This window comes from Chenopodium album, chromosome 2, assembly GCF_948465745.1.
Source record: "Chenopodium album chromosome 2, dcCheAlbu1.1, whole genome shotgun sequence".
NCBI lineage: Eukaryota > Viridiplantae > Streptophyta > Magnoliopsida > Caryophyllales > Amaranthaceae > Chenopodium > Chenopodium album.
In genome coordinates this window covers 64,497,504-64,617,186 of record NC_137835.1, presented here as the reverse complement: position 1 = coordinate 64,617,186, position 119,683 = coordinate 64,497,504, and the positions used below count along the sequence as shown (strand labels likewise).

At 37.5% G+C, this 119,683-nt stretch overlaps 3 protein-coding genes across 5 annotated transcripts; 1 reads left to right on the top strand and 2 right to left on the bottom strand.

The window, feature by feature from the left end:
* Positions 1-39,034: 39,034 nt before the first annotated feature.
* LOC145599386 (uncharacterized) lies at positions 39,035-61,990 on the top strand. Of its 3 annotated transcripts, XM_081655780.1 has the most exons (14): positions 39,035-39,509; positions 42,215-42,289; positions 42,365-42,472; positions 43,489-43,521; positions 43,610-43,699; positions 44,479-44,604; positions 53,461-53,601; positions 54,066-54,476; positions 55,398-55,532; positions 55,973-56,182; positions 56,296-56,550; positions 59,252-59,389; positions 59,738-60,040; positions 61,388-61,990. In XM_081655780.1, exons 1-14 carry the CDS (start codon positions 39,315-39,317, stop codon positions 61,604-61,606), a joined length of 2,439 nt encoding a protein of 812 aa, XP_081511906.1. In that variant the 5' UTR covers positions 39,035-39,314; the 3' UTR covers positions 61,607-61,990. The 3 variants fall into 3 exon arrangements, with proteins under 3 accessions (XP_081511906.1, XP_081511912.1, XP_081511918.1); XM_081655786.1 differs by lacking the exons at positions 39,035-39,509; positions 42,215-42,289 and having other exon boundaries at positions 42,371-42,472; positions 43,598-43,699; XM_081655792.1 differs by lacking the exons at positions 39,035-39,509; positions 42,215-42,289 and having other exon boundaries at positions 42,392-42,472; positions 43,615-43,699.
* A 126-nt stretch (positions 61,991-62,116) lies between these two features.
* LOC145574339 (uncharacterized) lies at positions 62,117-66,188 on the bottom strand. Its single transcript, XM_081632106.1, has 5 exons — positions 65,624-66,188; positions 65,181-65,470; positions 63,524-65,075; positions 62,888-63,459; positions 62,117-62,728 (listed from the first exon to the last, which is right to left on the bottom strand). The coding sequence occupies exons 1-5, from the start codon at positions 66,186-66,188 to the stop codon at positions 62,117-62,119; spliced, it is 3,591 nt and encodes a 1,196-aa protein (XP_081488232.1).
* An 11,717-nt stretch (positions 66,189-77,905) lies between these two features.
* On the bottom strand, positions 77,906-90,236 carry LOC145599376 (CRM-domain containing factor CFM3A, chloroplastic/mitochondrial-like). Its single transcript, XM_081655768.1, has 9 exons — positions 89,257-90,236; positions 87,892-88,327; positions 87,684-87,814; positions 84,158-84,499; positions 81,437-81,593; positions 81,022-81,314; positions 80,864-80,920; positions 78,496-78,573; positions 77,906-78,319 (listed from the first exon to the last, which is right to left on the bottom strand). The coding sequence occupies exons 1-9, from the start codon at positions 90,091-90,093 to the stop codon at positions 78,194-78,196; spliced, it is 2,457 nt and encodes an 818-aa protein (XP_081511894.1). The 5' UTR covers positions 90,094-90,236; the 3' UTR covers positions 77,906-78,193.
* Positions 90,237-119,683: the final 29,447 nt, after the last annotated feature.

Genomic DNA, 119,683 nt, shown 5'->3' with positions numbered 1-119,683 from the left:
TTAGCGCAAAGGATATCACAAAAATAAAGAAGAAACCTTACATTAAATGGATAAGCATAGAGGTAATTGTATCTTTAATTTAATTTTGCAATGCTTAGTACATAATATACGTACTAACATTATATATAACTAGGAGTTTGATTTAACCCTCCCCCTTTTTTTGGTTTGGATTAGTGTCCTCGTCAAGCTACTGGCTCTAGTGATAGTGGATATTACTTTTGTCGCTACATGATTGAGACAATTGAATCTAGGCAAATTATCATCCCTGACAAGGTACGACATTTAGTTTTAATGTATTTTGAGTAGCTGATGCACACATCTTACTATACTCTCTAAAATTAGTAGTTTTTGCACAATTATGCTCTCTAAAATTACTGTTGGGCCCTACAATGGTGGGTCTAGGGTTGTTTTGATATTTTATTTGTTGGGTTTTGATGGGAAATTTGTGAATGTACCTCAGGTTGTTTGTAGTCAAAATGGGGTTAGTTTTGATAGGAAATTGGGTGTGATTGTGGATGTAAGTCATGGGATGAAGGTTATGATTTATGGGTTAATTAATTATTTGTCTTTATACTCAGCTTCAGGGGGGAAAGTATGGGTTTTTGGGGTGAAATTGATTGGGGATGGGAGGAGTTTGAGGTTAGTGAAGTGTGCTGTGATTGATTGTAGGTTCCAAATTTCGTCAATTTGCCTTTCGTTTGGGTTTTTAATCTTGGGGGAGATAAGAGGGGTTCAGGTTTTTCCATTGCGTGTATTGGTGAAAGGGAGGGTTGGGAGTAAAAGGAGGTTGACAGTAGCGAGAGGGAAGGGTGAGAATTCGAATGCTGAGGAGCAGGAGGTTAGTGTGAAAGCCGAGGGGAAGAATTCCACTGTACAGAATGGGGATTTTACAGACCACTCAGCTCCTGCAAGTACTGACCCTTTAGCAGCAGCAGCAGGTTCAGACTTTCTAAAAGGGTATGGTTTCATAGCAGCAGCAATTGGTTGTGTTACATCATTAAGCACTAATCCAATACCGCCTTTGGACTGTGGAAGTGTGTACAAAACCTCTTCAAAATCGTCGTCTTTCCAGTACACTTAAGGCCTATACGAGGTAACGTGTGCATTTGATAGTTGCAGCTTTAATGTATCAGTGGCAGTATATGATGAGATGAGATAGAGGATTCTCATCCTCTGTTTTTTTTTTTTTCAAAGGGATTTTCTCATAAGTGGGAGTGGGACATCCATTTTTTGGCTTCATTTTCGTAGATTTAATGTATCAATGGCAGTAGATGTGCACTTTAAATCAATAAAGATATTGATTGTATCAGTGGCAGTAGGTATATTTAGCTAATTGCTTATTTTTTTAACTTTTAGAGTTTGGTTATATTAAATAGAACTTGTGTCTTAATGCTAAGCTAGTTAACACGAATAGTAGTGCCAATGGAATTCAATTATAACTGTAATGATATTGATGGCACATAAAGAGATCAAATTGTTAATATTATTTGAAATTTTTTACTTCTTTGTATTCCGAATCTTTGCTGTTGCTATACTTCATGAGATATTATGTAAATGCTTGCAGGATCTGTTACTCTTGCTTGTTTGGTTGTGCCTTGTTGGCAACTTTAGATGTATACCTATGCTATTGACTGAGGCTTATTTGTTATCCATGCCCCACAAAGACACTCTATTTTGAACTAATATATTATTAACTAATATGTATGTATTTTACATTGTTTTGTAGTATTTTAAGCAAGTTCCTCATACATATTCTCAACAAATGATTGACGAGCTTAGGGAAAGGTGGATTTCATATGTTACCGTATACCATCAACCAAATGTCAACGACATGATTTATGTGAATTGTAGATCAATATGGTATTGTATATTTTGGGGCATCAATATTTTTTTTTTTAAATCAACATTAACTAGAAAGGTTTTTGATATTTAACTCACGTATTTGTTTGTATAGAACAAATTTTGTATGAATGATTCAATTTAATTGTGGTTGGATGTTTTAAATTATATGTATGAAGTATATTTTGATGGCTTTCGTCGTATCTGGAAATATTTTTGTTAATTTTATTATACAGAAAGTTATATTTCACGTACAGGATCTTGGATTTTTTTTACATAGGAAATGTGAAGATTTTCTTACAGGATATATAAATTTACAAGATATAAAACATGAATACAGGTCTAAAATGAAATACAAAAATAATTCAGATTATTAAAATATATGAATAATACGGTATAAAATACGTAGAGGGGTAATTCGAATAATTAAATACATATGGCCGGATTTAAAAAATAAACATTCGAGAACTGTTACCTAACTTAACCGTTCTCTATTGTAATGCAATATAGAACGGTTAAGTGGCCTAAACCGTTTTGTATTCCTTCCTTAGTGTACGAATTTAAGAAGGTAAAAGAGAACGGTTGTACGTGACTAACAACCGTTCTCTATTTGTTATTATATAAAACGCCTACACGACCCGTTCTCTATACTTTATACATCGCTTAGCAGAAGAACGCCCCTAAGGCGATCTATAAAGCCTTTTATAACAGTTCTCTAAGGCCTTTTTTGTAGTAGTGAATTTTGACCAATTTTTAGCACTGTTTGCTCGATCCTACTTCCTGATTGAGTTTTTTTCACTTTTCTGAAACCCATATGTGTTCTACATATGGACATAACCCTCTGGGAATTCATGCTCCATCTACCTGATTGAACGCTCTGAGCAACAAAGGGTGCATCCGAGAATGTTGAATTCACCAAACCATGGAAGCGAGTTTTTCTAAATTCGCGGTGTCCCATCCACTCGTGCCAACCCTTCACGGTTAGGCTTCCGCGTGGTGCATCCGGACAATTAACCATGGACCCTCTTTGACTAACCCATATCCCGATCTTTAGAGAATCAGAGCCATGGTTAGGTTGCAAACTCATTGCATCATGATGTGTCTACTTGACTAATTGTGCATTATTTGTTGTGCATACTCTATTTGATTTTTCCTAACCGTTTGTTTGACTTGTATTAAGACTAAATAAACTAATTAATAAATAAAGGACTTTTCTTAATTAATTGATTAATTAATTTGAGCTAATAAATATGCCTTAAGTCGAGTTATAGTCCCTTTAAGTCAACCCGGATTTTTATTCCCGTATACTGCACAAACGTCAACTTGTTTTGGTCATAGCTGGAGTTCTAGGAAGAAATACGAGTCGTACAACCTATGGATCTGTAGCCCCGAGTTTTATCTTTAATTTGGCGCTGGTTTCATCCCAATCAGAGTCGCAGAATAAAAGTTATGATTAAAATATTAAACCTGTCCAGTTTAATGCATATACATGAAGTCTTAACTTAGTCTTTGCTTGAGTCTAGTCACATAGTCTAGCCACATGGTCATGACACGAGTCTTAACATGCCACTACACTCACTAATCTTAGTACACACTTTGTATATGTCACCATGACCATGTCTTAGGTTCATGTATGAGTCGGTTTTTTCCGTCATTTGAGTTGGGGGTACATTCTATTCCTAATTTTTTCATATCTCTCCATCTACATCATCTTTCCATTCTCTACATGCTTTCTCCATATCACAACCTTCATTCTTCCTAGCTTCTTCCATCCATGCATGTTGAATCGAGTTTGAGTCATGTGATTGACAAACAAAAAAATGAGGGTAGTGATGAAACAAATGCACAAGGCAAGCTTCTCATCAAGATTTCATGCTTTCTTCTTCTTTTTTTCAAACCCTTTTCCCCAATGAGTCTAGCATAGGCACCCTTAGATTTATTTCATAGGTTTTTCTTTATTTTTTTCCCTTTTAATAAAATGAGTATTTATTTCCTTACATTGCATTAAAATAAAAAAAATAAAAAAAAAATCGTCGAATTAAGCACAAGGTATACTAATGATTTGAGGCACCCCTTGTAGCCACATCATATTACCTTTCACCCTTCAAATATGCAATCCTTTTTTGGTAAACCACTTTGAGCCTCGCCTAACGATAGACCCTTCATTTTTCAACCTACATCTACCTAACCTTGGGATGGGATGGTATGCAACTTATGTAATTTTCAATTTCATAAAAAGCTTGAGTGACTTCAAAAGATTAAAATAGCAAAAAATAAGCAAAAATAAATAAATAAAAGTGTACAAAAGGGCAAGTGTTCCAATGTCTTGACATGAACATGTCTTTGATATGAACACGTCTCAGATTACGTCTCTTATCGAGTGCTCGGTACCGTGCCTGAGAAACATGAATGTCAAGTGAGTGATAGACCGCATGATCGGGATTGCCCACACTTATTAAAATAAAATAAATGCTAAAGAAAAAAAGAGCTAAAAAAGAGTAGAAACTCAAGCGTAAAAAAAATACAAAGATTCAAAAGCGAGGTTGCACACCTTGGGGGCTTATCGAGGGTCTTGAGCCTTTTATCCCCTTCTTCTTCAACCTTTAGCCTAACCACGTTACAAACCTTAAAAAGACCTTTTTGAGGTATACATACACTTGTGCGAGGTTCGGCTAGAGGTACGTTCAGCCTGATTCCTAACGGATACGTAGGCAACCTCACATTGAGGTGCAGTCGTAATAAAAATGCATTCATTTTTTTATAATTGATCATATAAAGGGATCTCCTATGCTCATCCCTTTTCATTTAGAGTTAGACTTGGGGGATTGATCCTTACACCATCATATTAGCTTACCTAGCCTAAGAGTCACCACCATTTGACTCTTTTCAAAATATTTTTTCCACACACTTAGCCCTTGAGGCCTAACTTTAGTATCACTTTCACACACATCACAGATACATGACCAAATATACCTTCCATTAGGAACCCTTTGTCATGGAATCTTAACGCAACGTTGAAGCATGCCTTGTCATATTAACATCACTCATCAATCATAATTGTCATTGCATCACGAAGTATGAAGTGCTTAGCCTCCGTGCCTAAGTTACCCAAATACTTTCATCATTGAGTCAACCATTGAGATAGCCTAGGATGGATTAATCCTTGCACCTTGAGAGATAGTATCAAACAACATTTGACTAAGCTCATTCAACATGCATTCGAAAACTTCGATTCTTTTTTCGCGTCTTTCTTTTTCGGGAGAAAGTCGGTACCCTCCACAAAAATGACGGAAAATTTTTGCTTTTTTGCATTTTCGAGTCGCACGATCACATTACAATGCACACACGAGTCATGTCGTGTCATATCACCTTGATTTGAGTCTAACACATGTGTCAAACACTTTGAGTCGAGTCAACCTCGAGTCAATCACAGCGAGTCAAGTTTATACCTTGAGTCATGTCAAGTCAATGAGTTGAGTCAATACTAAGTCTTAGGTTAACCCTAAAGAAAGATAAGCAAAGTCCTATAGTCAAAGATATAAATGCATGTGCATCCTAGCAAGCGAGGACATTCCCGAATTTTTTTCAAAAAAAAAACCGCAAATATGACACGGGAGATTCCTCCAAGATAAGAGGAGTTACATTGATCGGTAAATTACAGATGAAGAGCTTTAATTAACAAAAGACTTGAGCGGATTTGGTTGAAAGGAAACGACCAAGCTCAAAGTTCGGAGCGAAACCGAGCAACAACGGCAGAAAAAGCAGAATAGGGAAGACCCAACTCAAGCGCCAGACAAACACATCCAGCGTCTGGCAACAGATTTCAACGCCTGGAGCTAGATACCAACGTCTGGCGACAGAGCAAAATTGCGGCGCCAGAGATATTTCAGCAGCGACAGAGCTCAAAGCCCCTCAGTACAACAATTTTGGGTTCCTTGGTACTCCAGTTAGCCCCTATAAGCAATTTGACATGATTGAGTAGTCGATTTGATTACAACCCCAAATAAGTGATCGACCTAACGAAAGATCCTCTCACTTAGCTTAAAGCGCCTGAACATTGGCTCATCGCAAAGGCACCAACATAATGGTTCATACGGTTCAAAACACCGACATACTGGTTCAGAAGCACCGACATACAGGTTCACTATCCAAGACACCGACATACTGGTTTACAAGCAGTAGAAGCGCCGACGCACCAGCTAAACCAAAGTTCAAGCGAGCTTTAAAGATCGACAAGTGTTGGTCTTCGGTGATTTTCTTCGGAATATTATCGCAACAACTGAGGATGACTTCAAGTAAAGTTATTTTCGACAGCGTTCGCTAAGATTGTGGAAGTTGTCACCCAAGATTTGAGAAGATAGCACGAGATAGGCGATCTTCGACGACATTCGCTAAGATTGTGGAAGTTGTCACCAAAGATTTGAGAAGATAGCACGAGATGGGCGGTCTTCGACGGCATTCGCTAAGATTGTGGAGGTTGTCACCAAGATTTGAGAACATAGAACGATATGGGCGGTCTTCGACGACATTCGCTAAGGATGTGGAGGTTGTCACCAAGATTTGAGAAGATAGCACGAGATGGGCGGTCTTCGACGATATTTGCTAAGATTGTGGAGGTTATCACCGAGATTTGAGAAGATAGCACGAGATGGGCGGTCTTCGATGGCATTCGCTAAGATTGTGGAGGTTGTCACCGAGATTTGAGAAGGGTGGTTCGTGATGAGGCGGTCTTCGACGACTTTTGCTATGATTGGAAAGGTTGTCACTATGATTCAAGAAAGAGGCTCGAGATGTAGCAGCATTGATCGACGGCGTTCCCTAGATTGCGGAAGATCGTCAAAACAAACATCAAGATGGCGTTCCCTAGATTGTGGAAAGTTGTTACAACAGCAACAAATCGGTTACCTTCAGAGACGTGTGCTCGACAGTGCAAGATACGCGTTTCTTAACTCTCTTATCTGTTTTAACTAACGCTAGTTTTTCAGGTATCGACGTTACAAGAGTGGTTTAGGATCACAGAACGTTCTGAATCATTCTTCGTCCCTATCGATACTTTGACTTTTGTTTTCGAAACTTGCGTTTCTCCAAACTCAGTCAAAGTGGGGGCACTGTGGACACCCATTTGTGTCTCCCTAAAACCAAACCCAGTGATGAGTACCTTTCACATCGAATCATAATCGAATGAAGTGAAAGTGTGGAAAGTCTAGTGCTGCGGATAGTTTTAATTTCTTTTCTCTTCTCTCTGTTTTTGAAAATCTATTTTAAGAAAACAGCCAATATAGTTTGGTTGGTCCATGATATAGGTCCAATAATAGTGTAGTTGGATAGGGCTTGAAAATAGCTTTCCAACGATATATTATAAACCCAATTTCGATGAATATTGAGGAAGTTATGGCCAAATTACTAAATTGGGCCCGGTTGGAACCTTATATGCAGCCCAATGATCTAGGGGTGGGCCTAATATAGATTTATCATTACTAATGCAATTAGGAATGGTTTTAGTCTTCAAGATTCTTCTAGAAGGTTCTTTTCATTCCTAATTCAATTAGCATTGATAAATTGACTTTTGTTGACTTTTTAGAGTTTTAATCAGAATAAAAGAATGTTTTTGAGGAAAATACGATTTTATCCTCCTGTACGGATAATTTTATCTGATTTTAGAAAACGCGTTAGAAAGTTAACCAGCGCCAAACTCCAGTTATTAGCACCTGGCGCTAAGCCTGGCGCCTGGCGCTAGCGTTAGCGCCTGGCGTTAATGTCAGCGTCTGGCGCTAACTCCGTTTTTTTTCACGTCGAACTCTGGTTCGATTTTTTATCTTTTTGGCTGGTTTTCTCTAAAAATATCCTACTAAAAACTCCGTTTTCATTCATCAATTCTCATCAATCCTTCTCATCTAATTCTCATCAACTCTCATCAAGAATTTCTTGATTCTCTCTCCCTCTTTCTAAGCCAACCCTTTTACAAACAAAATTCCTCATACATTAGCACTAGACACACCTAGCCAAGTTCGAATTTGCCTTCGCCCTATACGTGAAAGGTTTTAATTTCTGAGGGTTTGGTCCCAAATCTCTATTTCAATTATTTAATTTAATTGTTTTGATTTTATATTTTTCTTGAAGTTACTAACGTGTGTATTTTGTTATTAGAAAGAGATACGAGACATCCAAGTAAGTGTGTTAGTTGATTTATTGATTTTATGATGTAGAAATCATGTCTAGGTTGTTATTATGATTCCTAATGTCATGTTAGAGCATTTTGATTTTCCTAGTATCATGTTAGGATGTTTTATTGATTCCTAGTATTATGTTTAGGGAAAAGGTTATAATTTCAAATATGAAAATTATGATTTCTATGATGCTTCCTATTTTCTTTCTAATATTCATGATAGTATCATGTTAGGGCTAAAGCTTTGATTTTTAATACTTAGTGACATGCTAGGGTTTGTTATTATCTTGTTAGTATCATGCCTAGGATCTTGCTATTATTATGCTTTAACATGATTATTTCTATAATTATGATTATAATTTTATGATTATTATTGTTATGATTATTATTATTATGTTGCTTGATATATTATATTTATTGTTATTGCTTGATCACGCCTTTTATGCATGTTTAAAGGGAATTTGTACTTGTAATCACGCTTAATAAGATAATTAATAATCTTGTTTAGGGTAAATATGATTATAATTCAAGTGATCGCCAATAATAGATTTATTTGTGCATTAATATTCAACCAACATAGATAAACAGTTTTAGGGTAAACCTAATGATTGCATGTTAGTCAGAAAGCGCACATGAATACGATCAGAATAAAGTAGAGGCCTATTATTAGGGCAGGTTCAATCTCTTTTAGGTTGGATTTGTACCTTCATCCCCGAACTACCAGCCATGGTTCCAGACCTATTGGAATTAATGATCTCCTGGATCCTTAAGGGATGTAACCTTCACCTCGTGAACGGTTTACAAGTTCCTAAAACTTGTTGGCGACTCTTTTGCTCTATCTTCTTTCCCTTTGGACGCCACCGTACTTAAGTGTATGATCACAGTGGGGTTCAAGCTAGGGGTAATGCTTGAAATATTCCCTACAGTAACCACGAGAGTAGGTTGTATTCATGACTCAAGTAATCCCTCTAGCTTGAGAGAGTAGTTGGGTGCCTTAGATGACTTCCCCTAATTTATCCCCAAATTGCTATGTTTTGTAAGTTAAATTGTAGTTTGTGAATGACTTAATTGGTGGATACCTTCCCAAGATCCTTTTTATTATTGTTTTTAGTTTTTCTTTATAACTCAAAACCCAAAAAGACTTGACTTAGCTTATCACAAATCGATACTTGTTAGTGCTCCCCTTAGTCCTTGTGGGATCGACCCTTACTTGCCATTTCTATCCATTAGAGAAACCAAATTAGGTTTTTATCTCTGATAGGCTCGACGACGGCCTATCAAACTTTGGCGCCGTTGCCGGGGACTTCGGTTGACATTGGCTAAGTATTGATTAGATGAGTCTAGGTCTTTTTACATTTTTTTTATTTCTTCTCTTTTTATTTATTTATTTTTAATTTTATTTTGGGGTTTCTTCCATTGAAATAAATGGCAATTTTTTCCCTTCCCCAACATGAGAATGAAACATTTTGGAGATATTTCCATAGGGTTAATGAGTATATTGGTTATAACTATATTATGGCCATAGACTTTTAAAAGTGGAAAATTGTGAAGTAATTTTTGAAGGTTTAAATGATGAAATGCGAGTTGTTGTTGAATCTATGTGTGAAGGTTAATATATGTCTACAAGTATTAATGAGAGTTGGAGTATGTTTAAGTGGCTAGCAAAAGATACTTATGATTGGGAGATGGCTAGTCACGAGACATATGACCATTTTAATGATGTAAACTCATTTAAAGAATGTGGTGATAATGTTTTGGATTCTAATGTTTCGAGTTTTGGTGATGCAAATTGTCAAAATTCTCCCAATTTTTTCTTGGATTCCAATTTTATGTCATGTACTCCTCATGATGTGGCTAATGTGCATAATGTTGACACCTCTTCCCAATGTGATTTTCGAATTTTCTCCCATCCTCAAGAACCCAAGTCTTCTTTAGAGCTTGCTTTAGAACGTTTTTTGGAGGGTTGTGAAGAGATTAGGAATCTAATGGACATAAACAACACTTGTACATCCATGAATCATTATAGTGAAGCTTCTAGGGTTCATATGAATGAAAATCAAAATTTTGAGAAGCCTCTTCTTGAAAAACCTTTGGTTGATGACCCTATTTTTCCAAATATCATCAATTTGCATAATGAGCCTAATGTACCATTAATTATGAGTGATGACAAAGTTGATGATTATTTATTGAATTCCACTAATGATATAGGTCTACTAAAGTCCAAATGGAATGTTGATGGTATTCTTCAATTTGATTATATTGATGATTATTCAAGAGATGTTGAGGATATCGATCAATTTGGAAAGAGTAGCCTAGATATTCATGATGAATTTTGGAAAAGTAAGGATAAAAGGTATGAAGTGGAGGAAAATCCCTCTTTTGAGGACCATAGAGTTGAGAGTGAGGTATTTGTTGAGTCTTTACCAATTGAACATTCTTTTTTTGAGCCTCATGTCCCTTTCTAAAAAACTATTGATATTATTGTCTCATTTCCAAACCTTTTCCCCCCTCATCTTCCCAAGTTCACTTCACATGAGCCACTGTGTACTTCATTCTATGAATTGCATGACCATTTTCTAACCAGTGATACTCAATTTGGTAAATTTGATGTAGATATGGTTTTTGATTTACCAAATGAATCTCCAAAGTGTTTTGTTGATAGTTATACTTTTATTTTTCCTTCTTCTTTTCAATCTATAACCTTTTTTTAGATCTTTTCATTTTTATTTTAGGAAACTTTGTAAATTAATGTATATCCTTTTCTTCTTCTCTTTAAATTTTCTTTTTATTTTCATAGTTTTAATTTATGAAATGTACTCAAGTGCATATGATAAGCTCGTTAGGAGTTTGTCAAATTACTTACTAGCTAAGGTATAGCCAAAGACCGAAAAGAAAGGCAAATTTTCTCCCCTTTTTTTATTGGAAAATTTGCCCAGAATAATCCCACCTTTGGGCCGTCCGCCCAAAATAATCCCACCTTTTGATTATTTTTAAATAATCCGACCTTTATACCAGATCCGCTCTAAATGGTCCCGAGTGACTAGTCACCGGTTGAAGAGGTAACTTTTTTTTAATTAAATTTAATTTACACATGTCACAACTTGATTTGTTCAAAATAAAAAAAATTAAAAAAAAATTTAAAAAATAAAATCAAAGTTTCATCCACTAGTCACCACCATCCCCGCCACCACCCAAACCGAGAACCACCACTGCCACGAAAACAAACCCAGGAACCACCGCCACGGCGCCACCAAACCAGACCCGAAACCAGATCCTGGAACCACCGTCACCGAACAAGACCCCAGCCAAGCCAACCCCCAAAACCCCCTTCGAAAATTCAAAAACCCGACAAACCAGAACCTGGTAGTTCGACGCGGCTGGACAAATCAAGAACCTGGTAGTTTGACGGGGGTGATCGACGCAACTAGAATCTGGGGATGGGTGAGGTCGGCGCGCCGGAGCTAGGTTTAAGGGAGATCAACGACGCAGCTAGAAATTGTGGTGGCTCGCCTGGGTTTTCGCGAAGGAGTAAGGGAGAGGGTTGGTGGTTCAGGGGAGGGGGAGGGGTCGTGCGCCTGTGTTGGGTTTAAGGGCTGGTCGGAGTCGCGTGGCTGGCCGGAGCCGCGTGAATGGGGTTGGCCAGTTTGGGGGTTGGCTTGGGTGGTGGATGGTTTTTGAATATTGATTTTTATTTTTTATTTTTTATTTTTTTTTTTTTTTTTTTTTTTACCAATTACAAGCTGCCACGTGTATGGTAACTTGTTATAACAAGTTAAATGACCGGTTGGGACCATTTATAGTGGAGTGGGTATAAAGGTGGGATTATTTAAAAATAATCCAAAGGTGGGATTATTTAAAAATAATCCAAAGGTGGGATTATTTTCAGCGGACGGCCCAAAGGTGGGATTATTCTGGGCAATTTTTTCCTTTTTTTACTTGTTTATTTTTAATAATGATGTGCACGGATTTTAATTGTATGATGATTTGAACTAACGAGCTTTATGAAATGATTCTCAATTAGGTACTCTCTATGATCTCTCCACTCCAAATTACATCTCATAGTCTCAAATTCACAAGAATTTTGGATTTTTTGCTACATTGGAAAGACACAACATACTCTACCAAGTTTTAAAGAATTTATGAAGAAATTTTCATCAAATTGTGTAATATCTCTTTCTCTCTTCATATCTTCTCAAGCTATTGATTTTATAATTATTTTTGTCATTCATTGGTTGCTTGTTAAAGAGTTTGGCTTGGGGCTAGATTTTATCATATGTTGTGGTTTTTCGTTGTAGTTATGGATGTTGGATTAGATGTACTTGTTGAGATTGATTGTGTTCCCTTCCCTCCCTCCCCCTTGATTATCTCTTCAAAACATTGAGGACAATGCTTCGTCTAAGCTTGGGGGGGTAGCTTCACGCTTTCATGAAGGGGGGTTGATTGTTAGTTTGATGCTTGAAATTGTTCATAGTTGTACATTTGGATATTCATGCCTTTACTTTTCATTTTCTTATTTCCTTATAACAATTTACAAAATTGAAAAAAATATATAAATTGCCTAAGGATGAGACTCAAATGATGATGCTTATATGTTTTGCTTGCTTGGCTCTTGAGTGATGAGTACTAGTTCTTTAGAAGGGTGTATGCTAGATTTGGGGTCATTTAGAGGCTTATTAATCTTGATTACATTAGTGTATATGGAATGAAAGCCAATGAATGCTCAATTGCACGTCTAGCATAGGATATTGTCAAATTTGCCCAAAGTAAGATATGTTTGAATCAATTTACGGTCCCTTGTGCCCTTGGTGTGCCTCCTTTCCTTCCCGAAATGAAACTGTATTAGGGAATTGATTCTTTTTGTATCTTATGTAATAAGTGGCACAATAAGACACATGTTTCGAATAAAAGAAAGAGTCGCTCACGGTTAAAAGAGGTGAGGGAAATGTATGTTGAAAAAAAATAGAAAAAAAAATAGAAAAAGAAAGGGAGATCAAAAACTCCTCCAAAATTCTCAAAATTTTCACTTTTTCTAATCTATAGGTCAACTTGTGGATGCCTCCCACACATTGTCTATTTTGATGTTTCTTGTGTAAATTTCCGAGTTAGAGTGTATTTAAAGGCGCTTGGGAGTGCATTTTTGGAGGTGGACTTGCATTTTGAGATTTTATTACTGAAAGAGGGTTTGTTGCAACTTTGGAATATCTAGACGTGCTCTAATGAACTAGTAAAAGGTCTAAAGAAGTATCCTAGTGCAACCTTGCTTAGTTTTCCTCTTTACCCCCAACTCATGTGTACATTTGTATGATTGGTAATTCTTGAAAGTTGCTCACTTGTCTTGCTTGTGTCTCATATCCCGATGAGTTGACTTAGGCGGGAAAAAAACATTGAAATTGTATGCATGATTTTTGATGATGTGTTGTGGTTTGTGTGAGTTGTGGGTTAAGCTCAATGGAAACCCTCACGAGATAAAAAATCGTCCTGTTAGGCGACTTAGGGGTTTAAATTGCTTTTCACTTGTGCTAAAAGTGTTTATGGTTGTTACCATGCGGATTTGTGTTTTTGTGTTTCCTCTTTATTAACGCTCCTTGGTTTGATCATTAGCAAGTTATCTTCCTTCTTGATTTGACATGTTTGTTTTTCTCGAGGACTAGCAAAAGTTTAGCTTAGGGGGATTTGATAACTTGTTATTTGGTATGATTTTAGGGTACTTTTAAACCTTGTTTTCGTGATTATTCGACATCAAAGTTCATTATTTATCCTATTTTTATACAAATTTTGTACCATCCATGCTTCACGGGTTGTTTGGGTTTTTAATGTAATGTATCTATTTTTAGCACTATATATGGACGTGATCAAGCATGAGTGAACAAGGAGAAGGGCGAGCTTGGTTGATAGAGCAATGGAGGAAAAAGGATGAGTGCCTGAAAGATTTTTGCACTAAGGTTAACTGAAACTGACCATAACTTTAGTTACACTCAACATTTCGATGTGATTCAAATTGGAGATTAACTTTCATATCAAGATCTTTCCAACAACTGGTCACATGCCTTATTCCGATGAGTAACGAAGAAGTTATGACCTTCCAAAAATAAGTTTTTTCGCTAGAAAAAGGCTGCACGTCCGTGCCAAATGAAGCACGTCCATGCAAGGCCAGGCAGTAGCTACTGCTCTTATTTTAACAGGTCTGCACGTCCGTCCAATTCAACCTTTGGCACGTCCGTGCCAACCTGTAGACGGGTCGTTTCCTTGTGTTCTCCGTCCTTTTACTTGGGGGTTATATAATACCCCTTTGGCTTCATTTGTAAAGGGGGGGATCTTCTTAGTGTAGTTTTAGCTTAGGTTAGGTTTTTAGAGAGAGAAAACTCTCAATTTTATAGAGAGAGAACGTGGGAAAAACTTGTTGAAAGCTTGGAATATGAAGAATTGAAGGAAGGAGACTTGAAGATTTGATTATTTCTTGCATTATCAATGAGAATTTCTTACTCTCTCTCTTATTTTATTTCTTTAATTTCTTATTTTTATAACTTTTCTTGTTTTGTTACTAGTTTATGTTAAATTAGTGTTTGATTTCATGTTCTTAGTTGTTAATTATTCATTTAGTTTTGCAATTTATTATGATTTGTGAGTAGTTCTTTTACTTGGGATGGTTGAAACCATTGATGAATTCACAAATACTTGTTTGCATGTATTGATTTAGCTAATATGGGATGTTAATCAGTTGAGCTTAAGTGGTTTCATTTTTAGTTCTTGTAAGTGCCTATTGCTAGAACTATTTATCTAAGCTTTCTCAACGAAGGATCGAGAGATGAACTTGAGTTAGCTCCCTTATGCTTAATTAACTTGAAATGCCATGAAAATAGGAATTTCCAGTCAAGGGAATGTTTATGTCATCGTGATTATTCTTTAACACTTGTTTTATGCTTTGTAACCATGAGAGTAGGTTGTATTCATGACTCAAGTAATCCCTCTAGCTTGAGAGAGTAGTTAGGTGCCTTAGATGACTTCCCCTAATTTATCCCCAAATTGCTATGTTTTGTATGTTAAATTGTAGTTTGTGAATGACTTAATTGGTGGATACCTTCCCAAGATCCTGTTTATTATTGTTTGTAGTGTTTCTTTATAACTCAAAACCTAAAAATACTTGACTTAGCTTATCACAAATCGATACTTGTTAGTGCTCCCCTTAGTCCTTAAGGGATCGACCCTTACTTGCCCTTTCTACCTATTAGAGAGACCAAGTTAGGTTTTTATCTTTGGTAGGCTCGACGACGGCCTATCAACCCCCAAGTCTAACTCTAGATGGATAGAGATGGGCATCGGGCATCCTTAAAATCGACCGTGTATAGCTATGAATATGGTCGCACCTCGATATGAGGTTGCCTACCCATCTGTTAGGAATCAGGCCGAACATAGCTCTAATCAAACTTTGCACAAGTTTATGTACACCTTAAAGAAGTCTTTCAAGGGTTTTAATGTGGTTAAGCTAAAGGTTGGAGACGAATGGAAAAAGGCTCAAGATCTGGGAGGGCCCCCCAAATATGCAATCGTGTTTTGAAATTTGAATTTTTGCAAGTTTATGTACTTTTGCATTCATTCTTTTGAATTAACTTGGACAATCGGGGATCATGGGGTTCATCACTCACTTAACATTCATGTTTCTCAGGCATGATACCAAGCACTCGATAAGAGACGCATTTTGAGACTTATGTATATCAAATACATTGGAACACTTGTCCTTAGCCATCTTTTTTTTACTTTTTTTTTTTCTTTTTCTTTTCTTTCAAACATGTTTTTTGAAAATTACGCGAGTTACACATCTTCCATCCCAAGTTTAGGTAAATGTGGGTCGAATAAATAAAAGGTCAATCGTTAGACGAAACTCAAAATAGTTAGTGAAGAAATGGAATATGTGTTTGAATGGGTTAAAGGGGGCATGAAAGATTGCAAAGGGTGCCTCAAATCATTGGTATACTTTTAATGAGTGTCATTTATGGCACTCCATTAGCTTCATTTTGGATGATTCTTAGTTGCTTTTGTAGCTTTTTTTATGTCTTTTTCTCTAGTTTTAGCCTTTATTTCTCTAGTTTGTTCATTCTTAGTTGTTTTCCCGTTTTCTTGCATTTTCTTAGTTAATATTGCTTTTTCTCTTTTATTTGTTTTTTTTTCTTTGTTCTTAGGAGAGAGGTGGTGTCCAAGGTTCTCCATGGTTTTTCATCGGGTTTTATGAACGAAGCTCAAGATGCAAGGTCATCATTCTTTTGTAGCTCATAAGTAAAGGTGTGCTAGCTCCAAGTTTTCAAGTCTGCACTCTCATGCTGCACTAGCATAAAGAAGCTATGTTGAACCCACCATCGGCATGATTTGGGACTGCCATACCCAATGTCTAATAAGTAGAGCGCACAAATTGCATTGACAAACGCACGAGGAGGGTGCCATACTCTAGGGGCGCGAGCGCGATGCCCTTGCTTCCTGTTCCGTACCCTTTTCTTCCCGGCCGCGCAATCCAAAGTGAGGGCCCTCCTGTACAGGTCATTTTAGGACGTCCAACTAATTTATCCTTGGTTAGTTTTACTATATACAAATTTTCTTTCTATTTTTTGAAAAGAGGAGATTTTATCTTAGATTTGGAATTAGAAATACATTTTTTTAGAGAGAGAAATTGTTAGAGAGAAGTTTACGCTTGGGAATTCTTGTTCTTAGATTCTAGGAGAGAAACTTGATGATTTAATGATTCCTACATTTGATCTCCGTTTCCTTTGATTTTGATCAAAAGTTTGTAAGAATTTCCTTCTCTTTAATCTAATCTTTGTAATTGATTTTGATAATTTGTTGAATTTCAAGTTAATTAATTGATTTGATTGTTGATGGTTTTATTGAAAAGATGATGATGATTGTGATGACTTGTTTAGTTTTGTACTTTCTCTTCACAATGTGTAGTGAGTAGATTCTTCGCTAGGGATGTGGTGAAGCATGCATTAAATGATAGATCATAGCTAATTGGTGGATTTTGATTGATGTGATGTTGTGATTAAATTGGTTGATGGAAATTGTGCATGTGTTTGATTTGTTAAGGAGTAGCTAACCTTGATTATCAAGCTAGATTGCATTGTAGTTCTCCATTGATACGACACTTTGATTTGGAAATTACATTTATCGATTGAACTTGATTTGTGATGTCCCTAGCTAGTCATTCGTAAAGACCCCTAGTTTGACACCTAGGAAATAGCTTATCGAGTTCTTTTGATTGCAATTGTTATTTTCCCTTGCAATGTATGGTTGATCAATCTCCTATCCAATTAGCATTTCTATTGTGAGTGTATGTGGATCCTAAATCTCTAGCGTTTGTGATATTGACTTTCATTCTTGATTAGTTGTTAAACCTAGACTACACCAAACCTTTTCAATCTCTTTGGAATAGCATAGCGTAATACTATAGCACTTGACCTACCATTCCTCGTGGATCGACCTCAACTTACCTCTATACTATGTCTAGGTATATTTGAGTTTACAAATTTTGTTGATGAGATTTGAGCACTTAACGACATGCTTAGATCGCCCATCAACCTTGTATTCGGTTCGGCGGTTGATTTTTTTATTATTTTTTAATGCAACAATGACATAATCACAATGAAAAAAAATGCTTATTTTATTAAATGGAAGAAAGGGTGAATAAACTAAGAAAAATATACAAACTCATAAAGAGAAATCTATTAAATGGGGGAAACGAGAAATGAATGATAAAAATAGAGAGAGAGAAAAAACCGTATCACAAAATCTTGCACGAAGGGCATCTTGCGCCTTGTCTTATCACTGCTTATTACTTCTTGGCACCTGGAGAGATGGGAATTTTTTTTGGCATCCACTAGATCTCGAATAACATCCTTCATTCCAACATTGCTCGCGCGGTAGTGTGTCCGCTTCCTTAATGGAACTTGCAGTGAGCATTGGGATTCTATTTGGTACTCCTTTCTCAAGTTTTGGCTTTGGTAATAGCTTAATGGCTGTAATCAGGCCCTGGCCTTAGAGACGATCAAAGTCGACGTAATAAGTCATTCCCAAAGGAGTATAAGTTCTCCTTTTATTTTCCAGAGGAGCATTAAGAGTTAGTACTTCATTGAGATTGCACTGGCTAATATTGTTGGTAGTGTTATTATGGTTGGAAGACGAAGAAAAAGGAGTGTCATTCTTCATGTTTTTTCAAGTGTTGTTATCATTATTTCTACCATCAGCAGTTTTTATTTACTTATCCTCAATGTCAATTCCAACATCATATACAGCTTCAAAAGTGGTCAATGGCAGGAATTTGAAATGTTGTCTGTATATGTGAGTCAGATTCTGGATAAAGAGACGAACTATTTCATTCTCTTTTGGTGGCTCAACCATTTACGCATCTGTTTTTCTCCACCTACTCAAATAGGCAGTGAATCAATCCTTCATTTTCTTTTGGCTTGAGAATAGAGAGCTCACATTAGAAGTCTTGGTTTGAATATTGTACTTTTAACGACTCATGAAGTTCTCGATGACATCTTCCCAAGCTGCAGTGTACTTGGCATCTACAGAATAGAACCACTATTGGCAAGCATTCTTCAAAGAGAGAGGAAACACTATAGGGAAGAGTACCACCTCTATTCCTTTGAGAGCCATGGTTGCAAAGAGAGCCTTCAAATGGAAACAAGTCATACCAATCTACCCCTATTTCTTGGCCAAGTGTTGCGATATTAAAACAAGTGCATCTTTAATGACTTGACTCAACCTTAACCTAACCGGAAAATAAGAAGTAATAGGAAAATAAAAATAAAAGGTTTTCAAAAACAAAAGTTTTTTTTAGAGAAAGTATGTATGGGAGGTTACTATCCGAATTACTCCTAAAACAAATTGTCATGCCACGATGGTGCGGTACATGTTGCCATGACATGACATTGATTGCCATGGCACGGCATTTCTACTGTGGCACGGTAATTAGTTCCAGGTTCTTTTTGTGTGTTTTCCAATTTTTGCCTAATTTTAAGGTCCGTACTAATTACTATATGGAATAAAATTCCTCGGTCATACGTTAGTCAAAAGAAAAAGATGAACAAACATACTTAGGGTTAGAAAAACACATCAATAATGCCAAGTAACATATAGTCATGATGATGCAATAAAGTTTGCAACCTAAGGTCAAGTTATATATGTTCCACTATGGTCAAGCTTATTTGGGTGTCAAAATGGTATATTGGTTAAGAGTTGAACGCATTAGCTAGGAAGCCTCCCTTAAGGGTGTATGCCAACGGGCGGCTCCGTGAGTTCATGATGAAATTGAACTCAACTCTATGGTTTGGATGGATTTAAAAACTCGGATGAACCCTTATTGTCATGAACGTGTTTGGATTGATAGAGCTTAAATCTCTTAAGGCTAAAGTGTATGTAGAACATATACGGGTTTCAGAAAAAACAGAGGAAGCTATTTATAAGAAAAGCATAATCGCTAGAATGTTCGTAGCATTACGGTGCCATGGTGCATACACGATATTATGTGTCATACCACACCAATTCTACCGTTGCGCGATGCATTATAATAACACAACAGTACTTTGTTTTTTCGATCGCGATCAAGTTATTTGATTTTTCGTACGAGGGTAACCTAAATACGAAGTTAAAATGTCAATGCATAAACAAAAATTCCAAATTAATCCAAAGAATAAGATTCAATAATCATTCAAGTCTCATTACTTATCTCAATTGAATACCAATCTCTCAAATCGATAAATAACTAACCAAGAATCCTCCCTAGTGGAGTCGCCAATTTGTAGGCGTCATTCAAAGCGCGCCTACTTAAGCATCTTGAAAATATGCCTAGTAATAATAGGAAGCGGAATTTTACATACGATTAGGGACAAACAATAAAGGAGCCGCCAACAAGTTTTGTAAGGAACTTGTAGACCGTTTACGGATCATTATAAGGTAACCACGATAAAGGGACAACGACAGAAAACAACGATTGAACCGTGAAGGTTATACCTCGTTCATGATCCAAGAGATTACTAACTCCATGTGGTTTGGAAGTACGAAAACGGGACCGTGGATGATGGTACAAAGTGAGTTATGGAGTCACATCCGCCCGTATTGGTCTCTACTCAATTCTTATAACAAAAAGTATGTCAAGATATGTGTAGACATCTACTTTTGGCCTGCTGTCCCGATAGGAAGTGCAATGACGATAAATAAAACCATCTTCGTGTTGGATCAAAGTGAAGAATATTTATGGATAACTGGTTAAGCCACAAAACACAAAAGACTAGCCCAAATTAAAGAAAAAGCCAAAACAAAGGTCCAAATAACTAAACCCGATCATAATTAGGCTTAAGCCCGTGCTTAACCCTAATAATGACGGAGTTAGGAGCGCCTAGGTTAAATCTTAGTGATGCCGCTGGAAAAGCCGCGTACATTTCAAAGAGTTGCGCTAGGCTACCGCACGCAACTAATTCAGTTGCGAACGACACCCAGCGCAACCTCCAAAGTTGCACCGCGGAAGATTCAGAATTATTCAGAATTATACAGAAAATATAAAATCGAATCTTACCATAAAGCCGCGCACAAGACAATTAGTTGCGCTGCACATAACAGCGCAACTCAATCACTTGCACTGGGGTACCGCGCACAACTCATTCTGTTGTGCGCAACACCTGCTGCGGTAGAATGCTCGAAACCCTAAACCTAATCATTCCCTATAAATACGAGCTTAAACCGAGGCTTAAATAGACATAAATTAACCAAAAAACTCTGGCGAAATAACTTTTGAACTTGTGCAACCTAGCCCTCTTGTCCTAAACACTCACCCTTTCGATATCTTGTTACTACAGTGGAGGTTCCCCAACAAGAAGGAGTCCATAAGTGTTCTAAACGGAGATCTAGCAAAGAGAAGTGGTAAATTCCAGAGCACTTAGTTAAATCACCTTTATTTTCTTGTTTAAAAGGACTTTAATTAATTAATTAGTGTTGTTTGATCACCTTTAAAATAATTAATTAATCATTTCCACATAGTATCTTGCGTTAAATAAAGATTAGAATTGAATTAAATAATTGTTGGTTGATCACCTAAGCCAAGGCAAATCTTGTTTATTTTCTTGTCCTTTTCACGAATTTAATTAAATAAGAATAACGACATTACGATGTAATTCCTACGTGAATTAATGCTTGTAAATAAAATCAAATAACATAGTTTTAGGTGTCGCATTGCATATATTGTTTGGTGATGAAATTGTAAAAAAGGAAAAGCTAGTAGAGGTCGTACTAGGGCTAGCATAACGATTCTCCTCTAAAAGGAACGTTATTTTAGTACCCTCGCTCCCGAACTCATTTCTGGTTTATAGACCAATTTGGGCATGGGTAAACTTATTATTTATGCTAATTATTCCATGGATTCCACATGGAAGAAAGGCATGAACGAGGTTTATGAGTTTTTCCTAAAACTCATTGGCGACTCCTACTTGTTTCTTACAAAAAAGCATAATGATAGAATCAATTCTAATTCAAGGTCCCCCAAACAGTCAGGAATTCAAATCCTACTACACCCTAACAAGTGTAAAGTCCTAGACTTTTAAGTGGCCAATGGCATTTAAGGAGAGTACCCCTTTACGATGGGATCACCCTCCTTACAGTGGCGACTCCATTGGGGACTTAATGGTTACATGATTAATTCGTAGTTATGGTCCAAGGTATCAAACACTAGGTTTCCTATGGGTTGTAACGAGAATTAACTTGGATAATCTCTAGTTAGAGAGCGAGACTTGGACGCATAATATCTTCCTTTTGCACAAGAGTAAAAACCAAACAAGCAACATTGCATCATGCATAAGCATAGCACACTTAAACCATTGGGGATTGGCTCATTGACTAGGGGTCACCAACACTAGGCGTCTATCCCAAAATCAATAACAATCATCCCACCCATATCACCAACAAAATGTTGGGAGGGCGATGTCATGAGTCAACACGTTGAGTGATTGAATTGTGTGTCGTTTCTTAAGATATGGTACCTTTGGACACCGAGGCCTTTTTGACCTTAGAACGACATTGTGAGAATCTTGACTTATGGCATGCCTATGTGATTATGTGACTATATGCAACGTGTTAGGATAGTCTTTTTTTTCTCCTTTTAGTTTGGTCTAGGTTCCAATTACAAAGTTGTCTCTTCGTGATTTAGCGTCATATTCAAAGGATAGCAAAAAAAAATGAGTTAAAAAAAAGAGAATCGAATAAAAAAACGCTCGAATTAAAAAAAAATTACGAGCAGGTGGCGCATGCAACTTAATGAGTTGCGCGACCCCTCCTAGCGCAAGTGATTTCGTTGCGCGCGACAGCTACGCGCAACTGAGTCACTTGCGCGCGCGAACTGGACGAGTCAGTTTTGATTTCTTAAAAAACAAATTGACTCGTCCGAACAATATCTTCATTGAAGAATTGTTAAGGGCGATGTTATCCGTTTGAATATATTTTGCGTCTTTTTCTTTTTTTCCTTTTTAACAAGCGTATCAATTTACATCCTTTCGTACTCCTTTAGGGCCGGTTTTCAAGCTTGGAAAAGAGGACCCCCAGGCACTCGAAGTCTACGTTTACCACACAAAGATCAACCCCTTTCAAACCACTTTTCTTTGACAACTAATCCTAGTCCAACAACGATGCCAACCACCGAAGAACTTCAACAAGAGATTCTTCGTTTGAGAGAAGAAAAGGCTCAAGAGGCCGAGGAGAGAAGAACTAAGAAAATAGAAAATGTTGAAAAGAAAAAAGCTAAAACTTTAGCCTTATAAGAAAAGATGGAACAATTATCCATCAAAGAAAAGTCATTGGAGAAGCTAGTTCTTCGTTCTACAATGGAGAACAAGTACTTTGACGCAGAAAAGTTTGCTCCTCCTCCAGGACTTGCTTTACCAAAAAAGTTCGTAGCTACGGACTTGCCAATATTTAAGGTGACCAATAATCCACCAAATCATTTAATGTGTTTTACTGGCACTATTGGCACTAAAGGGAGTTGATCCTAAGATTTATGCTTTGACTTTCCCTTTATCCCTAGACCCAACCGCGAGAGAGTGGTATTATGGGCTAGATCCAAAATTCAAAGCAACATGGGAAGATGTAGTTTCGGCTTTCATTACCCAATATGAGTGTAACGTAGAGTTCAAGTCAACTTTACGTGAACTCGAGATGCTTAAGCAAGGCGACGATGAAGGTTTCCTTGCTTTCTATGGTAGATGGTCTATTCATTGTCAACTGTCATGAAAAGGTCTATTCTGTGGCTACTAGGATTGAAGATGATCTTGCTAAAGAAAAATCAAACAAACCTCATTATCATCATCAACCTAAGAATAACTACAAGAAGGGGAATGATAATGCATCATCCTTTATTGACGTATTTGCGACTTCCACGCAATACAATAACACAAATCGATATGATGATCCTAGAAATAGATGGACAAAAGAAAGAAAATTTACTCCATTTCCTGTAAGCTATAAAGTATTATTAGAAAAATTAAATGAAAAAGGCTTACTTACTCTAACAGGGCCAACACCACCCACTCTACCAGAAAGGAGATTTCCTCAATGGAATGGTAGTGCTTATTGTGCTTATCATAGAGGCGTTGGACATGATACTGAACGTTGCTATGTTTTAATGCATAAAATACAAGTTTTAGTAGACGATGGGAGAATTCCCACGCCTAAACCTAACAATAATGCATCCCCCTTAGGGGCGTTTCACATCGATGAGGACCATATGAGAAGTGATACGTTCAATCCTTTGGACTATATCACACCTATAGGAGAACCTTTATCCACAATACTCATAGGGGCCACTAATGAAGTATGTGGACTATGGGACGGCGGCTTTCAAGACTTATATGTCTCTAAGTATACCGTCGTCCCACCTCCATCTTGATTACAAAATGAAACAAATGGAGCACTTGATTGGGATCATTTCTTGGGGAAATCGCAAGATTTATTGAATCTCTCCTTGGATGAACAATGGCATCAAGCATAACTCATGGAACATCTTGAAATGGAGGCGCACCCAAAGCCTATAGAAGAAAGTTAGTTTATGAGTCCTACGACTAACCCAAATGAGATATATCATTTAACTCGTTCTGGGCGATTCTACCAAGCAACACCACCAAATGGATCTTCGACCACACAAAATCAAACTCAAGGTCAAGCACAAAATACGATACCACCTCCACTTGAAGTGGAAGATCCATTAGTCAAAAAACTTCGCCAATCCAAGGCAAATGTTAGCATTTGGGAACTCCTAAGTACTTCTAAAGAACATAGGAATTCTCTCATGAACGCTCTAACGGCTTTGTCTGTAAGCACAGACACAACCCCTCAAGATCTCGTTAGCTTGCTTACTAGTGAGAAATCCGACAAGTCAATCATTTTCACTAATGATGATTTTCCTTCAAAAGACACTACCCAATACAATGCATTATACTTAACTGTGGGATGCAAGGGATACAATATCCCTCTAACTTTGGTAGACAATGGGTTGTAAACGTATGCCCATTACGAATGAAAAAATACTTAGGCCTAAATCCAGAAAAAGATTTTCAATCAACAAAACAAAGCATTAGGGCCTATGACAATTCGAGAAGATCGGTCTGTGGAACCGTTAAGCTACCAATTACCACAGGCCCAATTCAAAAGATGGCTGAATTCCATGTTATAGACATAAAACCTACATTCAACCTTTTACTTGGACGTCCTTGGATACATGAGCTTGGTGCAATACCATCCTCACTTCATCAAATAATTAGGTTGAACTATCAAGGGCTTCCTATGACTATACATGCTTCTCCATTCAAAATAGCAATAAATGAACAATCACTCTTAGAAATAAACCATGATAATGATGAAGAGGACATGTGGGGATTCGCCGTGGAGACAATCTTCACAGTTGAAATAGAAGAAGACTTTGAAGAATCATTCAAGCTTGATCTATATTCCACTCGGATAGTAAACAACATCTTGCTCAAGAGTAGTTACTTTCCTGGGTTGCCTTTGGGAATAGGAATGAAGAAATCTCCCTTACTTCCTATCTCAAAGAAAAGCTTCGCCTTTGGATTGGGATATAAACTAACCAAAGAAGAATTGGAGTCTCACGATGCAAAAAACAAAGCATGTAGAGACAATAATAAGAAAGGGATAATCACCTTACTCTCATCCTATCAACAAACCCTTAATGGACAATTCATTAGGAAGGGAGAAGATTACCCATGCTACGACTTTTCAGAACCCTTAGTTTTGGAAGGAATCAAGAAGCCTGGATTTGAAATATTTCATGATTACTACTTCTTGGATGACGATCTTAGTATCGTTAAATCAAAACACCCAACTCTAGGGTGCTATGATGGGCAAGCATTTAACTTGCTATTTGGACTAGAGCAAAATCATGTCGCAACAATGACCAATCAAAACGCCATTCAAGATGAAGCTTTTGACCCAACCTTGTTGATCACCCTTTCCAACGAAACTTTTGAGCATGGCTGGAGGAAATCTTTCAAATGGACCAATTACAAAGGCGATAAATTGGAAATCGTCACAGGCGAAGGGAAGATGTTTGAAGAATCGGACGATGAATCTATTATAGACTCTAGAGAAGCTGAAAATTTAGGCCTTGTGGCCATTACTGAGTCTTAATTTTCTAGTTCTAAGGACGAAGATCCCAAAAAGGATTCTTCTCTTGATTTACTCTCTTTTGATTTTAATAATATGAGCTCTATTTCCGAGTATATGCCTTTTCTTGAATCTTTCGAATGCTATAACAATCAATCTAATGAAGATGATAACATTAATAAATTGGTTGAACTAATGAACGAACGAGAACAAAAGAACCTTATCGTTGAAGAAACTGAAATAGTTAATATAGGAACTAACGAAAATAAAAGAGAAGTCAAAATTGGCTTAACTCTAAATCTGGAAGAGCGATCGACCCTCATATCGACGCTCAAAGAATTCGAAGACGTGTTTGCTTGGTCATACAAGGACATGCCTGAAATAGATAGGGAAATCGCGGAACATACCATTCCCTTGAACCCTACTTCTAAACCACTAAAACAAAAACTTCGACGAATGAAACCTGATGTCGCATTAAAAATAAAAGAAGAAGTACAAAAACAGTTGGACGCCGGTTTTATTCGCGTATGTAATTACCCCGAATGGGTAGCAAACATCATTCTAGTCCCTAAAAAGGATGGACGAGTTCGCATGTGTGTCGACTTTAAGGATCTTAATAAAGCTAGCCCTAAAGACGATTTTCCTCTACCACATATTGATATATTGGTAGATCATACGGCTGAACATGCGATGTTATCCTTTATGGATGGATACGCAGGTTACAACCAAATTTGAATGACAAAAGAAGGCGAAGAAAAGACATGCTTTATTACCCCTTGGGGTACGTATTGCTACACAGTCATGCCATTCGGTTTAAAAAATGCATGAGCTACGTACCAAAGAATGGCTACGACTCTATTGCATGATATGATGCATAAAGAAATAGAAGTGTATGTGGATGATATGATCGTAAAGTCCAAAGATAGAATGGGACATATAAAAGCTTTACGCAAATTTTTCACTCGGATAAAAGAATATAAAATGTGATTGAATCCACAAAAATGCGCCTTCGGAGTAACTTCTGGTAAGTTACTCGGATACGTAGTAAGCACACGTGGCATCGAGATTGATCCCTCTAAAATAAAGGCAATCGTTGACATGCCTCCCCCTCAAACAGAAAAGGAAATTAGGGGATTCCTTGGCAAACTACAGCACATTAGTCGATTTATCAACAAATTGACTATGACTTGTGAGCCAGTATTTAAAAAATTGAAAAAAGAGGAAAAACATGAATGGGACGATCAATGCCAAAAGGCCTTTGAGAAAATCAAAGATTATCTCAAAAGTCCACCAATTTTAGCACCACCAGTACCCGAACTACCTCTTAGACTATACATTACACTTACAGACACGGCCACAGGTGCCATGTTAGCACAAGAGGTAGAAAAAGTCGAGCGTGCAATATATTAAATAAGTAAGAAATTCATCCAATATGAAACAAAATATAGCACCTTAAAAAAGACAAGCCTAGCATTAGTGTGGGCAACCAAAAAGTTACGACATTATATGTTACCACACACTACTCATGTGATTTCTCAACAAAATCTGATAAAGTATTTGTTTGAACAACCACCCATGCAAGGAAGGATATCTAAGTGGTTGGTGATGTTTGCCGAATTTGAGCTAAAATATATTCCTGAAAAATCAATGAAAGGAAAAGTAATTTCCGACTTTCTGACACAACATCCAATTCAAACAAGTCGTGCAGAAACTCCTCATCTTCCAGATGAAGAGATTCTCATGACACAATATGACAAATGGGTAATGAACTTCGACGGTGCATCTAATCATAAAGGATGTGGCGTAGGAGTGTTACTCATAAGTCCAGAGGGAGCACATACTCCAATCTCTGTTAAATTAGACTTTGAGGTTACTAATAATGTCGCAGAATGTGAAGCGTGTATTATTGGATTGGAAGCAGCGGCTAGCATAGGTGTGCAAAAATTAGAGGTATATGGAGACTCCAGTTTGATTATAAATCATATACTAAAAAAATGGAAAATAAAGAACTCCATAATGATATTATACCAAGCACACCTAGAGCAACTCATCGAGCATTTTGAACATATTGATTTTAAATATCTCCCAAGGGATGACAATCAATTAGCCGATGTGCTATCAAAATTAGCCTCAATGATCAACATTCCAGATCACTTAAATATGATGTCATTATGCGTTGATAGAAGAGTAGAACCAACGTATTGCAACGCAATAGAGGAAATAAATGACATTGAAGGAGATAATCCTTGGTATGATCATATCCTCCAATATATTACTCATGGCATATATCCCGAAAATACTTCATCGAAAGACCAACGAGCCTTACGAACACTTGCAACCCAATATGATCTAATAAATGGTCAATTATGCAAAAAGGATCTAATGGTCAAAGCTTATTATGTATAGGCCAACCGGAAGCCACACGCCTTATTTAAAATACTCACAAAAGTGTTTGTGGACCTCACATGAATGCTAAAATGATTTCAAAAATAATTTCACGACAAGGGTACTATTGGTCCACTATGGAACATGATTGCATACAATATGTTAAAAAATGTCCACAGTGCCAAATGTTCGCTAATTTACAACACCTTCCACCATCCGAACAATACAATCTCACATCCCCTTGTCCTTATTAACTTGGGGAATTGATATAATTGGAAAAGTCTCTCCAACAGGAGCAGGAGGGCACGAGTACGTATTAGTTGCCATTGATTACTTTACCAAGTGGATTGAGGCTGCTTCTTACGTGAATATCACTTCTAAACATGTCGCAAAGTTTCTCGAACGAAACATATTTTGTAGATATGGAGTTCCACATGAACTAATTAGTGATCAGGGATCTCAATTCAAAGCTGAAGTCGAGACCCTCTTAACTCTTTATAAAGTAAAACATCATCACTCATCACCATACAGACCTCAAATGAATGGAGCTGTAGAGTCGACAAATAAAAATATAACATTCATCATTAAGAAAATGACAGAAAATTATAAAGACTGACCGAACAAACTACACTTCGCATTATGGGGTTATAGAATGTCTATACAAACATCAATAGTAGTATCTCCATACTCCTTAGTTTTCGGAATGGATGCAGTTCAACCATTAGAACTGGAAATACCATCCCTACGCATCATACTTGAAAGTAAGCTACTGGAAGCTGAATAGGTAAGAGCGAGGTATGAAGAGCTTTTATTCCTCGATGAACGACGATTAAGAGCTTTGCATCATGTACAAGTCTACCAAAGGCGCATTGCGCGTCATTTTAATAAAAGAGTCAAACCTAGAAATATAAAAGAAGGTGACTTTGTACTAAAGGAGGTTAGGGGTCCACCAATCGATCCAAGAGGGAAATTCAAACCTAATTGGATAGGTCCCTACCGCGTAATTGAAATCTTATCAGGAGCAGCCGTCAGATTAATGGATATTGGAGGAGATGAAATTCGCCAATTAATAAACATTAATCGCCTTAAGAAATATTACATATGAAATCCGGATAAAACTCGTTCACTCATACAACCAATTTTAATTAAAATTCAATTAAAAGATTCTAAGTGTTATGCATTTTACCGAATAACACGGTAAAATACATAACACATGGGAGGGTAATTTAGAAATATTAAGCCGTTCTAAGTGTTCAAATTTTTTCGAACATCACGAAAAAATCTTCACACTTGGGGGAGTAATAATACAGAATTTAAAAAAAAATCGAGACATTCGTAGCACAGGTGTCGCCCGCAACTGGAAGAGTTGCACGCGGATGTCACACGCAACTGATTTCGTTGCGCGCGACAGGCTCGCGCAACTGCAGACGTTGCGCGCACCACCTGATGACGAACTGCGAACCCGAATTTTTGCGTTTGAACGAAGTTGCGATTTCTACTTACGGAAAAAAGAGGGTGTTTCTTTAAAATAACATATACTCGGAAAATAAAATTATACTTTGATTTAATTCTTTAAAACAAGGTTTGATTAATTTTTTCATTTAATTTTTATCTAAGAGATTAAAGAAAATTAAAAAAAATACATAAAAAAAAAAACATTAGAACTACACAAAGACCTGATTTTGTAATGCGAATACGTAGGTAATCTTTATGATTCGGTCATATCAAAATATAAAAATATAAAGCTCATTTTATTTCATTCAAAATTCAAAAGAGAGACATATTTGAACTAGATTGTAAACGAAAAAAAACATAGTAGTGATTACCTTTATTCGAAAAAATAAACTAATGATAAAAATGTGTAACACTCTAAGGTTTTACTATGTCCTTGATTGTCACAGATGATGGAGGAGTAGTTTCCATCGCAGCATTTTTAGAAACCTTGGAGCTTTCCCCTACACTCATCTTCTTCACCCAAACATTGTTTTTCAATTTAGGGATTGGGGCCTTTGCAACCTGTTTTCCTTTCCCTTTGACTATTGGAGCTTTCTTGCGAGTATTTGGTGAAGGTTCTTTGATTTTCACACCTTGTTGCCCGGGTTTGGAGGGAGCTTTCCTTTTCGTTTCCTTCGAACGAGCCTTAGGGGATGAGAAGTCTAATTTTCTTCTCACTCCTTTGTTTTGACCACTAGGAAGAGAAGTAGTGGTTGAATGCATCAAAGGCTAAGGTGGATTGCGAGCGGTGGCGGCTTGAAGTTGAGATCGATCCTTGTTTGATTCACCCTTATCCGCCGCATTCATCCAAGCCTTGTAAAAGGAAGATAATGTAGTACTCGCGGTAGGATTTTGTATCACCCACCTAGGAAGACTTGACCAATATTCCATCCAACGAGCAATTCTTTCGGGTTTAAAAGTCACGTCCTTAGGGCCATCACAATCTTGCGGGGGAATAAATTGTCTCATCCCGTATTGTCTCATTACCCTACAAGGAAAAATATAAGTAGTACTAGATAGGCCTAAAAGCCTTATGTAAGGGAAATTGAGACTATTCCCAATCATACTATTTATGTTCCACCAAGGAATCACAAAACGTATGTTAGGAACCCCATGACAGAAAAACAACGTCTATTCCTCTTCGTTCTTATTCTTATAAAGGATTTGACGTCCAGGGAATGTCTGTACTCCATTAGCCTCAAGATTTTATGGCTGATAAACAATTCGCAAACGCTCCATGAGCCAAATCTGAAAAAAAAAAAAAGAGAAAAAAAAATTTAGTTTGCGATTTGTTACACAAGCAGGTGGCGCACGCAACTAAACCAGTTGCGCGCATCCTCCGTGCGCAGCGAAGAAGATTGCGCTGGTCATGCCAGCCAAACTTCTTGACTTGCGCTGATAAACGCTGAAAAAAAAATGTACGTGTAATAGGAGTGGACTTCCCGTGAAACCGTTTTCGTTAGAATCTCCTCTAAGGCGATTCAAGCACGGAACGGTTTCCGCCAAAACCAAAGGAGCGGGTGAATGACATTCCTCTATTTGCTCTACTATGGACACCATGGAATAATCTCAATATTCTTTGCCTGTCCTAAGTAAACAATTAACAACAAGACAATAACATAAAGCACGAATTTTAAAGCGTTGTTTAGTCATGTTGTCACGAGAGGCGACAAAATGTTCAATAAATTGAATCAAGTTCACGCCTTCTTCAGTTCCTATGTTGGTCATATCATTGTCAGACAAGCCAAAAAATCTTTGGAATATAGGTTAGGGATCCGACAAGGTAGGCGAATAAGTCACAGGGAGAGTGTTTATTTGTAGGGAAACCTAGCAAGGCCTCGAACTCACCAGGAAGGGGAACAATTCTGTCCCCTCTGAACAAGAAAAGATGGTGGTTAGAGTCCCAATGGTTGACTGCGGCATGAAGAAAATCAAAGTTAACCACTAGTTGCATATAATTCAATAGAGGGTCTAAGTGGTAAATTTTGAAAGCTAGTTTGTCCTCGGTTGAAAGGGAAGTGACACATTGCTTCAAACGTTGTTCAAAGGTTTTCACCATTGTTAAAAAAAAGAGAGAATAAGAATTTGGAGGGATTAATTCTTTTTAGTTTCTTATATATTACTAAACGAATGAATGTGAGATGATCAAAAGCCTACACGAAACCACGTTTAAATAGACCCAATAGGGGCAAATTTTCGGCAAATTCAACTTAAAGGAAAGTTCACTAACAGGTGGCGCGCGCAACTCATGAGTTGCGCGCGACATCCATGCGCAACTGATTAACATGCGCGCGGCAGACACAGTTGCGCGCGTCTCCCCTAACGCGACATGTAAATTGGGTTTATTTCCGTATTTTGGCTCATATAATGACGAAATCTTCACGAAATCTTAAGATGAATCATACGCTTGCCTTCTAACACCTTGTGTCTGTTTTCTTGCCTACATTATTATTTTTTTTCTATTTTCTTTTTATTTTATTATTTTCTTTTTTTCTTTTTTTTTCTCTTTTTTCTCTTATTATCTTCCTACTTTCTTTTTCTATTTATTTTCTTTATTATTATTTTCCTACTTCCTTATTTTCTTTTTTTATTTTATTTTATTTTCTTTTTTCTTTTTTTTCCTTCTTTTCGCCTTCTTTTTCGAGTTTGTTTATTTTTTTCGAGGGGGGTAAGTCGGGAACCCTTTCCCTCCCTCGAAATTTTTTCGCATTAATAATAATGTACACATGGAAACAAAAAATAATAATGACATATATATAAATATGTAATATGTACAAAAAATATATATACATCGGTTTCCTAAAAAATAACCAAATGTGTACAAAAGGAATCAGGGTGCTCGGCGACTACTAGACGGTTGCTGCACATCCTGCAAAATCCAAAACGACGATTAATACATGAAATGTAATAACTTCGTTGCAAAGAAAAAAGAAATAAAACTTACCGCGATCATCCGATGATCACGGCATGATAAAGTCACGAGGGCTCTCCGAAAAGCAGCTCAGAAAGCACGTAAAGTCCTCACCATGCCGTTCACGGTTTCTCGCGGAACCTGTTCCAAGAATACAAGGACAGTTAGTAAACAAATGTATAGAAATATTTAAGTACATATACATAAAAGACATATCGACTCAACCGTCTCAGGTACAAACGGTATCCCCTCGTCATCCTAGGCTGCTAGAAGGGTCTCACAAATTACCGATCCGACATCAACGGTATACGACTATACGTGATCTCCACTGTAGGAGGCGCCCAACCACCTAGCTCGACCCGCTAAAATACATGTGACAAAAAACGATAAATGTCTCAAAGTTCCGAAAAATAAATAGAAACACGGAAAAAAGAGAGTTAGAGTACTAACCAGAATAAAAGCCGGAAAAGGAGTAAGCCTGGATGCTATAAAAGCCGGATAAGAAGCCTCTGACAGCACCAGCTACTCCGCTGGATAACCAAGGATCGCATGAGCTCGATCCTCGGTAGACAGCAAGTCCGGACGCAGCATCCAGATCGAGGGATCCGCAGGAACCAAAGGCTCCTCGGATGAAAGCTGCTAGAGAACACACTCGCCTAAAAACCAAGCGTCTGTCCTCTGGAACACCGAGAGTCCCGTATAGAGGGCCCGGAAACGGCAACGAACCATGCCAGACCAAATAGCCTCAAGGACTCAGACGATCAAACTCCAAGGACGGAGATCGATCTATAAAACACAACCACATGAGAAATCGTCAGAAAATGAATAAAAGCAAAAAAGAGCACATACTCATTGACGCACGATTCACCGAAAGGATCCTCTGGCGAAAGTCGCCGGAAGAAGTGGTTCATCTCCTCTTAATCGCGACCTATCGATGGCCGATAGGAAAACGAGCAGCCCTAAGCACCCTGGGGCTAAGAAAGGCAGGTACGAGTATCCCCAAGCCTGAAATTGAGAAAAGATAAGCCTAAAGGAAAAAAGCGAAAGTAATAACCAAAAAAAGCTTAAAACACGTACCTCAAGGATACGAGCATTCCAAGTAAGCGATATTCGAGGCACCTCAGTAGCTGCAGCGGAATCCATGACCCGGGTCGCCTTGCCCATAGCTGTAAGCATACGGGCATACGACACCTCCGCCCAACTCAAGTCATCGACTTGCCCCAAATCACCGAGGCAAATAAGTAACCCAATGGCGAAACGCTCTCCTTGATCACTCAAAATGGTGACGGAAAGAACGTGAGCAATGTATATCCGAGCCAGCTGCTCAAGTGTACACTGCCGGTCAAGCTCGTCAGCCGACAACTAGTCGGAAAGAACCGAGTACGGACAATATTGCGTGTACACGTGAAGGGCCGACGCAAGACGGTCCCCACAAGGTTGCGCAATCTCTCGTCTGACCCCTTAACAAACTCTATGACTACAGGCTCGCCTCTGAAAGGAAAACCTGTAATCATAGAGAAGTCAAAGGGGTAACCGTCATCTCTCCCCATGGAAAGTGGAAAGTGTTGGTGGAATCCCACCAAAACTCCAGCAATCCACGGAGGAAAGCTGACGATGCAGGCTGACTCGATAAATCCCGAAGAGCCGCCAGCTGGGAGTCAATCCTAGAAAGTGCTACAATCTCCTTTACCACCTCAAGCAAACTCTCAAAACGGGCTCACAGGTCACCAGAGCCGTACAAACGCATGCTAGGCTCACTCTAAGGAAAATAAAATAATAGAAATAAAAAAAAACGGTTATGGTTTAAAAAAAGAAACAAAAGAAAAGAGAAAGAAACGAAAGCGCGGAAAACTCACGATGCCGCGCCACCCTCTGATCGAAACGTGGTGGTCTGGGTCCCACTTAAGGACCCTAGGGTCCTAGTGAGGAGGAGCCTCCCAAACCACCTCCTCCTGGCGACGTCGATCGGCCGCGACGCGTCGCTCTCGAACCTCCTCTCGAGGATGGGTCACCCTCTTCTGAGGGCGAACCGCCTCGTCCGGACCACCGAGAACCTCCTCGGCATCGACAAATGGAGGCGAGTCCATGCTATGACGGATAAAGTCTCTTTAATTAGTTTACTTTATTTCCTAAACTAAACTAATATACGTATTCTATACCCATTTCGGCAGCATAACGGCTGCCGATAGGGAAAAACACAAAAATCGAATGCCACCCATACTTGGGGGCTACGATACCTGCAGTTAAACTTAGTAAATGGGGGCTTCTAACACCCACAAAAGCCATCATATACAAGTTTCAACTAAGTACTCAAGGGATTGTATTCTAAAATCTCAAAGAATCAACTAATTCTAGACGAATAACAGTAATATAAACATAATTATCGTCTACCAAACAATTTTAAAGTTCGAATATGACAAAAATAAGCTAAGAGTATGTTTCGCGCCATTTTTCAACAATTCAAAATTCACAAAAATGAATTAAGAAAGTTATATTAATTCCATCACTATAATATACTTCATAATCAGCAATTACAACCAAAATGAGCAAGAACAAGCAATAAAATCAAGCAAAAAATCGAAAAAAAAAAAAGCAAGAACGAACTTGAACAAAGAAATGCTCATACAAGGTTCAATAACTAACCATTTTTCATGAAATTTGTTGCAAAACACTCTTTAAACATAGCATAACAACATAGAGCAAACAATTTCAAGAAAAATAAGCGGAATCGAAAACCCCCAAATTCGAAATTTGGGGTTCAACGATTCGAAAATCGTTCGAATTCAGCCGAAAAAGAACAAATTTTAGCAAAAAACTTACATTGGATTACGAAAAATATGAATTGAGGACGAAATTTGCTTCCTTTAGCTTCGAAAATCGCAAAAAACTGAGCTTCCTAGAGAGAGAAAGAGTCGAAAATGGTGAAGGAAGGAGAAAGGGTGAAGTGAAAAATCGCGTCTGCGATTTTCACTTTATTGACATAAATGTCGCGCGCAACTGAATATGTTGCGCGTGACATACCAGCGCAACTCGAAAATATGCGCGCGCCTGGCCAACGCGACCTTCTGAGTTGCGCGCGGATACTGGTCACTAAAAGACCAGGATTTTGATTTTGACCCGTTTGATCATTTTTGAACGGTTTTTGCTCGTTATTAGACATAATGGCGCGCAATTATCAAAATCTTTTTAAATTGATTTGCATATTGTAGTTTGTTTTCTTTTTTTTTTAGTTTTTTTGCATCATATTGCATGCACACCGTGCTTTGTGCCTTCCCCAAGCATATGTTTTGAACATTTTTCGTAAGAGTGCCTTAAGACGTTCCGTGGTGGTGCTTTACGTAAAAGCACCCATAGACAGGTTTGTCATTTTACTGTACCGACGTAACAAATGTCCGGGTTTTCTTCTTTTTTCACGTTCGAAGCAAAAAGGAAGGCGTTTTCATGCAGCGTAAAAATGCAAATGGCGTATCGTACGACGCAAAATTGTACGGCGTAGGTGTTGCGTAAAATTTCACTCAGCCCAAGCTTTGTGAGATCTACCTCTCGGGACTAAAAGGTAGAGAATTACTGTAGGCGTTAGCTCAACGAGTCGACAGGCACGTCGAACCTTCAGGAACGTCGAACCTTCAGGAACAGGCACTTCTTGAATGGATACGGTAGTTAGTGCGCTTACTAACTTACCGGACAGTTAGGGTGTCGAATTCATCCCCTGTATAAAGAAGCAACGAGACGATGTCGCGCCTATGTAGTCACGTGCCCCCAGTCCTGAGACACGTGTACTCATCTTGTGGACAAAACTGATGAGAGAGTTGCTGAATTTCCTCCCTCTCACTGAATTTGGATATATGCCTCCAGTCCTGAGACATGTATTTCTATCTTGTGGACTTCCGGCTCGAATACCGGACTCGGCTCGAATACCAGACCATTTCGGCTCTAATACCGAAAACCTTTTTTCATCTTTTACTTTGTGAAAGTCAGGCTAAAGTTTCAATGGCATATCGAGGGACTTTAGACCAACGATGACACGATTGAGAGGAAATCTTCCCCTTTTATCCTTTTAAAACCGATCTCTTCTCATGACTTGACATCACCCAGAACACCTTTACTTGTAAAAGCGTTCTACAATTACAAAGGATCAATCTAAATTCTTTAGCGCGTTAAGACTAGGAAGAACGTTTTCTAGTCTTAATAGCTACTTGTTTCAAACACTTAGCGAACTAAGGATTGTTTCGACATCCTTAAACATTACTGAAAGATTCTCTATCCTTAGAGAACTTCGCAAAATAAGTCTCGGATTTATTTCCTTGACTACTTTGATCATCGTCTATTCTAGACTCGATCAAAGTGGGGGCTAACTGTAGACATCTGTTTTTGGCCTCCTGTCCCGACAGGAAGTGCAGTGACAATAAATAAAACCATCTTTGTGTTGGATCAAAGTGAAGAATACTTATGGATAACTGGTTAAGCCACAAAACACAAAAGACTAGCCCAAATTAAAGAAAAAGCCAACACAAAGGTCCAAATAACTAAACCCGATCATAATTAGGCTTAAGCCCGTGCTTAAACCCTAATAATGACGGATTTAGGAGCGCCTAGGTTAAATCTTAGTGCTGTCGCTCGAAAAGCCACACGCATCTCAAAGAGTCGTGCTGGGCTGCCGCGCGCAACTAATTCAGTTGCGCGTGACACCCAGCGCAACCTCCAGAGTTGCGGTGCGGAAGATTCAAAATTATTCAGAATTATACGAAAAGTATAAAATCATCGAATCTTACCATAAAGTCGCGCGCAAGACAATTAATTGCGCTGCACATAGCAGCGCAACTCAATCACTTGTGTTGGGGTGCCGCGCGCAACTCATTCTATTGTGCACGACACCTGCTGCGGCAGAATGTGCGGTACCTAATTCTATTAGTTTAAAAGTAAAAAATGTGTAAAAAGATAAAACTGAGTTAAATGATCTGTTGTGGCACGACATTATGTACCGTGGCATGACAGATGGCCTTACTGAAAACTACTTAATTTTTTTTATCCTATTATAAAATAATGCACATGATAATTAGTTCCCATTTCAGCTATTCCGAATTCATTTAAGGTTTAAGGTTTTATAATGTTTATTAATAGGGCTCAATTAACAAATAAATGAAATGGATTAAAGATGGTTAGGCTGAAATGAGGATTAGACGGAGTTTTACATGGACTGAAAATGTGGATTGATTTGTAAATTGTTTAATTGAAAAATGATTATAAGCACTCCCGAGATTAAATACTTTATCCAACCAATAATGTCGGTAAAAACTTGTTCATCATCGAGTTTGATTTTGGGGAGATATTTTTAGATTCTACAGGTTTAATATGCAACTCGACCAATAACAACGATGAAAGGTTGCTTATCATCGAGTTTGGATTTGGCGAAACATTTTCAGGTTTCTACAAGTATCTGATAGTACCATTAAAACTCCGATGATACTATTTAATTTGTTTTAAATTACACACAAAATATATCATTGAAATTTAAATTTTTTAGAATAAGACCAAAATACCCCATATTGTATGAGCATCATATAGCACGTGTAGGTACCCAAAATCCCTTCTATAAAAAAGTATTGACACAACAATTGAATACTAGACCTGACAATCCCGACCCAAACCCGATGACCCGACCCATGACAAGTTAGTGACCCGAAAACGTTGACCTGAAATTGATCCGTAACCCGAAATCAACCCGACCCGTTCCGAAGTGGAATTGACCCGACTTTGATCCAAAACCCAAAGTTGACCGACCTGACCCGAAGTAACCTGATCCAAATTGAGCTGACCCAAAATTGACTCAATACCTAAAGTAACTTGACTTGAATTTAACTTGAATTATTCAACCAAAATAGACTTGAAACCCAAAGTGACCCTAACTAAAATGATTTTATACTTGAAATGACCCGAGCTATTTCAAGCCAAATACTTGACCCGAGCATACCCAAATTGAAAATAACCGCAAATTGGCATAACAACGTATCAGATATGGCTAGCTATATCCGAATCTAATTTGTTTAACATTCAAATCGTGGCTTCGGGTCGGAATTCGAACCCGAATCCGAATCCAATTGACCCAATTATTAATTTGTAGTAAGAAATAAATCTACTAATAAAGCTTGATCTAAAGTATCGACCCGTAATGACCTAATCTGATCTTGGCCCGACCCTAATTGTCCCACCCGAAAATTGACCCAACACGAATTGTACCAAACCAGACTGATTTGTCTCGAACGTGACCCGACCCGACTCGAAATGTTCACCCCAACTTGACTCGAAACCCAAATGATCCAAGCTGACCAAAACCCAACCCAAACAACCTGACCCATATTCGACCCGGAAGGCTCGTTTGCCAGGTCTTATTGATAGGAGTAAAATACAAACTATCAGTAATTCGTTGGCTCTGCTCAATTATTCCATTTTTGTCCTCCTCTTCTTCTAGTACATGTCTATTCCCTTCCTTGTACACTGCCGCCAAGGAAGAAAATCTCCTAAAGTCAACTTCAATAAAATTCTGTTATTACCAGAAACTTACTAGTATTATTATTATTATTACAATGTATATATTGGTCAGCCTATTGGCTTACCTCGCTGTCTCTTCCTTTCCCCTCAAATTTATGACCCCCAAAAATTTATTATTATCAATTTGAAAAGACAACTTCAAATAAAGGAAAAAAAATGATACCCCCACTATCAATTTCTTGTCGAAATGCTCAAAATCCCCTTTTTTTTGGTACAAATTCTTCATCTCAAGATCACTTCTTTCTATAAAATAACTGTTCCATTTTGCTTACTTCAAAAAGATTTGTAATATAATATTGAAATTATTAAAAAATTTGATATAAAATGAGTAGAAAAAAGAAGTTGAGTTTCAGCTTTAATATTGAGGTAGTCATGGATTTTTTGAAGAAAATCGCCATTGATAAACCACTTTACTTGGTTTTTGTGCCTTTAATTTCTGTTATTTGGGCATTTGAGAAATGGGTTTTCTCTATTTCTACTTGGGTTCCTCTTGCTATTGCTGTTTGGGCTACTTTGCAGGTAATTGTTCCATTTTTTTTTTATTAAACTTTGGCTTAATTTAAACTCTCTACTTTTGTAATTATTTATATGGAAAAGACAGAATATAATACTTTGTTTTGGGTAGATCCTCTCCAAATAATTAGATGAGAAATGCTTTTGTTTTGGATATATTTACTTAATTTTTTTTTGCTGGGATCATATGATTCATTGTATATTATAACTTTTTAGTTATATGCTTTCAATTTTTGTTAGTAATATTCTTTCAAGATCCATCTACTTTACTTTGTTCAATCTTTGTGTGAGTGATGAATTTGTTGAAGTGGTGAAATGGGCATAAATTGTTTATTTAATTTTATTCATATTATTATTTTTCCCCATAAGAAATTAGCTTCATTACCCCTTCAGTTGTTGAGTATATATGCTCTCTCTAGATTAACTAGTATAACTATGTGTAGAAGACCGGTACGAAGTGAGAGGCCAAAGGGTTTGGAAAAAGTTGGGTGAATAAGGCTGGACCATCACTTGTTTGATAGAATGATAGGCATATGTATACTCCCTCCGTCTCTAAATTGTGGCCATAATTTAACTTGTCCACTTGCCAATGCATAAGTTTGACCATAGGTATATGCAATTATGTCGTGGTAGTAGTAATAATTATTTTTTTAAAAAATGGTTTGTTTAATATTTTGGACAATAACATTTGATATTACTCGTATAAATTAATAAAAAAAAATGGTCAAAGTTAACGTATGAATAATGCAAAAGTCAAATTGTTGCAAGTATTCAAACATAGAGGAGTAATACTTCATATAAAATATTTTCAACTTTCAGGATTCGGTAATTACATATTGTATCATCTATGCTTTTGAGGAAACATTTTGTGCTATTGAATAGAGTGGGACTATTTGCCTAACATTTAGGCATCCTGCAGAAATTGACAACAAAGTACCTGTTTCTTTAAGTGGTGTGAAGCATTGAACCTTAGTAAGCAGTCCTTTGCGTTGTTTTCCGATTAGAGTTTTTCAAATTATAAAGTGATCTGGTTAAGAGTTCTGGTCATAATGTATTTTGTGAATTATTTGGGGCTAGTTATTGGAGATTCTAATCCGATTAGTATCTTGCAAAAGTAAAACAAACTTGTCATCTAATTTTGTCACCTAATTTGTTTATAGCTAGTATCTATGTAACATTGAAACTCAAACAGTAATACCAGTTCAATATGAAATGGAAACAGGAAACAATGATTAGTTTATGCACCCGATTGCATTATTCAAACTGTTCACAGTTTTAATATGATAGTCCACAACAACAACAAATTGTCAACAACAACAACAACAACAACATTACCTTAGCCCAAATGATTTAGGGTTGGCTTAAATGCTAGTCTAATAAACTTTAAATGAGTGAGCCTCATCACCCTTAATAAAATCATAAAGGGAAAAATACAAACAACATGGATAAAAGAACACACAATTCAAACTGTCAAACCCAAAGAGCAAGAGTATAAGAACATATAGTTCACACCCAATGAATATTAAGTTAAAGACCATATAGTTCAATCCCCAATAATATGAAATTCAAACCCAAGGAACATGTCTAATCCACATTCCTAATGACCAAAGATCATAATGAAAGAATTAAAGAAAATTTGCTTCAAACCCAAAGAAAATGTAGTTTGAATCAACAAAGGCTGTCTGTTTTGTTCCAGTGCACCATGACTCCATGAGCACTGTGAACCCAGGTGCACCATGAAATTTGTGAAAGGAAAATGACAATTTCCATAACGTAAGAAAGTGAAACATATAAAAGAAGCTGTAAGAAAACTGAAACTCCTTACTGATGTAGTAAAGAACTCAGTGATACAGATAACTGTAGCGTATAAACCTGAGTCTGATTTAACAAGAAATGAGTGGAAAGCGATCATGATGTGTTGACCTGGAGGTAGGAATGAAGAATCCAAAGACTGAAATGGTGCTTCATCTGCTTTAGAGTTTTTTCAATGTTAAACTTTATTCTTATTTATTTTTATATATGAAATAAAATGTTTACTTGAAAGTGGGCAGTGTGACCCTTATGATGTTTCTGTGCCACATTGGGAGATAGGCTATGATTGCTAAGAATTGAGGTATTGATTGCTCTGGTGTTTTTTGAAAATTTGATAATAGAATTTTGTGTCATTGCAAGGTAGACTTGGACTGTATTTTTTAGGGGTGCAATTATTTAATTGTTCTAAAATTGACTTTTGGTGCAATAAAATAAAAAGACAGTTGTTTGTTTCTGTCTATCTGCATTTGAACAAGTTCTTGTCAGCATTAGTGAATGTTCAACTCCTGAGGGATTGAACCCTTAGACTGGTTGCATGCATCAACACCTGTACTTAGGAGATGTGTATTTTACATCAGCTTGTCATCTGAGCAATAACTCCTATAAAGTCAGAGTTTCTGGATTCTTTTTGAAATGAGAACATGCGAGTTTGGTTTACAATCCTGGTCATTGATGAACCAATGCTAACTATTCTTCACACACTTGCATGTTTGCAATAACGTGTGGATGTGTTTTTTTGTTTTTATATGTGTATGGTACCCTTGTAAATTTACACATAGACATGAATGCAAATACTTTTCTTATATTATGTGGGATCACATAATAAAGCTATAAAAGTACAAAATACATCAATATGAATAAATTTCCGAGTCTAACACGAGGCATCACTCTGATATTAGTATGGAAGCTATCAGCGCAAAATTCTTGCCGAAGACTTGAACAGGAAATGGAATCGAGCAATGCTAGATGCATCGGTACTTTTATATATCAATTTTCAGCTTTACGCTTTCCTTACAGAATATGAGTCTGACATGTAAGAAACTACGCAGCCAACGACAGCACTGGAGCACTGTGAGTGGCTGAACAGGTTATTGTTAGAAGTTTGGCCTAGCTACATTCACCCTAGGATTTCATCAAGGTTTTCTTACATAGTTGAGGTTAATCCCTTTGTTCTTTCTTCTCTTTTGTTGCTTTCTTGATTGATAAATCTGTCTTGGTTTATAGCTTTAAATTTTCTACTATCCCCCCCCCCCCCCCCTTTTTTATTTTTATTTTTTTTATTTATTATTTTTGTTGTTGGAATAAAAGGATAAATTATGCCATGCCATAATGTAGTGTAGATTGTAGCACACTTGGAGGATTATTTTTAGTTGTAAAGTTATCATATAATTCCCGAAGACATGATTTCACAAAAGAAGAGCTTAATTACTTAAAGCAATATTGTAGTAGTTCAAATTCTTTTCCTTAGCTTGGGAACACTGATTTTCTTTTACTCAATGTAACAATTTGGAGATCAGCATAGGAAATAGGCTCTATTTCCAGCATTCTTTTTATGTTGAAACTCATCATAAAATTTGAGTTAGGTTTGCCTTCTGAATTTGGCGATATATATCATTATTATTTAACTTGCATGACTATTTGTTCTGTCATATGTCTTAACACATTTATGGTGCTAGACACCAAAACTATGTTCAAATGTGTCTTTGAGGTAAGGCTCAACCCCTCTATCCCACTTGAAGGGGGGCGGGGGGAGTCCCTTTTGTGGCTTTATATTTTATATACACCTCGGTGCAAGTTGCAACCAACGGTATTTTCTGCTCATATAATGTTTTTGCTTGTTTTAAAATCATAAAATGAGCAAAAAATTATCAAAAAGCGAAAAACTACCCTTGGGTGTATGTACCACTATGTGCACCCGGGTGTATACTAAAAGTTTTGGTAAGCTAGCAAAAATTAATCACCATAAGAACCTAAATGTTTGGAAGCAGCTGCATGGAGGCGCAATTTACTGAGTGCCTATGGTAGGACGTAGCCTTCAAGAGTGACTTTAGGATGTTTGTAAAGCTCTGGATACTGTTAGTTGATTTAAATGTTACTTATATTAAGCAATGTGTACTAACTTGTTCTTACCACAGTAAAATTTTGTTATCTTACTGTTATTTTATGCCTGCAGAGACGCTTGAAGTATAAGAAACCAAAGCTTGTGGTGAGTTGGGAGAAATTTTTTTTCTGTATTACTTTTTATATTGTGTAATATAGTTGTATGATTAATTTACTGGTAGTCTTCCATCTAGGAAAGGTTTGAACTCGAAGAATTTTCACTTGGTTCTTCTCCTCCTAAAGTAGGTCTTCAGGGGATGCGCTGGTCAACTGTTAGAGATCAGGTACAGTTTCAGTTCTTTCTGGGGTTTTCTACTTTTGTCTACCCATAGACTATCCATTTTTTTATTCTTCCTAAGATTCAGTTCATGTTTTTTTAGTGGACTTTTCTTCTTTGGTATATACAAGTGAAGTGACTCTAAGGATACTTTTCTAGTTCTGCTGTGTAAACTAGTAAAATTCTCATGCAATTTCCGAATTAGTTTATCAGTGCTTATTATGAGTAAGATGCCTTGGGAGCTCACAACTTACAAGCAGTTACAACTATTAATATTAAATAACTTATTAATAAACTATGTGGTTTCCAAATTCTTGCCACAATCAATTTTCATTGTTGCTGTCACATTGCATTGCGATTGGCAAACCTTTACTAAAGACGTAACAAATATCCATAATATTGCATTTCACGATTTCAGAATGTCTTGGCTGAAACTTTTTCCTTTTGTCATATGCGCGTTAAAGAGATTCTAGCTTTTTCATATGGTAACAAGTGGAATCCTAGAAGGTATTTTAAGTGTAACTTCCTAAGAGAATAGAATTACTTTAATTATAACATTGAGTTTTAAATTCTTGAACTTGTCAACTACATATACAGTCATAATTGTTGAGGTAAGCACAGAAGATGCCAGTTATGAAAGTTAGGAATTGCTACCTGCCTACCATCATAACAGTTGCACCATCATATTAATTGCTGCAATATGAGGGATCTATTTTTTATATATTTATTTATTTACTTACAATGGGCGCCCTATCAATTACCAGTTTACCTTTTCATTTGTGGCAGAGGATTATGCATACAAGTTTTGACTGGGACACCAAAGACATGAATATTATGCTGCTTGCTAAACTAGCCAAACCATTATATGGAACTGCACGCATTGCCATAAACTACCTCCATATCAAGGGTGATGTATGTTCGACTATACTTTGTATCTGGTCTTAATTTTTTTTTAAATGAAGTTATTTCATATTCACATTATATTAAAAAATTTTGGTCTTGTCTTTGAAGATGTAGAATGGTTCCTTCAATTTTCTTCTTGTGTGATAGAATGGTTCCTTCAATTTTCTTCATGTGTGGTCATGATGTTCTCTGTGTTGGTGAATTATAAGTGTTGTCCATGGATGTCTGGCTGCATGAAAACCTTATTTGCTGGCTTGATGGCTTTACCATCTGTCAACTTTACATGTTATATAGCTGCTTGACATTATGTTCATGATAAGCTGGTAAATCTTGCCAGTTGAATAAATGCTACACGAATTCATGCTTTATGCTTATTTCCAATAAATTTGAATGTGTCACTATTCACTTTATAATTTTTTGGGAGGTAGCAGTCTCTGTATTTTTGTAATGAGGTGTCTAATGAAATTAGCCTCTCTATTTGCACTGGCCTAAGGTTGCATATATTCCAACTCCACTAAGGCCCTGTCTGGCAAAACTTGCAGTAGAGGTTACTATTAGAGTAGCTAGTAAGGGCCTGTTTTGATTGACTGAGGTGAGGTGAACTAAACTAAACTAAACTGAAGTTATTGGAGCTGAGCTGAACTGATGAACTGAAAATAAGCTGAAGAGAACATACCCTAATTGTCAATTAGTAATTACAACCTATTGGAAGTTGACAAAGCTTAAGTTCCTTTATGAACTTAAGACCCCCACCGTGATTCCCTATAATCATAGTGCTCACTCTCTCTAGCTTCTAGTCTGAAGACTACTATCTATTTAAGACTTAACTACAAGTCTCACAAGTAGAGCTGTCAAAAACTGACCCAACCCGAAATACCGACCCTAACCCGACCTATTAACCGACCCGTCTGAACCCGAAAAAAATGGTCACCCGAACCCGACCTAACCCGACCTGAAACCAACCCTAGACCCGAGTTAACCCGAGTATTTGAGACCCAAACCCGAACATTAACCGACCTAGAGCTGACCCAACCCGAATGTAACCCGTAAATTATTGACCTGAATCGAACCCGACCTGAACCGAAATTGACCCAAACCCGTTTTAACCCGTCAAAACCCGAATTCAACCCGACCTATTCCTAACCAGACCCGAATTCAACCCGACCTATTCCTAACCCGACCCGAATTTAAACCGACTTGCTACAAACCCGACTCGAATTTCAACCCGACCTGTTACAAACCTGACCCGAATCAACTCGACTTGTTATTGACTCGGCCTAAATTCAACCCGACTTGTTATTGAATCAATATGTATAGGTCGTTATCTCATGTTGGTATTGGAACGAAAATTGAATCCTAACTATATTTCTTCAATATTTCACTTTGAATTTTAGGAGGTTAGTTTCACAACATGTTTTTAGGGACGAATTTCAAGGACGAAACATGTTTTCCGCAAATTATTGACTTGAACCGAACCCGACTCGAATCCGAGAATGACCCGACTTGGAAATGACCCGACTTGACTATAACCCGCAAATTATTGACTTGAACCGAACCCGACTTGAACCCGAGAATGACCCGACCTGATTATAACCCGTAAATAATTGATTTGAACCGAACCCGACTCAAACCCGAGAACGATCCTAACTCGTTTAAACCCGTAAAGACTCGAATTTAACCCGACCTATTTTTCCCTCGACCCGAATATAACCCGACCTTTTACTAACCCTACCTAAACCCGACCCAAACCCGATAAGATGTGTGACCCTGACCCGACTCAAGCATGACCCAACCTGAACCCGACCCGTATATGTTATGACATTAACCCGTATTGACCCGACCCGAGATGACTTGACTCACACTAACCCAACTCAAACCCGACCGGTTTACCCGAATTGACAGCTCTACTCACAAGAAAGGTTCACTCAAACTCTTCACCCCTAATTACAACTCGATAATTAATGCTCTATGTGGTTAGCAGTTGGAACAAAGGATCACTATTCTTTCTTTTTTCACCGACTTAAAAGAATATTTCTTGCTAGGATATGTTTGGAAGCAAGTCAGGAAACAGTGTTATCCTTTTTATAGAGTGCTTATGAATAATCACTTTCACCATTATCTTGACAACTGATATTAGTGTTCCAGTAAGAGTAGGCACTAACCAAGTGGACCGGAGATGATGGGAATAAGTGAACGTGTATTCAAGCACTAACAAGAAGTAATTATGCTTGGGAGATCATAGGAAGTGTTTAAATCAATTCTCGGAGAAAACGAAAATATTTTGTAATAAGAATAAGGTAATTTATTTATTTTTTATAATAAAATAAGGGGAAAGGGAGAATAAGAGAGAGAGAGAGAGATGTAGAGAGGTAATTGTGTTATGTCTATTCATCCATTTCATGAGTCACCTATATATATACATGAAGGAACATTGTAACCTATATGGACAATGAAGAGTCCATTCATGAGAGGGTTAATGAGACCTAATGACATATGGAGGGTTACAAGGATGTTATTACTACCATACTTAAGGTAGTCATAAAAGAGATATTTACAAGCTATAATGGCCATCCATAATTAACATATTTTATAATACTCCCCTTTGGATAGACATTATCTAAAATAGATTTAATGCGTATATATGCTGCCTCATTAAAAACCTTTTCAGGATAACCGTGTGGGAAAAAAAACCATGGATAAGGGAAAACGAGTGCAGCGCGCAATTACTCCCCCTCATTATTATATCACTGAAGATCTTTGAGACGACGCAATCCAATACGATAAACTAACTTTTTAAATGTTGCTCTCGAAAGAGTGCCTCTTTCCCGGATGATAAACCACAAACTTCTTTTATACGTTGAACTACCGACCTTAACCATACACATTCACGACTAGCCTCGTGAATTGCTAAAATCTCCGAATGATTGGAAGAAGTAGCTGCAATGGTTTGTTTCATGGAACGCCAAGAAATGGTAGTACCACCATATGTGAACACATATCCAGCTTGTGACCGACCATTATGAGGATCAGATAAATAACCTACTTTTGCAAAACCAATCAAATTTTCTTTGGACAACTTTGGGAAAAATAAACTCATATTTTTCGTACCTTGAAGATAACGAAGTAAATGTTTAATCCCATTCCAATGCCTTCAGGTTGGACATGAACTAAACTTTGCTAATAAATTAACTGAAAATGATATGTCGGGTCGTGTATGACTTGCAAGGTACATTAGTGCTCCAATTGCACTAAGATATGTTACTTCGAGACCAAGAATTTCTTCATCATTTTCCCGAGGTCGGAATGGATCTTTCTCTAGTTCAAGTGATCTTACAACCATAGGGCTGCTCAATGGATGTGCTGTATCCATAGAAAATCTTTTAAGAACCTTTTTTATGTATGTTGATTGATGCACAAGGATTTCATTCCTCTGGGTGCTCTATTTGTAACCCAAAACAAAATTTTGTCTTTCCTAGATCTTTCATTTCGAACTCTTTCTTTAAATAATTGACAGTCACTGAAATCTCTTCAAGAGTTCCAATGATATTCAAATCATCAACATACACTGCAATTATAACAAATCCCGATCCAAATTTCTTTATAAAAATATATGGGCTGATAGGATCATTCTTATAACCTTCTTTTAACAAATACTCACTTAGACGGTTATACCACATACGCCCAGATTGTTTCAATCTATAAAGAGATTTGTTCAATTTAATACAGAAATGTTCTCGAGAACTAGATTTTGCTACTTCAGCTTGAATCCTTCTGGGAGCTTCATGTAAATGTCATTATCCAGTGGGCCATATAAATAAGCTGTGACTACATCCATCCAACGTAAGTCAAGTTCTTCTCTTATTGCAAGACTAATCAAAAATCTAAAAGTAGTTGCATCCACCACAGGAGAATATGTCTCCTCATAATCAATACCAGGTCTTTGTGAGAATCTTTGTGCAACTAAGCGTGCCTTATATCTTACAACTTCACCCTTTTCATTTCTCTTTCGCACAAAGACCCATGTCCGAATACTTCTCTTTTTCCAAGAGATTTTAATTCTGCTTCAATTGCTTCTTTCCATTTTGGCCAATCATTTCTTTGTCTACATTCTTCAATGGATTTTGGTTCATGATCCTCATTATTATCCATAACATCTAATGCTACATTGCATGCAAAAACATCATCGACGTCGATTTGATTTCAGTTCCATGTAATTCTAGACATGATATAATTTATTGAATTTTCTTCATTATCACGTACCTGACTTTCTTCTTGTATCATGTCTAAAGTCTCTTATGGAGATCCTTCGGAAATTATTTCTTCAATTTGACCATCATCAATCAATGCTCCTTTTCTTTTCCGAGGATTCTTATCTTTGGAACCTATTGGTCTTCCACGTTTCTTACGTAGATTAGACTCATTAGCAAATTTATTTTGTCCTTTCGGGACATCTATTTTAAATTGAGCATTTACAGCTGGAATATGTGACTTGGTCACTCTTTTTGGGTCAGCAAACGAGTCTGGCAATTGATTCGCTAAACTTTGTAAATGAATTATCTTTTGAACTTCCAGTTCACATTGTTTAGTTTGAGGATCAAGATAAGATAATGATGATTTATTCCATTTAATTTCTTTTTCCAGCTCTCTCTTTTCTCCCCCTAATGTTGTGACTCGTTAAAATGACAATCTGCAAAACGAGCCGTAAATAAATCCCCCATTGTAGGCTCAAGATATTTAGTTATTGACGGGGATTCAAACCCAACATATATTCCCAACCTCCTTCGAGGACCCATCTTAGAGCGTTGTGGTGGAGCTATTGTTTAAACTGCACATCCAAAAATTCTTAGATGGGAAATATTTGGTTCCTGACCATAAACCAATTGTACTTGTGATAACTTGTGATAACTTGTTAGCCTAATGCGAATTAGTGCCGCTGCATGTAATATAGCATGTCCCCAAGCAGAAATTGGGAGATTAGATTTCATAAGCAATGGTCTAGCAATTAACTGAATACGTTTTATTAATGACTCTGCCAGACCGTTTTGTGTATGAACATGTGCTACAAGATGTTCAACATTTATCCCAATGGACATGCAATAATTATTAAAAGCTTGAGATATAAATTCACCTTGTCAAGCCGAATAGTCTTAATGGGAGTATCTGGAAAATGTGCCCGTAACTTAATCAATTGGCAAGTAATCTCGTAAACGCCAGGTTACGAGTTGATAACAAAAACACATGTGACCATCTAGTTGATGCATCAATTAAAACCATAAAATATCTAAATGGTCCACATGGGGGATGTATGGGCCCACAAATTTCAAAATTAATTTTAGCTGGTGATGGGCGAATAATTAACTTGCCTTCTGAGCAAGCAACACATGAAAAATTATTATGAAGAATCTACTAGCTCTTTAAAGAATGTCCACATGAATTCGTAATTATTTTTCGCATCATTATTGAATTGGGATGGCCTAACCGGTCACGCCAAACAACAAAATTATCAGTAAATTTCTGGTTTACTATGCATGAGCTTCAATAGCATTGATTTTTGTGTAGTACAAACCACTGGAGAATGTAGGTAGTTTCTCTAAAACATGTTTTGAGCCTTGAGTTATATTTGTGATTTGAAGGAATTCGTTATTATCTTCATTGATTGTCTCAATATGATAACCATTGTTGCGAATATCCTTAAAACTTAATAAATTTCTTTGAGACAATGGGGAGTATAAAGCATCAATTATTTTAATTTCAGTTCCCCAAGGCAATTTTATAGTGGCTCTTCCGGAGCCCTCAATGATGTTTGTACTACCCGATATAGTACTCACATTAATCCTTTTCATCATCAAATGAGAGAAATATTTTTTATTTTTAAGTATTGTATGAGTAGTTGCACTATCAGCAAGACATAGTTCTTCACCATTCATAGCAAATTGAACTTGAGTAATATCCATGTTTTTCATGAAATAAAATATATGTCAAAATATTAAGCATAAAAATAATGATGATAAAATAAATAAATCAATAAAACACTCAAATAGTTCATAAAATCATAAAGCAAAAGTCCTTATTACAACCATAGAAATTAACATAAGTAAATAACTAGACAAAGTCTAATACTTAAAGTTGACACAAAATAATATAAATTTAATTATTCCCTTCTGGGGCATTGAAGAAATCAGCAACTTCTAAATGAGTTGTAATGCCAAAATCAAAATTATTCCCTTCCGGGAAAGTAAGGAAATTAGCAACATCGAAATGATTTGCATTGCCAAAATCAAAATCACCTTCACCATCTTCAAGAACAAGGTTTGCCTCAACTTTCTTTCCTTTCTTCAATGATCCTTGGTAAAGTTCAACAAGATACTTTGGAGTTTTACAAACCCGAGACCAATGACCTTTTCCTCCACAACGGTAACATATATTGGTATCACTTTTCTCTTTACCATCCCTACGTTCCCACTTCTGGTGGGAATGTGAGTTTGTGAAATGACCTCCACGACCTCTACCATATCCACGTCCACTACCCCAGCTCGCCATTGGCCACGACCGCGACCTCTACCTCGACCACTACTGCAGGAGTGGTCTCTGTTTTTAGTTTCCTTCCCGTTATGGGTTGTCACATTCGCTCAAGGGAATGGAGTAGAGCTAGAGCCAGTAGGACGTGATTCATGATTTTTCATTAACAGCTCATTATTTTGCTCAGCCTAGAAGACAAGATATTAATTAAGAATATTTTTTAAAACCTTTTTCTCTATATTATGTCTGCAGGACAATATTATTTGCATGGAAAGTGGAGTATGTTTTTTCAAGCATTTCTGCATTAGTAATATTTTCTCCATATAATTTCAATTTAGAAGTAATTTTAAACATAGTTGAGTTATATTCACTAACAGGTTTAAAATCTTGCAATCTCAAATTCAACCATTCATAACGAGCTCTAGGGAGTATCACTGTTTTTTGGTGGTCATACCTTTCTTTTAGATTACTCGAAAGGATTTGTGGGTCTTTCACAATTAAATATTTATTTTTAAGTCTTTCATGGAGGTGATGGCGAAGGAATATCATGGCCTTTGCCTTATCTTGGAGTGTTGCTTCATTACCCTCAATGGTTTCACCAAGGCCTTTAGCATCTAGGTGTATTTCAACATCTAACACCCATGATAGATAGTTTTTTCCGGTAATATCAACGGCCACAAATTCAAGCTTGTAAGGTTCGACATATTTCACTTTGGACTTCTTTCTTGACTAGTATACTTACGGGAGTGATCAATGTAATAGTTTCGTTTAAAATATGGTGCTGATAACGTATAATAAAATAAGGGGAAAGGGAGAATAAGAGAGAGATGTAGAGAGGTAATTGTGTTATGTCTATTCATCCATTTCATGAGTCACCTATATATATACATGAAGGAACATTGTAACCTATATGGACAATGAAGAGTCCATTCATGAGAAGGTTAATGAGACCCAATGACATATGGAGGGTTACAAGGATGTTATTACTACCATACTTAAGGTAGTCATAAAAGAGATATTTACAAGCTATAATGGCCATCCATAATTAACATATTTTATAACATTTTTCCAATATAATTCAATAATAATTTAAAAACATTCATCTAGTTAAATAAATTTTAAATTTATAAAGAAAATTTGCTCCAATTGTAAATGCCCCCGTGGTTGTTGAGTTTCTAAGGTGTGCCCATTCTATTTCAAAAATACAAGATGTGCCCTCCAACTTAAGGCGTTAACCCTGATGTTAACTCTGATGTTAACCCTATGTTAGTAGTTGTGTTAATTGTTAATTACCCCACTTTGGTGAGAAATTTCATGCCCAAATTGGGTTAGAGTTATATAAGGGGATTAACATTAAGCATTTTTTTTCACATTTTCTCATCTACTCTTTCTTCTTATTAAAGCAATCGTTGATATGTCAAGCTGTTGTTGTACTTCTTTTTTCTCATCTGTTTTTTATTGCTTCCTATATTTTACAATTACTAACATCGAGGTAATGTCAAAGGATATAGTAGATTAAACAACTTAAATTGGAGGGCTCAACTTGTAATTTTGAAAAAGCATGGGAACACCTAAAAAACTCAACAAACTCATGAGCATAGCTTAAAAAAACCCAAAAAATACCTTTTGTTCCAACAAACTAAACAACTTCTAAACACTTACATAAGGCTAAAAGTAAACTCATACTCTTTAGTCTTTATAATTACTAATTTACTATTCAAGAAGCTTCAACTTAGTAGCTTCAATCGTCATTCCCAATCTGGAACTTGGTGTTGTGTCTCATAGGAACTTTTATGGTTCCTATAGGAACATCACATTGGAACTTCAATTGTTGCTTCACTTGAGTAGTCTGCTAATGTCTTTATTCGTCAATCAAAGGACCTTCGCTGTTATAACTCTGGAACATGTTCTTAGATCAAGAACCCGCCTAAGTCCTGTTAACCTAACAAAGCTTCATTAATAAGGATTGCTTGTCATCACCAAATCTAGAAGAGGCTGTTAGGCTGGAATGATTTTTCAACCTTTAAGAGAAGACTAGCCGTATGTAAATGGTACACAATACATCAAGTGCTTCTTCTTCGTCTGTCTAGTTTCCATTCAATTTATATCTGCGTGTCAATCTTTCTTTCCACTAAAACTCCAACATTTGAAACATTGAAAGATTTAAAACTTGTTTCCTCCCCTGTAAAACTAGCTTGAATCATGTGAGTTTGAACTTAGAAACTTAACCTATTTAAGCCTGTCCAGTTGATGTTACTCTAACTTTGAGGTAATTGCTTTGGTCAATGCTTGGTAATTTTGACTTTTTTTTTTTTTTTTTTTTTTTTTTTTTTTTTTGCTGTCTAGGTGCAATTGATGCCAGTGCTAGATGGAAGAGCAATTTTACTTTCCTTTATATCTGTGCCAGAGGTGAGACTTGGAATTGCCTTGGGAAGTGGTGGAAGTCAACTCCCTGGAATGGAGCTGCCCGTTGTTTCTTCATGGCTGGTGTGTTAGTTGATTTAAATTCATTCATATAAGTAAAAAAAACCTAGGAACGCAGCCAATTGCTATTGTCATGCATGCTTTTCTTTGCTATGCTTAACATTGTTAAAAATCTAAAATTTAAGGAAAAATATAACTCCTTTGCAATTGTTTTTACTGTATACCTTTATCATGTTACTAATATATTTGTGAGTGATCTAAAGTTTTAGATGGAAAATCCAATATAAGTATATAACTGCATTAGAAGTGGAAACCATATGGTATATACCAATGTCACATTTGTACCATTAACGGATATTTCTGTATCATGTAGCAGTGTGTTGTAACTTTTGTGAACTAAATCTAATATTGAGCTAAGGTCATTTCCCATGATAGAATACTTTTGGACTTATTATTTCAAATACAAATATCTAGCTTATAATTCCAGTTATTATTGTACCTTCATGCTCATAATATTTTCCGTGCAGGTCAAACTCTTGACCGACACCTTAGTGAAGACTATGGTTGAACCTCGTCGTCGATGTCTCACTCTGTCAGCTGTACAGTTGGGGAAAAGGGCAGTTGGTGGCATACTTTATGTAACAGTAGTTGGTGCAAGTCAACTTTCTAGAAATGTGGTTAAAGGAAGCCCGACAAGCACACAAGTTGGTTCAAATCATGCCTCAGAAGAGCGTCTTAATAAGGATGTGAAGACATTTGTGGAGGTAGAGATTGAAGAAATTACCAGGAGAACAGATGCAAAGCCAGGCTCTAGTCCACAATGGGATTCCACATTTAATATGGTTTTACACGATAATGCAGGAGTACTTAAATTCCATCTTTATGAATGTTCTCCTGGTAGTGTGAAGTTTGATCACCTTGCGACTTGTGAAATTAAGGTACTGTTGCAGGCTTTTTTAGTCGTTACCACAAAACAACATGGAGCCTTCACCCAATATAGCTTTTCTCTTTTAGTTTTTTATCTAACGTATTGGAATTAAAAGCACCACTTCATTGCCTTAGAATCAATCTACAAGTCACATATAAATGTTTGAATAATGACCCTTCATAATTCATCAAAGATGTTACTGCATGTGAACAACTAACTTTGCTCAAAGTTACGGCTGGATACTTCTGTACATTAGGGTGCTCTACCAAGGTAACTTGGGGCTTGATAACCACTATAAAATGTTCTTAGATTTTTTCTTTTCACAACATTTGATCCATTCAAACCAATTTGCTCCCTTAAAAATTAATCCTTGTTGACCCTTATACTTTATGGCTCCTTCATATAGTGTGGACATGTGGAGTTGGTGATATATTGACATAGCTTCACCATATTGTCCTTGCATAAGTGCTAACAAATAACCCACATGTGAGTTGGGACTAATTGTTCCACATTGAAGAATTAGAGAGAGCCTGCCTGACATATAAGACAAGAGAGCTACTCTACCCATTACCATAATGTTATAGGATGCAACCCTACAAGTTTTATATGTGACCAGACTCTCCTCCGGTGTGGGCTTATGCTATTCCCAATGAAGATTCATCAAAGTTGTCATTTTTTTGGATTTTGATGATTTAATTAAATGTGGTATTAGTATACAAGGATTTTTTGTTTTGCCAAATACTATGTAGCTGTAAATACCAAAACTGTTAAGGGCATTATCTTACATATTTCTCAATTATTAATTTCAAATTCCATTGATGAATTGTATTAAGTGATTCATCTAAATTGTTTCTCATGGGTCTTGTAACGTCAATACTACAAGCATTACTACCATTTCAGATGATCTAAACAATATTTCAATGACTTGCAGGTTAGATATTGTGAAGATGATTCCACGATATTTTGGGCGATAGGACCTGATTCAGGAGTCATAGTAAAGCGTGCTGAGAGTTGTGGAAAAGAAGTTGTAATGAATGTTCCTTTTGAGGCAGTAGAGTCAGGGGAGGTAAGAGAATTGTGTGATTGTGCATTCTAGTATTCAACTTAAATAAATCAGCTTGTCATTGGTGCTTATACTATTACAGTGGAAATAAAACCATTGAATCATCATCAATTTCCAATCTTGTCAAATTAACTATAATTTCACCACATACAGAATGCGAGTCATTGTGTATGATTCTATCCGTTTGTGATGGAGCTGAAGTTTCACAAAACTTTGGGATTTAGATTATAATGAACAAACTTTTTGAACTTTTTATTTATTGTGATGCAGCAAATGATTGTTGAATATTAGATTCAAGGTCTAATAGGAAACAACCACTTTGTAATCATAGAAGCAGGGCTATGCTTGTCCAAATCCTCCCTATGTCGTACATTGCAGAAGCCTTATTAAAGGCATTGAGGTATTGTTGATGTTGCAACTTATATAATTGATGATATTTGCAGTTGATGGTCAGACTTGTTCTTAAAGAATGGCAGTTTTCGGGCGGTTCTAAAAGTGCTGGGTTACACCTTAATGCTCAATCAACATTATCTGGATTATCAAATTCAAAGACTGGAAGAAAACTGTATGTAACTGTAAAAGAAGCTACAGATATTCCAGGAAAGGATAAATTGGGACGATCAGAGCCTTATGTTAGGTTGCAGTATGGGAAGGTCTCTTATTTTTCTTACGTTCTCATATGATATTTTGGTTCATTACCATTAAAAAAGGTACTTAGAGTTCCCAATGTTCACGTCTTGTGATGCCGTTATCTTTCTTATACCAGGTTGTCCAGAAAACAAGGGCTGTGAAACAGACATTAAATCCTGTTTGGAACCAGACATTTGAATTTGATGAGATTACAGGGGGTGAATATCTCAAGTTGAAATGTTTATATGAAGAAACATTTGGAGATGAGGTAATTGGCAGTGCAACTGTGAACATGGAAGGATTAGAGGTGGGTTCAGTTAGGGATGTACCTGTACCCCTTGAAAACGCGAATTCTGGGGAAGTAAGGCTTCAAATTGAAGCTGTGAGCGAGGTACGTCTTTTCTATTGGCAATAAAATTGTTCAAAAAGTCAGGACTGTTGAATAATGTATTTCTACAATTCTACTACTTGAAGAATCTTTGAATCTATAATTCTTTGCATGACGTACCCTAAAAATATACTGGTAGTATCTTTTCATATATACTCTGAACTTTGTTATCCGTACTTTTAGTTGGTGATTAAGTTTCCATCTTCAAAAGAATGAATTCACTTGCATTAGAAGAATTAAATATTCAACCTGACAAAATAATTTGTACTATTGTGCATGATACCTCTCTTAAAATTTGCAAAGCTTTAAGATAGTAATGACATAGGGTGAACTAGGGCATTGACTGATCCTCCCTAGATCCAAACAAAATTTATAATCACTTAACAAGCCTACATATATGTATAGAGGTTAGTCAAAGGTCGAACCACTAGAAACGATTATGTTCAAGTGCTTTCAATCAATGCCTAAGCTAGGTCAAAGTCAAAGGTGAGGAAAGACTATACAACTACCAAAACAAACAAGAAGCAAGCAAATGAAACACTAGGGAATGGGATCATGTAATCATGACAATTGCAACAACTTGAGAAGGTTAAGCTAATCCATGGTTATGAGAACCAATGGTAAGAGCTATCAATTGGAACCGAAGAGTTATCGCTTAATCGTCAAGCTAGGTCTCCACTATGAATGACAAACTAGGAGAATCGCAAATCAATTCAATCGGCAATTGCAACCCTGTATCGAGTGTTCATGTCAATAGGAATTACAATGCAATCTAGCATAGTTTTCAAGGCCTAATCAAACTAAGCACATGCAAACTCCCAGTAATCAAATTAATCACAATCAATCAAGCTTTACCCAAACCCTAGCAAACAACTACTCACTACAATCCATCATCAAATCAAAGCAAGTAAATGAAATCAAGAATCAACCAAACATCAACAACAACTAATCTAATCAAGAATCAATCATCAAAACTAAATCAAACAAACATGAAGTTAGAGAAAGCAATAAGATGAGATAGAGTAAGAAATGCTCATTGATAATTGAGAAGATTTTCAATACAATTGTCTCCCTTCTTCAATCTCTCAAATCACTATTAAGATCTCTCACTTTCTCTATCTAAAACTACTCCTAAAACTAAGCCTAAATCTAGAGAGAGAAACTCTCAGATTGCATAGTGAAGAAATAAGGAGAAAAGCTATTTATAATACAAAGGAAATAAGGCAAATATCCCGAAATTGACCCATAAGGCGTGCTCGCGATAAACTGGGTACAGAAACAGAGACCTCAGATGGCGCGCCTGCAAAGAAAACCTGCATGCTCATGCACGTGCAAAGGTCGCACAAACTTCCTGCTTAAATTTTAACTTCCTGCACAATTTAGACCTGCCAAGGCGCGGCGGTAGCTGTCATGGCGCGGCAATGGTTGCCTTGGTGTGGCAGTCCTTTCCTGCGCGCCCGTGCTATGCATGGTGGATTCCTCATGATTGTCACTAGGCATGTCAGTTTTGAATGAAGTTTACAGTGGTTTCAACACCATGATTTTTAAGAGAGCACAAACACCAAATCTTGGAGCTTTCCATCCCTTGCCTTATGAGCTATACATAAGCTTCCACCTTGCACTGTATTAAAGTAAAATTACAACATTATAACTTCAACTGATAACTGGAATAAACTTCGATGGAGGAATTCTAGTTTGTTGAGGATGCTGAATTGCTGACAGCAAACTAATATTGTATTATAATATCAAATTATAAACTGAACTGAACATTCAATTTAAGTATTTAAAATATAATAAATGAGAATCAAATGAAAGTCAAATGCATTCTTCTTATGATAAGTTATGATAATTGTTTCCTCAAAAAACAAAAAAAAAGTTATGATAATTGTATTTTGACTTTTTCCCTTTCTCTTTCTACCATCATCAATTAAGAAAAATTAGTCTTGTAAGCGAGATTTATAAAGAAATAATATGTTGTAGGTGGAGTAAAGAAAGGTAAAGTTATTAAAAAAAACATTTACTGGAATGGAGTCAAAGAAAATTATCGTGACCGGTCTCGAGCTTCATTTACTCCTACAAACCAAGAAAGAAGAGCAGATAAAAGGGAAAACACAAGAAAAACTACATAAATGGAAAAAAAAAAAAAAACACGAAACAAGCAAGAAATAGAGAAACTAAGGAACAAATGGACAAAGCCAAACATTTATCAGGAAAGAAAGCTATGAAAATAAGGTAAAAACAACCTAAAATACTAACAATGAATGACACTCATCAAAGTATGGAGCCAAATTTGAAGCTTTGTTAATGAAATTAATGAAATTTTTGCATTTGTGTGAAGAGAAATATCGTATTCTTCAGCGTAAATATGGAATTGATGCAAGGAGACAGCCATTAAATTATTTAAATCGTGTCCTGAAAATTTATAGAACATTCTTTCATTTGGTGGTTGGACATTTAATTGTGGTGCCGTGTGCAAAATTATGCATTCTATGACAGAAAATGTCCAGGAATGGTTGATGTTTCTTCTGTGGAAATGCATTTTCCAACTTCATTTTAATTGAATGGTATTTTAGTGACATGAAAGATTATAAACCAATTTTGTTGTCTAAACTACTGACATAACTATGAACTCTAATTGGTTCATAGTGATTAGTTTTCTCAGTGTACACTTTCATATCTGTAGTTACTGAGTTTTTTGGCTTAGGTATCCAATGGCGGTCCTGAGAATGGATTGATTGAGCTTGTTCTCATTGAGGCCAGGGATCTTGTTGCTGCTGATCTCCGGGGAACAAGTGATCCATATGTGAAGGTCCAGTATGGAAATGAGACGAGGAGAACAAAGGTATTCTGCTTAAATGTGATTTTATATTACCTGAAATAGTAATCTTAACTTCAACGTATCAATGAGTCACTGTAATTTCTTAGGAAACTACTTAACATGGTGGTAGTGATACGATTTATTGGCATTGCTTGACAGTGGCCAAAACTACTTGACATTTTCTGGCCACCAAATTTCCCACGGCTGGGAGATCCTGATTAGTTGGTGGTGCTGGAATCGTAGCTACAAGAACTACATTTTGGTCAAGTTTAGAATGCCTTGTGCTTAGTTTTGCAAATAACCACTTTTCTCATTCCCCCAAATATGAATTGTATTTTTTTTTTTTTTTCTTACTTTCTTTTTACTATGAAGGTTGTGTACAAGACTGTGAATCCTTCATGGAACCAAACATTTGAGTTTCCTGATGATGGAAGTACGTTAGAATTACAAGTGAAGGATCACAATGCTATATTGTCCTCATCAAGCATAGGCAACTGCATAGTACAATACCAAAGACTTCCCCCTAATGAAGTATCTGAGAAATGGATACCTCTGCAAGGAGTTAAAAAGGGCGAAATACATGTTCAAATAACAAGAAAAGTGCCAGATCTTCAGAAGATAACCAGTGTAGACTCTGATTCATTGTCAAACAGAGCTCATGCAATATCTGATCAGGTAAGAATTTTATTGCTGTCAATTAATGCTTATGGCTCATGCTTGCTTTGTGCATCACCGATTAATTGCCTACGCAGAATACCCAAATTCACTTGTGGCCTTTCAGTGGTATATTGATTTTTTTGATTTTTTTTTTTTTTTTTTTTTTTGGTGGTGTGGAGATCTATATGACCAACAAAAGCATGAAAATTCACAAATACAATGGGAAAAGGGGATTCGATCTATGACCTATCTCATACAAGACCTCAACCTTTGCCACTAGACATCATTGGTTCCTCTATGGTATTAGTGTATGTAAATCTTAACAATAATAACCAATCTATTTATTAGCATAACTAGGAGTAAAGAATTAGAGAAAAGGTTTTCTTCTCAATAAAATGAGGTTTAAAGAAAAGAATAATAAATTAAAGGACGTATGAGAGTAGGGATGCATAGACACATCAAAAGATGTCTTCATTGTTAATTTCCCACAAAAAAAAATGAATAAAAGAATTTATACATAATATAAGAAAAAGGAAAGTTGAAAAAAAAAAATTCTGTAAAAACCTGTAACATTTGTGGTAAATAGGGAGAAATATGTATTAAAAAGAATGAAACAAAAATTATGCTATAATTGAGATCCGGTACACTACACTTTGTGCAGGTTCCTTACCATTAGTCCATCGATTTTTTATCATGACTGCAAGATTGCATTTATTATATAGAAAATCATACGAAGCATTAAAGTTACCTCCCTACCCTTCACCCTTGAATTATGAAGGATAACTCTTAAAATGAACTATTAGAAGCACAATCATCAGCTCTAGTAATCTCTGTCTATTGTTGGCTGTTTCTGATCTTTTGGTGTAAAATGTCATCGTTTATAGAATGTCACACGAGACCCATATTTTGCCTTGCTGTTCCTCTTGTCGATTGGCATGCACTTTATGGAAAGGTCTTGCAAAAGAATTGAATGCATTTACAAATCACAAGATGCTTTAGCTTTTTTGATCTGCTCACTCGGTTTCATAAAAAAATACTCTTTGTTTTAGCACGTTAAGGACTTAAGGTATAGTTGGCTGTTTGGAACATCCTGAAGTGTGTCTTACTGAAATCGATATATAGCTTGTGAATTAATGTTCTTATGGTTCTGAAAGTTTTTTCATGGCGATCCATACTTGATTCAGTTGATTGGCTCATTATGCTGATTATGAAAACTGATAAAATCGTGCAGCAGATTTTTAGCTTTATACAAATGTATATATTGCCTTTTTTACTAGAACTAAGGCTATTCAAAGTGTGGTTCAGATACGTGTTTATCATTACAATTTTGCCACCTGATTGTCGCTTTTGTATGACTTTACATAGATGAAGGATATGTTGATGAAGCTTGAGTCTTCAGTTGAGGACAAGGATGCTGAAGAAATTTTAAGTACTTTAAGTGAACTTCAAAGCTTAGAGGACTCGCAGGAACAGTATATGCTCCAGCTTGAAACGGAAAGAATGCTTCTACTTAACAAAATAGGCGACCTTGGTCAGGAGCTACTTAATTCTTCTCCTAATCTCAGTAGGAGGATTTCTTATTAGCTCGCTCTGCCTAATGACTAGCATCTATAAAACAATACTGCTTCGATCTGTGGGAATGAACTCTCTTAGTCGAGGGATTGAAGAAGTGGAATAATTATTGTAGATGATAGGAGGAAGTGTTTCTAATGTAATTATTTGAGTTAGCTTCCCCTCTTCGTACGTCAAAAGACAGAGCTACTATGTGTAAATTGTCTCACTAGAGTGAAGAGAGTATGGTTTTAGTTAAGTTACTCGTGATCATAGACTCTTGTTACACAAAAATAGACTTGTAAAATAGTGATCTAATTTTCTCGTGTTTTCCAATATTCGTGTGCAACTGCCGCACCAATTTTGGCAAAATCATGATATACATTCCTTGTGAATCAGATAACTTTAGTTTTTTTACTTCTTATCCCTAACTAAGGCTATGCTTTTTTCTTTTTTTTTCTTTTTTTTCTTTTTTTTTTTTTTTTTTTTTTGACAAAAGAACTATCAAAGAAAAAAACAAACTGCAACAGAAAGAGAAAAAAACTAGAAATGAAAAAACAACAACTGCCGTCGTCGACCACAACCAGCTAACCAATGAGCCGGAGAAACCCAGGACCGAGGAACCTTACGAATTTGGCACACCAAAAAAGACTCAACAACCGCCCGCAATTCCAGAATGAGCCACCAAACCGAAATGTCCATTTGACCTGAATTTAGAAGCAAAGAAAGGAGGGTCGCACAATCAGAATGAATTCGAATCTTCAAGAAACCTTTACGAACCACCGCCTGAAGACCCCATAAACAAGCTTGTAGCTCAGACTGTAATGCCGACCCAGACAAAAAAGCCCTACTACCTCCACCCAGAACCTCCGAAGAATAAAGGTCACGGATAATCCAACCTGCCCCAGCCCTACAAGTGGTGCAATCCCAAGCTCCATCAATGATCAAACAAACCGTGGGGCTTATGCCAGGTAATCCCCTCAAACACAACCATGGATCACCTGAAAGCACAGGCGAACCAGGTGAACAGGATCCCAACACAGATTTCTTCCAATCTTGAGACTGGACACAACGGTGGAACCAATCCTCAGCCAAAGCTTCAATTGTCCTGGGCGACCAAACCGCATGTCTGAATCTTAATTGATTCCGAGAAAGCTAAATAGCCCAAAGGATAGCAAATAAAGACATAATACCCTTCCAAAATTTATGAGAATAAAACCGAGAAACAGTGTCAACCAGCCAATCCCCGAATTGAGGGAACTGCCAAAGATCCCAACGAACCCCCAACGCTCCCGACCGCCATAAAGATCTCACAGCAGGGCAGTCTCTGAAGGTGTGCGACACCTCTTCCCACTCCTGATGGCAAAAAGCACAAACCGGGTTAACCGGACAACCTCGGGAATGTAGAAGGGATGCCATCGGAAGAGCATCATGTAACGGTTTCCGGCCAAACACTTTCCACCGAGGAAGAATAGGAAGCCGCCAAAACCTCCGCCACCAGGTTGGTGTCAACCGGCTATCAAAACCAGGGGTCATAGGGGAGTGGCAAAGAAAGGCATAAACCGATTTGGTGGAGAAAACCCCATCTCTGGTGAACTTCCAATATACAAAATCATCCATTAGCCTCCCCGGCCAATCCAAAGAAAGAATCCTAGCAGCCGACGGAGAATCAAACAACCTATGAACAATCGAAGTATCCCACGTGTAAGAACGCGGATCAAGTAAAGAAGATACAAGAGTCAGTCTAACCGTCTCTGACGGAAGATCCTTGAACTGAACCTGTCCACCAGGAGCCCAAGAATCCTCTAAAATCGAGAAATCCCAGGAGCCCAAGAATCCTTGAACTGAACCTGTCCACCAGGAGCCCAAGAATCCTTGAACTGAACCTGTCCACCAGGAGCCCAAGAATCCCAGGAGCCCAAGAACCCGAACCAACCTTCCAAACCAAACCCTTAGACAAAACAGACATTCCTGAGAGAAGACCACGACAACCCCAAGAAAGTCGAGAAATCGAGGACGCAGCACCCCCTGCCAACGAAGGGTATTTAGCAAATAGAAGACGGGAAACCAACAACTGCGGGGAATGAATGAGACGCCAACTTTGCTTTGCTAATAAAGCGGAATTAAACGGTGCAAGACTACGAATACCCAAACCCCCCCCCCCCTCCAGTCCCTTCGGAAGGTGCTGCAACTTAGAAGAACGAAAAGCCATCCCACGACTCGATTGAGAAGATTTCCACCAAAACCTGGCTAACAAATTGTCTACCCAAGAGCAGATAGATTCTGGAATTTGAAAAACAGACAAAATATGATTGAACGAGGCAAGGAGCACCGAGTTAATGATGATCAGCTTCGCCGCAGGGGAGAGGTGCATTGCAGCAAACACCTCAAGGCGTTTAACCACCTTATCTACAAGAAAACCAAACTCGGAACACTTACTACGACCCAAATCGACAGGAAGCCCCAGATAAGTACCAAATCGTGATTCAGACCGGAGCTGTAAACACTTAGACAAATATGCCCGATAATCCTCCGGAGTATTAGGGATAAACTTTACAAAAGATTTTTGCATATTAAGCATTTGTCCCGAGATAGCACGGAACTCAAAAAGAATATTCATCACCTGTTCACAAGCAGTAGGCGAAACCTGGAAGAACAAAAGAGAGTCATCCGCGAAGAACAGATGTGATATAAATGGAGCTCCCTTGGAAATTTTGATACCATGAAACAGCTCTTCCATCTCAGCTTTCCTCAGCATCGCAGAGAGCACTTCCATGCAAAGAACAAACAGGTAGGGGGAAAGAGGATCCCCTTGGCGTAAACCACACTGAGGATGGAAAGACTCGGAAGGAGCACCATTAACTAGGACTTGATACGACACCGTAGAAACACACTGCATGATTAAATGAATCCAATAGGGAGGAAAACCGAAGACCTGAAGCACCCGGGATACGAACTCCCAACTAACCCTGTCATAGGCTTTGTTCATATCTAGTTTCAGTGCCGCATAAAAACGTTTTTTGGCTCTAGAAGCATTCATGAAAGAAATCAACTCATGTACCATCAAACAATTATCTGACATTAGCCTACCAGGAATAAAGGCATTCTGGTAGTCTGAGACTAAATCTGGAAGCACACCACGTAATCGATGAGAAAGACATTTAGTAATGCATTTATAGACGACATTACAAAGGCCAATAGGACGAAATTGAGAAACAGACTCAGGGTGATCAACCTTCGGGATTAAAACCAAGAATGTACGATTCCAGTCCTTTAGTAAATATCCATGAGCAAAAAAGAATTGAACAGCCGTGATCACATGGTTTCCTACCTCATGCCAATAGCTTTTGAAAAACGCCGAAGAAAAACCGTCCGGGCCTGGAGATTTTTCGTCTGCAATGCTAAACATAGCCCTCTTAATATCATCAGCAGAGAAAGGAGCTAGTAAGGACTGGCGATGCGTATCAGATAAAGATGGCAAATGAAGAGATTCCCAAGAAAACTAAGAAACAGAGGATTGAACCGAGGATGGGCATTGCGAGTCCCCACTATAAAGAGCCTTGTAGAAACCCTAGGCAATTGAACGAATACCCCCCGCATCCGAAACCCAAGATCCGTCAGTATCTTGCAAACCCAGAATACAGTTTTTCCTCCGCCGAGCCTGAACAGTCGAAAAAAGTAATCGGGTATGCTCATCACCAAACGCATCCCATTTCAATTTGGCTCGTTGTTTCCAAAAGAGAAAGGTCGCCTGGGCCTCAGCAATCTTCTCCATCCGCACTGTATGGAAAAGGCAACGGTCGTAACGAGAGTTAAGAACAACAGACGCTTGAGAAACATCAGCAACTAAAGATTTCCAATCAATACCCAACATCTTCTTGTGAGTAACACACCAGGCTAACAAACGATGACGCAGAATACAAAGCCTTCGAGATAAAGAAAACATACGAGAACCCGGAACATGTATTGCAAAAATAAACCTCACCATGTCTGCCACATCAGCAGATCCGAGACACTAGTTTTCAATCCGGTATGGTCGTTTACAAGTACCTGTAGAAGAAGAATCACTCAAAATAATAGCTGCATGATCAGAAAACAAAATAGGTTGGTGCTGAACAAAAGTAGCAGGCCTATCCTGTAACCAAAGCGATGTAGCATATGCTTTGTCCAATCTCTCAAAAGCAGGATCTGACACTATTCTCCCATTAGTCCAAGTAAAAACAGGTCCTGTAAAAGGGATATTTATTAGACCCATGTCTAATTTCCATTGCATGAAATCATGACGGCCACGAATATCCAAATTTCCCCCTACTTTATCCGATAAATATTCAACCTGGTTAAAATCGCCGACTAACACAACGTTCGGATAAGTAGCTAAAATATCAGAGATTTCCGACCACACCGTCATACGGTCAGAAATATGAGGCGCTCCATACAGAAAAAGGACATATTTTATTACCAAATTCTCCACAATCCGACACAATATTACATGCGGAGAAATCAAAATAGGATCAATCACAACTGGGGAAAACCAAAATACACAAAGCCCACCACTAAGACCTACCGAATCTACACTCACAAAACCTGAAAATGACAGGGAAGATAACTTTTGCATTGCAGAATTTAGGCTATGCTTGGAATAACTAATTAGGAATTTAGGATGGAGCTAAAAATGGCAAGGTGTTGAAATTAATTGTGCTGTAGAATAATTGATTAAGGAGTTAAAATATATAAGAATTTCTTTTTTGAGAAAGAAAAAAAAATAAGTAAAGATAGATTGCAAGGAAATTTTAAGGTCATTAATTGAAATGGTACTCATCTTAAATTAATTTAAGAGTTGATTTGATATTATGAAATTTTAAATTACTACACATTTAACAACATATTTAATCCATCATAGTAAAACTTAGGGGTTGTCGATTTTATTGATGGTAAGTCTCAAATTCTTCTTTAATTTAATGTTTTTAGCCAATAAAGATCACCAACTATATGGTGATTGTAGTCGGCCCCTCCATGTAGGGTTTAGTTGGTTCCCTGATGGTGGGATTTGTAGTATGAGTTGTTTGTTTATTTTTTCGTGTGTACAAGGATACAAATTTGGAAGATTCGTCTTGCAAATTTGTTGAATTGTGGGTCTTTTGGTATACGGGTGCTGATTTAAAAGATCTAAATTTGCCGATCTTGATAACCAATCAAGTTTTATCACTTTCGTGACTATACATGTAACACCCCCGATTTACTAACTGGAAATAAATAAGAATTAAAGGAAAAATAAACAACCTTTGAATAAAATTGCGGAAGCATATACCTAAATCGGAGGTATCACCGCCACACTCGACAACCTGTCAAGTGTTAAGGCTTACACAATCTCAATAATTACAACCCGATAATCTAAGTGAGCTATTTATACAACTTTATAAATTAAACTTGTTATAACAAACTAATCGAAACACTTGAGCTCCTTTAGCTACGACCACTTGATCAACCTGTTTAGACAAACTTGATTGTTCACCATTAAGGACAAATTCCAAAATAGATCGTCGTAGGGCCACCATAAGAAAAAGACATGGCCGCAAACACAAGTAGCAAAATAAAACAACACACACGTCAGCAAAAGCTGAGTAATCACCACATATCAGAATACAAAGAATAATATAATAATTAATATTATTAGCTCACTTAAACAATGTAGTTTAGAACTACATTACACATTGTACTCTGAAAAAAAAAAATTAACCTTTAACAACTCAACCTCGAATAATAATACGAACTTTTTCTCAATTAACTCATAAAACCCATAAGTGTGTCATCCTCTTTGTTTTATACCTAGCCTTGGACATGGGTAATTCGAATAAAACCAACAAGTATAAAAACTTGAATACTCCCAATAACCAGAAAACACCTTGAACTAGACCACATACGGGCCAATTCCCACTATAGGGGGCCATAGAAAAATAAATATAAATAATGATTGTACCTCACTCTTAACTCATGATTATTACCCTCTTACCAACAAGCCAAGGACTAAGTTATATAACGCCGAGCCTCAAAACCAAGAACAAAATTATCATTCTCAATCTTTTGATCAAATAACCATTCACAAATTAATAATAATAACTCCACAATGGTACAAGTTCCCAAATAATATAACAATTCAATTCAAAAACATCTCAACTCTTAGGGAAATAAAACTAATACCCAAAAATAATTAACTCACAACCCAAAAATTATACTCTGCGTTAACAACCCTAAAACCTCAAAACAATACTCCATATAACAATAACATTAAAACCCTAGAAAAATAACACAATCAATCAATATCACAAAATAATACGGCAATTAGAATCATATTATACCACACACTAATCATGTATACATATTATATATAAATCATGATCATATATAATTCACAAATTATAAAATTTACTCATAACAATACGGAGTACAATTAATACTAACAATTTATAATCAAACAAATCAAAAAAATTAATTACGGTCGTGTGATTACATAAAATAAATAATACAATCAAATTATAAACAAACGATCTAAGGGTTGATGGTGTGATTAGTGATTACCTTCGAATTGAATAAATCAAGTTGGTGAATTGTCAAGTAGAACGGCCGTACCATTTATTGATTATAAGAAGAAGAGGTTGACCATCATATATTGACTATGATAATGTGTGTATGAGGATTAGGGAACAAGGGTAAATAAATCATCAAAAAGGGTAAGCACTCAACTGACAAAGTTGACTTACGCACAAAGATAAGATTAAATTTGCTAATTGAGAAAAATAGAAGATATATATAACCAGTGAACGACTGCTTTTTTTTTTTTTAATAAAATAATAGTGTAGGGTAAAAGGATATAAATACTATCAAATAAGATAAGAAAATAAAATTTAAAATAGACAACTCTAATTTTGTAATTGTAAAATCATAAAATATGCGAGTATTACAATCTACTCTCCTTAAAACAAGTTTCGTCCCGAAACTTAAAATAGAAAAATTTAGGGTATTACAATACATCAATGGAGCTCCGTCAAGAACGATGCAAAGACTTTGATCTCTTAGGGGATGATTGTATTATACACCCATAAACTAATAACAGTTCATAAGCGATGTCATTAGTTATGGGGGTATAACACTACTTGTATTGAGAATTTAGATCTCTAAGGGGATGATTGTAAATGCCGATTGACTATTATTTTTTTTTAATGAAATCACCCATCTCTATTCCATTCACAAAAAAAAAAAAAAAAAAAAAAAAAAAAAAAAAAAAAAAAAAAACTGTTAGATAAAAATATGTTTTTAATAAGTTAATAAGAGCATTCTCACCCATGGACATTTTTTTGCTTGCAATCTCTCTAACCACTTGCACCCTCTCTCCGTCGGCATTTTGTTGGTCATAAATTTCCATCGAAATTAAAATTATAAAATTCATCCATTAATATATACTAAGGTAAGGAGACCCTCTTTCACCATATCTCTTCGTTTTCTGTATGGATATTCTTTCGAGAATGCTATCGCTAGCAAAGGATATCTACCAATTCAAAGGTTTGAGAGTGTCGAGAAGATCACCTTCTATCTCTCATCTTTTCTTCACAGATGATGTTATGTTGTTTTTTAAGGCAGATGAGGAGTCATGCTTATGTATTAATGACATTCTCCTGAGATTTTGTAAAGCTTCGGGGCAACAGTTGAACCTTCAAAAATCATTTGTTAAGTTCTCCTCGGGATTTGACAACAACAAAAGGTTGTGTTGAAGAGTATTCTTTCTATGCCGGAAACTGATAATATGGGTACTCATCTGGGAGCCCCAATAGATATACAGGGGAAGAAGAGGTTGGCTTTCCAGTTCTTGGTGGATAGAGTGTCAGAGGAAGTGGTTTCTTGGGCTTCTCTCAAACTATCACAAGCGGCAAAATTAGTTCTTATCAACACGGTTCTTGTAAGTATCTCATCACATGTTATGATTTGTCTTAAGCTTCCTCAAGGCATTGCCAACAAAATTGACTCACTCATTACAATATTTTGGTAGTCCAACAAGGGATGTAAATGAAAGGAATGGTGTCCTTCGAACAAGTGTATATTATTGTATAATTAATATTATAGCTTAATCTTGACTGAACCCTTCAGGTCACACCCAAGCAACTAACGAGCCAAAGCGACGAATTAATTAGGAATTAATTAATAAGTCGATCGAGTAATAAATATTTAGACGTCGGAAATTCGAGCTTGGAGCATTGAAACCGAACGTGGAAGTCGAGTCGAAAATAGTAAAAAAGACGAGACTTGATAATAATAAATCAACAATGACAAAAATACCCCTAGCATCGGAATGGCGAGTGCTAGGGGCGCGGCAAATGCTAGCAGCCCGCACCAAGTGTGGGGCTTAGCTAGAATACCGCAGCTAGTAGCCTACACTAATGTGCATGGCTATGCTAGCATACGGCAGCTAGCAGCCCGCACCTTTGGTGCGTGGCGTGCTGGAGCAACCCGCACTTTTGGTGCGTGGCGTGCTGGGCCGAGGCACGCATAGCAGCACCGTGGCAGCCCACAAGGGTGCCTTGGTGCCCAAGTGAGATGCCACGTGGCGCAATTTAATTTAGGGTTATGGGGTTGAGGTGGCCATTTATGGGAGTGAGAGTGGGGAGCAAGTTTGGTCCCTTCCCTCCTCCAATTTATCCTCACCTACTTCTCCTTATGAGCTTGCCACTTGTTGATTTATTACTAGTTTTATTATTAATTTTATTTTAGCTTTAAAATAAAATGGGAAAATCAAATTCTCCCACATTGATGGGAGGGCTTTTCAAACTCTTGCATTTCCCTATAAATTTCCAACTTGGGGTATTGGGAAAAGCACTTGAGTAAGAGTTGAAAAAGGCATCACCATTGTGAAAACCTTTGAACTCATTAATTACTCGGGTTTAGGTTGGGCCTTGCTAACTCCAAGGCATTGGACCCTTGTCGGTATTCGGGTTGTGGGTGGACTTCCGTTGGAGGTCGTCGTACTTTCGAGACTTGCTTTCGAAGTAAGAGCCCCTTGAGGTCGGGCGAAGCACGCGTCAAAGGTATAATTATTATCCTAATCTTATCTTTAAGTTAATTATGTTTTATGGTTTTATTTATTGCGAGTGCGGTCTAGTTTTTGGGTTTGTTTCCGCGGTGAGTTGGACTCATCAAACCCCAATTGTAAAGGTATGCATTGGGTAAGTAGGGACGTCATCCAAACTCCCAAAATCATGGGGGGACTTGGGATTAGAGGTACATCGGTCCTCAATGATGCACTCCTTTTCAAGCAATCAACAAGGATGCATCTCAATCCTCAACTTTTGCTCTCAAGAGTACTTGGTGGGTTACAATCTTGTGGGGTGTGCAACATGGCCAGGCCTTATGTAAGGATAGGGAATCCATCCTTGGGAAGATCGAGTCTTCAAAGAGTTTCTCGGGTGTTTAAGGATGGGTATTCATGGACAATTAGTAATGGGAAAGAGGTTAAGGCCATTAGTATGCCTTGGGTGGAAGGAGAAGTACCAATGGTAAATTCTAATCAAACCTTGGGGGCGGCTCTAGGTTGGAGGCGGCTCTAGGTTGGAAGGTGGATGACTTTATTGATCGAAATACAAGGTCTTGGGATGCAGGAAAGGTAAGGAGTTGTTTTTATTGGAATAGTGCAAAGTCTATTTTATCTATGGAACTCCCGCATAGAGGAGATGGCGATTTCATCTATTGGAAATTTCACCCATCAGGGAGATACTCGGTGAAAACTGAGTACTACTATCTCTTGAAGGATGCGGGGTTAAATCACTCCTCTTTTTCTGTCAGAGACCAAGAGTTTGTCAAGCTGATTTGGAGAATAGACTTCCAACCAAAATGGAAACTCTTCCTATGGAGACTCTTCCATTATTGTATTGTTATTAAGGTCAACCTAACAAGAAGAGGATTATAAGTTGAGGAAATTTGTGATTTTGTGGTTCTGATCCGGAAGACAGCCAATATCTCTTCCGTTATTGTTCTCTGGCAAGGGAAGTTTGGGGCAACTCTTCTCTTTCTATTATCCATGATTCTACTAGTCCCCGCTCAGTTCTCTAAGGCAGTGGATCCAGAGTTATATCCTGCTCTTTCATAGAGAGAATGGTAAGTATGGTACTCGTATTGCTTTGTTCATAGCAACCTTATGGGGTCTGTGGAAATCAAGAAATGCAAGATGCTTCAAGAATGCAAATGGGAATGCTAGTTTGGTGGCGGAGTTCACAAACCAAGCAATGCAAGACCACGAGGTCTTCACCCATAATAGTAATCAAGACAATTCTAATAGGGTGATGAGAAGCATTGACCCGGTCATTTTCCCAGGTTTTAATCATGTGCAATTGGGAAGAGACAAAGAGTGGTTATGAAAACTTCATTATGGAAGCAGATAGGTCTTGGGATAAAAAGACTTCGAGGGCAGGGGTTGGTTAGGCAGTCGCCGGGAATAGTTTGTTGGACAAAGGGGAAAATGTGGAGCGGCCTCATCAGTGGTCCAATGTGAAGCGTGGGCATGTCTTGAAGCAATGAAATGGGCAAAAGCACAGGGGAAGCAAGGTATCCTTATGCTTTCTGACTCTATTTCCCTCCTTAACAATCTGCAGGTTAATCGTGGTAAGGATGTTTCAATAACTTGGTTGATTAAGGAAATTAGGGAAGTGGGGGCCACCTTTATGAAGTGTGCGATTTTAAAGGTGCCAAGTGAACAGGTACAACGGGCTAACGACATGGCTAGAAGATGTCGTCTTACTTTATCTACATACTCTTTCTTAATTTGATGTTCATTTGCTATTGTCAATTTATATATATATATATATATATATATATATATATATATATATATATATATATATATATATACACACACACACTACCTCCGTTTCTTTTTAGTTGACACGTTTCCTTTCGAGGTAACTTTTTTACCTTGCATTTACAAGCTACCCCACTTGCTTTTTCATTCTCTCTCACTCTCTCTCCTCTCTTTAATATATGTGCCTAAATCAAACGTGTCAACTAAATAGAAACGGAGGAAGTATTATATTTTATATGTAAATTATTGATGGAGTAAATATCTGAAAGAAATTATGAGTTAATAGTTTTTTTTAGTGTTTGGAGAGCCACAAGGGCAGGTGATGAGATTTGATGATCTAACTACTTGAGCTATCCCTCACTCTCAAGAAATTATGAGTTATTTGTAGTATTTGAGTATAATTATACTATAAAAATTAATGTATGTGTATGATTTACTATAAATGTAATATACAGTTTTGTTAACAATAACATTAATACATTTAATAGGAAATAATGTTGATCTTATGTTGAGCGGGCTAAAATTTAACCACAAAAAAAAAAAAATTATTACAGTTAAATAGGTAAATGTTATATTTAGGGATTTAGGGTCTATTCTGATTTGCTGAACTGAACTAAACTGAACTGATTCGAGCTGAAATGAATTGAATTAAATCAAACTGAGCTGAGCTGAACTATTTATGAGAGAAAAGGAAAGTAGGGGCTAAATTTAACTGATGAACTAAACTGAAATGAACTCAACTCAACTCAACTGAACTGAAATTAAGCTGAATAAAAAAGGCCCATATTCTATACATAAAACAATCGAATGAAATAGTGACATTTATCGTCTTCACATTGATTTACTTGTTTTATAATATAGTATATAGATAGAAATATTATTTTTTGAATGTATTTTAAGATTAATTTAATTTGGAACAATATACTTGATATAATATATATGCTGCCTCTGTTTTTAATTAGTTGACACCTTTGTTATATCACGCTTGTCAATGCACTTTTTCTACTGCTAATATGTCTAATTCTTGATATTGTAAAATTATATAAAGTGGATATTAATAAATTATACATTCCACTTGAATATTTTTTATTGGAACTATAGATCACAAAAACTAGTCAAAGTGTAGTTTGTAAATAGTGTAAAAGTCAAATGGTGTCAACTAAAAAAATGAAGTAATATTTTGGTGAAAATTTTAGATATTTGTTACAAATAATGGCATGATTCTTTTTTAGTGTTTAAAAAAAATATATGGTGGTCAAATAGGAAGTTAGTATTAAAATAATATGGTAAGTATTGTTTTATTGAAAATAAGATGAATAGAAAAAAAAAAGTTGTTTTGAAGGAAAAAAAAGCACCTAGAAGTGACACATGTCATTTCTAACGTCTGTTTTAGGGCCTATTTAGTTCACCTTATTTTTTTTCCTTATTCGAACTTATCTAATCTAATCTGGTCTGATATGATCTGATCTTATTTGATCTGGTCTCATTCTGATATGATCTTGTTGTCTATTTTGACCAAACTTTGACCTTAAGTGTACGATAATCTATTATAAGGAAAAAATACATCAAGTGGAATCTTGTTAGATTTTTAATAATGTGTATTTTATTAATATGTAATTTTCATAATTTTCTTCATTACAAAATTAATGATATTTAGCCATAATAAATTGCACATAAAATGATAAAAAGGCCTTTTGTATTATGTTATTGATTGATTTAAGTACTTTATTACTTTGGAAAGAAAATCTCCACAAAATTAAATTTAGTTTACTATTGTCTTAAAACGTAAAACTGAAATCTATTAACTAATAATAAAATAAAATAGACTGACATCATCTTTATCTAAATTTGTACACATGTCGCTTTTTCATAACAAAAATTCCCGCCTAAATGCTTTAATGACATTATTTTTTTTTTAAAGTTGAACTACTCTATTTTTAATAATTTAAAAATATAATATAATATAATAATATTATATATATATATGAACCAAGGCTATAATAAGAACTAGAAACTAATCTAGGCCCTTAAATCATGTTAATTGGATGGCTTACATGCTTCACGTGTCATTAATGGCATTTTCGTAATATTTCAACTTTGCAAAGTGTTTTCCAGTTTTATTTCTAAAAAGTAAATAAAAAAGTTAGTAAAAGTAAATGAAATCAGTCATAAAGTAAATGAAATTGCCTTAAGAGTTAAAAAAAACTGGAAAAAAGTTATAAAAATCACAAAATTACAAAAAAAATGCCATTAATGAATGCGGGTGAAACGTGAGCTATCAGATTGAATGTGAATAATGGCTGAGATTGGTTCTTAGTTCCTATTATTCACCTTGGTTCTCACATGATCTCAGTTCTATATATATATATATATATATATATATATATATATATATATATATATATATATATATATATATATATATATATATATATATATATATATATATATATATTATATATATATATATATATATATATATATATAAAGGGGAGTTTTTTTCCTGATTTTATAGAGAGCCACGTAGGATTTAATTTTTTTCAGCGCGCCACATAAGATAATAAATTCTATTGATAGCCTATTAAATAAGAGATTATTAATTTATTCTAGAATTAATTAATTAAAGTGCCACGTAAGCAAAATTAGCAATTGATATTTTTAAGTTTAAATTAATTAAATATAAAATATTATCTTTTGGTATTAGAAATTTTATTTAAATATGTAACAAATTAGCACATAAAAAAAAAATTGAAAATTTAAACAAACCGTGCATCACACAGGCTTCATTTAGTTATCTTTGATATTAGGAATTTTATCTTTATATAACAAATTTTAAATGCTTTAACTACTCTATTTTTAATAATTTGAAAATCTTATATATATATATATATATATATATATATATATAAAGCTAAACTTTTAGTCAGGTCACGAAATAGCAACACTTGGCATTCCAACTTTTCGCCAAGTGTCACGCCACCTTGGATAGATTTTAATTGACTTCATACATTTCCCTCAAAAAAAAAAAAAAAAAAAAAAAGACTTCATACATAAAAATCGCCAAGTGTCGCACCACCTTGGATATATTTGGATAGACTTCATAAGATAAAAAGTTAGTTTAGAATAAGATTGTTAGTTTAGAGTTTTATTTTCGAAAAAATACCAAATAATAAACTTATAATTAGGCCACAAGACAACATCATTTAGCGTTTTATTTTTTCACGCACTAAGTGTCGTACCACGTGAATAAATATAGATAGACTTTGTTGCAAAAAAAGGTTAATTTAGAATTCTATTTTCAATTAAATTGAATCATAATATAATTTTAATTATCTTAAAAGTCCATAAACAACCCGGGCACAAAACTAGTATATATATAAATGGGAGTTTTTTTTTCCTGAGATTTTAGAGAGCCATGTAGGATTTAATTTTCTTAGCGCGGAGATTATTATTTTCTTTTAAAATGAAATAATTCAAATGTCATGTAAACAAAATTGGCGAATGAGACTTTTTAGTTTAAACTAATTAACTATAAAATATTATCTTTTGATATTAGGGTTTTTTTTTTTTTCTTGAATCACATGATATTAGGAATTTTATTTAAATATGTAACAAATTTTAACACATAAATAAAAAAAAAAAAATTAAAAATTCAAACAAATCGTGCATCGCAAGGGCTTCTTCTAGTTATTTATGAATTTTGAGTAAAAAAATTAAACAGATGCTTCTACAAACTACTATACAACTTTCAATTATTGGAAGCAAAAATACTAATTTTGAGGACATTAGTGATAATTATATACTACTATAGTACTATGTATTTCTTTTCTTTTCTTTTTTTTTTTTTTTTTTTTTTTTTTTTTTTTTTTTTTTGAAAAGAAGACGGGAGCATGAACATTTTATTAAACTAAATCAGGTAATGTCCAAATCCGCAATAGCAGCAATGCCCTGCGGGAACTCGTCCAAAATTAAACCAAATCAGGTATTGTCCAAATCCACAGGACAAGTTGTGTTTAAAATTAAAAATAAATAAATAAAGACAAACCCAATTGCTTGAGCATTTGCTCACCAAATATGGTAAGCTGACCAGTTAAGGCACCAAAATTATCAAGAAAACAACTACAAAACTGAGCAAATAGATGAAGAGGCTTTTAATTAATAGATTTGTGAATTTTGTGCACTTGCAATTTTGCAAAGGCACTCGGTGGTACATATACAGAATTTATCTAAAAATACAGAATAATCTAAATTACAAAGGGAAGAAAATTAAATTTAGAAATCTAGTTTGTCTCAAAAGTATAGAAGATTTAAATTACAAATTGACCACGTATAGTCTCTCAACGATCTGGAAATAGATGCAGCCATATTAGCTACTCGATTTGCTTCAAAGTTGGCAAGTTCGAGGCTTGAGGGTTCAGGCCAAGTATGTTGCAGGATTCTATAAGATGATATCGAATACTCTTAAGTAATTAGTTGATATTATGGAAGCCCTCATAAAATTGGTTTTGCAGTGAATATGATTATAGAGGGATGCAGTCCTAGTAGATACAAGCAACCCGCTCAGCAATCTACATGAAACACTTTAGCTGTAGATTTTATAACAGACAGGAATCAAAATAGCATGATATTGCATCAATGTTAAGCACTTACAACAGCAAGGAAAGTTGTCAAAGGTTAATTTATAGCAACATTAGCAGCAACAACTGCAATTACGAAAACTTGAAACGACAGTAAACATCCATAAGACCATAACCCCCCTGATTCCGCCCAAAACCCAATTCTACTACCCCCCCCCCCCCCCCCCCCCCCTCTCTCTCTCTCTTTCCCATAAAGAGTTCCTTGTGTTTGTAGATGTTTCCTTAATCCAGGCTTCCTTGTCAGCTAGACTAGCAGCCTTGTGGAGAATGGGTACTGCTGTACGGATGGCAGACACAGATCAGATGCACCTTAGCAGCAAAGGCTGAAGATGACGCTATGAAATGGCACCACAATTTCGGACAGTTATCATGTTTATTGATGAATATACAGGTCTCTCATAACCGGAGAGTTTTGTCAATGTATAAGTCCACGTCCAAGTTAGTAATTCCTTCAAACAAAAAACAAAAAAAAACAAAAAAAAAAAAAAACAAAAAAAAAAAAGGTCCATGTTTGTAGATTTGTTTGAATATCAATTTAGGCATTTTATATGTTAGCAAAATATCTTTATCGAAAGAGACTATGCTAGATTGTCAGACCACTTGGAGAAGTTTGGTTGGAGAATTAAGGTTGGCCTAGTGATTAGAGGCCCTCCTTCCACCCCTGTAAGAGAAGATCGATAAGCAAGTGGGATCCCTAATTTTTCCCCTAAGGGACTTCTTTCCCAAAACAAAAGAGGGAAAAGAAAAAAACTTGAAGAAGGTTGAACAAAGAACTCAATAAATTGAAATAAAAATAAACAATCATGAGACAAAAATAGGTAAGCATGCCAGACAGGGAGCTAAATTACAGAAATGTACAAATCAGTGATGCTATTACTGATTATCAAAGGCTCTACAACATGAAGGCCTCTCCATGACCCATTGTTTGATGAGATATGTGGAATTAGTTGCTAGGACACAAAACAAAGCCAAAAATAATTTCCCAAGAAGTAAACTAACAATCATTAAATGCACAGCAACATCAACTTAGAATTTCATGTGATAGGAAACTTAAGTTACAATGTTCCCAATTACCTTAATTTGAGTCCCTTCATACAAGTCATCCAAAAAGAAATATAGTTTTGCAACACTTTAAAGGAAGGATTAATCCAGATCCTCAATACTTGTGAACTCATTGGAATCGTCATCAGAATAATCAAAATCATCATCAGAGTCATTGAAGTCATCATCTTCCTCATCACCAGAATCTGTATTAATCATCGAGAGACCCTGCAACACAAGCAAAATATCGTAGATGAAGAATGTGAACTTATTATAAGAAACTAACTAACCCACTTACCCCACTTTACTACCCCAATCTCACCCTCCTGGCTTCTGTGAAAGCCCCAAATAAATGGAAGTAATATACACCAAGTCACTCAAAGCGGAGAGGTAAAATGTCTCACATGGCTGATTTCTGAGTCTGAACCAAACTCAACATTAAAGCTGGAGGCCTTTCCATCTTCTGTAGATTTACTATCACCCTGTAGTTTAATAAGGGATTAGTCTAAAAATTTATATAACTATAAACATAGCTGAATTTAGAAGACCTATAACTGTCACAAAAAATACAATATTGAATTTGATAATCTTAAAATGAGTTCTTCAAAAGCTTTGAATAGCTATATATGTAACCCATCTATCTTTTCCACCCGATCAAGTTCCAATAAGAAACAAGTCTAAAATTATAATTGAGAACCAATTTCGTTCCTTAAAAGTAAAGCAGATAAACATAAAAGTATTTAGTAGTAACTCAAAAGCGTGTATATAGAAAATCTTTTAAACTACTTGTAACAAAGCACATTGATAATCATCAAATTGAAGCATTGACAATAAATTTTTAAATATCTTAGATAAATTGCTGTTTAAAATTAGTTTTCATACATTTTGTTTCAAAATAAAACAAATCGATACAAAATAGTTAAAGTAAATTAAACAGAATTGTTTTAACAGAATCAAAATAGATTGAAAAGTAAAGGGAAATGATTAAAATTTAAGACCATCTCTAATGGTGAAACTCAACTTTGAGTATTGAAATACAAAATGAGTTGTTTTTTACCTCTAATGGTGATACCCAACCCACTTCTCAATTTAGCAACTCATGTGAAGTCTAATTTATCAATGGTCCACCAAATCATATTTTAAGGTTTTTTTAGAAAAAAAAATAAAATTAAAACTTACATAAATTACAAAACATATTATAATATTGATAAGGGCCCACACTTTTTGTCAAATGAGACTCAAAGTTGAGTATCTAAACTTAGCAACTTTATTTTGGAGTTGCTAAGTTTAGATACCAACTTATTGGTATCCTTTGCGAAAATTACTCTCTCTAGTCTCTCTCCTAAAAAAACTCACTCAAGTCTCACCATTAGAGATGGTCTAAGAGGTTTGTTATCAGTCTCGAAGTTCCAAAATTACAAAATGACCATTAACAAAACAAGAAATGGATAAAGTAAGAGAGATGGAGTACAAGATGAGTAGGAGTAAGAAAAAAGTAGGAGATAATCAGTTTTACATAAATAATAATATTGCTTACTATATGCTGCACAGAAAACTTTAAGTGGGCATTTGTTTGTGGTCTTCATCAAAGGGTAAGAGAATCACAAGACTTTTTTCCTTAGCTGTTGGTTAAGTCAAATTCCTCACCCCTAATTTCCTCTACAATGATTCACCACCCCCACCCCCACCCCTCGCATGAAAGTTTTCCAATCTCATTGCCCCTAGACAACTTGTACACCCCAGCCACCCACAACCTTTGAGATCACCTGCTGCCGAACCTACCACCCCAAGGTCTCCACTCTCCAACCACCACAAACTTAAGCTGTCACCTCTCAACCCCATTACCCCGACTACTAGCACCACCACTGAGTTGACTTACCAATCCAAATCACCACCAATTGGTCACCAAACAGAATTCCTCAAAGAAAACCACCCACTTACCTCAACAAAACCCACCAACAGCCACACAAACCACCACCATCATCAATTCACCGCTACCAAAAAGCAAGCGAGAAGAAAAAGGATTTTGAGAGTAAAATGGGGGAAAAAAATACTACATTCGTATCGATAATTATGGATTTAGATGGTTAATTATACCATAAAAACTCTAGATCTATTGTTTTAATGACTGAATTAGATCTCTAAATCCAGTGAGCAATATAATTGAGGACGATAACATACTGCCAATGTTGAAGGAGGTCCTCGTTGACATGATAAAGAGGGAGGTAGGCAGTGAGAAAAAGAAGATGGAGTTTATGATAAGAGAAGAGAGAAGGAAAAGATAGGATGATGGTGACTAATGATTTGGTGAGGTTAGTGGTGACTGGAGAGTAAAGGAAGAAAAAAGAATGGTTGATTAGTTATATTTTTATTTCTACAATCCAAACAACATATGATATCAAATGAAACATCTTTAACTTTCCATTTTCCTTCTATCCCTTTCCTAAACTCTCTCCCTTTCCCTTTCAAAAAATACCTTCCTAAATGTTAACATTTATACAAAAGATCAATAATCTATAAATTAGTGTTCAGACTTTTCGATTTCTTAAACAACAATTATAACAGTAGTTTTGAATGTTATGAAAAATGAGCCTGCAAGAAAACTACATTTGGTTTTTTAAAAAATAAATAAATAGAAGGCGCTGTTTTGTGTTGATAAGACATTTGGTTTAATGATGGCATATTAGTAGTTTACAAAAATCTAAAATAGGAGCAAAAAGTCGATAACTTATGACCTCATGCTTATAGTTAATAAAGTTTATTACTACTTACACTGTTTTTCATCTGTTCTATGCTACTCTCCAATTCAGATATGTGCTGACTAAGGGCCTGCAAAATTTCATTACCACATGAAAACAGAAAATTAATCATAAATTTTCTGCAGAAATTACAATTGTTAGGAAGAAAAAACTGAAACATATGGATCAAACCTCATGCCGCTGCATTGCAATTGCACGTTTAAATGCTTTTGCTTTTGTCAACAAATTTCTTGGCCTCAAGCTAACAGGCCTCTGATAATTCTTTCCACGGTAATATATGATAGCATAACCTTTTGGCACCCGTTCTATAGCGACCAATATGCCACCACTTTCATACTCCAATAGTCTAGCTGTTTCCTCTACGAAGGCAAGGGTCTTCTGTTTGGTGATTAGCTTGACTAGTTCTCTATGTTTCCAATGCAAATGCATATTTTGAATTACACCATCAAAAATACCACGGATACCTACGCAATAATCACAACATATGACGAAAGCAATTTTTCCATGAAATACAGACTACATCTGATATTTGCTGACGGTTTGACAGCAAACAAGACATCTTATGTATAAAATAAGGATTTCTCACCAAGAGGCAAGTATGCTTTCATGCTTAAGCCAATCCTGCGAAAAGTAAACCTTTCCTCATCAGTGATTGTTTCCAGGTCATCAGACGGACCAACAGGTACCATTGATGCTTCTATTTTTGCTAACAACGTCTCTGCTCTGAGCTTTTTTGACTGGGCCTGGTCATGCGTAGAAAATTAGAAAAAACACCAATATATATTGTTCTTAAAATAAAGTAATTTAACCTTCAATATTGACGGAACATGTTTGTGCTGAGAGAGCCACACAGTGCATTAACTTAAATCGAATCAATACAACAACCCCAAGGCTTTAATCAACTTAGCTAGTTAGTGTCCACAATATTGTTAGTGTTATTGTTGTTATCATCGCCTTCACCATTGTTGTAATAGTTGTTTTTCTACTATAAATATTACAATTCATCATCACCTATGAAGCATGGAAATATTAGGAGACTTGTTTTTTGGGGATCCGGAGACCAGATGAAATGCACATGAAAAGTCTACCAAACGGGTAGGCAAGTATACAAATGATTCATAGTCTAACGTCAAAATAATCTCTACACCGAAGCATTTTGAAACACAGTTGTGCCAACAAGGGGTTATTAGAGGGAAGGGAAAGTGAAACCCAAGAAACTTCACACGAGATTTCTCTATCTCTTCTCCACTCACCATATCCACCTTTCAATGCTGACTTGTTGATTGTCACCATCAATAGCTTCTGATAGCCACCAAGGAGTCATATCACATATGGGCTGATTGCTCAAGATGAGTGCAAGGGGGTTGTCTTGACTAGAAGAGGGGGAGAGGAAGATGTGAGTGATCACATCATCACATGTGACAGATTAATGAGATTTTAAGTCTTATGGCCTTGACTTATTACTTAGACCTGTATAATTTAATGCACATTAAATCAGATGATTTCTTTTAGCTTTATTACTATGCATTTAAAAACATTATGTATACTTCCTCCGTTCTTTTATTATTGCACCATAGAGGTTGGGTACACTTTTTTTGGTAGTGGGAAACAGGAAGAGAGAGATGGGTAAAAGTACAAAATTATCCATGTGATGTAAATATAAACTAAAGAATGAAATGTTAAAAGTAGGGGAATATTGGGTATTTTTAGTGTGAGCACAAATATTTTATTTCCTAAAATGGTTATGGCGCAATTTTTGTGAAACTTCCTTAAAAGGCAAGTTGTGCAATATTTAAAAAATAGAGAAAATATCATTTATTACAAAAATAAATAAATAAAATTGAATCGATACAGATTATTGAAAGTAGCATTTTTTTTAAAAAAAAATTTATTTACAAGAAAAGGATAATAAAAATTGATCAAAAATAAAAATTGATCAAAAATATTTTCAATTTTTATTGAGGGAAAAATATTTTTAAATTATTAACTACAGCTTTGCAGTTACTAATTTTGAGAAATCAGGTTTTCTCATTCTACATCTCATTTCCAATCCTGTGCTACATTTTGGCTGATTCATTAGGGAAGGAAGGTCACAATAACTTATAGAAGCCAAAACAAAGTATGCACTTTTTCACTTAAGTTCTATATGCTATTCAACTGTTCAAAAAGTTGCTGGCTTTTCAAAACCAAAAGACTATGAACAAGAACGATCTAAAAATAGAACCCTACAGAATGAATATCATAGACCTGTGCCGTTATATATCAATAGTATCTAACACAACATCAAAATGGACTTTCAGTACCAACACACAATACACGATCAGTGAGCACCAACAATTTTATTACAATAAGAACGCATAGGAGCGAAGAATAAAACTCGAGCTCATAATTAAACCAACCGGTGCAAGATTAGGCAAGCACTCTTGATTACCAATAGAAGCCCAGACACTTTAAATTGAAATAGAGGTGGGTGAATAAATTGATCACAATTTATTGAGCTATTAATCACACTCCACTAAAAAAGGACCATGAAAAGAATGATAAAAGGCTTTTAGATGCAATTACATGTGCAATACTCTGAAGCAAACACATTTGGTTTAGGGAAAATGGCCTTGGAAGAGTTGGAACTCCAAATAAATTTGTATAAAGTTAATACTACTTGATAATTGACTTGTCTACACTCTAGATTTGAATCAAATAAAATGAGCTATGAGCAATCCGTCCTGCTGCACAACAGACCACAAAAAGATGCAAGGAATCGATGACTAAAGGCAACATGACAAAGAACTAGTAAAGTAGGGAGGAATATTAACACACATGATATCCTCTCATATCTTCACACAATATTCAGACCTTGTACTCATATCAAACTAATATGATATTATATCTTAAATCAATGTCATCCTTTAATTGCACCAAATTAACACTGATCTGGCCCTTTTTCTATATCAAGAAAGAAAAGCGCTTTAAAATTAAAAAATTATATTCCCTAACATCTCGTACAAACATCTCCTATACATAAAGTTTTTATACGTAGAACACTTACTCAACGACACGGAGTAAACTCATTACAATGCCCACTTTACAATTTGAATTTCAAAAGATGACATGTTTCTAAGATGAAGGGATAAATATCTTCACTGAGAAGCAAAACTGACACTAAATGCGACTTGCACAAAGATCACGGAGTTCATGTTTCTTAGACAGCTAATATGATATGTGCCAAAATTTGATTTATCGCATCTTTTGCAGTCCAGCTTCTAAATATGCAGTCTAGTCAGCCTTATAATAAGATCAGCATGCTTACCAGAGCTAATTTATGCTCAACTCGCTTGACCTCTTTCACACTTTTAGTAGTGGAAGCTTCTTCTATCATCTTTTCTCGTTCTTCAGCTGATATTTCTCTGCCCCATCTGGCTTGAGCTTCATAGAACTCAGCTAGTGTACCAGCAGGGGCATCTTCAGCTTCATAAGTTGTAGGTGCCACATATGATCCAATTCGTGCAGTTTCTTCAGCATCTTGGATCTTTTTTGTGAGTTCCTGTCTTTCCAAAACAGCAGCAGCTACACTACGTGGAAGGAAATCTTTTCCACGATATATAACAATAAAATACTTGTTTCGCAGCAGCAAGGTGCCTCCCGTGAGTGCCTGCAGCAAGACCAATTAGCCAATAAACCAATGAACTGTGAATTAAGACAGGTTAAACTTCATTAATGGAAGAAATTAGGGAAGAAGAAGATACTATTGATTAGTAAACTGAGTTACAGAAATTAAGAGTGATAATTCAACTTTCAAGAGGTGGATTCTATTCTATTTTAGCTTAACTAAGCTAACCCAACATACTCGATCAACATTCAACTCACCAATTCCTTCCTAATCTTCTCTTATTCATAGTATTACATCTTGAAAAACCGCCCATATCTTTCTCTACAAGACACTACTAGCTGAATTATATTGCACTACCCAATATACCCCTTTCCCTAACATTAGTTTATTGCAAAATGATGCAGGAATGAAGAGTATATGAAAAGAGAACCTAATATCAAAGGACAGTTAATATGTATAAACATTACTACCCAGCATCACAGCCTTGTAAGAGGTGTTATGAGCCAACCTTCAGCCAAATAGGTTATTTTCACTGTTTTTGAGAGCTTTATTTTACTGTCCATGGCAACAAAAATAATGTTCCAGAACTGAAGATTAAAAGTTCTCTCAGGGAAACTGAGAAAGATCACTGCCATCTAGAACTGGCCAATGCTTTAAACACGTATAAGCAAATATGTTCCATCTGAAACCAACCCAACTTTAGTCTAGTCCCATAAAATATAGGGGCAAACTGCAAACCAGTTCATAACAAAATCAATATAGCAAAGGGATTGTGTGGGAAATTACGAGGCAACAATTAGCAGCAAGTGATTTTCGTTCTTTCACACTAATTTAGCAAAGTCCATCAATTCTATTGTACTACTGTAGCAAAGACTTGTGCTTTAAATATTTTAGCTGAAGGTGGAGGATAACCAAATTCAATGATCGCACTAAAGGGAAAAAAGATAGCTAAAGTAACGTAGAAGAACACCACTGCTAATCAACATATCAGTATTGAGGTGCTTTCAATGATTATGACATTATGTTAATCGATTTTTTCTTCAGCCCCTACCTTCTACTAATGGTTTGTATTTTGCTGCATACTTGCACTACATAAGCATCATGATGCTCTTCAATTATAAATTTGATTAGTCAGACTTATAAATCCATTCCCTTAGGGTTCTTCCATCACAGTGATGTACTGAGCAGCTTCCTTAGGTCTTTCCCAAAGTTCCCTTTTGTGATAAAAAAAAAAAAAACATCTAATCAAGACACAACATTATTACTATTAAACAAGCAACTTTACAAGAAAATATACCATTTCAATTAGAAAAGTAAAAACTTTCTCATTGTGCTCCCAAGTTTCAATAGCATCAACTTTCTCACATTCTGACACAATTACTAGAACAGACACCGAAACCAGCAACTTTACAAGGAAACAGACATGTTTTGCTTTGGTATCATTCTTCAGTGCTTCCAGTCTTGCTATGGAAACAGATAGCTCAAGCTGCTCAATTGTTAGGATATACTCTGCGAAAACAGCACCTTTCCGGGATACACTGAGCCCATTTGAATGTATTGGCCGCTTACAATCTTGAACCCTCAAATCAAGTAGTGGTCAAGAAGTTGGGTTCAGTGAAGAGTATCATATTTTGGTGGTCAGAAGGTAGTTAATCCAGGAATTGTCCCAAATGCTCTTGGAACTAGCCTCCCTTCACAAGAGAAGCTAGCAAAAAAGTGTGACAAGGTTTATGCAAGCCACCAAGTTGAAAGTGATCCAAATCCGGAATTGGAACAAGCCCCTACTTCAAGCTGTGTTCAGGAATGTCAAGACCAGGCCTCTCATCAGGTGGTCTAGATAAAGAATCTTCAAATCAGTTTAAGAATAACCTTAATTCTCCTTCTACTAAAGAAGGCAATGAAAACAATCATCTTGTGGAGCCTAAATATCGGTTTCAAAACCGTAAAAGGCAGAGCTCCTTTCTTAGAGAATCTCAACAAAGGATTATCTTCTGATGAAACAAGGAAAGACTATCAAGTGTTTCAACTCCAGGTCAGGAACCTACTTCCAAGTCAGAGTTATTCCATCATCGAAGAATGGCTCAGCTAACAAGAGTGATAAAGTCAGTGAGGTGGAAGAAGTTAAGGCTCAACAAGAAGCAAAGCCTACAGATGAAGCCAAGGCTCAAGATGTAACTGAGTTTCAATTGGCATCCACCATACAGAAGAAGCTGACCCAGCATCTAATTTGTGCTTCTAAGAGAAGGACTCAAAAGACTAGCTCAAATGTCAAGACCCGACATACAACAAGATGCCACACGAGAAGATGTTCAACCCATCACATAGGTGATCGCTCATTCCCTTCTAACCATGGTTTAAAGTGCAGGTACCAAGCTGATGAAAAAAGGAAGTACGTTACTCCCCCCTCAATGGATCTCTACAATCATCCAAGGAAGAAGCAACTTCAAGAATCCTAGATTGTGTTAGTGCTATTAGCTCTCAATGTTGTAATGTTAGTTATAATAATAAGTGCCTTTGTAGTAGTGTTAAGACGACCCAAAGCCTAGTACCTAACGCCAGGAATAAGGAGTAGTCATGTACTGTTTTTTTTTTTATTTATTTTTTATCTTGTACATCCTGCTGCCAAAAAAAATAAAAAATAAATACAAAATTAAAAAATTAAAAAAAAAATGTTAAATGTACAGAAACTTAAATATCCTAGATCCATCCAATTTAACGCATCCTTGCACTTTACAGCTAAACCTAGGCATTTATACAATAATTATCACAACTGCACCCAAAATTGCTGCTATTTAGTTCTCACCCTTGCCAATAGAATAAAAGAAACAGCATGGTATCTTTGTGGTTTGTCATTGTCCAAGATCAAAGGAATACCATTAGCAATTTTTTATCATATGCCCTTTAATGACAATAAGTTTACTAAGATTTAGAAGTCCATATAACTAATGCACAAAAATATTTGAAATCATACATTGTAAAAGGTTAATCTTTAAGTAAATAATATCATCACAGAAGTATATGTTTAAGCACTGTTCACTTCAAATTGTCTCATAGGAAGTATAATTCTTTTTCAGCAAGGAAGAAAAATCAGTAAAAACAAGTACATAGCTGTAGAAGAATTGGAGCAATAAACAGCACATAATTGCACAGAACAAACTCGCTGAAATGACAATTAATAGAAGAAAAGGCAAATAAGGACAATGTAAGAGATGAGAAAGAAAAGTGCCTTCAACTCCTCTGACATCAGCTCATTGTTAGTGTTCTGAATTCCTCGTTTTACAGCAATCTTTGCAACTAAACTCTTTTCCCAAAGCTTAATTATAGCAGCTGCCAAGCCCTGATGATGTCTATTTCTACCTTCACATTCCAGAATAATATTGACATCATACTATGGAAGAGATATTAATAAGCACTAAAGAAGGGATAATCCATACCAAGAGCAAAATGACAAGGAAGTGACTTGGCCAGTTTTCGTAAAGTGGTCAACTCAGCATTAGTCACTGCCAACCGCATCCCAGTTGGGAGTAACCTCAATGGTGGCTTGAAACCAGGAACTGTTTGAGGAAGCAAATCACCATCAACCGGAAGAATTCCAGTACCCCACCAATCAACAAATCGAGGCCCCAAACAATCAAGAAGATCATTATATTCAACTTCCTCAGCTGTCAGATTCCTAGATTGTTCCAGAGCTTTTACTTGTGGTGAAATAGTTTCTAATGATGCACCAGCATCATTCCCATTATTTACTGCAGCTATATTTACAGATGATGTATCTGGATTTAATTTAGGTAGGGGGCCTTCATAGTTCTTTCCACGGTAAACCACCATAACACTTCCCGATCTCCATATGACTAAACCCCCAGTTCGGCGCTGTTCAAGAAAAAATAGTTAATTTGAATTAAACAACTTTCCTGCCATAAACAAGTAAATGCACCACCAATACTTAGTTTTCAGCAGCATATTTTTAAGAAAAACGATTTTCTATTGCAAATTATGGACATGATTAGATTAAACCAACATCTTTTGTATCTAGAAACTCTGAGCAGTCCAACTTAGTACAAAGGCCAAATAAGAACTGTTATTTTTATATGTCTTGTGCATTCTAGGATTACAATGAGTCAATGGCCACCATTTATTTTGAAACTATGTTTCAACACCATAGACTTACAGCAAACAATACCAACAACCTTAAACTGGAAGATACATGTGTATAGCAAGCAGGTTCAGTACACATGCAGTATTGAACACACAAGCGCCTATGTATTAAGTGTATAAGATAAAGCAAGCAAGTTCAGTACAAATGCAGTATTGAACACACAAGTGCCTAGGTGATAAAAGGTATCTCTTGAGAATGTAAGCAAGCAAGTTCAGTACACATGCAGTATTGAACACACAAGTGCCTAGGCGATAAACCTGCCAACCTCTTCCTTCTGTTACTGCTTAATACAAAGTTCGTAGATTATAACAATATGCTCTGCAGTTAACAGTGTTAAACAAGCATGTGCAACAAGCATACATGATAAAAATGAATCGTGAGACAAATAAGCAACTTCCACTCTCTTAGTTTGAGTTCTCAGGCCATCCCAACCCTCGCTTAACCCCAAAAACCATCAATTACACTGACTAGGAAAGAATGAAGCTAATTAGTCACAGTATCTGTTATCATTATTTATGTGAAGCAAACATAAGCAACAAATGCTCAAAATCAGGAGTCCGCGAATAACATGCATTGTCATCATCTGAATCAAACAAGCACAAATTACTAAAGCACTATATTTTAAGCTGACAGTTCAATATACCTCTACAAGAATATGGGCAGTCTTCATATCATGAGCTAAATCTTCATGAAATCTCAACCTAACCAACTCCTTTTTTTTCCATTTTGTATGAATCTTCTCCAACACAGCCTGAGTAAGTCCAGCTTTAGGCACATTAACTTTATCCCTCAATACCATCCCTTGCCCTCTCAATCTCTTCAACTCCGATTCCTCAATCGTCAAATCAGCCAATGTATTCCCTCTAACAACCCGTTTCGCCTTCTTTTCACTTGTTCTAACCTCCCTAACCACACCCACATCCTCCTCCTCCCTCTCCTCCCTCTCCCAAGGCAACAACCCATAATCACTCCTCTTCTCTTCTTCAACCAACATAGTATCATTCCTAATCCAATCCCTCTTCAACAAATCCCCCAATTTCTCCTCCTCCCTAAAACCCTCCTCATCCAAATCACTCATATCCTCATCATCTGATTCCAAACCCAAACTCCTCAACCTATTTACAATCCTCTCAATTGCACTCTTCCCTTTATTCTCCACAATTCTACTCCCTTTACTAGAATTACCAAAGTCAGCATCATTTTGAACAGTTGAAGGGTCAATTGAAGGCCATTTCTTGATCCAAGGAGCTGAATTAGGGGTTTTAGAAGGGTTTTGGGAAGAATTTGAATGTGGGTTTTTGTGGGTTTGTGTAGTTTTGAGAGAAGAAAAGGTAATTGGGATAGAAAAACAATGTTTAGGAGATTTGAAGATTGAAGAAGGGGAAGAAGAAGAGTGTGAGCAGGTGAAAGGGAGGGTATTGCGCAATGGTAATTCAGATAACTTAGCTGTTGTAAATGCCATTCTTTTGTGGATGTACATTTGAAGTTGAGTTATACAAGAGATAGTATTAGTAGTAGAGGTTTCATCATACAAAACAAGTACTTCGAAGAAGGAAGCAGTGGAAAATGGCGGTTTCAAGTTTGAGGAAGAAGATGATAAGATTGTTGGGTAATTTAGCAACGAAACATCTTTTAACGAATTGGGCTGGCCTTTTATATAATATACATTTTATATATATATATATATATATTATACATACTATATATATATATATTTAAAAGGTTTTTTCTGACAAATTTTCATATATATGTATACATATATATGAAAATTTGTTAGAAAAAACCTTTTAAATGCCTCATTATACAAGAAAAAACCTTTTAAAGCATTCTTTGTTAAAAATAACCACTACGATCACCTTTTTTTGTTGAATGAAACCTAGGCCCTCTTTTTCGGCATTGACTAACACTTTTAGTCGTTGACTCACTTCTTTTACTACTTGCTGCCACTTGTTTTGATAATTGCACTCCCCCTATTACGTATTCCCTTTATTTTCTCTCCAATGTATTTCCTCTCTATTCTCTCTCTCATTTTCTCCATGAATGCTCTGCAACACTATCACATCAAATTGGGTTTTTCTATCTCTCTCTCAACTCGCCATAAATACTTGGACAATAACTTGAGGTAAGTATTAAGTAATTAGTTTTATACTTGAAATTCGCCGAAAAAAATTGGGGTTTTTTTGTAGACAAGCAAACGAACTCATTTGACGAAGGAAGACGGCGCTTGGACGCAAAACAACGTGTCCCCAATTACGTAGTGAAGTACAAACCCAGTTATGTTCTTCATTTGCTCAATTTGCGTATAAATTGTTAGGTTTTATCACCAAAAATCGACATAAAACAAACATAATTAACCTAATTGTTGTTGGTTGTTTGATGATTTTGAGTTGTGATGAGTTAAATAATACACGCAAATTGGTTTGCATTGCTGAAAATTTTGTTTGGAATTGTGAAATTGTTGCCCTATTGTTGAATTTCTGGAAATTTGTTTTTGTTTGTGAAAGAATAAGGGGAAAACGTAAATGTGGGCTGCAAGTAGGAAAAGAAGTGAGTCAACGCCTGAAAGTGTTAGTCAATGCCGGAAAAGAGGGCTTAGGTTTCATTCAACAAAACAAGTGATCGTGGTGGTTTTTTTAACAAAGAATGCTTTAAAAGGTTTTTTCTTGCAAAATGAGGCATTTAAAAGGTTTTTTCTGACAAATTTTCCATATATATATATATATATATATATATATATATATATATATATATATATATATATATATATATATATATATATATGTTACTCCCTCCGTCCCCGAAAGAACGACCCATTTGGGTTAATTTCGCGAGTATTAAGAAAGTTAAATTAAAAGAAGTAAAAGTATATTGGAAAGATAAATTTACATGAGGTTTGTAAAAAAGTAGAGAGGGAAAGTAATAAAAGTACATAGAGAAACAAAATTTTATATGGGGAAGCTAATTTTGCACAAATATTATTCCAAATTGGTGGGGATTTTAATGCAAATGGTTCATTCTTTTTAGGACTAAAATTAGGCCAAATGGGTCGTTCTTTCGGGGACGGAGGTAGTAGAAGATAATGTGAAGGCCAATTATTTGATTTGATTTTTCAATGTTCATATAAGTCTAAACACTTGTGAACTTGTAAGGCAATATATGTAGGACTCTTGGCTATATAAGCCATATTGACGATGCAATACTACACTAACATTGAACTCATCTCATTTTACTCTTTCCTAGCTTTCTTTCACTTATTAAAAAGACTTCCTATCGTGTACAAACTTTAACACGTTATTAGCACCAGTTTCTAGTCAGGTATATTTATACCTACTTCTAAAAAAAAATTATCAGTAATACTATCTACTTCTAAATGTTCTGAGGAGTATGCACTATAGTTGCCCATATTTGAGATCCTCTATACCAGAAACTCAAACATTTACTGTACTATATATACCTAAAAAACAATGGTGAAAAAAAAAATTCTCTTACTCATGAATTCATTACTATCCTCTTGTTTTAGTCACGTTGATGTTTCTTGTTTTATTCATGTTGATGTTTCTTTGTTTGATTCATGCATGTTGATATTACATGCCCATGTTTTACGTAAAATTTGATCTTAGTTATTACAATTGCTTAGTAGTAACTTTACATGTATATTATTAACTAGATTAACAAAAGATGCAGCCTTTTATACTTATTATTTTTCTTACTTTTACATACTTTTTGTGTTTCTTTCCGTTTTCGAACCCATGATCTTTTATAGATATTAGGGCTCTCGGACCATTATGGCTTGCATTCCCGGTGTGATAACCTTTTACAATTATATATATATATATATATATATATATATATATATATATATATATATATATATATATATATATATATATATATATATATATATATATATATATATATATATATATATACATATATGACTAGGTTATAATGAGAACCAATCCTATAATAGGAACTAGGAACTAATCAAGACCGTCAGATCTAAGAGAAGAGGTTTGCGATCAAACGACCCAGATTGAATCATGCATATTCAGTTCATTTTTCAAAACTCATGCGCACTTTCTCTCTCCTTAGGCATTTTCTCTCTCCTATATTACAAGAGCCTCTGAATTCTCCATTAAAGCGGGCTCCGAGCTTTCTCTACTCCATTGAAGCGACTTTCGAGCTTTCACTACTCCATTAAAGCGGCTTCTAGGCTTTCTATATTCCATTGAAGTAGTTTTTGAGGTAAGTCTTTTTTTTTTGTTAATCACCGTTTTTAATTTCACTATCCTTGTTCATCGTTAATTTTATATTTTGTATAGTCAATTTAGGGTTTTTAATTGTGAAAATCGATTCTTATATATAATTTTTGAGGTTAAATTGTGAATGATTATAGTGATTGATTTTGTTGCTAGAATTCCTTAAATACCTTGAGTACAAAACACCGACATTGAAATTTATGTGAATGTTGGTGAGTTTGTGAACAAATCTATGTGAATTAATGAGTAAATTCTCATGGTAATTTTATGACGATTGAGTTTTATGATTTTTTGAATGTTAGTTTTTAGCTTATGTTTTTGCATAAATTTTGATCTTCTACTCTAACAAAAAATAGCTAGTAATCATTATTATGGTAAAACTGAAAGGAGAGGGTTCTTTTGTTTGTGTAACATTGGTAATTATTTGCATGTTGTAAGATGATTTGAATATTTCTTAGATGTATAATTTTTTGAAACAGGTTAAAAGTGTTAAAGTATTGACAAAACTTGGTTTCAAGACTGAAGTTGAACTTGATGATGTTGACAATCTTTCAAACTTGGAGAACGTTGGAGTTTACATATATAACCAGCAGGTAGTAATATATTGCAGAGCTCTTCACTTTTCTACCTCATTCTTGATCATTGGTTGATATAAAGCTGCTCATTTCTTTGTTCTTAATCTTAATTGCTGACATGTTGGTTTAGAAATTCATTGTAATCTAGCACCTACATATTTCACAAAAACTTAAGCAGTCTTTCAAATCAATGTGACGTTGTGGCTTTATAAGAGAGATTGAACAACCTTGTACAATTTTACCTTCTAAAGAAGTTATAAAGATAAATCTTATATTACTTGCTGCTTACACACTGTGCTATTATTGAACTAGTAATGTCTCCTATGAGTATTATTTTATCAATTTCAAAAGTAGATAGAAACTAAATAAAAGTAAACTAATTACACTATAAAGTAAATGAAATAGCTGAACCTATAATTTAGAATATGAACGGTTTAAAATGTAGGTTGTGTTTGCTCCTATCAGATTAGAAAAATATATGGGTGTAGCAGTGATATATTTTGGCCATTAGCAAGAGCATATATGGTTTCATTGAAATCATGTGGTTGTAGGAACGTGGAAGTGCTAATGCTCTAAGGGAAATGCTCAATAACCCAAATTCCTAGTTGACCATGACATGGGAAAAATTATTAGGGATGTTGCACATCTTCTCTAACAAAACTGGTCTATTCTTATTCTCCATGCTGGGAGGGCAGTCAACCATTTGGCTCATCAGCTAGATGCTCTTGGAAAAAGTCAACGTCAGGTAAGAATGTTCCATCTATGTCCTCCTAATGAGATGTTTGACACATACACTGCTAAACTATGATTTATATTTTATAATAAATCAAAAAAGCTAAACTGTGATTTATATTACATGAGCAATCGAAATCTAAGGGAGTGTAGAATCAGAGATTTGAAAGCTAGTGTGGGGGATTATTAAAACTACATTGATGGATATTCTAGGACATGTAGAGAGGAGTTATAGTAGGCACCTGCTGGAAGCTCTTGTAGAGTTTGTGTGTCAAATCAGATGTAGCAATTTTCGAAGGTAGGGGCTGGCTTGGGTGCTATAATTAGTGATGAACATGGGAAGATTATGGTTGTTATGGTGCAAAAATTAAATGTAGAGTGGGTTGTTGTCATGGCAGAATCCTTGGCTGCAAGAATGAGAATGGTGCTTGCTTGAAGAATGGCATGTCAATATATGGAGTTCGGGTATGATGATGTGTTTATTTTGAATTAGAATCATAGGTTTTCATTAATCCTTTAGTTCTAAAGACTAGTGTATACACCTAAAAATGTCTCCCCAAAACCAAACCCGATGATGAACAACCTTTTACCGCCATTATTGGTCGGGTTCAATATTTAATCCCGAGAGTGCTTGAAAAATCGTATTTAATTAAATTCAATTTTTTAAATAGTCCATGGATCAGTCTTGATGTTTAGTCAAAGCATAGTTCTTTTTTAATTTCAACCCAAACCTTTTATTATTTTATTATTTATTTTGGCCCAAACCTATTATTTATTTTAATTATTTTATCCCAATTAATAATAATAAATCAGAAATGGCCCGAAATTATCAATCAGCACTTAAAAATGCTGAGCGAAATTAGAGTTAAAAATGAATTTGGACGGAAAAATGGACTACAGACTCCCGCGTCACGGTAAAAGTCCACCGTGTCACGGGAATGTTCCCCGTCTGACGGTGGGATTCCCCGTGACACGGTGCCCCTGCCGTGACACAGGGCAGTTCTGTGTCCTTTCCGCGTAAACCCTTCACGCGTTTTATTCCCCGTACCCTATATATTTCCTGCGTCACACAACTGTTCACCGTGTCACGGGAAACTGTCCCATCTGACGGTGCCAGGCACCGTGTCACGGTGCCCTTTGCCGTGTTGCGGTGCAATATTTTAGGTTTTTATTTTTTTATCTTTTTAGGGTTTCGTGTGTTCCCTCATCACATATTTTCTATAAATACCCCCTCATTTCTGATGTACGGGGCATCAATTAATTCTCTATTTTTTTCTCTCCTCTATGCTCTAGCCTAAACACTAGCCTACCCTTTTTCTTTCAAGATTCCTTCTTCAAGCACTCCAAGGAGTTCATACTTTAATCGTGGTTCTGTCCTAAAGCCAAGGCGTGAAAGGTAGAACTGCTTGAGGGTTTGGCCCCAAATCAATTTAATTTAATTTATTATCGTTTTATTATTATTTCCTTGAAGTTACTAACTCGTTTATTATTTTATAGTTACAAGCAAAGAGAATCAAAGTAAGAATTATGTTCCTTTTATTTCTATTATTTTTCTAACGATTTTTATTGTTGGATTTATTATTAAATTATTGCTTCCAATATTAATGTTTACTCTATTATTATTTATGATCACCATATTGCATGTTTGAAGGGAATATGTAATTGAAAATCACACCTAATAAGATAAATTGGACAACCGGTTTAGGTTCCTTTTTAATCTTATTATTAATTCAAGTGATCACAAATATTTTAGCATTATATGTTGCATTAATATTAAACCAATTTAGCTTAATAATAGTTTGGAGCAAATTGAATATTTTGTTTGTATGCCTTTGAGATCGCAGGAATCACTTTTCACTATAAGAATCGAGTAGAGGCCAATACGAGCGAATGTGACTCCGTGACTCACTTCGTACCATCATTCCCGATCCTCCTTTCGTGGTTCCAAACCATATGGAGTTAGTAATCTCATGGATTATTAATGGGGTGTAACCTTCATGGGTCAATCGTTGTTGTCTATCGTTTTCCCTTTTCGTGGTTGCCTTTTATGATCCGTGAACGGTTTACAAGTTCCTTAAACACTTGTTGGCGGCTCCCTACTTTGCTTTGTCCCTAATCGTATTATGTCAATTCCCACTTCCTATGAGTGCCAAGCATATTCACACATGCTTTTAACGTAGGCACACTTCGAGCGACGCCTACAATTTTGCGACTCCACTGGGGAGGATTCTTGGTTATTTATCGATCAGATGAGTGAATGAGACTTTAAAGATTCTTGAAAAATATTCCTATGATTAATTTGGCATTTTTTGCATAAGCATAGACGTTTTAACGTCGCATTTAGGTCTGTCCCGTAGGAAAAATTGAATTACTTGGTTGCGTACGAAGGAAAACAGGGCACCAGTCAGATTTTCTGAATCTCGTGCCACGAAAGAATCTGCCGTGTCACGGTGCAGTTCACCGTCTGACGGTGGGCTGAACCATGGCACGGTGCTATTTTCCGTGTCACGACAGTCCTAAAATCAGTCCGGTGGCTTATTTTCTCTTCTCACAGTCAACTTCCTTCGATTTTTCTGAAAAAACGTGTGCGTTCTACATGCGTCTTAGCCCCGGGGGATTTAAGCTCTATCAACTCAAAAATGCTCATGGCATTAAGGGTTCATCCGAGTTATTAAATCCACCCAAACCATGGAGTCGAGTTCGATTTCATCATGAACTCGCGGAGCCGCCCGTTGGCATACACCCTCAAGGGAGGCTGCCTTGCTAACGCGTCCAAACTCTTAACCATGGTACCCTTTTGACACCCAAAGCTTGACCAATAGTTGAACATAGATCTTGACCTTAGGTTGCGAACTCTTTTTACATCATCGTGACTAAATGCTAAATGGTTTGTTTGGTGCTAGCCCTCATGTGTTTGCTCTTTTTGTTTAACCCATGACCGAGGGTTTTTATTTCCACATAGTAAATAGTACGGACTAAAATTGATTAAAATATGGAAATTACACAAATTTAGGCCTGGAATTGCGCATCGTGTCACGACAGGTCTGTCGCGCTACGGTGTACAATGTCGTGGCACGGCGCATTGCTTCGTCTGACGGTGCTCTGTACCGTGTCACGACAGCCAGCACCGTGACACGGTGCCTAGGAGGTTTGTCCAGTCAGCTTTTTTTTTGTCTTTGTGCATGCTTATGGGTTCGTATGTCTGTTTTGGTATCCTGTCTAGCTGTGCGGTCATAACACGTGTCTATAACCTTCACTTAATCACTCACATGTCGTGTTCACACACTTTTTCCGTTAGTCGTGCACCATTTCATGACCGTATTTTAGGGTAGTCTTGTGTCGTTTTTTTTGTGTCGTTTTTTTTTCGGAGTAAGTCGGATGGTATCCTCCCATATACTTTTTTTTTTAAAAAAATAATAAAGTGAATTTCAAATTTCAAAATAATATTTTTTTTTATTATTTTTTTAATTATTTCCGGATAGGTTAAGGTTAAGTTTGGTCATTAAAGGTGTGTTTGTTTCGGTGTCACAACACTTGGTCAAGAAGCAGGGGTAGATTGTTACGGTTTGAGTCAATACCTCAACAACCTCTTATACTAAAGAGGCACACAAGGAAACCACCACAATCATCTCCACAAGATCCATCTCTAGTCTACTTTCAACCAATGGCTACTAAGGAAGATATCGAGAACATCAACAAGACAATTGAGATGTTGTCTAACATGATGCAAACACTCACCACTAGAGTCAACACGGTAGAGCAAGACAATCAAAACAATGTCACGGCCGCTGCAATGGACAAGATTAAGGAATAGATGTGTAAGATCTCTGAAGAGTTCACTTATGTGGAGCAACCTGTCACCTCTTCGTCCATAAGGGACAAACTTCCTGAGAAGTTTTCCACTGCGGACATTCCCAAGTTCAAGCCTACTGATAATCCGCTTTTCCACTTGAAGGCCTTTTCTGCGACCATGGCTCTTAAGGGAGTAGATGTGACACTCTTCCCTACTGTGTTCCATCTTTCCTTGGAGCATGCCTGTCAACAATGGTTCTACTCTCTGGAATCCAAACATGTTGTGACCTGGGAGGACATTACTGAACGCTTCATGAATCGTTACAAGTGTAACATCCAAACCAAGACTTCTGAACGTGAACTCTCCATTCTCAAACAGAAGGAGAATGAAGGCTTCACAACTTACCTAAGCAGGTGGAGGGAAACAGCTGTGCTCTTGGTGGATCCTCCCAAGGAAAAAGAGATGGTTCGCCTGTTTATTGCAAATTTGACTCATAAGTACAAGCAACACTTAAAGTTTCTGCCTTTGAGTACCTTCAAAGCTGTGTACGATATTGGAATCAATATCGAAGATGAACTGATGAAGACTGCTGGTAGCAACAATAATAACAGCACTTGGAAAAACAAGAAGAACGACACTCCTTCTTCGTCTTCTAAGCCCAATAATGCTACCAAAAATATCAATATCAATGATGTGTTGGCTCTTAACGCTCCCCCTCAAAGATTCCAAAGGCAAAGGAGGGTTTACACGCCTTTGGGAATGACTTATGATGCTACTTTTGATCGCTTGCATAGTCAAGGACTGATTATGCCAATTAGACCTTTTCCAGAACCTCGACCAGAGAACATAACTGCTAGCTATGACCCCAATGCTCATTGCAAGTTTCATCAAGGCAAGGGTCATAATACTGATAAGTGTTGGAGGTTGAAAGATGCGATCCAAGACCTGATTGACGCTAATCAACTTCTTGTCCCTCCAGGGGCAAGAAGCCTAACATTCAAACATGTCCTCTTTCTGATGCTTTGTATATCATGGGAGATGAAGTCTCCTTTGATCCGTCAATACTCATTCAACCTGTGAATGAGCCTCTGCCGGAAGTTGTATTCATCTCGAACTATGAAGAAGTAAATGGAATTTGGGATAGTGACGATGAAGGTGTCTATCTCAAAGATATAGCCTGTTCGTCTCTTGGCACAAGTGAAGATGTTTGGGGAGACCTTGAGGTCAAGGTTCTCACCAGAAGTGGACGGTTGCAACAACCTAGTCCACCTCCACCTCCACCGCAATCACAACCAATAGTTGATCCCATCGACCATGTGAACAACGATGTGGTCAAACAATTACAAAAGACCAAGGTGGAAATGAATGTATGGAAGCTTTTGGCCATCTCTCACGAGCATAGAAAGGCTCTGATGAATGCTCTGGTGAAAATAGGAGTTGATGATGATATGACTCCTCAATGACTGGTCAACTTTCTCACTAATGAATTGCCAAGTACTAGCAATTTGATTTCCTTTTTTGACAAGGATCTGCCCCCGGAAGGGGACCAACATAACAAGGCCTTACATCTCACTGTGGTGTGTAGACAAATGAATGTTCCTATGAGCCTGGTTGATAATGGCTCTGCAATCAATGTATGCCCACTCCGCACTGCAAAGAAGTTGGGCATAAAAAATGAAGAATTGACTCCCTCTACTCAAGGGATTCGTGCTTATGATAATACTCGCCGTCAAGCTGTGGGTACTATCATGCTAAACATAACTACTGGAGCCATTGAACGTCGCACCAAGTTCCAGGTGGTGGATGATTTGGGTATTTTATACCCGGCCAGGTGGCCCAATCAGAAAGTGCCACGTGTCCTCCATATAGGTGCCATTTGGACCTATGGAATGATGACACGTGGAGGGTGGACTCTTCTCCGTCCTACGTGGACTGAAGGTCCAGCAGGGACCATTCAGGTGGCGACACGTGTCACATAAAAAGTGCTTCAAAATCCATTGGGCATAGTGACACGTGTCACTCAGGCATTGGCCCTGGGATGGCGGCCTTCTAAGGCCCAAATCCCGAGGCGCCGCAAAACGGCGTGACCTAATTCCTAGGTCACCAGATCCTAGGAAGGCACACTTTTCAAAAGGACCCTATAAATAGGGACATTATGTCATTTATGACAGAGAGAGAATTTTGCACACGCAATACGAGACAATACGTCACTTATCTCACTTTACCCGAGCTTGGAATCCAAGCAGATAACTTTACTTTCGCACGTTTTATCTCCGAACGTTTACTGACTTAATCTTCGGAGGCGGACCACCGACCATCCGGCGGTCCGTTTGCTTTGCAGGTACAGGCATCCTCAGTTGAATCCAGTTTCAGTGTTGTAACTCTCCCGAGGGACAAAAACCCCCGAAACATTTGGCGCCGTCTGTGGGGAGAGTACCTCTGAAATGGCTTCACAAGAACCTGTACCAAATCCGGAGGCCATTCGGCCTCCAAATGATGTACTGGTCCAAACGGACCATGACTCAGGTGACGACGCTGATGTCGAAACCTATGTGGATCCAAATGGATCCCTCATCTCTAAACGCATCCGTAGTAAGGAACGGCGAGAGCGTCCCCATGTTCAGGCAGGACCAAGCAAAACTGCTGGTCAGCCAAAGAAGCCTTCGGGGCGGCCGATTGATCCTTCCCAGGCGGCAGGATCAACTCCCGTCACTCGGGATGAGCTAATGTCACTCCTGAGCAGCCTCAGGGGTGAAATCAAGCAGCTGGCCTCTAAGAAGTCGCCTGCCCCTAGAAAGGAGCAGTTAGCCAAGAAGCCAGCCCAAGCTGGCAAACAGAAGTCGGTCAGGGACCATCAGCCGACTCCTCATCCTGCCCTTAAGGAGAAGGCCCGACCCCAATTTGATCTCACTCGTTTCCGTTTCCCAGAAACGAGCACAAGAAAGCCCATCCGGCATGTACAGCCGGATGGCAGCAAGAAGACGTTCTCCGACGCTTGGCAATACATCGAGGAGAAGAGAACTCAGCTATCAGAGTCGGCTTCAACGTCGACTTATCATGATAGCTTTCGGAATACCTCTGTGAGGTGTTCCCAGTCTGTACATGAGACCCCAGCAAGCAGCCAAAGGGTTCAGTCTGGGCCTCATGTGATTCAATCCGCCCAGTACATGGCACCGCCACTGTACCAGGCGCCAGTAGTACCTTACATGCAGCCTACCCTCTACGGGGGACAGGCGGTATACGGCTATCAGCCGATGGACTGGCAGCTTAGGCTGCAACACCTTGGAGATCAACCCTCTGCTTTCTCCAGGGAAATAACTGAAGCCGTACAGCCGGCTAAAGTTAAAAACGTTCTGGTTGGAGCCTATGACGGGACCTCCAACCCAGAAGACCACCTGCTAGCATACACCCACCTCATGTATTTATAGGGGTTGGATGATGCCGCATGGTGTCGTTGCTTTCCAGCCACCCTGAAGGGCATAGCCCAGAAGTGGTTTGGCAACCTGCCGGCTGGCTGCATAAATAGCTTCAAGACGCTTGCGTTCTTGTTTGCATCAAACTTCTCTATGAACATCCCTGCCAAAAAGACAAGTCTTGACTTGGGCAATGTACAGCAGGGAGATAGAGAAGGTTTGCGATCCTACGTCAGGCGGTTCAATTTGGTCCGAATCCAGATTCATGGGCTGTCTGATGAGGTCGCCTTCACAGACTTCTTTAAGGGTCTGAAGGACGGGTCTACTTTTAAGTACGAACTCGTCCGCAAACAAATCTTTACCCTACAAGGAGCCTTGCGAGAGGCGGAAGCCTACATACAGGCGACCGAACTCTGCTCCTCCAATAAGCACTCGGACCATAAGAAGTCCGACCGGCAGAAAGAGACTCGGTCTGCTCAGCCGGCTCCTAAGCCAGAAGAGAGCAAAAAGAAAAAGCAAGTCGGGGCCATTGATAACTCTGATCAACCGGCCCAGAAGAAGAAAAAAGAGTGGAAACCGTACGTTCCAAGGTACGAATTCCACAAGGACTGCTGCTCCATCCTTTTGGAAATTAAGGATCGGCTAACTCTTGAAAAGCCGACTGCTATGAAAGGTTCCGCAAAAAATCGGAACAAGAACAAGCATTGCCATTTCCATGAGGATGTTGGCCATGACACGAACGACTGCTTTAGTCTCAAGCGGGAGCTCGACCGTCTGGCCGACAAAGGACAGCTGAAGTCCTATGTGAAGTCCAAAGTGACTTCAAAAGCAAATCCGGGGCAGTCCAAGAAAAAGACTCCCCAGCCTGCTGTGAGTACCGAAACTGATGAAGAACCGGTGTATACCATAGCAGGCGGATTTGCCGGTGGTGGCCCGACCATTCGGGGTACCAAGGACCATCTGAGAAAGATGGTCAATTCTTTTGAGGAGGGGGATACAGCTAGCACATCCACCTTCCCTAAAGTTGTCATCACCGAACAGGACAGAGGCAAAGTCCGTCGGCCGCATGATGACCCTGTTGTCATTGAGTGTAAAGTCGCCAACCAGCTGGTTGGCCGAATTCTGATTGACACAGGAAGTTCCTCTGACCTCATCAGCCTCAAATGCTTGTCCAATCTCAAGTACAAACCGGATAGCATGATGGAGGTCACCCACACCTTAGTTGGGTTTGGGGGAGGACTTGTGCACCCAGTCAGACGAATTGACCTACCTGTCCGCCTGGGAAGCAGGGGAGACGGTCGGCACATGACCATCCGTTTCCTAGTGGTTGAAGAGCTCACGGCTTACAACCTCATCTTTGGCCGACCCACTCTTAATGAGTGTAAGGCCGTCATCATCCCTGCTCTCATGCTACTCAAGTATGATGAGAAGGATGATGGAACAGTTGGTTCCCTTAATGGGGACCAAAAGACGGCTTGAGAGTGTTATCTCTCGGACGTTAAGCCTGCGGCCGCAGCATCCGGCCGGGGCGAGCAAATGATTGACCTCGACGATGTCGAGGAAGAACAGTCGGCCCCACCAGCCGGAAAGAAAAGAAATACTGATCAGCTGGTGGTGGTCAAAAAAGAAAAGCAATAGCAATCACTGACCGGGGAAAGGTCGGATGATCTTCGTCCCCAGCCTACTGAAGAGCACATTGATATCCCTCTGGATGATAGCCGTCCAGAGCGGACTGTTAAGGTGGGGACGATTGCCTTTGCCAAGTTGGGTGAAAACCTTCACCAGCTGCTCAAGGAATTCAAAGACATCTTTGCCTTTGAAGTGGAAGAGATTCCAGGCATCAGCCCGGATCTCGATGTCCACAAACTCGCCGTGGATCCTAAAAAGAAGCCCATCCGGCAAAAGAAAAGAAACCACGGCGAAGAAAGAAGTCAGGCGGCAGCTGCCGAAGTAAAAAAGCTGTTAGATGCCAAGTTCATTCGACCGTGCAACTTTCCTGAGTGGGTAGCTAACATTGTGTTAGTTAAAAAGCCGAATGGAACTTGGCGGATGTGTGTTGATTACACAGACCTCAACAAGGCATGTCCAAAGGATAGCTATCCACTGCCTAAGATCGACAGTCTGGTCGACTCAACAGCCGGACATGCCCTGATGAGTTTCATGGACGCCTATTCAGGTTTCCATCAGATCCCCCTGTGGAAAAAAGATCAAGAAAAGACGACATTCGTCACTGATCAGGGGTTGTTCTGTTATACGGTGATGCCGTTTGGTTTGAAGAATGCGCCTGCTACCTTCCAACGAATGATTAATACGGTCTTCATTAATCAAATCGGAAGGAACGTAGAGGCGTACATTGATGATATGATAGTCAAATCCAAACAGCAGGCGGATCACCTTGCTGATCTCCGAGAAACATTCGCCACACTCAGGCGGCACAAGGTCATGCTTAACCCAAAAAAGTGTGTCTTTGGTGTTGAGTCTGGGAAGTTTCTCGGATTTTTGATTGACCAAAGAGGAATAGAGGCCAACCCTGAAAAAATACAGGCGGTAATCGACATGCAGTCGCCCCGTACTGTGAAGGAAGTGCAAAAACTAACAGGTTGTCTGGCGGCCCTGGGGAGATTCCTCAGCCGTTCAGGTGACAAGTGTCTCTACTTTTTCCAGGCAATCAAAAAGAAGACAAACTTTGAATGGGGGGATGATGCAGAGGCGGCCTTTCAAAGGCTAAAAACTCATCTGCACTCTTTGCCGAGGCTTGTCAGCCCTTTGCCTAAAGAGAAGCTCTTCATGTACTTAGCCGTCTCTGATCATGCCCTCAGTGCTGTCCTCTTAGCTGAAAGAGACGACATCCAGCTCCCGGTGTATTTCATAAGCCATGTTTTGAGAAATGCGGAGCTTCGGTACCCCATGGTTGAGAAATTCGGCCTTGCCCTTTACATGGCCATCAAGAAGCTTAAACCTTAATTCTTGGCGCATGCGGTAGAGGTCTATACTGACCAACCGATCAAACGGCCACTCACAACCTTGGAGTCTTCTGGACGAATGCTCAAATGGGCGATTGAAATACAAGGATTAGAAATCACTTATGAATCAAGGAAGGTAATAAAGGGACAAGCATTCGCTGACTTTATTGTCGAAATGATAAGGCCGGTTGTTCCGGAGAATACGGACCAGGTCTGGAAAGTGTATGTGGATGGGAGCTCCACTGTGAATGGCTGTGGTGCGGGGATTATCTGTCAATCTCCTGAAGGAGATAAGTACTAATACGCACTACGGTTCAAGTTTCAGGTCTCTAATAATGAGGCCGAGTATGAGGCCCTGCTGGCCGGCATCCGGTATTGCAAGGCGGCAGGGGCGAAGAAGATATCCGCCTGCTCTGATTCTCAACTAGTTGTACTCCAAGTTAATGGAACGTACGAGGCCACTCATCCGGCCATGATAAAATCTTTGCAGGCGGTCAAGAGTGAAGTTGGGTCACTTGAAGAATTTCATCTAACTCAGGTGCCCAGGTCTTCAAACAATCAGGCGGATGCTCTGTCCAAGTTGGCATCATCCGCCTCCTGTGAAACGCCTCGGTCAGTCTTCTGGGATGTCATGGAAAAAAGAAGTATATCTGAGGAAGACCCCATTGGAATTCTTAACCGAAGCTCAACCTGGATGGACAGCATCCGGACCTATCTTGCAGACGGCACGCTCCCTGACTCACCACGGGAGGCGGCTGTTCTAAAAAAACGAGCAGCTAACTTTGAGTTGCGACAAGGAGAGCTCTTCAGGGCTGGCTTTTTGAAACCCCTGTTGAAGTGTGTTATCCTTGAAAAGGGGAAGGAAGTTCTCGAAGAGTTGCATTCGGGATTCTGCGCCTCCCATATAGGCGGCAGATCCCTCGCGGCCAAGGCCAGGCGGCTTTAATTTTGGCCAACTCTGGAGTCGGATGCCATGGAAATGGTGAAAAAATGTGACAAGTGCCAAAAGTTTGGCAAGCTCATCCATCGTCCGGCTACAGACCTGACGGCCATCCACAGCCCAATACCCTTTGCCAAATGGGGTATGGACATTCTGGGGCCATATACAACTGTACCAGGCGGCAAGCGCTATATATTAGTGGCTGTGGATTACTTTACCAAGTGGGTAGAGGCTGAGGCAGTCAAAAACATCAAGACTAAAGATGTCATTTCCTTTATCTGGAGGAACATAATCACTCGTTTCGGGGTGCCCATGTCTATGGTTTTTGACAATGGTCCTCAATTTGAGACGCCTCAACTCAAGACTTGGCTGGGAGACCAGGGGGTCTCAAGCTTCTTCGCATCAGTCGGCCGGCCGCAAGCAAACGGCCAGGTCGAAGCCTTCAACAAGTTAATCTCAGACGGGATTAAAAAGAAAATTGAGCGGGCTGGTGGCCTTTGGGCGGATGAATTACCACACGTCCTTTGGTCCATTAGAACGACTGCTAAAGGGGCAACGGGAGAAACCCCATTCTTAATGGTGTATGGTGCAGAAGTTGTTCTGCCCATTGAGCACTATGAGCCGACCCTTCGAATCATGTTGTATGATGAAGAGGCGAATTGGGAGGCCATGCGCCTAGCATTGGACTCACTTCCAGAGCGCAGGGGCAATGCTGCCTTGCGTCATGAGATATACCGTCTGAGAATGACTCGGGCATACAACAAAAGAGTACACAAGCGTCCTCTCAAAGTGGGGGACTTTGTGCTACGGAAAATGGAGGCAGTCGGTAGGACGAACGAACAGGGAAAGCTAACCCCAAATTGGGAAGGCCCCTACCGAATCTATGAGGAAGTAAGTGACGGCACCTACCGCCTGGAAAACCCAGACGGCAGGCAGCTGCCCAGAACTTGGAATGTAGACAACTTGAAAAAGTACTACTTCTAAGTACGTAGTAAAAACCTCAATTTTGTAAATCTCACGTATTGTTAATGAGAATATGCCTTCATTTCCCAACTTGTCTTTTTATTTAAGCTCTTAGTGTCGCCTGTATACAATACAGACGGCCAATACGTTTGTAGAGCGTTTGTCTCAACAGCAGACATTCCAATCCTTCTGAAGGAACCGATTGTTGTAGAACAGTCGTTCCTACGAAATTCATCAAGTTTACACCAACACTTGACGAATATTTACTTAATCATTTAAGAGGCCTAAGGCCAGATAAAATCATGATGAGGCCCATGGCCGGATGTTAATAAACAAAAAGAGACCGAATGGTCACAGTCTGCTCCAACATGAGTCAGATAACCGACGACGTCCATTTGGGCGAATTCGTCGAGGAGAAGCATCTCCCATTTGGGTGGCACATTGCTCTACGAATATATCAAGCGGCCCTACCGAATGCTAAGGCAGCATTCGCAGTAGTTTGTTTTAATCGAAAATGAAATCTAAAAGACCTGAATTTTCTATCTAGCGCAGTTCAGAAATGGTCACTGTTTCATAAGTAGAGGCTAAGCAAGGCATAAAGCCGGATGCGCCTGTTATTGCTCAGGGGCAAAACAGGCGGAATATTTGATTAATATACAAGTTAAGTTAACTACGTAACACTTATTGAGGCTATCGGCCGGATGACGCCTGATCCTTGCCCATGGGGCAAGACAGGCGGACAATTATTTTTAAAGGAAATTGGTTAAGTTACAAACTTAGCATTTTATCTCAAAGAGGCCTATGGCCGGAGGCGCTTGTTTTTGCTTATGGGGCAGAACAAGCGGAGGTTTACCCTTAGCAAATTAGCTAAGTTGGAAATTTGAGTTAGTTCGAGCCAATGGCCGAATGAACACTTTATGTTTGCCAATGCTGGATGGACGTCTGCCGCGTGGTTTGGGGCAATCACCATAGTGATTGATTGACTTAGAAACCATGCATACTCTTCCAAGTATCAAAAATTTCTAAGCCAATCAATCCAATAAACCGAAACCACTCGACATCCGTCCAGGGGCAAGAACATTCGCATGGTATACAGGTTATAATACTTGGCCAAAAACATGAAATGAAAAATTCAAAATACAAAGGACAACAATATGGATAACTTCAGCCAAATGGCCGAATGATTCAAATTAAAAAGACCAATCGTCACCTAACGATTGGTTAAGGTTGTCATCTGGCAAAGCCAGAAAGATTGTCAAATTACCCGACCCCTCGGTCGGTAAAAATACAAATACTCGGCACACAGGCCGGAAAAGAAAAGTACATGGCCATTCGGCCGCAGAAAAGCATAAAAGCTTAAGTGATCAGGGGAGAGCCTCTTCAGTGGCAGCCGGCCTGTCGTCCTTCGGCTGCTCTTCATCCTTTTTCTCTTGCTCCTCCGCCTGATCCTCCTCCTCGCCACCAGAGGACGACTCCCCAGAAGAGTCAGACCCAGAACTTTCCTCGGCCTCAGCATTCTCAGCCTCTTCAATAAGGCGAGCGTCGAATGCTTTGCTGGCTTCGTCAAATTTGGATTTCCAAAGCTGATAGTCCGAGTCCGGCTGTACAGCCGCCCAAGTGTCCCGCATGATGGCTTCATAATCGCTCATCATTTGCTTAACAAGAGCCTCTCTCTCTTGATCAGCCACGGACTCAAACTTGGACTTCAGCTGATGCTCCTGGTTGCTGAGGCGCTGCTCCAGGCGGCCCACCTTCTGCTTGGCTCTCTCGGCCTCTTCTTTGGCATCTTGAAGAGGCTCGAGCTTCTCCTTAAGAGTTGTAATCTCTTTCTTAAGGGAAGTGATGCGCAGGCGGGCCGAGTCCAGGTCCTTCTTCACCTGCATATTGGCTTCCGCCTGCGAATACATCATATCAAGCGTCAGATACTCATTCTGAGCAATGTCAAATTGAGCTCGATCCAAGGCGGACTCGGCCCGAGCTTTAGCGACTGTTACCTCTTTGGATTTCTCCTTGAGGGGTTGCCTGAGCCCTTGGACGCGCAGCATGGCCTGCAAAAGAGCCGAATGGTTAAAACCAGGCGGAAAAAGAAATAATGCTTAATAAAAATTTTTTTTTTTGCTTGAGCTAAGACTCATACCTCGCAGAGGTTCCCCAAGATGCCATCCAAGTCAAGGGTGCCGACTCCTCTGACAGACGCCTTGTCGTCAGGATCAACCGCCCTCAGCATGGACTTGGCCATCTGGACTACAGTCGGCCTCTGCACAGGAACTGAGAAGGAGAGAAAGTTAGAAAAATAACTCAAGTACATCTAAATGGAAGAACAATAGGGGCGAATGGATTTTACCGTCGTCCTTCTGTTCCTCCTCTCTCCCCAGGCTCCTCTTCTCTCCTGCTGAGCCGACAGCAGTGGTGGGTTGCTTAAAGCCACCCTTCGATGCCCTCTGGGCATCCGGTTTGCTGATCTCCTTTTCAGCATCGAGAGAAGAGGCGTCTGGGCCCTTCTTGGGCCTATGAGCAATGTGCTTCCGGCCGCCCTTGCCGGATACGCTCACATCACCCGCCCTAGTCTTTTGGATTTTAGGGTCGGATGGTTTTGAAGGAGATTTGGAAGGCGCACCCTACATCAACACAAGATAAACGCAAGTTAGAAATCATTCGGGCAAATTTAATATTGGTCAGAAATGAAAGTATAACAATTTTCTACCTTGGAGGTGCCGCCAGTTTTCTGCTCATCCACTTTGGTGTGAGTGGTTACTTCTGCCCTGTTTAAGACATTCGACCTGTATCGAGCAGCAGATACAGCCGGCTTCCTTGTGGCCGAGAGCTTTTCCATTGCTTTGTCTGCAAAAATGAACAAGTGACTAGCATCATTAAACAAGTACTGAAAAGCAGAAGTAAATTGCATAAAAAATAGACGGCCGACTACCTCTCGGCATCTCAGAACTTAGCCCACAGGCGGCTAAGAATGTCCCTTCTTCAAACCACTTGTACAAAGGGAGATAGCATTGAGGGGTGACCTCCTTGTCCCCCTCATCATTCGTCCACACGGACACGGTAAACAACCCCGCGTCCATGATCTCCTCCTTTGCCCGCCTGGGAATAGGCGGCAATGCGCTCCTGCCTGCTAGGAGAGGTGAATCCTTATTCCACCTGTTATACTTTTGGTTCAGGCGGCTATCGACAGACTTGACTATGTAAAACTTAGTCCTCCAGTCTTTCCACTTGTTCTCTTTGCCAACAGCCATCATGTACCCCTTGCAAGTGGTCAAGGTGTACCAGCCTTCACCGCCCCTAGCAGGCGCCCTGCTCAGATAGTGCATGTGGGCGAACGCTTCAAAGCTCGCCTCCACCTGCAGCATCTCACAGGCGGCAACGTACCCCAGAATATTGATCCAGGAGTTGGGTACAAGTTGCCAGATACCCAGTTGGTATCCGTCCAAGATCCTCTCCACGGCCGGATGGAGAGGGAAGCGGAGGCCAGCTTGGAAGGCCGCTTCATAGCAGCCGAATGCTTTGTCTTGATAGCTGGCCAGGCTCGGCCAGGTTATGGTGTTGCCCTCGTTAGGGACCGACAAAGTATAGCCATAGCCTAGGACGACCTTGCGCCTAAAATTGGCAAGGCCGGACGCCATGGCGCTCCGCCTGCCTGGCGGAACATGCTGATAGTAGGGGGCTCTCTCTAAGCGCCTGGAAGCACTCGGCTCGGCCCAGCTTTCCCCCCTATCCACTGCTAGGGACTCTCTGGCATAATCTATGTTTGATCTAGCCTCCTCTGAAGTTACGGAGGCATTCTCTGAAGAAGATGACGAGGTCGACTCGTCATCAGAGCTCTCATCAGAGCTAAGGGACCGCCGACTGGTGCCAGCGGGGTCCTCCCCTAGACTCTCTTCCGGCGCCTGTCCAGAAGGCCCGGGTTGATATTCTTCATCCGCCTCCCCCAGGATTCCATCACTAGGAGTTCCACTAGATGTGGGCGAATGGTAATAAGTGGGGGTAGGAGGAAGATAGGAAGGGCTGTCAGGGTGTTCCGACATCTCACTTCAAGGCACTCTTATTGAGCCGTCTGAAAAAACAGTCGACCCATCCGAATGGTAGAAAACTCCATCGGAGCTACACTGCCTTGCTGTTCTTTTGATTCTGGCCATAGTGTCCTGCACAGACACGGAAACGGTCGGATTCGGAGAAGTTCACAAAGCAGGGTCTTTGGCCAAGCATTCGGCACTGCTAGTTCTAGATTCAGCCGTCCCCGGTGACTGGCTGATCACTATCCTACGCCGTGCCGCATGCAATTGGGGAGCCATTTTTTCGAAAACAAAGAAAAAATGAAGAGTAAAAAGAAAATATAGGCGTTACCTTTAGAAGAAGGGAGAAAGACGCCTGATTGACTAAAGAACAGTCGAACTGGTAGCCGAGTGTCGGATGCTTGAAAAACGCTTAGGGAATTTTGAGATTCTTTAAGTCAAAAAGTCCAAGATTCTCTAGATATTCGCCAAGGTGTGAATCCAAGAGGGGGGGTCAAACCTTACTATTTATAGGAGGGTAAAACCCTAATTTTTTCCCTCCAGTAAATTTTTGAATCTGACCACTCAGATACTGACACCTGTCACAGGAGTCACGTGCAATGCACGCGACCCCTGTGAGGGGCAAATGATTTGGGTATTTTATACCCGGCCAGGTGGCCCAATCAGAAAGTGCCACGTGTCCTCCATATAGGTGCCATTTGGACCTATGGAATGATGACACGTGGAGGGTGGACTCTTCTCCGTCCTACGTGGACTGAAGGTCCAGCAGGGACCATTCAGGTGGCGACACGTGTCACACAAAAAGTGATTCAAAATCCATTGGGCACAGTGACACGTGTCACTCAGGCATTGGCCCTGGGATGGCGGCCTTCTAAGGCCCAAATCCCGAGGCGCCGCAAAACGGCGTGACCTAATTCCTAGGTCACCAGATCCTAGGAAGGCACACTTTTCAAAAGGACCCTATAAATAGGGACATTATGTCATTTATGACAGAGAGAGAATTTTGCACACGCAATACGAGACAATACGTCACTTATCTCACTTTACCTGAGCTTGGAATCCAAGCAGATAACTTTACTTCCGCACGTTTTATCTCCGAACGTTTACTGACTTAATCTTCGGAGGCGGACCACCGACCATCCGGCGGTCCGTTTTCTTTGCAGGTACAGGCATCCTCAGTTGAATCCAGTTTCAGTGTTGTAACTCTCCCGAGGGACAAAAACCCCCGAAACAGTGGACATTAATGTAGGGTTATATAGGTACTTGTAGTGAATTATAGGTACTACGCAGCGGAAAAACATGAATCATATTCATACAGTACCTAATCCCAAGATCTAATGCATAACACATAAAGAACACATAATCGTACCTTTGAAGCGTGATTCCACGTGCGATCGAGCAAGAACAATGGGAGATAAAGAACCTCAAGCGTGATTCCTCTACTTGGTCCACAGACACTGATTAAGTCCTCCACTAATGCTAGTTAGTTGCAATCGAACACTTCAATTGACCTTCTATGGAGTTGAAAGAGCAACAAACAAATCACGAACCACCACGAAGGGAGGGGATAGGCGTGTGGTACAGAGAGAGAGAGGTTTTTGGATGACTGGTTTCTTGGTGCACAATTAACTGTTAATTGTGTTGTATCATACAACCCTAGGCATGGACTTTATTTATAGATCTCATCTCTAAATAAGAGTCCATGACAAAGCCCAAATCCTAACTTTAATCTAACTATACTAGCCCAATCCAATTCATGATTGGTTACTTGTTCATGAGGCCCATAAATGGGCCTCTAACTTGCTTAACCCAATACCTTTGTTGTGTGACCTCATAGGATCCATTCTAGTGGGCTTTGGACTATTTGACTAGCCCAAAGATCAATGATCGTAGTCTAGCAACAGATAATGACGACCCAAAAGAACGAACTTATTATCTCCATAATAGTGATCCTTGATATATCTAGTAATTGCACTTATCGAAGACAGAACTCCTTCAATCTCCCACTTGTCCGAGACAAGTGCACAATATTCAAATTCCTTAAGTCAATGTGTGTCGATTTGATAATATGATTGCATCTCATGTCGTGATCATATTAGTCTACAAATCTTTTCTTGAAAAACTGAGTTAGATTCACAGAACAAATGATTACTATGTAATGCATTTGAGCACGGCCATGCATTTTCTGAATTCTTCCTCTTCAAGGGGCCAAGACACATTCCTAATTAAATAGGTAGACTCTATCTAATCTTGTGGCAACCAAGGCTCCCACTCAAATCATGAGATAACCAGGAAACACCCTTTATAATCTCCAGTTACGGGAAGACGTTTGAATGTACACAGTTACATTAATCATTGAATGAAATCAATGTTCCACTCATGTAAAAGGAATCCACTAATATATCCGGAAGCTCTATACTTGAGCTTCAAAGTAGGTCTATAGTTCGATCTTGCATCATTCATGCATACCCATGTGATTGACCGAGCTTCACTACGCTCCTATAGCCCAAGAAACAGCGCTATCCAATCAATCTTACATGCTAGTCCATTTAAAGAGATCATTTATGTCCACTTTAATGACTCTAGACTAGGAACTGGAATAATGTATGGATTTTGTTCACCTGTGGTGTTTCATTCACCAGGTTATTTAAATAAATTAACCTAATGAGCCCATCAATCCATAATTATTTTGGACATTTTATTTAATCTTGAAACCACGATTAAATAAGGTTGAAACTTTGTTTCAATTGATAAACATAATTCTGCAAATGAATGTATTACACATGTAACTTGTTTTTCCTCAAAAACAAATACAACTTCTAATTACATCATTTGCCTCAATCCAATTTCATTAGCATGTTTCTCATGCTTTGGAAATGGAAGGGGTTTAGTAAGTATAGTTCATGAGACATTCTCATAAACATGAATTTTGCAATTTCTAAATCTTATAATCATTTTCATCTCCATACACTAAGACTTTTCCTTCGTCCTTTCACAAGGAACTTAGAAATTTCTAATTTGTATTTCAACGTAACATTGGATTTCAATTGAAATCTATCATCACTTGTTCTTAAAATATGTGAATCAAATAGACGAGTATAGTCCATGACATGCATGATGCATCCTTTGCAAACTGCATAAGGATCATCACTCAAGACCTTAATTTCATCAACCTTTCTCAAAGTATTGAATCATAAGCAATGTGCCATGTTATATGGGATTGAAACTCCTTTCAATATAACGTTGAACTTTATAAGAATCTTATCAATATAAGTTTCTTAACCAAACTCAAACATCCTTCGAGACCTATCTCTATAGATCTTGAATCCCAAATGTACTCATCATCCTCTTCAAGGTTTTTCATACAAAATGCACTACCCATCACTTGACTCTTCAAGCAATGAATAATTTGCTCTTTATACTAGACCAAGAAGACTTCATATCTCCCACTAAAAATCTTGTATACACAAGCCCTTTTCTTCATTTTACAAGAACATCAAACGATTTGATTAACTCACAAAATTAAGAATATTAACTCCCAGATGCTAACTTCAATCCATTAAGGATCTTTTATGCATCCCTATGATTATTGGTTTTCAAAATCATTCTGATTGTATCGTATACAGATCTTCTTTCATGAACAATTTCAAGAAAGTGTTTTGAGATCCATCAACCAAATCTTATAAGGTAGTAATCACTAAATATCTTTAATAGATCTTTGCAACATGACTAATGTAAAGTTTTCGTCGTAGTCATAGTCATACTATGAATTAGTTGAATCCTTTAACAAGTCTGTGCTTACTTAGAAAACATTTTTTTTCTTGTCTGTTTTGCTTATAATGGATCTCACCCAATTAGGCAAATTATTCAAGTGTCATACACTTGCTTACAAACTTAGAATCTATTTCAGATTTCCTGGCTTTTAAACCACTTGGAGTTATAACTTGTCAAATAATCTTTGTTACTTGCATAATCATCATGTTCCAAAATGAATGTTTTTAGAACTCTTAATCAATATGAAATCATATTTCTTTGATTAAGTTTTACATATGCTAGTCATCGTTGTGGGTTTGATGCAACAATTGAAACTCATACAACAACTTTGTTTAGTTTTCAATGAGAAACGACAATAGAGGATGTGCACTTGGAATGTACTACCTTCGACACATGGTTATTATTCTCATTACACTTAATGAGACCACGCGTTGTCATTTGTAACATGAGGTGAATCATGCTCATATTGTTGCTTTGATTCGATTATTTCTCAAATTTCTTCAAGATTTTCGAAATCATTTTTCTTGAACTCTTTCAAGGCTCTCAAACTTTTCAAGATTCTTATACTCCCACTTGCCTTTTTGAGGAGGCACTTTTAGCATAGGGTGAACCAACCATGGTTTGAACCATGTTTGTTTGTTGCTTTTCTCTAACTCTGTCAAGATTTACACTACTCCCACTTGACCTTTTGGAACAATTTCCATAAGGGCACCTACTTGAGCAACAAACATTTTGTGCTAAGTATGATTTGTGTAGTAGTACCCCGTGCTCTGTGTAGGAATTGATCGTGCATTAAACGATTTAATACAATATTTATTCCTTGCTTTGTAGAAAGACTTAATAAGAACTTTTCTTATCCATATCACATATGAAGCCTTTGCTACAATTTGATTTGACCTATGTAGTTTGTTTAGTTTTGTAGTTTATCTTAAAAGTATATTCCCTGAATAATGGTTGGAAGATAGGTAATTTTATCTATTATCAAAATATATCTCATATAGATTGATAGTTCCCTTCATAAACACTTCACAAGGTTTTCTTTTGGAGTTTGTCGTAAAACGATTTCACAAATCTTGGATGTTCATCAAGGTCTTGACTTAAATTCTCATTATTACGATCATATCGCAATATCTTGTCAAGTTGATACTGAACTTCATACTGAACATTTTGAACTTTTCAAAATTTTCACTTCCATGCTTCAACTAAGCATAAATAGTGATCATATCACAAATTAAGTTTTATTGTGCGTCTCTAGTCTTTGAACCTTTGGTTTTCTTACATCAATATGTATTCGACCTTGAGTTCACATCATCATTTCTCTAAATGGTGATTTTGTCAAAATTTCAAATTAGAATGATAATTACATATATCAATGGATTCATAATCTAATGATATTATTGAAAGTCCATCCTTTGGATCTTCCGCATGCAATGTTCATTTTTATTCAAATTAATTGACATTTTAGAGACAATTTATATATATAGAAATGGTTTAACAATTTCTATCATATAGAACTTTGAACCTATTTAGCAATCTCAAAAACACATTATGACTCAATGAAGCATATAATAACATTTATTCCACGTTTTTGAATCTTCGATGCATAGTCATTACTAACATTGAATGGTGTTTTGATAATGGCAAGAGAGAATAACATTTATTTAATTCTAGCCAATAACAAGGTAAGGTGAAATATAGGCTCTACTTGTAAAGTTACAACTTTAGCTTCCAGACTCGTAGACTCTACTTGTGAAGTAGCAACATTTGCTTCTAAACTTGTAGATTTATTTCTCTTTTAGCCATACTTCTTCAATTAGTTCAACCTCATTCTCAATGAGAGAACTAAACAAGACATCATATGTCCAAGAAGTAGTAATGTGCTAAATCAATTTCTATAATATACTTCTTAAATTGGAACATTTCCATTCTTTTACCTTCCAACTATATGAGGTAGTTTCTAATCAATTGGAATTGGTCCATTTAATTTGAAATATTTGCTGTTCATAACAACTTTTAGCAAGTAAGCAGTTCTAGTTTTGAGAAGTAGCAACTTGTTTGAATTTCTTGGCCTATAACTTCTTAATGCAATCCTCATATATTCCTAAACCTTTCCCATTTGAGCCACTTAGAACACTTCTCTTAGGTTCAAAATGATGCTTTGCTTAACTACTTTAAGCACTTTTCATGATTTTGCTAAGTCTATTCAATCATTATTTATAATAGAGTTTAATCAACTATTTAACTCTTATATAAAGTGGATGAAGAATAGCGTTATTTGATAAACTTTTGATCATAGAGATTTCCAATCACTTTCTTATATTCAATCATATTGAAGATAAGAGATTTTATTGGACTTCTATACTTGTCTTTTAGAGGGTTTGTACCTCCCATCTCATTGTATCCCTTGAAACACTTTTCAAAATGAAGATGTGTTGGCATTTTACTCAAACATTTTGAATAAAACCATTCTAGACATGTGACATGGATTTCTAAAACTTGCCTTTTAGAACCATCTTAGCAAATTTGGAATATAAGTTTATGGATTATCTTTTAACCTTTTGAGAACGTTTCTCAACTTTATTTTCAATCGAGGAGATTATATATAATAATAAAATTAGAACGACATGTTACTTGTAAGTAAACGCAAAATTCAATTATGTTTAATAAAAATTTAAAGTACCATAAGCGAATTAATTTTGGCAACTTTAAAACATTTATTAAATTTAATTGATCCCTATTGAATAAAATGATTCCAAGATCCTTTATTTGTGCAATAATTGACCGGACTTTAGCCCTACCATCAACCATTACATTTTCAAGGTGAGTAAGCTCTTTATTGATTACAACTCTTTGTAATTCTTGGTTGAATAATTAACCATCACATGTTTAATTATTACCCTTAGCTTCAAGGTTCTAAACTCTTTAGGTAACCTTGTTGAGTATAACCAATCAAAAGTGTAAAATTTGTTTTACCCCCACTCCCCTAAGATATAATATGACACCCAGCTTTAGCATGACCCATCATAAATATCGAAGGTTTCATCGAGTTTTTGATTGGAAAAGCTACCTCAATATTACTGGGACCTAGATTTATTATGTTGTGATTATTTAGTGAACCCTAACGCATCATCACAAAACATGAATAAAATCTAACATGCATAATAAACTGAATGCATAAACAAGACATAGCATGGCCCCTAATCCTAAGAAAACTAATAAAGCAAAAGCTCCCACTTGAACCTTCATGGACCTTATCCACCTTGCTCCTTTGGGCCTTTACTTCACGGGCTTCTTGGATTAACTGCAACCTGTAATACTATTCTATTCTATCTACTAATTAAATAAAATAAAATAAATTACAAAAATACTTTACCGGTACGTAGACCGTACTAAGATTACAAAAATACATCACGATGCGCAGATCGTATTTAGCAATCTACTGGGCCATACTAGTCATTATATAGCGGCAAATAATATCATATATTATAAAGTGCCACATAATAAATCACTCATCATGCTTTCCTAAACTACAACATCGAATGATCATAATTAAGGAAACATGGAATCTAAATATCTCATAATTTAATTAATCCAATTAGATAATATCATATATTATTCATGACCATCAATAAATATCATATATTTTAAATTAGTCATGAGATAGAATCAAATCTTATTTTAATCTTAAAAGATAAATCATATTTATCCTCAAAGATTATCCTAACAAAGTTAGGAAATTCTATCCTAATTACTAGTCAATCACAAAATTTTAAATCAATTATATCAAAAAATAATTATGGGATAATCACTTTATTTAAATCAATTATTATCCTTTTGGAATATGCTCAGAATATCCTAACAAATCTTATCCAAAATTAACCACTTTAATTATGGATAATTACCAATTTAATAACTTTAAATACGGATAATATCAAATATAACAATTTTTGAATATTTGATTTTATCCTAAAATAAAAGATTTTATCCAAATAAAACCGATTTTATCTTTCAAAATAAAAGATCATATTTTAAAAATATTTTATCTCATCCAAAATAAATCATATTTATCTTGAAATATTTTTAAAAAATAAAATAATAATTTTTTTTTGAAAATCGTGTACCACCACATCGGCCACCGTGGTTGGCCAGCCGAAGCTAGCCACGGTGACTGGCTTCCATCAACAGCCACTGCCGCAAGGGCAGCAGCGTGGCAGCAGCACTGGTAGCCGTGGCAGCAGCCGTGCAACGCTTGCACGCTACTGCCCACAGCCACCTTGGACCGCCGCCCTCCCTCCCTCCCTCTTGGACTGCCACCAGGTCGGCAGCCGCCGTGGCTGCGCCAATCAGCCGCGGCTGCCGACCTCAAAACTTTTTTATTTTTTTAGTTTTCAATTTAAATAAAATAACATTTATTAAAATTAAATCAAATCAATCCAAAAATTAAAATTAAATCAACATTCAATCTTAAAATTAGGGTTCATCATAAAATTAATCCCAATTTAATTTTAACTTTTAAAATTAAATTGATCATCATACATAAAACATTTTTATGCATAAATCAATCCGATTAAAATTATGAATCATAAAATAAACCCAATTAAATCAAAATCAAGCACAAAAATCATATTTTAGGGCTAGGATTTTCGAAAAATTCGAAATTTAGGGTTAGGGGGTTCGAAATTTTCGAACATATTAGGGCTAAAAACGGTCATCTTCATGGCTATTTGAGCATAATTAAATCACATTTAATCGATTCCAAAAGTTTAATCACAGTAAAATAATAATTGAACCATAATTAAATTAATCTCCCTCTTAATTGAATTAAAATTGTGGACTATCAAAGAATTATAGTCAATATGCGTAAATGCAATAGGCTAACTGATACCACTGTAGTGAATTATAGGTACTACGCAGCGGAAAAACATGAATCATATTCATATAGTACCTAATCCCAAGATCTAATGCATAACACATAAAGAACATATAATCATACCTTTGAAGCGTGATTCCACGTGCGATCGAGCAAGAACAATGGGAGATAAAGAACCTCAAGCGTGATTCCTCTACTTGGTCCACAGGCACAGATTAAGTCCTCCACTAATGCTAGTTAGTTGCAATCGAACACTTCAATTGACCTTCTATGGAGTAGAACGAGCAACGAACAAATCACGAACCACTACGAAGGGAGGGGATAGGCGTGTGGTACAGAGAGAGAGAGGTTTTTGGATGACTGGTTGCTTGGTGCACAATTAACTGTTAATTGTTTTGTATCATACAACCCTAGGCATGGACTTTATTTATAGATCTCATCTCTAAATAAGAGTCCATGACAAAGCTCAAATCCTAACTTTAATCTAACTATACTAGCCCAATCCAATTCATGATTGGTTACTTGTTCATGAGGCCCATAAATGGGCCTCTAACTTGCTTAACCCAATAGCTTTGTTGTGTGACCTCAGAGGATCCATTCTAGTGGGCTTTGGACTATTTGACTAGCCCAAAGATCAATGATCGTAGTCTAGCAACAGATAATGACGACCCAAAAGAACGAACTTATTATCTTCATAATAGTGATCCTTGATATATCTAGTAATTGCACTTATCGAAGACAGAACTCCTTCAGTACTACGCAGCGG

Coding starts and splice junctions, on each gene's coding strand:
- LOC145599376 (XM_081655768.1), bottom strand. CDS start 90,093: ATGTACATCCACAAAAGAATGGCATTTACAACAGCTAAGTTATCTGAA. Junction 87,815..87,891: donor TCCTTGTCATTTTGCTCTTG/GTATGGATTATC, acceptor TGGAATGTGAAG/GTAGAAATAGACATCATCAG. Junction 80,921..81,021: donor TTGCAATGCAGCGGCATGAG/GTTTGATCCATA, acceptor GAAATTTTGCAG/GCCCTTAGTCAGCACATATC.
- LOC145574339 (XM_081632106.1), bottom strand. CDS start 66,188: ATGCAAAAGTTATCTTCCCTGTCATTTTCAGGTTTTGTGAGTGTAGAT. Junction 63,460..63,523: donor AATGTCTGTTTTGTCTAAGG/GTTTGGTTTGGA, acceptor CCTGGTGGACAG/GTTCAGTTCAAGGATTCTTG. Junction 62,729..62,887: donor CCTTCAGAGACTGCCCTGCT/GTGAGATCTTTA, acceptor TGGGCTATTTAG/CTTTCTCGGAATCAATTAAG.
- LOC145599386 (XM_081655780.1), top strand. CDS start 39,315: ATGAGTAGAAAAAAGAAGTTGAGTTTCAGCTTTAATATTGAGGTAGTC. Junction 42,473..43,488: donor GGTTTTCTTACATAGTTGAG/GTTAATCCCTTT, acceptor TTATGCCTGCAG/AGACGCTTGAAGTATAAGAA. Junction 44,605..53,460: donor ACCTCCATATCAAGGGTGAT/GTATGTTCGACT, acceptor TTTGCTGTCTAG/GTGCAATTGATGCCAGTGCT.